Source organism: Peromyscus californicus, unplaced genomic scaffold, assembly GCF_007827085.1.
Source record: "Peromyscus californicus insignis strain IS unplaced genomic scaffold, ASM782708v3 Scaffold_8__1_contigs__length_139910024, whole genome shotgun sequence".
Classification (NCBI taxonomy): domain Eukaryota; kingdom Metazoa; phylum Chordata; class Mammalia; order Rodentia; family Cricetidae; genus Peromyscus; species Peromyscus californicus.
The window spans coordinates 33758246-33902424 of NW_026294606.1; the positions used below are offsets into that span (position 1 = coordinate 33758246).

General features: G+C 40.2%; 1 protein-coding gene across 6 annotated transcripts; it reads right to left on the minus strand.

Annotated features, from left to right (window-relative positions):
* Positions 1-14667: 14667 nt before the first annotated feature.
* On the minus strand, positions 14668-75210 carry LOC128104200 (type-1 angiotensin II receptor A). Of its 6 annotated transcripts, XR_008215907.1 has the most exons (5): positions 74924-75210; positions 70322-70927; positions 69559-69807; positions 68457-68785; positions 67535-67636 (listed from the first exon to the last, which is right to left on the minus strand). XR_008215907.1 is itself a non-coding variant. In XM_052728996.1 (4 exons), exon 4 carries the CDS (start codon positions 16605-16607, stop codon positions 15528-15530), a length of 1080 nt encoding a protein of 359 aa, XP_052584956.1. In that variant the 5' UTR covers positions 16608-16651; positions 58849-58932; positions 70845-70927; positions 74924-75208; the 3' UTR covers positions 14668-15527. The 6 variants fall into 6 exon arrangements, 3 of the variants coding, with proteins under 3 accessions (XP_052584956.1, XP_052584957.1, XP_052584958.1); XM_052728996.1 differs by lacking the exons at positions 67535-67636; positions 68457-68785; positions 69559-69807 and adding exons at positions 14668-16651; positions 58849-58932 and having other exon boundaries at positions 70845-70927; positions 74924-75208; XM_052728997.1 differs by lacking the exons at positions 67535-67636; positions 68457-68785; positions 69559-69807; positions 70322-70927; positions 74924-75210 and adding exons at positions 14668-16651; positions 58849-58932; positions 66266-66346; positions 67280-67375.
* Positions 75211-144179: the final 68969 nt, after the last annotated feature.

Here is a 144179-nt window from a genome sequence, read left to right on the forward strand (position 1 = left end):
ACATATTATTCTATGATTCTCTAAAATTCTATATTTTATAAACCCATTAAAATAGCTTAGTTCCAAAAAGAGATATTTGATCCTTGACATATTTGCTATCACAAGTACAAATGTTTTTCCAGCTTTTGGTTTTCATCTTAAAAATGTTCTTCCTGGATGAGTTGTGCCATTTCTGGGTGACATTTCTTCCTTCATGCTACACAATGGAAAGGCTACCCTCTAGTCTCTGGCTAGTTCACTGGGAGCCAGTTTTTTGGTCAACAGGGTCAGTTAGATTGTAAATTATTGCATGATACTTCCATTCTTGGTTGGAGACTGTGGTTGGTATTGGCTAATTGCAGGCCCATTCTGACTTTTCAGTGTCACTGGTCCTAGAAAGATTTGATGTTTCTTCCTTAAAACGAACAGAAACAGCTTTGGAGCTGTCAGAAATCGCAATGTCTCCTGAAGGCTAACCACCAACAGCCTGTGTGTGATGGTGGCTGCTGTGTCCTGCATCAGCTATGTCGTGAAATCTGTTTGATTTCGCGCGCACACGCGTGAGTGTGTGTGTGTGTGTGTGTGTGTGTGTGTGTGTGTGTGTGTGTGCAAGTAGGGAGGCCAGAGGAAGACTTGGGTGTTGAGATCTTATTCACCACCTCATTCTTGTGGGACATAGTCTCTCACTGTACCTAGCACGCACTAGGCTGGTAGTCATCAAGCTCCAGGATCCTCTGTCTCTATCCCTCCTTCTCTTTACTGAACTGGAAAGCAATAGAAAGATAACACAAGAAGTTGGAAGGGAAACTGTTTGGAGAGTGGGATAAGAGAGGGAGGAATGGGGGTGGATTTGATCCAAACACATTATATGCATGTATGAATATTAAATAAAATATTTTTGAACCCAACATGGTGGCACAGGCCTTTAATCCCAGCACTCAGAGGGCAGAGGCAGGTCGATCTCTGAATTGAAGACCAGCCTAGTCTACAAAGCGAGTTCTAGGACAGCTGAGGTTATAGAGAAATCCTGTCTCAAAAAAAATGTAAAAATGAATAAAATCTTTTACTTCCACATATTTAAAAAGAATAGTTAGACCTCCGATGTCTGTATTTATCAGTGATTCAATACATTTAATGATCATGTAGTTCCCTGAATAGCTATGAAGTGAGTCGGGTTTAGGGCACTTACACAATTGTGTTTGTGGTGGTTTGGCCCGAGAAGCACGCTGCTGGACATTCAGTGACCAGGGGAGTCATTGTTTCTGCTTGCTTACTTGCTTGCTGCACATAGACGTGCCCTTCAGGGAAGACAGATCCAAGAAAGAACAACGGTGCTCGATCCATCCTTCCACATGGTCTGTCCGGGTTTGTGCATGGCTTAAAACTATGGAATCTTAGAATTGACGCTGAGTGCGCTCTTTTTAGTATTGAAGAAACAGCAACTCGTTCCTTAAAGTAGTGCCAACTTCAGTGGCATGGGCAGAGCTGTGGGCCCTTCAGGAATGCAGGATAACTCAGTCTCACAGAAGTCCCCAAGTCAGTGCTAACATCAGCGCAGGAATCTTGGTTTGTGGTTTGGAAGTGCCTCCTGCTCCAGATGCTTTCAGTGCTTTGAATTTCTGTTATTATTCTCAAACAGCTTAAATAATATTTTTAAAATAGTTACTGTGCCAAAAGCAACAAACATCTTTCGGAGAGGAAGCTCCCCAAGTTGTATTTGAGTACAACTCTCCCATGAGGAAATGTGAGTATGAGAAGTGAGAGATCGCCACCTTCTATGCAGATAACTGGGAGATTTGAGTCTCCTGCTTCGGCGGATCCTCATTACCCAGAGTGTGGTCTACCCTGGAGGGTCAAAAGGATTCTCTGGGAGCTTGTTAAGACACGCAGACTCTTGGGATCTGACACCGGCTCACAGCGTTAGGAATTGCAGCCTACCCCTACCGTGGATCCAGGAGAAGTGATCTAAACCTGTGAAATTTCGGGGAATAATCTCCAGCAATGGGGGGAGGGGGGAGAGACAGGACAGAGGCGGGGCTCTAGAACGGAACTAGACTCTTGCCACTGTGCTTGGCTGTATGGTATCTGTTCAGCTGAGGTGTGAACCTGGGAATGAGTGAAAGCTGTCATTGGGAAGAACTAAAGAGGACAAGCTGCTCCTGATTGCCATGGGCACTTTTTTTTTTCCCGGCAGTTTACACATAAAATGAAATTCCAGCCTTCTGCTCTCTAATCCCCTGAAAACCAGCCTTCCCTTTCTCCCCTTTTCCAGATCCCCAGGGGCTGATCCTTCTTTCCTTCTCATTTCCTTTTCCGGATCTTAGAGCTGACATTTGGTGTGATTTGAAGAACCCTGGAAACCTCTGTTCCAAAGCTGCATTCCCTCTGGGACTGCACTTCCAACATTTCATTCCTTGTACAGCTTTGTCCTGTGCTGAATCACAGATCCCGCCATGAAATCTGTAAAACGGGAGCTGAGGAATACTGACTCCAAGAATGTTTCCTTTCCTGACTATTATAACAGGAAACTCTTCTCTCTCTCTCTCTCTCTCTCTCTCTCTCTCTCTCTCTCTCTCTCTCTCTCTCTCTCTCTCTCTCTCTGTGTGTGTGTGTGTGTGTATGTGTGTAGGGAGGGAGACAGAAGAAAAGAGAAGAAGAGAAGAAAAGAAGAGAAGAGAAGAGAAGAGAAGAGAAGAGAAGAGAAGAGAAGAGAAGAGAAGAGAAGAGAAAGTGTTTTATGCATGTGGGCACACACAGCTGGGCATGCCTGTGTACTTGTGTATAGATGCCAGAGAAGGACATTGGGCATGCTGCTCTATTGTTCTCCATTTCATTCCTTCGAGACGGAGTCTCCTATTAAGCTAGGAGCTCATCAGGCTGGTGTGTGTTTGTTTGTTGGTGCTTTGCTAGGCTGACAGGCTAGCAGGCCTCTGCAATCCTTCCATCTCTGCTCCCCAGAGCTGGAGTCACAGGTGCATATTGCTACATCCAGCTTTTATGTGGGTTTGAGGGATCCACAGGCAGGTCCTAATGCCTGGACCGCAAGTGCCCTTACCTAGTGAGTCATGTCCCCAGACACAGGAAGCTTTATTACAGACTTCCTGACAGAACTGAGGTATGGCTTGATAAGGGGAAGGAAAAAGTCATACAAGTAAGTTACATGGAAACCAACAGCTTTGCCCAGGGCTACAATTTTGGTCGATGAAGAGAGTCGGTAATGTAGGCCCAGGGGCTGTAGGGAGGACACTCTGGCAGTCCTGCACATAGGTCTGACCATGAACACACCCCCAGCAGCGGTAGCGACTTCTCAGTTGTGTCTGGAATGGGCTCTGCTCACCAGCATTCTCTCCTTGTCTTTTGCTTCTCAGTAATAAATGGTTTTATTTTGATAGAGTTCATTTGTTATTTTCCGGCTTCCCAGCAACTGAACATAGATTTTATTTTGCAAACATGCCAGCCGGTGGGGGTGGAATTCTTTCTGGGGTTCCCATCCATTCTCCACCTCAGTCTCCATGATGGCAGTGAGGCCAGAGGCTGGTGTAGAGAAAGAAATATATATATATATATATATATATATATATATATATATATATATATATATATACTGGCAGATGGTTTGTACAGAACCAGCATATGAGTTTGCCAATGGCAGCAGCAATGTCCTTGAAACACTTTTCATTGGGGAGAGAGGAGGCCTCATTTTCATATCTTGTCTGTTTTCAAGGATGGGTTTGGACAAGTTGAGTGTAAGATGACATGCACATCTCTAGATCATAAATATATGAGAATGAAATGATGTTATTTAAATTTAGCAAATAACTATGGAATGTGAGCACTTTGTAAAAAAAAAAAAGCCCAATGATAGATGCAGATAAGGGAACTGATAAATTCATATAAGTGGAGGGGGTAAGAAAGCAGTTCAGCTTAAACATCTATTGCCTAAGCCCTTGAGTGGATGCTCACACACAGCAAACGACCTTGGATATATAGAAAGCATTGAGTAGTCTCAGGCAAGAAGGACCTCATGAAGGGACATACCTGATTGGTAGGAAGACATGAGAATTGATAGATGCTCCTTTCATAAGGAGTTTTTCTGCTTATCAGTACTGGGATCTACTTTTTAATAACCACTGGATTGCCAGTGATGGTGTAAACAGTGTTTCCATCCTAGTTTGGGGTGGGATTTCTCTAAGGACAGATCCTGATAGTCTGGTTAGGAACAATGAATTCCCATCCAAAGGACAGCATGTCTGACATTGAATGAGTAGCTAATCAGATAACTATCTAAACTGTTTCCTGTGAGAAACTAGATATAGACTTTGCTCTCCCAAGGGAGATGGTGAAAAAGAAGTGTGTGTGTGTGTGGGGGGGGATTGGATGTGTGAGAAGACGCTGAAATTTGACCTTGGGTGATGTATAGAAGAGAAATTCCCGGAGGGACCAGAGGACTTTTTGAATCTGTGGTGTCACCCTAATGATACAGAATGTCAATGTGCTGTGACCTCTGTGTTCCCCTCTTTAGACAGAAACTTTTTCATGCCTGTATCACATGGAGTAAAGTATCTTAAAGTGTGTCTGGAATAGTAAAATGATTGGTAAATGGAAGTGGGGAAGGCAAATGATTAGAAGTTCATGAGAGCAGAGAAATGCAAAACTATCTAGGATTCTGCAGAAATTTCTAGAGAGCTCAGACTCTCTCTGGGAATGTGAGTTGATTGCATCTAAGGTTTCAGTGGACTCAGAAGTTCCCACTGACACCAAAATGTCCTCATTAGTCTAAGAAGTACACCATTGGCTGAGTCATATCTTATCCCTCTATCACCAATGCTCATCTAATTGGTGTCATGTTCTTGGAACTTTATTTTGAGGAGATCTTGCTCTACAGCCCTGGCTGGCCTGGGATGTACTGTGTAGATCAAGCTGGTCTAGAACTTGCCTCCTGAGTGCTAGAACTACAGGTATTTGCCACTGCATCTAGTCCTTGCTCTTGTCTTTTATAGAAGAACATTGCAAAAGAACCATATTTGAATAAGCCAGGGAAATGGAAAACGTTCCCTTTAAATCATCCACTGGGTCAACGCAAACACTAAGTGGGTAAAGACCCTTGCAGCCCAAGGAAGATACCCTGACCGCACATGGTGGAAGGAGTGTACTGACTCCTGCAAACTGCCCTCTGACCTACACATGTGCAGCCTAGATGTGGGCATGCACAAGCATGCACACATGTGCACACACACACACACACACACACACACACACACACACACACACACACACAGAAACACACGGAAATAAAAATAAAATAAAACCATCCATTACCCTGCATAAGCAGTCACTTAGGAATCCAACATCAAGGAAATTGCTCCATGTAGGGGTGCAGTCTACTCTTGAGTTGAGGAAAGGAGCCCGAGATTTAGTGATGTCATCCTTTCACCCTGGGTACAAGCAGTTCTGAGCCCAGTGTTTTTCTCAGACAACGCCATCCGTGATTTCGCTTCTGTCTTTGTGTGGTTCCACTCTCTGACTTCCTATCATTGTTATCTTGTTTTAGTGTGTTCTTCATTGGAAACTACTCAATTCCTCTATGAAAATATTTAGAATAAAAAGTACACTTTTGGATTCGTGCAATGAAAGTTTTTCATCAGCATCACTTCAGAGGCTAACGCGCGTGCATCCCTCACAGCCACCAGCAGCATCTCATGTTGACATTTCGTGCCTGCACTTGGTGTCTTCTCGGAGGAGTAGCTGCTTGGTGGGAACCCTGTGCTCCTTTCTCTCCGTGGAAGCAGGAGCTTAACGATTTGAGGTTTCATCACACCACCTACTCTACCTGCCTTCGTCTCTAACATTCTTCAGTGACTTTAAAACACACTGCTTTGGTACTGACTTAGTAGACTTGCTTACTTACTCAAGAAACTCCATTAATCTCAGCACAGTTTTCCCATAAAATAGGTTTTTGTAGCTGAAGTGCACATGTGATGAAATTTGAGACATTGCATGGGAGAACAGGAAAACTAGGGTGAAGAAACACATTATAAGCTGTAAAAATTGGGATACTCACACATTATTTACCACAAGGCTTTGCAGCTAATCCATAGAATTTAATTGTGGCTCCTTCCTCACTCTTCCTCAGTAGGGATTGCCAAGTTTGTCATCCCCCCAGCTTGAGGCTAAATTGCTTCATTTTTAAATGTTTCGTGAGCAATCCTCCCTTTCTGCCTGTGGTAGCTCCAGGAGCAAATGGCAAAGTCAAGAGGAAGCCTGTCATGTTGCCGCTCTTTTCCTGGTCCCATGTTCTGAACGGCATTTTTTTTTTTTAGGTTATTTTCAGTGACACTACTAGAACTGACCTCAGGATTCACATCTGGGATCTTTTTGTCCCCTGGTTTTCCATGTACAATTGAAATAAATAAGCAGTTTGGGCGTTTTCACTCTGGGTTAATTTTTTCATCTAAGTCAGATCTGAACGGTATGCCTCAACAGGAATTCTTTTCCAGAATATAATATAGTCTCTTCTTAGTATTTTCCAAAAAGCATCATTTTATTAGGTTGTGAAAGGTAAAACTTTGCCATAAACCTAATTTGAGAATTTCCTTTCTCATCTCATTTAGTAAATACTATCTAAATTCTCAGCTACCAAAAGAACCAGAACATTTCGTTACTGAGGCAGTTAGCAGTTGTGGCCTGCTTGTTTGTTGGATGAAATACATGCTCAGCTCAAATCAAATGAAAATAAACATAAAATCCAGCAGTCTACTGTAAGGTCAGCCAGTCCCTCCCATTAGTGAGCCCACTTTTCCAGGACAAATTCTAGATGAAATTCAGTAAATGTGGTCTAAGACAAAACAAAGTATTATGTTGGTTTTGAATTAGTCGTGGGAAATTATTTTTAGAAAGTATCTCCATGATTCAGAATGTGTGATGCCCCTTTAGAGGTAGGGCATGGGGGAAAGCAGCTAAAGAGCAGATTCTAGAGTGAGTGTGCACAGGTTCACACTCCACGACCAGCATTGACAAGGAATGCTGTAGCATTGGTTATGCAGATCTCTAAGCTTCTCTGTGTCTCATTGGGTAATAAGGGCAGTGACATGACTAACTGTTGTGGTGACTGGATAATGCAGTGCATATGAACTGAGCATCCTCTACCAGATTCCAGGAAGAACTTCATGATGGTTACTATGGTTTCACATAGAGTTGAGTGCAGTGCATATGAACTGAGCATCCTCCACCAGACTCCAGGAAGGGCTTCATGATGGTTACTATGGTTTCACATAGAGTTGAGTGCAGTGCATATGAACTGAGTGTCCTCCACCAGACTCCAAGAAGAACTTCATGGTGGTTACTATGGTTTCACAGAGTTGAGTGTGGTGCATATGAACTGAGCGTCCTCTGTCAGACTCCAGAGAGAACCTCATGGTGGTTACTATGGTTTCACAGAGAGTTAAGTGCAGTGCATATGAACTGAGCATCCTCCATCAGACTCCAGGAAGAACCTCACGATGATTACTATGATTTCACAGAGAGTTGAGTGCAGTGCATATGAACTGAGTTTCCTGCACCAGACTCCAGTGAGAACCTCATGGTGGTTACTATGGTTTCACAGAGAGTTGAGTGTGGTGCATATGAACTGAGCATCCTCCACCAGACTCCAGTGAGAACCTCATGATGGTTACTATGGTTTCACAGAGAGTTGGGTCTGAGTGTATAATTTTCTCCATCCTCAACTGGCTGGAGAAAAAAAAATAAAAAGCAACTAGGAATCTAAAGGGTGGTAGTAGCTCCTGGAAATTCTCAAGTGATGTCCTGAAGATTTTGTCCAGTCTTTCATTATGTTGCCAATAGTTTTATTCTTTCTGTAAAAGTTCCTAGAAATTCCCACATCTCCCTTGGAAGGAATAGCATTTCAAGTTCATTTAGATTTTGTGTATTGGGGAGAAAAACCAATATTTTGCCTTGGTAGCTTCTTCTGGCAAAATTCAGCAATTTGTTCTGATTGGGCAACACTGAGATCACATGCACATGCCTCTGGAGCCAGGAGAAGAGAATGGACCAATTTACTTAAGGTTGGGCAGGGGCAGAGCTCTAGCCAGAGTCTACATTCAGTGAGTGATCTAATGGGATGCAGGAGATAGAGTCTTTAGGAGTTCAAGATGTAGCTATACAGGCAACATAGTAGCAAGGTCTCTTTCCCATCATCCACTTACTACACAAGTGAAGGAGAGTACCAGCTGCTTGTTGGGAGAATTGACTGTGAATCTCCAGAATAACACACTGCTTTGAGTGAAGCCATCACTGCTTGGAAGTGTCCCTGCAGTGTCCATCCGGGAGAAGGCCACTGTGAGAATGGGTCCACACTGGGACTTCCAGTGTCCTGCACATGGAGCCGGCTAAGGCACAGCACATCTGTCCAGGTATCTCTCTCCTCTTCGATGAATCCTGGCAGAGTTTCTTGGTGCAGGCAACAACAGACTGCTTTTATATCTGCTGGTTGGAGGTTGAAAGCCTATTTGTTTATTTATGGAAAATTATCATTTGGTAACTATATGTACCCATATGACCCAACAAAACTTCATTGGGCTTGGAAAAGTATTTCTGTGAGCTCTAACCCAATTCACAAGTAGGTTTGCTCAGAATTTATTTTCTCATCCTGTTTAGTTTTTTGAAAGAAACTTTATAGACATAGAAAGAGTCAAGAACTATGCCCAGGGGCATATATGACTCATTGCCATTAGAATTCTTGAAACTAAGTCACTGCAATAAAAAGCTTGCTTTAAATAGTCACAAAATTCACGTAATTTATCATTTAAATTTACATCTTACTCTAATAGATAAATAATTTCTTATCATAATGATGAAGGGTAAATCTTAGGATTTTTCAGCTCATAGACATTTGTCTTGCATGTGAATGACATAATTAAATCTTGCTAAAGTTATACAAGCTCATTCTAAGTTACTAATTCTGGCTGTTTCTGATCCTGGAAATTCACTTCTTGACCTCACTATATGATTTCTCAAGCAGGATGAGTTAGTTTGATGAAGATTATTTTCTCCTGGACTTGGGCCAGGAAGAATGTTGTGTTTGCTATTTCTATGAGATCAAGAGGACCAATCGGCTACTGGTCTAGTGGGGAGGCCTAGCACTACGAAGGCCATCTGTTTGGACTGTCAGGTGGTGTGGCTGCTCATTTCCTTCCTTGTGATCCCATGCTTCAAACTGAATTTATTATAGTCAATATTTTGTTATCATGCCACGTCAGAAGACAGGTTTCAGCTACAATAATGTATAATAGCAGGTATTGTCAGATTCTCAGTCCCATGTAGTTAAAGGTCCCTCTACATTTCTTCCCCATTAACACACACACTCTTGGATAGCTAGGCCCTCACTGTCTCCCAGGATGACATAGGAAAAATGTTAGTCCACCTTCATTTATATGTAAACCAAGGAGTTGTGGAACTTGGTTGATAGAACTCTTGTTAGGTGTCCAATGAATAATGTGATAGACACTAGAAAAGGAAACACTTATCAACCCCGACCACACTTGTAGATCTTAGTCACAGATCTTTGAATTCCAGTCTCTTGGATGTTGGGCTGGTGAGACAGTGCAATGGATAAAGATGTTTGCCATCAAGATAAGGATCTGAGTTCAAAACCCAGGAACCTATATGACTGAAGGAGATAACTGATTCTTACAAGTTATCCTTTGACCTCCACACACGCACTGTGGCAAACATATAGACACACAGTAAGTAAAAAGTGTAATAAAAAAATGAATGTTGGATGTATCATTTGCCATCCATAAAGACACAATGGGAGTCAGAGATAGATGGAATCAAGGACTCCGGTGTGACCTTAGCTCTCTTGTCAACTCTGTTAACATCACTCTCTTGAATGGGAGAAATTGTCCAAAGTTGCATCTCACAAATGCAAACATTTCTGTGCTTTCCTAATGTACAATCTATTGCATTTGACAATTTGTAAATTATTTTGAGAGATAAAAACTTATCTACAAGTAAGTCACACAAAGCAAATGAAACATAAAAAATGATCTAATTTCCAGATTTCTTCAGTTCTTCCAAATTTGTAGACCAGAGTACTAAGAGTATTACTTTGAAATAAGCACAGCTAGTCCTAGATACACACCTACATTCTGAGTCAGACTCAGATTTTTGCAAGAAACTGATGAAGAGCCAGGTTTGAGCTGTTCATCTTTTTCAAAAGATACTTTCATAATTGTCACGTCTCATCTGAGCATTTATCAGGAAGGAAGCCAATGAGGAAAATACACCACACGTGTGGAAACCTTGATTCAACTGCCTTGCTTAGGCTAAAGTGTTTCAGGATCCACTATCTACCATAATTAATGTTACGTATGTAGATATAGTTTATATGGATATATTGAGTCCTGTTAATATATTCAGGTCACTAGAAACTATCTAGAAAGTTTGCCATATTCATTCTATAAGCATGGATGTCTCACTGAATAATGTCTATGGCTTCCTTGGGTGCATGTTCAGGTCGCAGAAGGAGGAGCCTGAGTGGGGTGACATTGTTCTGCTCTATCTTATCTTTATGAAACTATTAATGAACCATGTCAAACCTGCACCCATTTTTGTGGCCTACAAATGGAGTTAGGTAGGAAAATGGCTCATTCTAAAGTAGTCCTGTTCTCATATGACATGAAAATTTTCCATTCAAGGAGGACAGGGCACTACAGGTAATTCCACAGAAATTTACTGCACAAATATACAAAAGTGGACATAATTATAGAGACTTTTGATTGTTTGTTTGGTTGGTTTTTTTTCCGATCATGAAAGAAATAGGGGCCTTATGACTGCTAACCAAAAATTCTACCACTAGGCTAGACCTCTTGCCAGCAAATGCATATTGGACCTGACTCAGGAAAAAGTCTCAGTTTTGAAAATCCAACTTTCTGGTCATTGGCTTGAATATCCTAACCACCCTTACCATTTCCTCAATCCCTTTACACTTATTCTTTCATCTCCTTAGTGCCTTCTGCATTAAAGGGCTGTTTTCCTATTATGCAGTCTATAATCTGTAAAATCTGCACAGCTGTGTCATGACCACATCATTGTTTATAGCTTGCATCAATCCCTGACATTTTGGCTTCCTCTTCCTCCTGTTGGTCTAGGCCTAAATATAACATGGCCTCACGGTCCCAGACATCTGGGTGGTCCTCCTATAAGGTCTGTACCATGGTCTGAAGCAGTGCATGCTTGTCTCCAACCTCCTATCACCTCCTCTGTCTTTCTCCTGATTTACTTTGTTTTCTACCTCCAAGGAGCTTCTCCTTCATACACATATCTGGAATTCCCTGGGCTCATTTTCTTTTACTTCTCTTTTGACCTACCTGGTCCTGCTTTCTCTTCTCTTGATCCTTAGGTGGGTGTGTATTCGCAGGGAAAATACAGTGGTGTGTAAAGTTATGAAATTGAAATACATTGCATTAAAACCCTGAACTTTACCATGGCTTGTCAATCCAGCTACCTCTTACCTGCCTACCTTACAAACTATGGATGGGCCTATTATGCACTATAAGCTGTGGCTTATACAACTCTCTAGTCCCAACCCAGACTAAGTACACATAAAACATTTACTGAATTGATGAATAAATAAATTTTTACAAAAAAATAGATTTGTTTATGGAGGAATAAGACTTAGTATATGTAGCTCCTGCATTTCATGGAGCACCTGGAATCTTTATGGTGTATTTTAGATTTTGCCTATTTAAAGGATATTCCAAAAACAAGTAGTACACTTACTTTAAATATGTTCATGAAAAAGATAAATCATGGTATCTCATTTGAGATCAAGTAGAATTTAATGTTTGGGGGAAATCTATATTTGCTACTCTTCTATTGCTATGATAAAACACCATGACCAAGACAGTTTATAGAAGAAAGGGTTTACTTGGGGGCTTATGATATAAGAGCCCATAACTATCTTGGTGAGGATCGTGGTAGCAGGCAGGCAAGCATATTTCTGGAGCAGCAACAGAGAGCTCACATCTCCATCCATAATTAGAAAGCAGAGAGAGTGATTTGAAATGGCTCCACCCATTTCTGAAACCTCAAAGCCCACCCCTAGTGACAATACTTGTTTCAGCAAGGCCACACCTCCTAATCCCTCCACCCAACCCCCACCCCACTCCCACCCAGACAGCCACCAACTGGGGACCAAGTATTCAAATGTCTGAGACTTATGGGGAACATCTCATTCAAACTACCACACAATCCTTTTGAAAAGAAAAGAGTTTGGCAGTGTTCCTTCTGTTTTGATTGTGCAGAACAGTTTGAAGAGTCTTGGAATTAGCTCTTTGAAATTCTGGTAGAATTCTGTGCTAAAACCATCTGACCCTGGGCTTTTTTTGGGGGGGGGGGGACTTTTAATGACTGTTTCGATTTCCTTAGGGATTATAGGTCTATTTAAATTGTTTATATGGTCTTGATTTAACTTTGGTATGTGTTATCTATCCAGAAAATTGTCCATTTCTTTTAGATTTTCCAATTTTGTGGAGTATAGGTTTTTGAAGTATGACCTGATGATTCTCTGGATTTCCTCATTGTCTGTTGTTATGTCTCCCTTTTCATTTCTGATTTTGTTAATTTGGATGTTCTCTCTTTGCCTTTTGGTTAGTTTGGATAAGGGTTTGTCTATCTTGTTGATTTTCTCAAAGAACCAACTCTTTGTTTCATTGATTCTTTATATTGTTCTTTTTGTTTCTATTTTATTGATTTCAGCTCTCAATTTGATTATTTCCTGGCGTCTATTCCTCCTGGGTGAGTTTGCTTCTTTTTGTTCTAGAGCTTTAAGGTACCCCAGTGATGAGATTGGTGAATGCCCTCACTGTCATCATAGAGTCTTCATCCAGTAACTGATGGAAACAGATGCAGAGAGCCATGGCCAAGCATGAGGCCAAGCTCCAGAAGTCCAGTCAAAGAGAGGGAAGAGGTATTCTGTGAGCAAGGTGCATCAAGACCATGATGGGGAAATTTACAGATACAACTGAACCAAGCCAGTGGGAACTCATGAACTTTGGACCGACAGCTGTGGAGCCTGCATGGGACTGGACTGCGTCCTTTGCATGGGCAAGCTAGTTGTGTAGCTTGTTCTGTTTAAGGGGACCCTGACAGTGGGAATAGGACCTATCCCTGGTGCATGAATTGACTTTTTGGAGCCCATTGCCTATGGTGGGACACTGAACAGCCTTGATGCAGGGGGAGGGGCTTGGGCCTGCCTCAGCTGAATGTGCCAGATTTTGCTGACTCCCTATGGGAGGCCCTACCTTTTCAGAGGAGGGGATGGGGGTAGGCTGGGGAAGAAGGCTGGTGGGGAGCAGGAGGAGGGATGAGGGGGAATCTGTGGTTGGTATGTAGAATGAATAAAACATTTCTTAATAAAATTTAAAAAAAAGAAAATTGAAATAAGTGTATTAATGAAATTTAAAATATAGCAAGGAAAAGATTAATATGAAGCACATGTAACCACATTTATTTCCAAGAATATGACTGAGATGATTTGTGGTAGAGGTTCTGCCCTGTCCACCAATATGTCTCTGAATGACCTCCTTGCCCAGAGCATCTATCAGCTATTCTAATTATTATTATATTATCTATTATCATCAACTAATCTAAATATAACCCAATCATTTGCACAGTTTATTGGACCAGAATGGACACCCCAGCATGCCTGGGGTAGGAACAGTGAATGCTTCTAGGGTAAAGAGTGAGCTAGCTGCCCTTGGGAACATTCTGGCCTAGTTTATTCCCTCCCCTTGTATAAGGTACCTGGATTCTTATAGTAAGTAAACTCCTTTCTGCTGAAGCTGTCATGAACTACAGCCAAACAAAGCTGGTGGCATATAAATTGTGTTATGTTTTCTGGAAAATGTTGGCCACATACACTGAGAAAAATATGAAAAATATTTACAACTGATTCTTGGTTCTACTATCTCTTGGAGTGTGAGGGGTTCATCAGATTCAAGTACCTGAATAATCAGTACAATGTAATTTTTGATACCAACAATTTTTTTTTTAGAAAAATGGTAAACGTTCCAATTTGGTAATGCCCTGATTATATGAGGTATGCTTGCATCTTGTAACAGTATTAAAATGTCTGAGGAAATATAGTTAATGGGATACTAATTACTACGCAATGACACTGAGGGACAAACCTGTATGCAGAATTGCATCTACATTATGACTCCAACATCATAATTTACATATGTATGTATATATGATGAGTAAAACCATAGATGTATGGGGCCTAAAATAATGAAATGAACTTTTTTGTATTGAAGGACTAAATATGACTATTATTTTGTGCTTTCTAGAGCTTCTAAATTTCGTGCAATGACCATGCAGATAACTAGAGGCATCCGATTATTCAAAAACTTATGAGTAAAACAATGTATTAATTTAATGTTATAAGCAATAAAATTTTTTTGCTGTTGTATGAAAAACTTCAAAAAATTCAAAATAGTGTATCTGTCCCACACTGCTCAGCAGAACAAACGGTTCCTTCTTGATCTTTTCAACAGTGGGATATAAAACCTATATTTACCATATTAAACCATCAATCAGATCAAACAAAATAAAAAATACACTTGTACTTACATCCATGTCATTATAAAAATAGATGAGCTTCTATTTTAAATAATGAAGATCAGATACATTACAATAAAATTACTTTATTTTGAGGTAAACGACATCGCCAGATTTTCATCAAATGACAGTTTAGAGATATAGGTGTACATATATGTAGAGAATATATACTTTTTTAGAGAGCAAGGCAGATTTTAGGATATATAGTCTATTCACCACCAACTGTATACAATTTTTAAATGTGAAATAAAGCTGATGTACCTAGGAAGTCATGGTTACTACAAGCAGTTTGACTTTGATGTGCGACTTTGGTAACACGGCTACATAAATACACCACTAGCTGGCATTATTTGGGGGCAGTGGACATTTGTAAGACACTAGCTGAATTTTACAAAGGGGTCCTGAAACTTGATGACTACAGCTTAGCAAATCTTTGCACAATATGTGTAGTAACACAGACAAGTGGATTGCCATTACTAATGACCAAAGCGACAAAAAAAGGTTCTTTGCCATTTGGAAATTGAGCAGAACAAATAGCCTTGACCTCTCGCCTCTTGTTACTTGTCTAAATATTTAACATGTTCTACATACCTTCATGTGGAAATCAAAAGGAACATAGCAAGAGGGGATGGAGGAGACTGCATTTCTGCCAGCAAATGTTTTCCAGACCCACAAATCCATCCAGTTCCTGACTCTTCCTTTGGGCAGGCATCATCTATTAATGCAAGACGTGGCAAGGAGTGGCTCTGCTTGGTTGCTTGTCAAACCTTTCTTTGACAGTTCTAGAACACATCTGCAGTCCACCCAATGCATCTTCTGCTTAGATCCTGAGGCAAGGGTGAATGTTCCTTTGGTGGTGTGCTGTCTTGTTGGATGCTGCCCTGGCTTCTGTCAGGACACTAATTCACCAGCAGACTCTGGACCTGTCACTCCACCTCGAAACAGGACGCAGGCTTTTTGGCCGATGAGCTCATGTTATCCGAAGGGCGGTAGGAAAGAGTGCTCATTTTCGTAGACAGGCTTGAGTGGGACTTGGCCTTTGGGGGAATGTATTTCAGGAGTTGGAGAAAATATTTCTTAAATTTTTTCCCCAGAAAGCCATAAAACAGAGGGTTCAGGCAGTTGTTAAAATAAGCTATGCAGATAGTGATGGGCATGGCAGTGTCCACGATGTCAGAGATTTTACAGTCGCGGATGACACCCAGCTGAATCAGGACATCCAGAAAAGTGAATATTTGGTGGGGAACCCAGGAAAAGAAAAAGAAAAGCACAATCGCCATAATTATCCTAAAGATGTCGTCATTTCTTGGCTTGTTCTTCTGGATTTCATAAGCCTTCTTTAGGGCTTTCCAAATTAGAGTATAGCTGGTGAGAATGATCAGAAAAGGGAACATGAAGCCCAGAATGTTCTTAGTCAGGCCCAGCCCTATGGGGAGGGTTGAGTTCTGAGATTCATAATGAAAAGCACAAACTGTGATATTGGTGTTCTCGATGAAATACACATTTCGGTGGATAACAGCTGGCAAACTGGCCAAGCCAGCCAGCAGCCAGATGATGATGCAGGTGACTTTGGCCACCAGCATTGTGCGGCGGAGGCGAGACTTCATTGGGTGGACAATGGCCAGGTAGCGATCGATGCTGAGACAGGTGAGCAGGAACACACTGGCATAAAGGTTGAAACTGACACTGGCTGATGCGATCTTACAAAGGTGATTGCCAAAGGGCCAGCGGTATTCCATAGCGGTATAGACAGCCCACAGTGGCAAAGTCAGCAAAAAGCATAAGTCAGCCAAGGCGAGATTCAGAAGAAAAACACTGGCCACCGTCTTCAGCTTCATGTAAAAGTAAATGACAATCACCACCAAGCTGTTTCCAAATATTCCCACCACAAAGATGATGCTGTAGAGAGTAGGGATCATGACAAATATGTAATTGTGCCTGCCAGCCTTGGGGCAGTCATCTTGGATTCTTTTAATACCATCTTCAGTAGAAGAGTTGAGGATCATTTTGCTTTTCTGAGTTGCTTTCTCAGACACTATTCAAAATGCTCCTGGAGAAAACAAAAATCCAAAGAACATAAAAAGTTAAGTTTAAGTTCCAGTTGTAAATAAGCAATTTTCATTCTCAACCACAAATATAGTTGTAAAACTTAACTCTTTGGAAAAGATATTAGATCATATTTTCTGAAGAAACTCCATGAATTGATAAAGTCTATGATAGTCCACTTAATTTCTAGAGTGTATGCTTAGGTAGTGTTAAGTGGCCAACTATACAGAAAGCTTGAAGGTCATAGAATGATGGACCTCTTCTTCATAACCATAACCATAATTAACCCTTTGATTCTTAATACAAATTGTTAACTTGATAGGATGTAGACTCACCAAAATGGATATTTTTACCACACAAACAGAGTGAAAAATTAAAGACCTATATAGAAAAGTTCCTGAATGGATTATGAAAGGAAAATTGAGACTTCAACAATTAACAGGATTAGACCCAGCAGAAATTGTGGTACCCTTTACTAATGCTGAATTTGCCTCATTATGGGCAAAAAATTAACATTGGCAAAGAGCTTGCAGTAATTTCTTGGGAGAGATTAGCAACAAATAACCCCAAAGCAAGAGACTTCAGTTTATAAAAAGAACTAAATGGATACTTCTTCACATTGTATAAAGAACACCAGTTTCTAGAGCCTCTACATTCTATACTGATGTAAATAAATCAGAAAAGGCAGGTTTTAAGTCAGGAAAAATAAGTAAAGTGGCTTAAACCCCTTATGATTCCCTCAAAAGTCAGAATTATATACTATTCTCATGGTATTATTAGATTTTCCAGAATCTCTTAAAATAGTTACTGACTCTCAATATGCAGAAAGAGTTGTTTTACATATTGAAACTACTAAACTTATTCCAGATGATTCAGAATTAACTTTGGTACTTATTCAATTACAATAAATAATCAGAAATAGAAATTATCCCTCATATACAACACATATGAGATCCTATACAGGTCTACCAGGCCCTCCAGTACAAGATAATGATGAAATTGATCATTTGTTGGTAGTAAATTGCTAGAAGCCTCAGAATTTCATAAGAAACACCATGTTAATAGCAAAGGTTTGAAGAAAGATTTTTCTGTCACTTGGCAACAAGCCAAGGAAATTATAATGAAATGTCTTACTTATTCTTTGTATAAACACACTCCACTACCTGCAGGAAGTAACCCTAAGGGTACTTAAAGAAATGAAATTTGGAAAATGGATGTGTTTGATTTTGTTGAATTTGAAAATTGAAGTATGTGCACCATACCATAGATACATATTCAGAATTTCAATGGGCAACTTCTTTAAGTTCTGAAAAGGCTGATTCTGTAATTATGCATTTATTCGAAGTTATGGCCATTATGGGAATAGCTGTACAAATTAAGACTGACAATGCTCCAGCATATATCTCTAGTAAAATGAGACAGTTTTTTTTTTTTGCGTATTACAGCATAAAGCATATTATAGGTATACCACACAATCTTATAGGACAAATAGTTATAGAAGATCTATTCTCACTTTAAAATATATGTGTAATAAATGGAAAGGGATAATAAAACCCCCATAGACAGATTACACAATGTTTTATTAACTTTAAATTTTTTAAATACTAATGAGATAGAAACAATAGCTGTGGAGAGAGACTGGATAGTAAAAAAACAAAACTGCTAAATTAAATCAACTAATATATTTTAAAGATGTGTTGACCTCAGAACAGAAAGCAGAATATGTATTACATTGGGGAAGAGGTTTTGATTTTGTTTCCACAGGAGAAGAAAAGCTATGGATGTGATCAATATTGATAAAGATTAGATTCAAATAGGACAGACCTCTTGATTAGGAGAGGTGATAGTTCATCAAAAAAGCATGACATTCATTCTAAACTAACTTATAAGACTAAGAAATGACTTTCATTTGATCAGATATAACCTGCTAAAAAAAATGGAGGGGGGAACTCCCCAAAGTTAGGGTTGGGGCAGAGTTTTGTTTTTGTCTTTCCAGAAGAATAAAAGCATCCAATTAAGGAATCTGAAGATGATTGGACAAGTGAGACATCTGAAGAATAAGGGAGAATCACTCAGAGAAAATGTCCAAAGAAAAAGAGTAAATTAGATTAATGGTAAAGCACACTTCAAACAGGATAAAATTTCAACCTTCCCAAATATTTGCTTCTGATGTTCTTTACAGACATATAAGGCAAATGGTCTTTTTCTAGTTCCAATTCAATTAAAAATTAAAGCAGGCTTTGGAGTTGGAGTGTGGCTCTTTCCTTCTATAAACCCAAGCATTCTTGTTAAAGAAAATCCAAAATCTCTGTTTCATGTCAGAAGAGTGACCTGGTATGAGACAGAATTAAAACCAAAATTAAGGGACTATTCTATTGCCACTAATCTCATAATCCTCTGGTTTTATTTTGATGCTTTAAACTTTTCTTAAGGTATAAATATTATCTCAAAATATTGAAGATTATAATATATATTTAAATTTTTTTGATGTGGTATTAATGGTCATATAGAGTACTAACTAATTCTAGAAATAAGCTTCATTTAGCTTCCTGTATGTGATTTTGGGCTTGTGTCTGAAGCAGGTACTAGGAACTAAGTTTGTGTCACTAGATGTACTTAACAAATTATAGTCCTTTAACATCTCAGAGATCTGCTGCAGATGATATTTAAAATATTTAAGTTTTCTGCAGTGAACCATGACCATTCCTAGCAGTGACCTTTGAAGTCTCCAAAGGATGTAGGAAGCCCACAATGATGAATCCACCTGGATTGTAGTAATGCACTAACCTGACAAACACCACCCAAAGATCAACTCTGGACTACAAACTGTTCAGGACAACCTCAGAGTGGTTAGCTGAGATGATCCAGCCTCACAGACTATGTCAGTCAGGATTTCAGATATGTCCTGCAGTTTCCCATCACACAGAGACTGGACAACAGCTTTCTCTCCCAGGATTTGACCATTATCTCAATTTTCTCAGAGTTTCCTAAGATGCCATCACCTCCAGACAACAGGAAGTAATTTTAAGAACACAACACCTAGCCGGGCGTGGTGGTGCGTGCCTTTAATCCCAGCACTCAGGAGGTAGAGCCAGGCAGATCTCTGTGAGTTTGAGGCCAGCCTGTTTTACAGAATGAGATATAGGACAGGCACCAAAACTACACAGAGAAACCTTGTCTTAAAAAACCAAAAAGAAAAGAAAAGAAATGTAGGTTAGTATTTAGTCATCTAAAACAATCAAATTTGTGCCCATATTAGATAGGTTTTCAAGGTCAAATAAAGATATACATTTTAAATAGATGGTCTTCAAACACTTCAGAGACCTACAGAATATGGTATTTAAGATGTTTTAGTAGCATAAGGCTTTTTATGACAGTGAGACATGTCTGCTCCTGGCAGCACCAATATACTTTGTAGAGAGCCGTGCACGGCCGTGCCTCAAAGATGGCGCCAGCGTCCGGCTTCTGCCTTCTGGACGGCAGGTGCTCCTTATTTGGCTAAGGCTAGGATCTGGCTTGCTTCCGCACACCTGGACCTAATCTGGCTTGCTTGCGTATGTCTGACCCTATCAGCGTTGTCCACGTGGCACTACGGGGTTGATTGCCCAGTGGCTATAAAGGGCGTGGGCTGGCTTTCCCTAAGAAGATCGGAGGAGGGAGGAGATCAGAGTGAGAGTGAGAGAGTGAGAGTGAGAGTGAGAGTGAGAGTGAGAGTGAGAGTGAGAAGATGGCTTTCCCCGGGGTCAGAAGATTGTCTCAAGGTTCCTGAATAAACTGCTTGGAGAAGAGCCTGGCATCGCGTCTTCCTTGCTGGTCGAGGCGGACGCAACAATACTTCAAAAAGGGATGATGGGCATTGAAGAATCTTCATATGGAGTCTGCTTTCATTGTGGCAAAGTTAACCACTGGTCAAGAAACTTCTCTTGCCTTAACTGCTGACAGTAAGCTATCCAAATTAGACAAGCAGGACACAAAAGAAGATGACTACTGAACTTTGCTAAGACAAGGTAGGATGGTCCTCCAAAACTTTCTGCTTCACAGAAAAGTCTGTCAGATATTCTAGGCCTGTATATCAAAGATGGATTCCCCAGTGTTGCAGAGGAACCTTGGGTGACTGTCCAGGCAGCCAGCTGTCTCTGTTGTTTCTATAGTTTTGGAAGTTGTTTGCTCTGCACTTCCTGTTTACTCAGGTAATATATCCTTCTCAGCTCTATGAAAGAGTTGAAGACTAGATAGCTATAGTTACAGTTTTCCTAATTACCAAATTCAGAAAAGAAACTCACAAAAGAGATGTAAAATGTATAAGGTTGAGAGACATAAAAGCTTAAGTTGTTTGTCTACAAAGATGTTTTAAGGTCTAAAAATATATTTCTAAGTTGGTAATACAAGTTATGATACAAAGTGAATTAGGTACAAGACTTTGCACTCACCACGATAGGATAGATAATAGAGTATTTTCTCCAAAGTTGCCAAATATAAATGGACTGCATATTGTGGATGTAATTCTTTCTTGATAATTGTTCTTATTGTACATAGTTTTACTTTGTTAAAGTTAAAACCTTTCCTTTTTATTTAGAATATACCTGATAACTGCTCTTAGTGTGTATCATTGTACTATGTTAGAGTTAAAAACCTTTCCTTTTTATTTAGACAAAAAGAGGAAATGTTGTTGGATATTTGTTTGCTTTAAGTTTACCTTGAATCAGAGGGTGGAGTCAGTGATTAGCTGACCAGAATTAGCCATAGAGGTTTTGGAGGACCCAGATACAGGGTGCAGGAAGATATAGGGAAGGGCTTGGAGAGATTCAATCTTTTTGATCTGGAAAGCATGGAGAGGCAGGATCAGCTGATCGTTCCTCCACCACTTTTTGGATCAATCAGGTTTTTACCTCAATATCTGACTTCCCAGTTTTTAATTAATAATAGAACACTATAAATAAATGCTTCATCTATGAAACTAAGAACTTAAAAAAAAGACCCTGTATGTGTTCCCCAGTTACAGTGAGAAGAAGTATGGGTCTGTGTGAGTATGTCTGTAGGTAAAGAAACTCAATTTCAGAGAATATTGCTACTAAGTTAAAAAATGACATTAATTACTCAGAGTAGCTTGAAATTTGTTTCCAATGTAACTCAATTAATTAATCTTTAACCTCACAGGAATGTCACATCTGGATCTTATTCATTAAACTATTTATTTAATTTCACAATCTTGGGGATAAAAATTATTAGTATCCTCCCTTAGTAATAGTTAAAATAGCTGCCTTTTGCTTATTGTATCAGTAGACTTAAGTTGGGGTAGGAAGGAATGCTCAATATGACCAACAGATAAGGTTAAGAGTGGGGACAGAGACTAATATCTGAGATGCTTTGCACAAAAGCTCCAAAATTAGCATTCAAGAACAATCTATTAGCAGAGAGGAAGAGTGAACATGCTCATCCCTTTGGCTAATAGATCTAGCTGGAGTTGCTGGAGCCAGCAGAAGCTCTCCAGAGATATACTAGAGCAGGGGTTCTCAACCTTCTTAATGCTGAGACCTTTAATACAGTTAGTTCTTCATGTTGTGGTAACCCTCAACCATAAAATTATTTTCACTGCTGATTCATAACTGTAATTTTACTACTGTTTTGGATATTTGTATTCATACTGTAATGCAAATATCTGTGTTTTCCAATGATCTTAGACAAGCCCTGTGAAAGTGTCATTTGACCTTCCAAAGGGGGCACAACCCACAGGTTGAGAACTATTGCACTAGAGTGTGTGAAGGTGATCTATGACTCATTACAATAATAAAATGCATACCCCTGATGGAGAAGAAGCAAAGGAGACTGTTTGGAAGTTGTGCAAAGAGTTACATGTTACAGAGAACATGGGAGAGAAAACCCAAGCTATGTCCATGAGCCAAAATGCCCATGAAACTTGACAAAAAAAAGTCCTATCTTCTATACAGCATGACCACTGAGCTTCTAAACTCTTTCTCTGACCCTGCTCACTTGTTCCTTTGGAATTACAACCTTCCAATAGTGTCTCTCACTTAGTTTACTACTATTCATGTGACTCTGTCTAATCACTTGTTCAGGGACACACAAACTTGAATCCATACACAGGTGGCACCCACATCCCATTATCCTCTGAGATCACAGGGGACAGTGTTCTTTCTATAGCTCTTCACCATATATAGGGTAAAACTGTTTATTATTTAACTTTCAGCTGTCTGGATGTTGATTTCCACTAGATCATTCAAGGCTTACCTATGAGGTAACTGCTGGGGATGTCTTTCTGTATGTTGTGAATGTGTTGCTCTGATTGATTGATAAATAAAATGCTGATTGGCCAGTAGCCAGGCAGGAAGTATAGGTGGGATAAGCAGAGAGGAGGATTCTAGGGAGTGGAAGGCTGAGTCAGGAGATGCAGCCAGCTGCCGCCAAGAGAAACAAGATGTAAGATACTGGTAAGCCATGAGCCACATGGCAAGGTATAGATTTATAGAAATGTGTCAATTTAAGATATAAAAACTAGATAGCAAGAAGCCTGCCACAGTCATACACTTTGTAAGTAATATAAGTCTCTGTGTGTTTACTTGGGTCCAAGCAGCTGGCTGCAGGGCCGCAGGAGCTGAACAGAACCAGAAAAACTTTAGCTACAAATGACGCTCAATGGCTCAAGTTTCCACCTGAAACCTGAGAATATTTAATAAACAATTCTAAATGGAGTCAAAAATGACTTCCTAGTTGTGTCTCATGTGGGCGGTGAGACACTGTAACATGTGGGCTTGAGCTACTCTGCAGCGGGTTCAGAGCATGTAGGCTTGACCTACACCATGTTACATAGAGGTATCTCCAACCTGTGTACTATGCTGTGTGGTGGATTTAGCCTTTGCTAGTGAAAACAAAAAAAAGGTTTCTGGGCTACATGCTGCTTTGATAGAAGCATAGACCCACTGCTTCTGAGAGTTAATGGTATACATGGCTTTCAGACCCAGAGATGGTGGTTAACATACCACCTCCATGTTGGGAAGCTGAGGTGAGCAGAGCCAGCAATCACAACTGCCATTTTAGTCTTAGTAATGCTGCGATTTAAAGCAAGAGATTCACAATAAGACAGATTCAGATGAAATAAACCTCTAAACAGTTTACAGTATGGGTAAAAATGTACATAGACTTAGAAGAGAGAAAAAAGTAATATATACACTTATAAAAAGAAATAGTTTTAAAAAATAAAGTCTTTAAAGAGAAAGTAAAAGTAATATAAAAAATAAGCTACGTAAAGATGGATATCACACAGAGAATCTGGATTTTGTTGTGTTTGGGATTTTTAACTACAAAAAAATTTGATTGTAAAGGCTGCTAAATTAAGCCAATATATATATTTTAAAGGTATCTTAACTTCAAATTTTGGATCTAAGGATATGTTGCTTTGGAAAAGAGGCTCTGATTTTGTTTCCACAGAAAGCAAGAGGCTATGGATTTGTTCCAAATTAAGATACATCAGGTTTGACCAGCCAAGACCCCCTGAAAGGTCTCTGATGACACCATGGCCCAGATGAGCCAACATCCAGAATGGTTTGAAGGCAACTGGCTCAGACGATACACCCTCATGAACTACTCCATAATCCTAAAATTTTCTTTATGTCCCCATAAGAATACAGTGCCTTCATCCAGCAGGAAGTAGTATGAGAAGCTACACCCAAATTCCCAAATATACCAAGCTGGCTTTGGAGATGGAATTGGCTTACTCCTTCTCTAAACCCAAGCATATTGCTAAAAATAAGAGGTTGAAAGATTCTCCTGTCCCATATCAAAAGAGCCCTCTGGTGTGGGACAGAGGAAAAGCCAATAATTTTATTTAAAGCAGGTTGATTATAAATACAATCTCTTTCTAAAGAAGAAAAGGGGATCGTATCGATATGTAGGATGAAAGGGTAGATTAATGAACCTGCTTTTAAAGAGCAACAACTTGTTTAGAAATGTTTTACATTGCTATGGATTTTAGTTTATTGATACAAGTTTAAACTTAATTTTGTTATACTGTATATATATTTCTACTCTCGTTTGAGGTATTATGTTTATGTAACTCATTTAGATTGCAATGGATAATTAAAGAATACAGATTAATAATTAGTCTTCTATGATAGTCAAACTTATAGTCATGTTTTCTAGGTACACATAGATATAATTCAATTAGGTAGGTAATCTTCAAACACTTCAAAGACCTACAGAATATGGCATTTAAAATGTTTTAAAAATTTAGACTTTCTGGACAGTGAGACATGCCTGCTCCTGGCAGCACTGCTTTACTTCAGAGAGGAGGATGGGCATCAAAGACACTCTATATGGAGTTTATCTTCTTCTTGGCAAAAATAGCCATTTGGGCAGGAAACTGTTCTTGCCTGGACTGCTTGATCGATGGACATGCAGGACCCATAGGAAGGTGACCACTGATCTTTGCTTGGCAAAATGGTCCTTCAAGTTCCTGGTTCACAGAGGAAACTGCCAGACATTCTACAGGACACAGAGAGAAGTGACTGAGAGACTCTAGGCCTGTGGGCTGAAGACAGATGCCCCAACTTTACAGAGGAACTTAGGATGACTGTCCAGGCTGCCAGCCATCTCTGTCTCCTCTTGCAAGATTCCCAAAAGTTGCTTGCATCTGTCTCCTGTTTCTCGGGTAATATTATGTCCTTCTGAGGTCTTTGATGTAGTTGAAGACTAGATAGTTATAATTTTCTTAGTTATAATAAAAGATAAGTGAGATATGAAACCTTAGACTCACAAATACAGGGTAGATAGGATATCTTCTTTAATTTTGCCAAATACAAATAGACTAGATATTATAACTGTAATTCTTGCTTGATAATTGTTTTGTTATCTGTAATTTTACTATGTTAAAGTTAAAATCTTCCTTTTTGAAAAAAAAAAAGAAAAGGGGAAGTGCTGGGGATGTCTTTCCGTATGTTGTGAATGTGTTGCTCTGATTGATTAATAAATAAAATGCTGATTGGCCAGTAGCCACAGAAAGTATAGTATAGGCAGGATAAGCAGAGAGAAGGATTCTAGCAAGTACAAGGCTGAGTCAGGAGATGCAGGCAGCTGCTGCCAGGAGAAACAAGATGTAAGATATCAGTACTGGCCGGGCAGTGGTGGTGCATGTCTTTAATCCCGGCACTCGGGAGGCAGAGCCAGGTGGATCTCTGTGAGTTCGAGGCCAGTCTGGACTATCAAGTGAGTTCCAAGAAAGGCGCAAAGCTGCACAGAGAAACCCTGCCTCAAAAAACCAAAAAAAAAAAAAAAAAAAAAGATATCGGTACTGGACTAGACCTTCTGAATAAGTGAGACAGTCGTTAAGTTTGAACTGTTTGGGGGTCCCCCAGGCAGTGGGACTGGCACCTGTCCCTAGTGCATGAGGTGGCTTTTTGGAACCTAGTGCCTATGGTGAGACACTTTGCACAGCCTTGGCACAGAGAGGAGAGGCTTAAACCTGCCTCAACTGAATGTGCCAGGCTCTGCTGACTCCCCATGGGGGACCTTGCCTTGGAGGAGGTGGGAATGGGGGTGTGGGTTGGGGGGTGGGAGGATGGAGGACAGGAGAATCTGTGACTGATATGTAGGATTAATGGAAAATTTCTTAATAAAAAAAAAGAAAAATGTGGCTATAAAGTGAACTGGGATACCCTTACATGCAATTTCTTTCCTTTTGCTGCTTGAACCTATTTTCCTTATCATTGTGCTTTGACATAACTGTGAGAAGATAATTGTATCTTCTCTCAGACATCATTGGTTCTAGATGCTGGCCTTTAAGTTTTTCCCAGACTTCGGAAATTTTCTGTTATTATTTCTTTTACTGAGGTTTTTCCCCCCCTTTGCCACTCAAACGTCCCTCCTCATCTCAGGTAACTTGCAAATTGTACATTTAATGGTGTCCCAATGTTTCCTAAAGCTTTCTTCATTCCAGTGAACTCATTTAGCTTGTCTGACTGTATTTTCCATAGACCACAATTGAGCTTCGTGATGCTTTCTGAATTTTTATTTCTTATGTTTGTAATGTCTTGTGTTGCATTTTAAATTTCATCTCAAGGATTTTTTTTTCATGACTTCCATTTCTCTGTTCATTTTATTGGAAGTATTGGATTGTGCTATTGTGTGTCTTGAAGCTACTGGACATTCCTGATAACAGTCATTTAACAACTTCACAGATACCAATTGCTCTATGGACAGTTTATGCTGCATGAGTTGTTACGTTAGGTTAGGTACTAACTAGTTTTCATGGCAGCGTGACCCAAGCTGGATTCATTTCGGAAGAGGGAACCCCAATTGAAAAAATGTGCTGGCCATATTGGCCCATGAGCAAGCCTGTGCTACATTTTCTTGATTGACAATTGATGTGGGCACCAGTTCAATGAGGGAGGCGTTACACCTGAGCTGGTGGTCATCAGTACTATAAGAAGGTAGGGTGAAGAAGCCATGAGGAGCAAGCCATCTAACAAACAGCATTCTACCATGGCTCTGCATCAGCTCCTACCTCCATATTTCTGCCCTGTTTTAGCTCTTGCCCTCACTTTCCTCATTGGACTACGACCTGAGAGTTTTAAGATGAAATAAACCCTTTCCTCCTCAAAAAAATAAAAATAAAAATAAAAAAGATACCAGTAAGCCACAAGCCATGTGGCAAGGTATAGATTTATAAAAATGGGTTAATTTGAGATATAAGAACTGGATAGCAAGCAGCCTGCCACGGCCATACAGTTTATAAGTAATATAAGTCTCTGTGTGGTTACTTGGGTCCAAGCGACTGGCCTCAGGGCCGCAGGAGCTGAACAGAACCAGAAAAACTTTAGCTACAGGTAACCATTTGTAGAGTAAGGATGCCAAATGCAGAAAGTAGGCATGGTTTCCCAACAAGACACATCTTTACAGAGTGCTGGAGCTAAAAGTGATTCTTTGGGATTTCAGGAATAACCAGGTGCTTGGGAAGGAATTCTGTAGAGATTCCTGAAAATATTCCCTCCTAGGTTTTACATAATCACTTACATGACTCTGAAAATGGATACTTTTTTCCTATCAGCCCATCAGAAAAATTTGTGAGAGACAGAGAGAGAGAATGAACATGAGACAGGAAAGATTCCTATTGCACTGTGGCTTTTTCCCTGATGCATGAAACAGACATCTCAAAACCGTCTTGGCACAGAGAGAACCTCTGCCCCGGTAGTCATGGCAATGGACCAAGCAGAATAGTACAGTGACGCAGTGATGGCTGAGACTACAGCACAGCAATGGTGTTGGGACTCCATGACGGGAAAAGAATAGGATACCAGGACCCTCATCGGGTGCTCCGCCACCGCTTTCTCCCGCCTGTCCCACTGTGGAAGGTTCCTGAGTAGTGGCAGTTAATGACAACGGGGCTTCATGGTGCCACTTTCGTGATCTCATCACTCACACAGCAATGGCACAGCTGTTTGGGGGTCACTGTGCTCCTGTCAGTAACCCATGACCCACACTCCTGTACTAAGCCCAACAAGATCATTGGTTCACCATGATGAACTCAATCTGTTATTGATGTCCAAGTAGAATAGGTATCTGTTCACATTTCTCCCGGAAAAATCAAAGGCAGGTTTTTAAGAGGGCTTTTTGCCTTCCTCCGTAGGTAAAGTCCCTATCTGAAGGTTTAGTTTCCATCCTCATTATTGTTAACAGTAGCCTTGATTAGGGCCCTGTGGAGGCCAATTAGGGATAGTGGTTTCCCTGGCCTGGTAGAGGCCTAGCATTCCAAGCTGTATCAAAACAAAAGAGCAGGTAGGCCAGTCATCTTGTTAAATCCAGAAAGCAGGACCACCCTTAGGAATGCAGATCCACTGGAAGCCATAAGACACAGGAGGAACTTTTATCCCTTAATGAGAGAATGTAAGTTTTCTTCCCAGGATGCCCCCCACCCCCGAGCAGCCCAGGAGAGTCCTGGGGTTCTGTTAGATCTGCCTATCTTTCTGGGCCCTGACTCAGAGGTAGAATTTCGCTTTTTCTGCTCTTCTTTCTTTTGGGTGCTAGCCAGAACTCAAGTAAACTTTACCCAGTGCTCAGGACTTCCTTAGCCTTTCTCTGAAGGCTCCTCTTTCCACTTTCAACACAGAGCGATTTGTCTGTCACGTGGCTGACCTCCATGTTCATTCAAACAGCTGTGCCCTCTCCTCCTTCCTCAGCTCCTGGAACTGGCCTACCTGGCAGGAATGAATGTATCCCAAAGAGATGCTTTATGCTTCCCTCTTTGGCTATCAGACTATTGCAAAAATGGAGTTGAAGAAATGACAATTTCTCTCAGGAATCTCCTGCTGTGAGAGGAAATAGCTGAAGCCCTGAAAGGGGCTCTTGTCCTGGAGAGAAACTTATGACAGGTCAGAGACCTCACGGGAGAGACCTGGAGCTGAGACAGTGGTGGGCATGGGACCATACCTTGACATAAACATATCCCTTTTTTTCTATTAACTTCTTCCTTCCAGTCAGGACCCTGAAGAAGGGCTCTAGAAGGGCCACCGGATCTCTTTGTCTCTGTGGCCACATTAAATGAATCTCTTTTGCTGCTTTACTTATAAATTGGCTCCTTAAATGGACTCATTGAGGATAAATGGCTGAATTTGGCTTGTTTGGGGCACAGGCTGTGACCCCTAAGTCCAGTAACAACTTGTGAGAAATGTGAGGGGTTTTGTTTTGTTTTTCCTATTAAAGATGGCTAGCCCACCAAGGGCTCCTATTCTCTGTCCACCTCTCCCATCCTGAGAGATTCTTGTGTATTTGTCTGTTTGCCCAAGCCCTGGATACCAGGCATTCCTGAGACTTGACTCTCTTCCACCCTTCCCCTTTGCTCCAGTTCTGAGTTATCCAATTGTGTCAGTTTATTAGGTCAAGCTCCCACCAAGGGGGTGACACAGAGTCACCACCCTGTGATGGGATAAAGACCAAGTGAACCACTCCATTCCCACTCCCGCCCCCGCCCCGTGTGCTCCATCACTTGCTTTGGGTTGCTAAGAACTTTTTCAAAAGTAAAGTGCCTTGCCTAGTTACTTCCACTTTGTGCCTGTGTCTCTTTGCCCAATATTAGGAATATAGGAATATTCCAACACACCCCCATCTGGGGATCTATAATAAACTCTCTAAAACTCATCCTGTGTCATCTGGGAGTTTCTTTCTTCCAATTCACAGAACAAGAACCCCACTGGCTCAGGGCAGCATTTGGTGGCCATCAAATTTCCAGGAAACTGGCTTGCAAGAAAGACTCCTTTGTCCTAAAAGACGGCCCAGCATTCCCCTTTCATTTCCTTGTCCCTTTCACCGAGCTTAGGCACCCTAAACCCTCTCCCTTCACTTGTGGAGTCCACGCACAAACATGGTCTGCTCTGCATGTCACATTCTCTGTGACGCCTTCCCAACTGCTCTAGTAGCTTTGGAACTTTGGATATAGATCTTGACACTTTAATCATCTTGACATATTTGCTTTCCCCACTGGTCTGCCAGCTGCTTGAGGAGAGGCCTGTTCTGAATCATCTTGTTTACTACTGTAAGCCCCGCAATATTCCAGGGGGCAGATGATAAATGACTCCTGAATGAGAGAGTGTGTTATCAGGGAACACAGTGTCCCCTCTGCAGGTTCTTACTCTCAAATTTAAAAACAGACTCAGAAGGAACCTAGACGGCAATTTTATTAGAATGTGAGAGAAAAACTACTGCGCAGACAAGCGACCTTGGAAGCTTCTGGAAGAGGGAACCTAGAGAGACAAGGATGGAACGCTGTTTGTTGAGATGGAGTCAAAAGAGGCAGGAAGGACCAGCAAGGGAATCTGGGAGAGCTTCCTGGGGTCAAGGGCATTAGAGAAAGAATACACAGACCAGCCAGGCGAGCATCGCAGTAGGACTGTGGCCAGTGTCCGAAACGTAGCCAGAAAGAGGAAAATGGGAACACTGAGTTCAAGTTAAACCTTGGTGGGTGGGTTTAGCAGGGAGAGTCTGTCCTCCGAGAGGAGGGGCTTCTGAGCTGCACACCTCATTCAGGGGTAATTTTTCCACTCATCTTAGCATGTCTTCGGGTGTATTGTGTTTCTTTGGGATTCTGACACACACAGGCTCTTCTTTTCTGGTAGAGTCTATTTGGTGTTCTGCTTGCTTCTTGTACCTTGATAGGCAGCTCCTTTGGGTTAGGGAAAGTTTCTTCTATGATTTTGTTGAAAATATTTTCTGTGTCTTTGACCCTGGTCTCTTCTTCTTCCTCTATTCCTGGTATTCTTAGATTTGGTCTATTCATAGTGTCCCAGATTTCCTGGATGTTTCTTTGGCCAAGGCATCCGTTTCTTCTATCTTGTCTTCAATGCCTGAGATCCTCTCTTCGGTGTCTTGCACTCTGTTGGAGGCTTACCTATGAGGTTTATGTTTGACTTCCTAAATTTTTCATTTCCAGTTTTACCTCAGTTTGGGTTTTCTTTAGTGAGTCTATTTCTACTTTCAAGTCTTGAACTGTGTTTTTGTTTTTGTTTGTTTTCATTTCATTCGACTGTGTTCTCATAGATTTCATTAAGGTATTTATTAATGTCCTTTTTAAGATCATTGTACATTTTTATAGTTGCTATTTTGAAGTCCTTGTGCCTCAGCTATATCACATTTCTCTGGACCTACTGCAATAGGGTTGCTGGGTACTGGTGGAGACAGTCTTGGGTTAATGATTCTGGTTTGGGGGTTGATGTTTAGGCATCTAGGGTTGGGATGATTGAGGTGATTTGGGGTATTGCTATCTGGTCTTGTCTTTATTGGGTGAGGTTTGGTTCCGTGGTTTCTGTTGCCCTCTCTGGATCTTAGGAAAGTGGTGTGTCTATGGGTTGCCTGGTAGAGAGTGCTTCTGACTCCCTGCCATGTTTCTAGGTATCCTTGGATGACTCAAAGGAATGGGAATGGGCTAGAAGGGGGAATGGGAGAACCCACAGGGAGGAGGAAAGCTGGGTCCACTGCAAGGTTTGGCAGAGTCCCCAGGAACACTGGTAGAGAGGGAAGACAGGTCTCTGCAAGTGGCCTCCTACAGGGCTCTGGATGGGACTGGGGAATCTGCAGTGGAGGCTCGGAAGGAGAGAGAAGATCACCTAACTGGTTTCTAGACCAGTGTGGCTACTGAGTTTCCAGGGAGACAGTGTTTTTAGCTATTGGCAGCTGACACAGAGGAGCTGGAATGGGCTAGAATGGGGTGCTGAGAGGGTCCACAGGCAGGAGGAAAGCTGAGTCTGCCTTGATGTTTGGTGATATCCCTAGGGAATAGAGGCAGAGAGGGAGGACAGGCCCAGGAGATGGTCTGCTACAGGGCTGGGGATGAGACTGAGGAATCTGCAGTGGAGGATGGGAAGGAGAGTGTGGATCACCTACGTGATTCCCAGGCTGGCATGGCCAGCCGGTTCACAGGTAAAGGATGCCACCAGGTATTGGCAACTAACACAAGGGAATGCAAATGGGCTAGAAGTGGGTGCTGAGAGGGTCCACAGGAAGGAGGAAAGCTGGGTCAGCCATTTGGGTGGGCAGAGTCCCCAGGGAGTAGAGTACTGGAACAGACAGATTTTTGAGGGATGTTTTCCTGTCCAGATAATTAGGCCCATTTTTGTTAGCTCATGGGAGAGGTGATGCTGTGTCTTTATATAGTCTTTTAGACAGCTTAGAAAGTCCTGCCTCCCCACCCAGAGCCGGAGATCCAACCCTGATCCATTCTTGAGACCAAGCTAAACTGTGCATTACAAAGAATTTAAGAAAACTTTAAAAACTAAATCTATGGAATAATTATGCTTACTGTGAAGAAATAGCTTTCACTTAAGAGGCTTCCACGAACCTACCACCTCCACCTTCCTCTTGTTCATATGTTGTTTTAAATCTTCAGGACAGGCAGCTATGCTGTCCCCTTGCCATATGGCATTTCAAATTCTAAGAATGGTCAGTTGTGATACTGTCCCCATCCTTTGAACCAGTGTGTTACAGAGACATGGAAAGTACAACCCAAAGCTGGTTGCAAAAAAGATGCCATCTTCCTCCACTATTCTGAGCTTGGTAATGTCTTCCTAGCTACTGAACAAGTGGATAGTATGTGAGTGGGTGGCTGAGTCTAAGGCACATACACTGATTTCTGGCAGGCTCATGGAATCAAGTCACCCTGCTCCTCACTCACAGAAAACACCAGGGTCAAACCAAACTTTTGGGCAAGAAAACAAAGTAGGCAGAAAGCTCTAGAAATGGGCTTAGAGGACAGTCAACAGTTAAAAGAAGGATTAACATGTACAACCTAGGGCTCTGCTTTGGGGGAGAGCTACTGCTTTTTTTTTTTTTCTCAGAAGAAGGACTTCCTCATATTTTATTGACTTTTCCACTAATCTTATTATACTTTTTGAACTTATGCCTGCGTAGCAGTATAATTTCTAGATAATTCTTTATGAAAGTTAATTACTGCATAAAAATTGTTTTGGCTAGCAGTCATTCATATCTTAACAAGGATTAATCAGTTTACCTCTTTGCTCTTCTTGCACAGTGTTACAGTATAATCCTAGCACTCAGGAGGTGGAGGCAAGAAGATAAGGAGTCCACAGCCTACCTTAGCATCACTGGAGGCCAGCCTGAGGTACATGAGAGTGTGTTTAAAAAAAAAAAAAGACACTAAAAACCAGCAGGAAGGGATTTATTTAATGCATACAAGTCTCTGGGGAGCCCTAGCTGCCAGGGCTAGGAGGAAATGATCCTCTCCTCCCTCTTTGCTCTATTGACCCTACTTTGACATCACACAAATCAGTTGGTTCCATTAATCCCATGTTTAGAGTGTCTAAAATTGTACTGGCTCCCCAGAAACCATCAACAGCATTCACACTGAAATAAACTGGGGACAGTTTGCGTTCTAGCGGATCGAATTCCAAGCAGATTTTTCAAATCCAACTTCTTTGCAAGCTGAGGTCAGCCTCTCCTTCAGCTCCACCAGTCCACACGGACTAACATTAAATATGTGAAAGATTGTTCAGGGAAGCCAAGGGAGCATCCTTGGAAACAGCAGTGATGTATTGATAAGCATTTGTACAATGGTTTAGACTAGCCGAAGTCTGAGTGGGGGGACCCAAGCCAGTGTGTCTGCAGATAAGGGGACAAGTTGAAAAGTGAACCTCTGAATTGGGTTTAAAAACTCTCCCACATTGAATGAGTGTCCTATGACCAAGCAGAAGTTCACATCCAGACATTGAAGCCTCCAAAGGATGTTCCCCTTCGCAGGGCTGAACTGAAAACATTACAGAACCTAAATGAAGGCAAATTCCAAGAAAGACACAGTTTACAAATTCCAAAACAGATACAGTTTCTAGCTGAGAACCTGGAAAGCATGGCACAACTCAGTGCAGATTTTTCCCAAGCATTCAAAGTGCTTAAGGAAATAAGGGAAATGCAGAGTCCATCAAATAGAATATTAAGAAACAAGTATGGGGGGAATTTTAAATAGAAACTGTAAATTTCTTAGTGCTGATTTCTACAAGCCAATGGATTAATGGCAAATACTCAGCAAGAGTTGTTCCCTAAAGCATTGCTAGGGTGGAGGGACACACAGGAAGATTATTGCTTTCCAAAGTCAGAATTATAGAATAGAGGGGGCAGAAGTGATAGCTCAGCAGTCAAGAGCTGCTGCCTGCTTTTCCAAGAATCGGGAGCTCAGTTCCAAGCACCCAGGCCAGACAGCTCAAACTTCCTGCAACTTTAACACCGGGGATGCAGGACCCTGGCTGGCCCCCCATGGACACTTGCACACATGTGTCATATGCTCACACAGATGTATACATAAATGAAAACATAAATCTTTTAAAAAAGAGTTATAAAATATATAATAAAGAATAGTTTATTTGAATCAGATGGTTTATTGAGTTGTCCCAAACTGTGAACTATAAGTTCTGACCTACTTGTTTGAAATATGAAGAAAATCCTTGAAAATATAATGGCTTGGTCATTTCCTGTCTATTAGGATACTATGAGATCTTTCTTCTTTAGACCATGAGCCCATTTATAAAGCAGCTTGTATGGAATAATTAATTAGATTGGTTTGGGGGTACCTAATGTTCTAGTGACATTCTGGTTGTGAGTCTAGCCTTTAATGGATGAGTAATCTCTCCAACCCAACTTAAATACTCTAGTCAGAGCAGAATGTAATCCGAAGAACTCCTTTTTGGGATACACGGTATCAGCGTTTCCAGCATCTCATCTCCCTCATCCAGCTTTTCACCAAAATAGCCTCCTTTCAGCTTCAAGGAGGCTAGATACTGGCTACATTTATGACAACTTGATACAAACTATAGTCATCTAAGAGGAAGGAACCTCAATTGAGAAAATGCCTCCAGACAATCAAGCTGTGGGCGGGCCTGTAGAGCACCTGTAGAGCATTTTCTTAATTAGTGATTAATGGGGGAGGGCCTAGCCCATTGTGGGTGGTGCCACCCCTGGGCTGGTCCTGGTTCTATAAGAAAGCAGGCTGAGCAAGCCATGGGGAGCAAGCCAGTAAGCAGCACCCCTCCATGGCCTCTGCATCAGGTTACTGCCTCCAGGTTCCTGTCCTGATTGAGTTCCTGTCCAGACTTCCCTTGATGATGAACAGTGACATGTAAGGGAAATCAAATAAACCCTTTCCTTCCCAACTTGGTTTTTGGTCATGGTGTTTCACTGCAGCAATAGAAACCCTGACTAAGACAAGGGGCAGAAAGCCTATTCTTTGGTCACAAATAAGCTAAATTTTCTAGTTCCTGGCCTTAATTAACAATGAAACACAATTCCCATTGTCTTCAGTGTGTGACTTTAGTGGCCCTGATTTCTAGACAGATAAAGTCATTGGAACTTTACCTCAACCATGTATCCACTATTAATTCTTTGTTAACCACACCTTTACCTCTTGGACTGTGTTATGAACTAGGAGACTTCCCGTGTATGATTAGACCATTGCCTGCATCTTAACTACAAGTTACAGACATATTTAAGCATTGGGTAATAAGCAGGCCCTCTGTTGAATTATCCAGGCTTCACTTCCATCCTGGTCATCTTGGCAGTCATGACTACAGTAGTGTGGTAGAGCACCTGATGCTGAGAAGCAAATATCTAGAGTTGATTTTAAGACAGACGCACAGGGGTAACCACGTTCTTAGATGGCAATCCTCATGTAACTTCTTCCTTGGAGATGATTTTGTTTACCCTTCCATTTGCAATTCCTGGGTGAATATTTCCCTCAGTTAAAAAAAATATTTTTCTTTAAATATTGAAGCATATAAATTATTTAAGACCCAATCTCTGCTAAATAATGACTGACTATATGGTATGTCTAAGTGGTAACAACAGTTTATAATCCTTGTCCCATTAGTATCAGCTACTGTAGTCTGACCTCACGGAAATGGTCACAAGACACTCAGCATTCTCAATCCTGCATATCAGTTACAATCAACTGTGGTGAGAGCAGCTAAATGCGCTATCATCACTAATTAGCCTTCCCCTTGTTTACTTAAAATAATGCAAACCCAATGAGGATTATGAGAGGAAATTCAGACATTCCTCTCAATCTTGGATGATGACATTTAAACATCACCCTCATAACTCTATTTCTCAGAAGCTATTTAAGGTCAGAACCTACTGATGGGAGACAAAGCTACAATTAAAATTTTATTCACTCTAAGAATCCCTACTTAATAACCATGGCTTCAACAACTCAGTCGTGTGTGTATATGTGTGTGGTACATGAATGTGTGCATGTGTCCACTGGTCAGCTTGCCATGCAGGTGTGTGTGGGGGGGAATTAGAGGGTGACACTGGGATGTCATTTTTTGAGACGGGGTCTCTCTGTAAACCCAGCAGTCACCATTTTAACTCAGTTTAAATGGTGTAAACTCTGTACCCCCCTCCCAGTTCTGTCTGTCCCTCCCTCCAGGGCTGAAGTATCAGGCATGTGCCCACAGCTCAGTTTTACATGGGTTCTAGGGATCCTAACTCAGGTCCTCATGCTTGGACCATCTCCCAAGCCCCATAATTCAGTTTTGAGAAATGTCCCTAAACTCCTCCTCTTAGCCCATTATCCCAAACCCTTGACTGTTTATGTTATGGTCTCTTTATTTCAAATAGTATAGAAAAATTGGGATGAAAAGTATGTGATTAGGACTAATCAACACACTTTAAAAATCTCCCGTTGCCATGCTGGTGTTAGCGGGAAATAGTCTTATCATTTTAAGTACGAAGAGTCATTTGAGAGTTCCAGAGAGTAGGAGGAAAGGACCAGGAAGACTGACTTGAAAGGAAGCTTGTATGTGCAAGCAACCACCTCCTCCACTCCCAGACTTCTCACTACAGCAGCACATTTCACCAGGTCAGGGTTACACAAGGGAATGGGAAGAGCCCATGATGAGAATCAAAACACATGGATCCAGTTTAAAGGACCTGAGCTGGCAAATGTGACTTAATGCTGGTAATCATGGCTGACAAGCCAAGTCCAGTGAAACTGATGCAGTTTCATTTGGCCTCTTTTAGGTGTCAAAAATGGAAGCCCAAGAAACTGCTGAAGCCAGACGAAGAATTGCTTATGGAATTCTGTGTGTCTCTCCTACATTCAGGACTGGGGTGAACCACCTAGCACAGTACTGTCTCCTAAAACACTTCTTCCATCTGCTCACAGGTATATGAAACTTATCTAATTTGTGTAGACTGGGCTGTCCTCTTCTGTGACACTATTGGAACTAGAACAGATAGTTCTACCTAAGAAGACAGAGGTAGGAGAGTGCAGAGTGGGTCAGGGAGTGGGAAGGATATGGTGATGGAAACAAGAGAGATGGAGACAACCAACTATAATTTACATTTTTTGAGGTTGGGGGCTCTTGTTCTGTAGCCCAGGCTACCCTCAAAGTCATGTAGCACAGACTAGCTCAGCCTTCCTTCCAGTGCTGGGCTTACAGCTATGATTAACTTCTATAAGTTTCAGGAGTTGGGATTTTCACCTAATGTGGGACTCATTTTCTTCTCTTGGAAAATGATGACAATGCTGTTTGTGATGGATGATGCTAAAGTGGTAAACATGTCTACTCTGACTTATGATGCCACTGGCAACAGAAAGTCAGAAGCTAGGCAGCCCTAGCAGGCCTGTCTGACCTGTGGCTTGTGGGCTGCATGAGGGCAGCTATGAATGTAGTCAAATACAAACCTGTAAACTAACTCAAAGCTTGAGGTTATTTTAAGAACTCAATCATGTGGTTCTCAAGAATGAACTTTGTTATGGAGTGCTGTGAAGTCAAAGGTCAGACAGGCCTATTTCAGGACTTCTGTTGGTGTTCTTAAATTGATATGATGATGTAAATAACTAATCACTTTCACCACAAGCAAATTGTAACAGCGAGACTGTGGTGCCGCACATAGTACTTGAAACAAAAGACACTACAGCACCAACAAGGGCTAGACTTGGGAGCAAGGAGCTGAAAGACACTGATAAAAATATGCATCGGTTGGACCCCTCTGCCAGCCTTGATAATTCCTCTTGAATTGTATGTAATTTTTAAAAAGTAGATACTGCACCATTGACTGTAGTTAAAACAATAATGCGTAGTTCATTTTACCCGCTGTTATTTGCCACTCTGCTCCTTTCGACACTGGGTTACTTCCACTTTCTAATAAACAGCCTGTGATGAGAGGCAAGAGGGGTGGGATAAAAGGCAAAGCACTCTGCCACTCAAAAATTAAAGTCAGCTGGTTGCTGTTGGTGACTTTGGCTTCCTGTGACAACTTCATTTGCAATTAATGAGTAACCAGATGTCACACATCAACTTGAAATTAAAATACACTTCTAGTATTCATGTACATTCCGAACAGGAGTCAAACAGGAACTCTTTCCAAGAGCAAGGCATGCACTCATGCACCATTTTGCCTCCTGATCATTCGTTCCTCTTCTAAATGTGACTAAAACTCCTCTCTTGGTTTGTAAAGTAGAACCAACTTGTCTGTGTAGGCGGGCTGTGTCAGTGAGGTGGCAGGTGGCACACAGTGCACCAGCCACTCAGGACATTCACCACATGCCACAACCATCACCTCTCTGTCCACTCTCCCACTGTGGATTCCCCCTTTCTCAACCTTGCATTCACCCAGTGGTTTCTGCTTTTATTTCCCACCCACAAAGCTCTCCAAACCAGTGTTTCTCGGCATCGGCTTCATGCTGCCCAAACTCCACTGTAGCAACAAGCTTACAGGCCTTCCCTGTCTCCACCAGGTAGTGAGAACCCCTTTGCTCTTTTAGATAGCCCAGACCACTGGGGGAGCAAGAAATAGAAAAGCATAATTTCCCTTAAATCAGAAGAAACTAACAAGCTGAACTGATAGAAATAACTAAAACTTTCTAGTTTTTAATTTTGTTTTAATTTATTTTTTTCAGAGACACGCATACCATAGTATATATGTGGACCCAAGGACAAAATTCAGGTCATTAGGCTTAATGGCAAATGTCATTCCCCACTGAACCACTGAACCAGCTCCACTTTCTAATTTTTTCTTGTTTGGTTGTGAGAGTAGTCTTCAATGACTGAGCCATCTCTCCGGCCCCAACATTCTAATTTTCACAAACAAATATTTTTGACTAAGGTCCTGATGCTCTAGTTTCTTTGCAGGAAGCAATTCCAGCTGAATGTAATGACTGCTTGGGATCATTTGTTTATTTTTTTCTCCCCAATTAATTTTGCTGCTTATCTCCGAAACACCAAGTGAAACTTACAAATCAAATTAAGAGAGTTGGATTGTCATGTCCAACCCTCCTCGTTGAGCAGTGTGGACAGGGAACTTATCTGCAGGAAGAGCCTGCCAAACATTTACGTTTACTTCTGGAGCACTGGGTGCTCACTGGATGCTAAGGAAGCATCCTTTAACTTTCCTGTTCTTTGAAACTCAAACAAAGGAAGACATAGCTGCCTTGAGATGATTACAATGTCAAGGGGGGAAATGACAAGTTAATCTTGTCAACTATATAAGTAGTTCAAAGCAACAAGCAAGTAGTGCCCAATTAAACTTACTACCCAGTGACTTGACTCTGCGCTCCTGTGGCATCTGATTCAATGCTTCTTAATCAGAGGCCATTGTGCCCTTCAAGGACACAATATATTGACAAATTTCATTTTTTAAAACAGACCAAACAATGGGAGGAAGGCTTCTAGAGTCTGGTGCATTGAGACCACTGAGAGTGCTAATTATTTTACAATACAAGGGATGGACCCTAATATACAACTACCCAGACCTGAAGTCAATAGTGCTGCAAATGACTAGCCCTGGTCTATCCCTTCTTTTCCCTCCCCTTCCTGCTCTCTCCTTTCCTTTCCTTTCATTTCCTTTTTCTTCATTACTTCTTTTCTTTAACTTTGATAACTTAAAGTTTTTCACCTTTAAAGCAATAAGTTAACTATATGCTGCATTTATATACTCATAGATTTCACAATTCTGTTGAGTAACCCTTCAAAAGACCAAGCTAGTGTTGGGTGCACGTTGGCTCAGGACTGGGAATTGCCTAACATCCGATCATGAGATCATTTTAGAAAATACTCTCTCTAAGCATTTTCTAGGACTCAAGGATTTGAAGAGCCCTCAAGGAGTTGAAGACAACTGAGGCCTGTTGAAGTGGCCCACAAGTCTCCACTAGAGGGCAGAAGCCACCAAGTCTGGAAGTCAAAGTCTGCCCTCTGGTGGCATTATGTCCATAGACAGTGGATGGACTTGAGGGCCATTGAGTAGTACATTGTGCACCCACCCTTTAGGGTACAAACTGACTGTAAATGTTTGAATATAAATTGAGCTTTGCGTTCACTTTAAGATCTTCACTGTGGAGCAGGGCATTAAATAGGAATGCACTGAAGCACTCAAGAGAATTAAACCAACTGGAGAAGTTGGGGAGAGAGGATACATATAGCTAGGGACAAATGACACACTATATGGGAACTGCAAGAGTTGATTTCCCATTACAAAGTTGCTTTTTTTAACCCAACAGAACATAAGAGTAATTGTTTTCACAACTAATGAATATTTGAGAAAAAAACCTTTCTAAATAGTAGTTATCAACAGACGTCTGTAAACAAAATTCTGAGACCACAATTTTAACAGTTCATTGCCCTCAAACATTTCCTTCAAACTTCTTGTAGACTAGCTGAAGAAGAAAAGCACCAGGAAGTTTGAAAGGCCAGCTAAATCAGAGGACATTTTACCCTCATCCCACCCTATTAAGAACTCTGTTTTCACACCCTAATTGTCGTGCTAGAAACCCCATCCAACTACTGAGGGATCTGGATGCAGAGATCCATGGCTAGGCCCCGGGTGGGTCTCTGGGAGTCTAATTAGCAAGAATGAGGAGGGTTTATAAGAGCAAGAATTGTTGAGACAAGGTTGGATAAAGCACAGAGACAAATAGCCAAACGAATGGAAACACATGAACTATGAACCAATGGCTGAGGGGTCACCAACTGGATCAGGCCCTCTGAATGGGTGAGACAGTTGATTGACTTGATCTGTCTGGGAGGCATCCAGGCAGTGGGACCGGGTCCTGTGCTCATTGCATGAGTTGGCTGTTTGAAACCTGGGGCCTATGCAGGGTCGCTTGCCTCGGCCTGGGAGGAGGGGACTAGACCTGCCTGGACTGAGTCTACCAGGTTGATCTCAGTCCGTGGGGGAGGCTTTGCCCTGGAGGAGGTGGGAATGGGGGGGGGGTGAGCTGGGGGGAAGGTGAGGGGGGCGGGAGGGGGGAGAACAAGGGAATCTGTGGCTGATATGTAGAACTGAATTGTATTGCAAAATAAAAAAAATTTTAAAAAAAAGAACTCTGTTTTCTCACTATAGAAACAACAAGGAACTGCCTATCACAGATGCTCTCTGTATGCTGAAGTCGAATAGGTAACATTTTGATGAGGCATTTGAGGTCAGGATATACAATTCCTGGGAGATAAACACTATCAACTGCAAATTCTTTTCATTAAATATCAAAACAGCCTCTCTTGAACAAAGGATAAAACAGAAATGGAGGAAAAGCCTACTACGTACAGAAATGAACAGGAAATCAGACAGAGAGATGCACCCAAAATTAGGAATAAAAAGGTATGGTGACTGTGGCTGCTGCATCTTAGTACATAAAACTAGAATTGCTGAGTAAAAAAGCAATATAATGTGTGTATATACATATATATTCAGTGTAGATAGACTAGATCAAAATAAAAATAAGTTCAGTACATCACTGAAATGGAAAGCCCATTTATAGACTAAGATCTGTGTACAACATGTAGAAATATTAATTTAATTGATGGTTAGAGTCTATTGACTGGAAACAAACAACCCAAAAGGTTTGGATAGGGTTAAAATACCCACTACATCTCTGAGTAATCATGTAATTGGGGAATTTACTTATCCTCTTTGTGCTTTCATAGACTTATGTTTAAAATAAAATGAAAATCAACCATGTACTCTTAACATGAAGGTTAAATCAAATGAAAGGGAAAATTGTTGTAATATTACATACTCGAATGCTATTTTTTAGAAGATTTACTTATTCTGTTTTATGCTTCTGAGTGCTATGCCTGTCAGTGTGTCTGTGCATTGCTGGAATGTCTGCTGCCTGCAATTGATAGAAGAGAGCATCAGAGCCATAGCAGCTAGAGTTACAGACAATTGTGAGTCATCATGTGGATGCTGGGAACCAAACACGGGTCCTCTGCAATAGCAACAAGTGCTTTTTAACCACTGAGGCATTTCTCCAGCTACCATCAAATGCTATCTACTGTTACTATCATTATATCATTATATGTATAATCACTATAATGATATATTACTATACCATTATTCCCAATATATTCCTACTCCTTACACCTATACTAAACTATTCAATAAAATTTTACATTTCATACTCACTTCATCACATTCTTAATTAAGCCAAGAAATTGAAATGATGCCAGAAGCTCCCTTAATCTAATGTCATGTGATTATATAATGGTACTCACCCAATAAGGCCAAGGTAAAGAGTCAATTACAAAGATAAAATAACAATGAACATTTGAAGTGCAGGTGATTTCAAGATTAAATCAAGGGAACAAAACCATCTCACTAAGAAGCATACACACCTTTGGCTGACAAATTATACTTGGATAATTAAATGACAAAAACACCCTTCAAGGTCTGAAAAGTTCAAGCCCAACCAGATCCCAGTGCTGAGATGGGGAGCAGATACAGGATCTCACCCCTAACCAAGACGTCTTCTGCACTTTGTAGCCCCTTCCAAAGGAAACAACAGTTCTCGCCAATGGAGTCTCAGTGGGTATATTAACCACACTCCAGGGTCTGACCACGTGCCCAGGAGTAGTTGGCCAATGCAGAACAAGTTCCATGGTGGTTTTGTAGACTTTTTGTCTACTGTCGCTTTGTTTGGGCTTTTGTTGTTGTTTGTCTTGTTTTATTCATCTTTGGCCTGCATGTTTTGTTTTCTGATTTTGTGTTTTTGTGAGTCTTTGCATGTTTCTTGTTTGTTTGAGAGAGAAAAAAGGCATGGAATTGGGTGGGCAGGGAGGTGAGGAGGAGTTGGGAGGAAATGGAGGAGAGGAAAGTGTGTTCAGAATGTCATATAAAAGTATGTTTTTAAAAAGGCCTTAAAAATGCAGTGTTCAGAGTCCAAAACTATTTGCTTACAGCTCCTCTTACATTCACGTGACTTCTTTCTTGGGTTATCTGGCTTAACATTTGTGATTGTTGTTCTTTAACATGATTTCATGGTTCCACCTTTTAATAATTACATAATACACTACCAGTTGTTATAGTAACATTTTCAGTATTACTTTATTACTGTATAAAATAGTGGAAAGACAAATAACTCTGAATCTTTTATTTTGCTCATCAGAGGGTAGGCAGAGTTATGAATTTCATTAGAATTTTGTAAGAATGTCCGAATTACTAATAATTTTGGATAGCTTGTTATGAAGAGGTTCCAATTTACAAAAACTATGTTTTAGAAGCCAGCCTATTCCAACAGCACCAGTTGTACCCACAAGGCAACATTCAACTTTCACTCCACTCTAGGTAAATAGTCTGGCTTCATGTTGTAACCAAACCAAAGATATTCTGTTTACATAGTCCAACTCTCCAACTGTCGATCCAGGCTTGGAGAACAGCTTTGTTTGGATATGGCTTTAAAAGTCATAGAATTTTCTGCAAAAGCAGGAGATCTGTAAGTCAAACTTCTTGCATTTTTTTTAGAGAAACACATACATACATACATACATACATACGTACGTACATACACATGCCTTTTGTTTCTGTAAACAAACACAATACTATGGTAGTTGTCAGAGGAGATTTGATTGTTATATTATCTAAGCAAAAAGTGTATTTTAAGCCTTTAGTATATTTGAACCATTCTTCAGTCTTTTGTTTCCCTTGAAACAATTTAAATCAGAAACTCCTGCCATTTTGTTTCTGGAATGATCCCTAGAAATTGTGAGTGCCATGGTTTCTGTGCTCACATACTTCAGGGCCAGGAAGGAGTAAGCAAGGGGTAAGCAGATGGGAAGCAAAGGCCCACCTCTGTCTTGGAGGAAGACAGGGGATTTACTTTTCAGCCAACTGTGGGAATTGGGAATGGGAGGGGGATTTTTAAAGATAAGCTGGGAATTTCAAATTTTATGTGAGATGTCTTATTTGGAAATATTTTCACTGGATCAAATGAAAACACAACACCGTGGAACTGGACAGAGCTCTTTTACAGAGCAGATCTGGTCCCATAGTTGCCAGCTGACTCTGCCAACCACCTAATTTTACAACTGAGAAAACAGCCATGAAACCCTGGCAGGATGTTACAGACACCAATCCAATGTTCCTACGTGATGTTAAATATTTGAAGCAAAAGTGCCTATGGTTGCTAGACAGACCTTTCTCATTTCTGCGTTCAACAGAAATCCAGGAAATGGAGGCTGCTGGAAGCCCACCGAGGTGTGCTGTGATGGACGATCCACTGCGGCTCTTAGACAGCCAGGCTGCCCTGTCTGCATGCGTCCGGCACAAGCCTGACTCAGCCTGAGAACCACCCCGGATGGCAGCCTGTGCCCCACTCCGCTGCCATCTCTCTTGCTGTTCCACACGGAAACTTATTATCTACCCTATAAAAACATGGTTGTATGGATTTTCAGTGATGCGCCACCTTCAGGTGTGTGAATACAGCACAAAATCCATGGTATTTGGATATTTGTGCCTGTTTTAACATCTGTGAAACGAATGTCACCGAGCACCTGAAGTTTGAGCAGACTGATGCCACATTGATTTATTGCCCCCTGTTATATAACTGATAAAAAGATTACATTTGAAATATCTTACTGAGAGCCAGAAATATTTGGTTTGGGATGTTTTTTGTTTGTTTGTTTTCATCAGGTGTTTCTGAGGTGTACATTGCAAGCAGGAAATGACCTAAATGTTCACGTGGCAAGGGTACATTGTGGTTTCAATGCCAGTTGATTTCCTAAGTTCATTCTATTGATTATGCACATTTGAATGAAGAGTCCCACGAGGTAAGGATGGATATGTCACCTTTCTGACTGGATGAGCAATCACACTGCTTGTCAACCTAGCTTACATAAAACTTCCTTAACACATCATTGGGTTTTTTTTTCTGCTTTTTAGAAAAATATAGTTTAACTCAGGAGCATTTTTTTAAATTCCATTAAAGAATAACATGTATATTTTGGTTAACTGCTTGGAAGCTGAAAGAGGGCAGTTCATGGTTTTATGCATGGTATCTTGGACGGGATTGGCTGGACTCTGCAAAAGTGCTGACCTCTGGGTAAATTGTATTCTACATAAAGAACAGGTGTTTTAGTCTCTGTCCAAACAGAGTTTCCATAGTAAAATGGACATCCCAGGCGAAACGGTCATCTGGGCATGTGAACTTTCTTCCAGCTGACTCAGAAGGTGCCATGTTGAAAATTGTTGATGGGCCAAACAGTGGTGGTGCACGTCTTTAATCAGACCTCAGGAGGCAGAGGCAGGCAGATCTCTGTGAATTTGAGGCCAGCCTGGTCTGTAGACCGAGTTCCAGTACAGCCAGGACTGTTATACAGAGAAACCTTGACTCAGTAAAAAAAAACCAAACAAACAAAAAACCAAAAACCTGTTGATGGCTACTTTGTTGTGGAGTGTCAATCTGGTGTGAAGGAATACCAGCCCTTTGGAAGGTGATGGAAGCTGCTCTGTGAGCCAGGACCAGGAAAAGAGGGTCTGTATGAGCTGGAGCTAAATATCGTGGCTAACCCTGTCCTGAAAAGAAAGTTTGGTCCAAGAGGGATCAAACAGCCTCTAGGACAGAAAACTATAGACTATGGTAAGGACACTGAGAGGATCCTGGTCAGAGCATCAAAAGTCCCCTCAGACATGGTGTTTTTTCATCTCCAGAAGCATAATGTCAATCATTTACATTTCCCTAGTCTCTGCTTAAAATGCCCAGGCTTTCATCCAGGTTCTTGAATGGAATACAGTTATAACAATAACCATTTAATGTCCTTGTGCAGTAATTCCATTACAGGCGTCATTGATGGGTCTGTCTCCGTGGACTATTTTTCTTTCTGTTGATTCCAGTTTCCTGCTTCTTTGCATGCCTGGCAGTTTCCTGCTGAGTGTTAAACAGTGAATTGACTTTGTTGGGAATCGGGCATTCTTCTACAAGAAAGTAGTAATACCCTGGGTTTGTTCTATGAAGCATTTGAGATACACACAGTTTAACTCTTTCGGGTCTAGTTTTTAAATTTTGTCGGGTGTAATCAGAGCAGTGGTAAGTATGGGAGCGGCTTTCTGCAGACAGCAGCTGCTGTTCCCACCAGCGGGTAAAGGACATCCCACCATTCATGGGCATCTGGTGACACTCTGGGAAGGAGAAGGGAAGTGTTCTCTGGGTCTTATTTCTTCAGACCACTTTAGGAACTTACTCATTCACATGCAATGAAACACAGAATGGCCCTTTGCCGATCTCAAGGCCTGTTTTCTGTATAGCTGTCCCTCTCTGAGATTATCTTGGGGACTTGAGCCTCTTTGGCTTTTCTTAATTCAAGCTCTTTAATTTAGAAAGACTTTGCCTGGATTTGCCTTCCCAGTGTCCATCCTTGAAACACAGACAGTCAACAAACTTTGGCAATCTTAGGGAACTCTTTATTTGCTTCCCTGGGATCCCTTAGGATTATGGTTCTCTGTCATATAAGGACCACTGTCTTGAAAACCACAGTTACACCAGTGTGTCCAGATGTTGCCTTGTTTCCGGTGTGGCTGTAAATCTGGTCCCTGCTGCTCCACTTTGTCTGGAAGAAGATGTTTAAGAGTGAGTCCTAAGCCTGCTATTTGGTCTTGGAAGAACCTCTAAGCCTTGGACTCATTTCCCACCTTTGCAGTAGGGTAATACTGCAATGATTTCCAAATGCAAGTCTATATGGGAAATATTTCATAATCTATATGGTTATGCAAATGAATAACTGTTCATAGTGAATTTTTTCCAAAAGGACTACAGAGCTGGAAGACGGCTCATTTAGTGTGGAGATTACTATTTGTAGTGGTTTAAGTGAGGAATGCTCTCCACAGTCTCAGATGTCTGAACACTTAGTATCCAGTAGATGTCACTGTTTGAGGAGGTTTAGGTGGTAGAGCCTTGTTGGAGCAGGCTATGAGATTTAAAAGTCTCCCTACTTCAGTATGCTCTTTCTACTTCATGCTTGTATTTGAATGTTAAGCCCTCAGCTTTCTGTCCCTACACTCATGCCTGCTGATTGCTGCCATGCCTTGCCACCATAATGAACTCTTAACTCTAAAACTGTAAGCCAAAATAAACTCTCTTCCTAAAGCTGCCTTTGGTCATGGTGTTTTATCACAGCAACAGAAAAGTAACTAATATGTCACACAAGGACATGAGTTTGGATCCGTAGCACCAATGTAGAAGCTGGTGTGGTGGTGGACTTCTATATCCCCAGCACTGGGAAGATGGATGTGGTGATATTTTATTTGTGTTGAAATATGGTGATATTTTATTTGTATGTTAATAAATAAAGTTTGCCTGGAGATCAGAGGAATAGCAAGCCATTAACACAAAAGTCAGGCAGTAGTAGGCCCATGCCCTTAATCCCATCATGTGGCAGGCAGGGTCTCTTTGTGTTCAAGGACACACTAAGGAACAGTCAAGCATGGTGATAGATGCCTTTAATTCCAGTACCAACCATAGAGACCTGGAGGTCTGTACAGACAGGCAGTAACAAGGAAGTGAGGTAGCTAGGCTAAGAGCCAATGAGAGAGCAGAACAGCAAGGCAATAAAAGCCTGGGTAAACAGGAAGTAGCTGTCTTGGGAAGCTACAGCAGCATGGTGAGTTAAAGTTAGATGGTGACTCTCACTATTTCCCTGATCTCTCAGGCTTTCACACTTATATTTGGCTTTGTGTTTCTTATTCAATAAGACCATTTAGAAATTCGTCTACAGATGGAGACAAGTGGAGCTCACTGGCTATCCAGTCTAGCCAAGTTGCTGATTTCCAGGCTCAGTGAAAGACCCTGCTTGAAAACCTCAGGTGGAGAGCTAGTAAGAGAGATTTCTGACCTCCACCTGTACATGCACACACATAACAACGTACACATGCACTCACATCCACACACAAATGGCTACGTTCACAGAATCTTTGTTCTCCTTGACAGAGTCACATGAGGCCTTTCCTCCTGTCCAAGCAGAGCCCATTGCTTTGGTTTTGGACCCTCTTGCTAATAGATTGTCTCGTTTTTCACCATGACACCTGCTGCTACAGGGCTTGCAGGTCAGTCAACAACATGCCTCCACCCAGAACTCAAAGGACATTAAATTTATGCAAAATATCTCAGAGAGGGTACAGCAACACAGGATATGGTACAAACAACAGAGTCTATGTAGTTTTGCAGCAATAAAAAATATTTTTCATTTATATCTCAATTTAAGCAGATAATCATTTTCAATAATCTATGAAGTGGAAATATGCATAGAACTATTAACTGAGGACCTTAGTATGGTTGCAGAACCCATGAAGGGTGCCTCGAAACTAACTGTAACTTCAACTCTAGGGTATCTGACACCCTCTTCTGGCTTCCAGGGACACATACACTTGTGTGGGTGTATGCATGTGTGTGTGTGTATGTGTGTATATGCACATAAACATAATTTAAAATAAAATATTTTTAAAGTTTCCTCCATATATCATCAAATTGCCTAATGTTTTATATAGATCTCTAAGCTAGAATTCAAAAATAATTTTAGCAATTTCTACACATCCCAAATGACCAGCTCTACAGCCAAAGAAACGGATTCACAGTGTAATAATTTGTTCTACAGAATACATTATTTAAAGTAGGTAAGTGTTTCTTGGTTTTCTTTTGCACTTGGACCTGTGGTTGGTGGCAAATAAGTTAATAATAATTTTCCTCAAGGAAATGTGGCATAGTACCTGCTTTACACTGAACACACTTTCTAGAGCCTCTCACTCTATCACTCAAATGTTAGTATATACTTGGACATGGTATCAGTAGAAACTGTTAGATCTTAGCACAATGTTCACTTATATGAAAAAAAATGCTGCCAACAGTAGCAGTGAAAAATATCAGCAAGATCTTAAGTGCTGCATATTTGGTGGTTTGTGGCTTGGGAGAGAAGTGGCTGGAAGCTAGCTGTGGTAGTTTGGATGTAATTGGCTCCCATAAGCTCATAGGGAGTGGCACTATTGGGAGGTGTGGCTTTGTTGGAGTGGGTATGGCATTGTTGGAGGAAGTATGTCACTGTGGGGGTGGACTTTGAGGTCTCCTATGCTCAAGCTATACCCAGTGACACAGTTCACTTTCTGTTGTCTGTGGATCAAGATGTAGAACTCTCAGCTCCTTCTCTAGCACCATGTCTGCCTGTTTGCTGCCATGTCCTGCCATGATGAAAATGGACTAAAACCTGGAACTGTAAGCCACCGCAATTAAATGTTTTTATTTATAAGAGTTGTCATAGTCATGGCATCTCTTCACAGCAATATAAACCTTAACAAAGACACAAGCTATTGGACCGAGTCCCAGATTTGGATCCTGGCTCTGACGTTGTTTAACAATGTGTACAACAGGCTCAGCTGCTGTCAAAAAGTAGACACAGTAAGAGAAATCAGACTATACATTTTAAAAACTGTTGTTAGATTTAAAAAATAATAAAATGAAGTGGTGGACACGTTGTCTAGTTATCAGGGAGTGTCCACTTAATAATGTTCACTGTTATTTTCTGATTCTTTATGTTATCATTTATAAAGTGGCAATATAATATATTATCAATAACATGGTGACCTCAAAGTATGATGAGTGAAAGACAAGATCACTCCTTAGTACCAGCTGTTCACCCAACTGTAGCTGAAGTTATCCTGTTCCTGCCCGGCTCCTGTGGCCCTCAGACCCAAGCAAACACACAGAGACTTATATTATTTACAAACTGTATGGCCTAATGGTTCAGGTTTCTTGCTAGCTGTTCTTATATCTTAAATTAACCCATTTCTATTAATCTATAAGTTGCCACGTGGCTTGTGGCTTACCAGTATCTTAACATGTTGCTTCTCATCACGGCGGCTGGCAGCGTCTCCCTGCCTCAGCCTTCCACTGCCTACAATTCTCCTCTCTCTTTGTCCTGCCTATCCTATACTTCCTGCCTGGCTACTGGCCAATCAGCGTTTTATTTATCAATCAATCAGAGCAACACATTCACAGCATAGAGAACATCCCACAGCACCCTACCATCTTCACCTTTAAAATTGGATCACAAGTTCAGAGAATTTTAAAGATGAATCATTCCTGGGCTGGAAATATTTTAATCTTTAGTTTTTATTTTGAAGTGAGAAGACTGTAACATTTAAATTCTTTTAAATATCTTTTTTATCTGATTGGATAATGATTTATGTTTGGGGCTCTACTAGACAAAATAGTGGCTAGAAATTAATTATCAGCTGGAGAGATGGTTCAGCAGTTAAGAGCATTGGCTGCTCATCCAGAGGACCCAGGTCCAATTCCCAGGTTCCACATGGCAGTTCACAACTGTCTGTAACTCCACTTCCAAGGGATCTGACTCCCTCACACAGACATACATGCAGCCAAAACATCAATGCACATAAAATAAAAAAATAAATCATATTTTAAAGAGAAGTAAGAATCAACTAGACACAAACCATTTTTGGAACACTTGGCAGAGTAAAGAGTGAGGTTAAAAATCTGTTCAAATTCAATGAACTGAAAGAAGAAATTATTAGCGTTCTTAGGCACTGTGTTAACCCTTTCACTGTTGCATAGGTTGTCACTGAGAGCTGTAATTCTCAAATGCTGTTGGTTTGGTTTTCTTTTTTGCAGGGGGGTGGGGGGGGGGGACGGCGGGTGGTGGTATTGTTTTTCCAGACAAGAAGCCCATGGTGATGGAATGCAAATCTTCTAATTTTGGATGGAATGGTGGTGAAATTACAGGCATCCTCTTAGTTTGCCTGGTCATCCCTGAGCTGCTGGGACTCACAGTTAGAAATGCCTTATTTTGCAGTGAACATTGAGAACCATGACCAGATGCTGATATATAACTAGAAAGGTTTAATTCAGAGAAGAGGGGCTAGACTTGGGCAGTTTTATGAGCAATTTGAAAGGACATGCTGGAGTTACAAAAGAGGTGTTTGTCTCCTGAAGTCAGGAACAGCACCCAGGCCCTGGCAGAGAAATTGAGAACAATCTGAACAAGGCTTTCATGTTTTCGTTTGAGAAAGGAAGAACGCGTGTGAGGTTATGTATTGTATGTTCTCAAGTGTGCTGCTTCCAAATACAGCTGCCTTTTGTGTTCATAACAGGAATGACACTGGGAAGCAAATCTCTGCCTATCTGTTAGTGACTGACTGGGATTTGAGTACTTACTAGCCTGGGATTCTACCACAGATATTCTTTGGGGTTCATATTTCAGTTTAGAAGCCACACATCAACAGGACAGAACTGATTCCCACATCTTTTTGACATCAGTACAAGCTTATCTCTAGCACAGCCTAAAGTTCTGTGAGACCAGTTAAGCTCAATTCCATTGGGAGGTTAAGGGAGAAGGTAGAGGGCACTAATTCCCCTCTAGAGAAGGGAATCAGGGCTTGGGGCAGAAGGCTGTGAAAAGGGGCGTGGACCCTGCTGAATGCCATTCTACCCTCTCCCTGACGTAGACAAGCTGGATCTCTGGTTCAATTTACTGGAACGGTATTTTTATACGATACAGCCACTGCTGTGCAGCGGTTAAGTGTACAAGGTGACCCAGTTCTTAAGGACATTCTGGGCTCTGGGAATATGGTGCACACTCATAATACCCGCGGGGAGGGCAGAGAGTTCTAAGTCAGCCTGAGCTATATAACAAGGCTCTGTCTCAAAAGTAAAATAATAAAAAGCTATAAATATGTCGATATTAGTTGTTTGAAAGTTGTCCAAATGACTGCCCAAGGCTCAGAAATGTATGCACACCAAATAAAACAAGTTTTCATTTGTAAGGGACCATCAAAATCATAGTTTCTTATTAAATATCATTTTAGTGGGAAGAATATATATTATGAAATAAGCGTTTTAAATGGTATAATTTTTTGTTAAACTGTTTCCTAATAATATTTAATCTTTGGTTTAGAACTATTTAAAAGGTACTTACTTCACAAAAACATTAAGGAAATTTTTCTTTGAAAAGTAATACTAATGGAATTAGTTTTCTTATCTTTATCAGAAATCATACTGCTTTCCAAATCTCTTAGATCCCACAACACCCAATCATCGAGCTGTTATTACTTCTTTCAATGAAGAGAGTTTTCCTTTTCTTACCATTTTCTACTATTGAGGAATTCTCTAGCTCAAGCCTGTACGTCAGCAGGCTCTTGGGAGAGGCATGACACCACGTATGTGTTTTCTCCTCAGGCCCATTTGCTAGAAATAGTAACAAAGACCTTTACTTAAGCTGTAGAAAATCAAATTAACAAGAATGATACCGTTAATCTTCATGTTCTTGTTTCCATCCTTTAAACACAGATTGCTAAATACATTTGCTTCCTACCCCTCATTAGAAGTCTTGAATGACAGCAGAGCAGGGGAAGGCATGAAGATTATGAAACACAACACCAATTAAAAAATAAACAATATCAGAGTTGTTTGTTCTCAAGTCATCTGTATAATTTCAAAGTGAGTAGATTTGATTTTTCCATTAATTACTTTTATTCCTTCTTATATGGGTATGGATGGGCACAGACACATAATGCATACATACATATTTTGAATTTTCTTATTGAGCTTGAAGATAAAGTAATTTAAATGGAATAAAAAATCCTTGAAAATATTTTGAATTTGGTAATATCCCAGGACGTAAGCACATTGTGTCTGAGAAGGCAGATATTTTACTATTAACAATGCCTTTTAACTCTCTAGTGTTTGAAAAATTGTTTTTCAGCCCCAGAAACAGGATTAAAAATCACATCTGTAAGCAAAGTTTATATGAAGTATACAAAAGCACCAAACACAGAAGTTAGGCATCCAGAGGGAATGGATTTTAACTACGTGGATTTCTAATAGTTATAGTCACTATCAGAGGCCAAGTCAATAAGGGCAGAGTTGTGGACCTGGTTTCTACTTAAAATCCTTAATTGGGAAAATGATTAATGATGTATCAAAATATTTTCAGTTTACAACAATTTAAGATTTAAAACTCTATCAGTTGCCCTTCCTAGATCCATTCATTTCTAAACGTGCCTCTAGTTTCTGCCAATTCACACCTTCCAGAGCTTCATGCCACATGTCAAACCCTCTGCCTCTGACATTTCTAAGGCTACAAATGTTCCCTCGTGGTTTTCAAAGCCTCTGCCTGGAGCAATCTTCCTCCATATGTCCACACAGTTCTTTTCTGATCAAAAGTTTCTCTGAACACCACTTTAAAACTGCAGCATCCTCTGCCTACTGCTTCCAAGAACGATTCTCATTCTTCATGCCGTTCCACACCTAATATATTTTACTCAATTGATTTTTCTCTCCATCCACTCTAATTTGTATGAGGACATTTTTAAATTTTCTTTTTGTGTGCATGTGCTTGTGTGTAGTGTAGGAATATGTGTGCAGGTGTGTGTAGTGTAGGTATATGTATATGTTTGTATAATGTAGGTGTATATGTGCATGTGTGTGTAGCTACACTCGTGTGTGTGCGTGTATGTGTGTGTGTGTGTGTGTGTGTGTGTGTGTGTGTGTATGTGTGTGCATGTGTGTGTGTGTGTGTGTGTGTGCGTGTGTCGGTCAGAGGTCAACTTTGGGTGTCTTTCTCCTTCTCTCTCCATCCTGTTTTTTGAGACAGGGTGTCTACTGAACCTGGAGCTCACCATTTCTGTTTGGATGGATTGGACTACAAGCCCCAGTGACTCTCCTGTCCGTCTCCACCTACCATACCAGCTTTTCTGTGGGTTCTGGGCACCCAAACTCATGTCCTCATGCTTACACAGAAGCAAATGAGCCATCGTCCCAGACCCAGGTCCTAGGCCTTTCATCTTTGTTCACACCTTTGTGCTCCATGCTAACAAGCATGCAGGTGTTCAAAAGTATCTGCTGATTGGATGGCAGCATCTACTGCACAGTGCACACCCGAATCAGGGCACCATGTGTGTACCATCACTTCATTCAGGATGCACTAGGCCATGACATTTACTTGATACTCCAACTTCGTAGTTGAGGAAAGGAACTTTACAGTTACCTCATACCTGCTTGGTGACGACTATCTTCTACCATGACGGTTGAAAACTGAAAGACCACAGGGACTTAGACAGTTGAGTAAATGTGTGGATCATGGGTGCCAAGGACGGTGGGGCCTGTGACAAGTAGAGAATCAACAGACTCTCCCACTGTTACTGTCCCACTGTAAAAGAATTCAGTTTTGACAAAAGAATTTATAGCAGCCCTGTTTAAATGAAACCTGATTGTCTTCAAAGGCTACCTTCAACCACCAATGGTCAATAGATCCAAGACCACATTCGTGAACCCATACTGTTTTTCTTACCTGTTCTCAGTACATAATCCAGCCTAAGCATATGCCTGACTCCACATGAAGACAACAATACTCAGCTGCTCTAAACTGATCATGTTTGCTTCCCAACTAAATGGCATCTTCTTGTAAAGGTACATACAACCCCTCTTCAATCTTCAGCATTAGATGACTGTAAATCTAACTAGCTTGCAACCTTGCATTAATAAAATTAATGAAAACTAATTACGTATATTGAATAAAAGTTTCCCATGAAGTTAATTTTTCTTTTTAGATTAAGAATTTTAATTGATAGAATGAATCACTTAGACAAATTGCAGAAATACTTTCTCTTGAATATATATTATATTATTTTATATTACATTGATGGTAACTTTACAGAACCAGAGGGGAAAAAAAAGATGAAATACAAAAATTTAAGATGTTACAGCATCGCCCTTAACCAATGTAAAGCAGCATGTCCTTGAGCAGAGTTCCACTGGCCACACTAGTTAACAAAGAAATCAAGTTACCATTGATAAACTGACTATTACATAATTTACTTTATAAACCAAATTACATTTTAATTTATTTAAACACACACACACACACATACACACACACACACACACACACACACACACACACACACACACACACACATGACACACACTGGCTAAAATTTCCCCCCATTGGAAACACTCTGGAATTTGTATTTTAAAAGTCTAAGGTGGCTCCAGGCTTCTATTACTTGTGCTGTGGTTGAAAAGTGACATCATTGAACGTGTAATTGGAAGACAGGCAGGTATGACATCCCTTTCTCAAAGATAGGTTGACAGTTGCCTTCAAATCCTGAGCTTCGACAGTAAAGGCAAATTTGTTTTTAATGTTTGGTCTTGTGCAACTGTGTTATTCCAGGAAATAAATGTAACTGCATTTCTAAGGATAATGGCTGGAATGTGTTTAAGACTGACATTATGTTAATGGAACCTGTAGAAACAGAAGGAACAAGAACTTCAAGCACATATTACACCAGGGATTCATTGTATTCATTACAAATAAAATCAAATTACTACTATATGTGACATGTGTAAGTCAAATAAAACTAGAGATGTCAAAAGCACAAGTGTTCTAAAACTGGTTTTGTTTGGCTCATCAAATTCTTTATAAACAAAACACATCAATAAGGTTTATGGTAAAACAAATGAGACACATCTCTTACTGCGAGAAAATTGAGACATTACAGAAAGAAGGATGACAAGCATAAGTAAATAAGCCAACTGTCACATGTTAGTCCTTAGCTCAAGAGGTGAGATAGGTACCTACTCACAACTTTTGAAGAAATTAAGAACATAAAACTAGACTAATATATTAAATATTCAAGTACAAAAACTAACAGGAAACGCATAAAGAGGCCTGTGATAGCTGCATCCCACACAATGGAACTAAGAAAATTTGAATATCAAAATGCTTTAAAATTTCCAAGTTAAAAAAAGAGCATAAAACCTGCCTTTAACTAGCAATGAATGTCCACAGCCTTGTTTAAAACTGTGTTTATCACAGCCTGTCAAACAGAACTGTCTGTGAGAACTGGAACTTTCTACATCTGTGTTGTCCATCAACTACATGTCCACTAAACAGTTGAGATGCTTAGTAGGAACTAAGAGACCAAATTTCTACTTTCTGTAGTCAAATTAATTGATATTTAAATCTCAGGAACCACACCTGGCCAATGGCTGTTGCATTGGACAGTGCATGTCCACAGATTTTTGTGTCACTAAGCTGTTTTCCATTCTTTTAAATGTACTAGTCAGGCTTCCCTACTTGTAAAAGTTGGTTTTACCATAAACACTTTGGACCTGTAAAACAAACTCTAAAATGCTGTTTACACATTTCAATCAATAAGAGATCAGAGTTCCTTAGTTGTAAGTTGGTAAAAAATTTTAAAGGCATATTACCGAGTTTACAAGGTCCTTCTGTAAACAAACACCGTCTGCATAGTGCCTACAGCTGGAAACGGGGCCTTTGGGTCTAGTTGGCAGGAAACCAGGGCACTGTTGCTAGTTAAGAGGATTGGAAGACCATCAGCTCTTTAAAAGCAACAAAAATGACTCCTTAGAATGAAGAATGTTGGTTCTGTTAGCCTTAAACTGAAATGTTTGAAAAAGAAACGTATAATGTATCTTCTGTGTTTGCTATTCTTAAGCAAGGTGTCACAGTTATTTGAGAAGTTTTCTTGCAAATGTGAATGTCGGGAATGGGATGTCTTTGGACATGTTGGGAAGAGAGTCAGAGTCAAGACTAGAACCTCTTCCAGAAGGAGCACTCTGGACTGGCTGCCTGGCTTCTTCCACCTGGGGCTGATGGGAAATGACAGAGAATGAGCTCCTTCCTCTTCAGTCCTGTCGTAGTCAGGGTTTCTATCATGGTGCTAACACACCGTGGCCAAAAACAACTTCAGGAGGAAAGGAGTTCTTTCCTCTCACAGTTTGTAGCCAGTCCATCATTCTGGGAAGTCAAGGTAGGGACTCAAGGCACGAACCTGGAGGGGTGCTGCTTACTGGCTTGCTGCTCATGACTTGCTCAGCCTGCTTTCTTAAAGAACCCAGGACCACTACCCCCAGGACACTGCCCACAGTGGGCTGGGCCATCCCACAATCACTAATTAAGAAAATGCCCTACAGACTTGCCTACAGGCCAGTGTTTTGGAGGCATTTACTCAATTAATAGCCCTTCTTCCCAGGTTTAAGTCTAGGTTTAAGTGAAGTAGACAAAAATAAATAAATAAACAAACAAATAAAAACAGCACAAGAACACTTCAAAATACATCATGTCAACTGGGCCTGGGGGTTATAGTCCCATAAGCCTCAGTTCCTGGGACGGAAGCTGACACAGGAGAATCAAAAACACAAAGTTTGCCTGGGTAACTTAAGAATTAATACTCAGTCTCAAAATATAAAAGTTTTGGGATTTATTTTGTTTTGTTCTTGTTCTTGTTTTTGTTTCTTTTTTAAAGGCTGGGATGTGACTCAGTAGCACATCGTGTTTAAGGGCCCAAGTTCAAGCCCCAGTACTGAAAAAACTTGTGTATAGTCTTACTATCTTTCAAACTCGAAGAAATATTTGATATAGTTTGTTGCATTTGTTTCCAAAGCTGACTTTTTAAATTTCATAACATGCATTGCCCAGACTCCTAAGCTTCTCTACACACACACACACACACACACACACACACACACACACACACACACCACAAACTCCAAAGATACGCAGTGACAACTCTGTAGAATGTGACTATTTTTATCTTCAAGATTAAAGTAGTCCTAAATAGTTTCCTCACACCACCCTGGAGTGCTTTCCAGAAAGATTCTCCTATGTGCCAGCGAGAAAAAGAACAAAGTCACTTATAACATTTGTGTGTCCACCTAGCACCCATCTAGCGTCTGCTTTAGCAAAATGGAATCACGGTGTGTTCCCAGTGGCACTCACGGCTTTTTAATCCCTCTAAATAAAACAGAGAAGCTGCTAAAGTTTCCTTTCCCTACTAGTTGAATTAACGAAGTACCCACTTCATGAAAAATATCAGGTCCACTACAGAAGAGGATCTCCAAAACAGTATCAGACCACTGTGTTACTCTCTAAGGGACCAGTGTCCTACCCTGTGACTCAGTGTCTCTCACGGGGTTTACAGGACCTCAGTCCCTGACTAATATTACCCCGCATTATCATTAGAGTAGGGGAGAGGTTTGCAAGGGGAGACTGAGACATACCGGCATTCTGAAAGTGAGCAGGTCTAATTTTAAGGTCTTAGACTTTAGACTCCTGACAGTCAGTGAATGCATACCAAACCTGGATGCTGATGAGACCACAATCATTCCCTGGCTAGCCTTTTCACCCCTTGCAAAAAGAGAATGCAGCACAGGGCAACCACCAAAGGCTGCAGGGCCCTTCGCCAAAGGCTTGCAGCTGTCCCGCATGGTTTTCTGTCATCATATCATACATGGTTACTGTGATAGTGTTTGTATTTAACGTTATGGAAAACACATTCTTAAGACATGTATCAAGCAAATAGAGTAAAGGTGGAATTTTACCCTTCCCTACTTTTCCCACCATTGACCACCATTAGGGAAAACTGATGACAGATACAATTTTGTAGATATAAGACCCTTACCTGGTGATGACTTCCAGGGAGGGTTGCAGTGATTTATCTGGATAAAGTACCAGCCATTTTCTACCAATCTATCTTATGTTAAGTCTGGAAGAGAAAAATATTAAAGTGATTCACAAAGGTGGTCATATTTTTATTTTTTAATTAAATAATTATTAATGTTGCATATTAAGACTGTTTGAGGAGAAAATGAAGTCATCTGTTTCACACTGAGAACGTATTTCCCTAATACGGAGTTAGGCTGTCTTGTATCCTATCTTCTTCCTGTTGGTGATTAATAATCCCACTGTTTTACAGACACTTAGCAAGGAGGACCAGACTTGGTGAAACTGACTCTAAAGACATACTCTTAGATGCAAACTATGACAATGGATTGGCTTTTACTTATGAATCTGGAGTTAAACTTTGCTAATATTCTCTTTTTATTATGAGTTTTATGCAAGTGTTATTATACTATAGTTTGAAAATCTCATTCTGAAAGACTGTTTTCTATTTGACTTTGTCATATAAGACCCACATGTCATATAAATGTTGTTACACAATAATGTAAATATCTTACTCTAATTTTGTCTCTGATTTTACTTCCCAGAGATAGACACTTTTCTTCTTTATCCCTCTAGAACTCAAAGTATACATATGTGCACACAGTTGTGCACATTCATGCTCTCTTAACTAAGATTTTACTTCTCTGCTCACTGCTGTCATTAATCTGTTCATTTTATTTAGCCATATTTCCTTTGTCAGCACACATAAAGCAATGTTATTCATTGATAATTTATTTGGCCAGTCTGTTCTTAAGACCTTAAATCTCTTTCATCCAGCTTCCCTTTTGGCTGATATAAAACATTTCAATGCTCATATTCATACATAGATGTATTTATACTTAGTGGACATTATCAATAGCACAAATCCAAAATAGAATTATTGAACTAAACTGTTTGTATATTTGTTAACATTTTGATGGATATTTATAAAATACCACTTATGAAGTTTGTAATAAAAGTCTGATGCCAAAATTTTTCATAAAAATCTTCTTTATGGGGACTGGAGAGATGGCTCAGAGGTTAAGAGCACTGACAGCTCTTCCAGAGGACCTGAGTTCAATTCCCAGCAACCACATGATGGCTCACAACCATCTATAATGAGATCTTGTGCCTTCTTTGGGCATGCAGGAGTATATGCAGCCAGATTATATACTGTACAATAAATAAATAAATGAATCTTAAAAAAAAATCTTCTTTATGTGTGGTTTGGATTGGCATTTCAGTACCTGTGGATGAAACTGAATTTTTCAACTTGTAAATTTTAGGAGTTTTTCTACTATTTCACTTAGCCATTCATAGTTTCTCATATTAAAGGATGAATATTAGTTATAGAAGCTAACATTTTACATGTCATGTGTGGCAAACAGCTTTCACAGATTTGCAGTTTATCTCTGGAGTTTGTTTATCATGCTGTTTATTATCTAGCCATTTATTTATTTACTTATTTATTTATTTTTAGGTAGCTAGATTCATCGGTAGTTTCTATTATGGATTTGGAAGATTCTACAAAGATTGTTTTAAGCTGCTCAGTTACCTAAAGGGACTGCATACAGGTGACACAGAAAACCCAATGTGAAGACCATCTTAGTCATAGTATCATAACAGAAGGATTTGGGGCATTATCATCATTATCAAAGACATTTTTATAAGAAGATTTTTCACTTAAAATACCATGATGATGTAAAAGCTATGGGCTTTCTGTAAGACTACACTTAAGGAAGAAAATTAAGGAAACCATCAATTTTACAGTAGCACTCTTCAGAGTGTTAGCGGTGGTGGCTAAGGCAAGAAGTCAGAGTGAATTATGGGGAAAGTAAGAGAAGGCCCACGGCAAACACAAAGTAGAAATGTTAAACTAGCAGAGACTCACTAAGGAAATTTAGAATACACACACACACAAAGATAGAAAGAATGAATCTTGAATTAGTAACCCTCTAGGGCTTTCCAAATCTGTTGTACATTTTTATTGATCTTTTTGTTGTAGTTCTGCTTTATGAATTTTCTGGCATTAGTAAAAATAAATGATTTTACTCACAAATCAGTAATAATAAAACTATATTCCTTTCATTAGTCCACCAAGAACCTATGTCCGGCTTTAACAGTATTTTGACAAGCATACATAAAGCCTTGTGCTCACAGAATTTTACTTGTGAGTTGTGTTTTATAAGTTGCTTATGAATACATTACCATTAAATGTTATTAAAATATAAGATACATACATTTTGACTTTATACTTCTCAACCATATTGCTTAAAATTGTGGCTGCTTGGTCCTGTTGGCAAACCTCTTCTCTTCAGGTTAAATTTCAAAGAGTATTTAAGAACTCAATACATAGAAAACACTTCAGATTCTCTTCTATTGCAGATAAAGTGACAGCAATGAACTGTGGGCAGTGAACGGATAGGAAACGTCACAGTGCGGTGTGTTTTACTCACGGTACAATGTCTTTTATCTAAAATGACATCATCTGAATGAAAGTTACTCATTAAACCTGACTTAATGGAATATTCTCATTCAAGAAGAATTACATATAAATTTAGAGTCATGAAGAAATGTAATTGATTGAACACCAAGAAAATGTGGGTCAAAGAGTAGAGAAAATTCTGATAAAATTGTAAGCATATGACATTTGTTGGAGGAAGTAGTACAGAATGATTTAATCTGTTTGGAAGAAAAAAGAAACTAATGTAAGTTGTCTACACTCACAGGCTGGGCTCGGTAAAGCTGGTGAGGGAGGTCATTGATCCTGCCTCGCTTGTTAGCATTGAGAAACTAACTCCACCTGCTGCCTGTTCACATCTTCTATGTACTATACTACCTCTCCCACGTCTACTGTATGGTATGCTGATGTCTCTGAGTTGAGTTTTGCCCCAAGTCTTTCCCATAAATGTTAAATTCTGTACTGCTAAATCTGCCTGTATGCTAAAGTTCTAGATCCAAGCAGCAAGTAAAATTCATCACTGAGAAAATTGTGACAACTGTCCCGGTAGTGGGACATGATTCTCAGACACGACCCCAGGGAATCCAGGCTTGGCTCAGTCTTTCAGCCCACTTCAGTGATCTTCTGGCAAAGCAAAAAGCCTTTGGTTGGGTCTATCTAACAAGGGTCAGAAATCTTCCTTCAGGAATCCTTCAGGAACAAAAGTATTTGGAGAGCCACTGGCTTCAAAGAAGTCACCACTTACTTGGAGCCTGACCACTTTATAGCTAGAATCTACGACAGTGTTGTTAAACCACACCTTAGCTAAGTAAAAGCATATACTGAAAGCTGAAGGTAAGATGTGATTTAAGTTGGCATCTAGACATGAACTACCACTCCCAGTTCATGTCGTCCTGGGGAAGAAACATACATGCTAGGCAAAGACTCTACCAACCAGGTTAAACTCCCAGCCCCCAGAAAGCTAATTTTAAATGCCTGTCACATTTTTCCCCCATCTCGTAAGAACCATCTTTGTATATTTTTCAGGCTGCTCTTGAACTCCTGATTCAATAGGGCCTCCTGCTTCAGTTTCCCAAGCAGTTGTGACTATAGACTGTATTGTGCCCAGCGACATTTTTAGAAAGCTTGACTGAGGAACAAGTGCCACCCAGGCTCCACCCTTCACGTGCACACTAAGTGATGCCCAGCCATACTTTTAGTAGTTCTTCCGGCTGATAGCTGAAACTTCTAGATTTCTTATTAGTGCATTTTAAGTCAGATATTATAAATAAAAGAGCTGTTCTTAGTGTTCCTCTTCTTTGATTTCAAATTGTAACTAAATAAATTCTTAAACCATCAGCTTTCAATAAAAAGAAGGTTGCCTAGTGCAGGACAACGTGGCAAAGAACATGACTTTGGGGTATGGATTCTCATGTTTAAATCCTAAGTGTTACCGCATTTGGTCATCTTTTTATTTCCATTATTTCTTAGTATTCTGACTGGTAACATGAAGATACATAGAGACCATGTCCTAGAGTTTTCTGAAGGTCAAATGAAGGACATTTACAAAATGAACACAATGCGGCATGTGATGTATGATGGATAAATTTTAGCTTTATTAAAAAAATTTTATTGGGGGTGAGAGGTTTCTCTGTGTAGCTGTTCTGGAACGTGCTCTGTATAGCAGGCTGACCTGGAAACCTAGAGATTCCCTACCTCTGCCTCCTGAATTCTGGGACTAAAAGCATGCTCCACTACCTCCCAGTTTTAAAACATTATCTTATACAAAGGTCAAGAAAATAACATCTAAGATAATCATTTTAAGGAAGGCATGAGTACCAAAGCTTTTCTGTCTTTAATGTGCTTGAACCACCCAGACATCTTGTGAAAATGAAAATTCTTATTCAAGAAGTCTGAGATTTTACACTTCCATAAATTCTTAGATGATTCTCAGGAAGTTAGTCTATATACTACCGCACCTTTGGTGACTGGATGCTTGCTTCTAATTGAAATGTGGTAAGTCTGAATGCAGACAGAGCTTGACTTGCCTCAACACATTCAAAACCAGTGATTTGAGACCTGCCTTTCATCGTCTTTAATTTAATTTTTCATCCATTTCACTCTTTCCTTGGCAATATTTATTTAGATTGAAAATGGTTTTACTGTCTATTTCCCAGTGAGATCAACGTCAGGCCTTTTTATTGTGGATGATAAGATGAAACACTAGGTAGGTTGGAAAGGTAGTTGCACTGTCACACTTTTCCTCAAACACAATGGACTTGCACAGTGCTTGGTAAGAGACTCTGAGGGTGCACGAATGTGATCCATAATATTAAGGGAGTCTCAGGGAGGAACGGAAGGGGCTGCCATTATTGGAGAAGGGTGGGAAATGAACAGGGCAGCCACACCAGACACCCATCTCACCTGAACACCAAGACAGGAGGAGGAATGCTTTTCAAATGTCTTCTCTTTCTCAGCATACCCTTAGCCTGACCAACGCTGCAAGCCAAAGACCATTTTTTGTACTGTGACATGTCCTCAAAGGCTGAATGTCACTCTGCTCCATACAATTGCCTTTGCAAGAACCCACTACTGCTGATACAGATTTCATAGACAATTCTTCATTTTCCAAAGCAGTGTATGATCTTTGATTCGTATAAAATGAGCAAATATCTAAGCAACTCACAGAGTTAATTAGCAAGCATAGAGTTTCTTTATAAGCAAGTACATAACGACATGTATGTGTTTCCAATGTTCTTGCTCTGTGGTTAATCAAGACAACTAGTTAAAAGTCATTGGTCTAAACTAAGACTTTTATCACTTGGTGGAAATCAAGGTGTCTTCAATGTATACAAAATGAATAAGAAATCAGTTGATCAAAATCAAAGGATCATTAATCACATGATTTAAAATTCGGAAAGCATCCAGAACTAGGAAAGACAGGCTGCCGCTAGAAGCTGGGCAGACTCATTGCTCACCTGTTTCCTAAACTTTTAAATGTTGTAAACGTAACTGAACATGAAACTCTTGAAAACACTCTTGGGTATGGGAGTTATAACAGTAGCTAGCAGAGTCTAGACACTTGTCTCCACTTAAGACCTTAGAGGAAGCACAGAAACAAAACTTAAAGTAAGTGCTTCTAAATCGACCTATAAGAATATAGTAGAACAAAGGAATCATACAGCATTCAAACCATATATGAAACTCTTGATTATAAAAGAAATTTGAAACACTATTTTATTTTTCATATTCAAAGGAACTTTCTTTTCTGAATATCTGCTATGAAAAGAATTAAAAATCAGCAAATATTTCCTGGTGATACAGCTGTACACAACAGCAATATCCATTTGTCATTTCTATGAATGTTCTAAATATATATTTTGTTTTGTATTCCCATCTGATGTTAAAGTAATAACCCTAATGAAACTTCTAGCAAATTCGTACCTCTAGATTTCTTTTCTGGGAGGCAAATGCTGTATTTTAGAGCTTTTAAGGTTAATAGTAGTCATTTGCCAAATCAGTTGAGTATTACCTTCTACCACTTAGGTAACACTGAGCAAAAGTAACCGTAGCCATCAAGTCATTAAAAAGTGGATTTTCAGAACCTAAAATCCAGGGAAAGGAACAGTGATAAACAAAAGGCTAATGGTCAGGAATCTGTGCTGGCCACCAAAAACATGCAAACGGGAGAGAAATTCCATCTCTGTCCCTGTACAGATTTGAAAGCAAAATATAGCAGTTCTCTGCTCTCTGCCCTGGAAGGGCATTGTGAGAGCACAGAGAAGACTCACAGCCATCATTCAAACTGAGCTTCCAAGTCCTTCGAAGCTGAGTACTTCACTGGGGTTTGCAGAAAGCATAAGATTAAACTATTTTTTCCTTGGCACAAGCCAAATTAGCTGTCACTGTTAATTAGTAACACAGGATCCACAGTCCTAAGCAACAGCCACCAAAGGCAGCAAAAATAAGCTCTAAAGTATCAGGGACAATTCTTCCTCCAAACTAGAGAGGAGACAAAGCCGAAAGATCCATAGATGTGTCCTCACACTGACCCTAGTAAGACAGAAGGCTCAGTACGCCTGCCTCAGACACGGTGGTGGACCGACATTTTGTGAGCCTCGGGATGAGGAAACCCTGTCTCTTCTGAGGTGGTGGACACTGAGGCTGGTTCAACTACCACCAAGAACGAGCAGAACTAGAAACCAAGGCCTTGTGAAGGGGAGAATAAACCAATATCAACAACAAAAACACGAACAAACAAAAAACAAGGAGTCCAGGAAGAGAAGGAGGAATCTGAAAATTCAGTAAACGTTAAGACCTTGCAACTTGAGGTCACTCCCTAAACCTCAAGCCTTATATATTATACATTATAGGAATTGTCACCTATGATTTTGAGACGGACCGGTGGAGCTATTAGGAAACTTAACGTGTGTCCAGAGAAGACAAAAGGAAAGTTAAACAGTTTTGAAGACTCTAAGCATGGGCTAACAAGGTAACCATTTTAGACTTTTATTTTGTCAGCAATCAGCCAGAAGCAGAAACCATCCAGGGTTTTTAATAGCTGGGGGAGACCTTCTGGGCAGTGACCTGAGACTCAGACTTGTTAAACAAATAAAAACACTCTTAATATCGTGCAGCTGATTTGGTGGGAGGACAAGAAGGGTTCTTGGGCATTAGCCGGAAAATGATCCCGGATGGAGAAGTGATTGTCCAAGTGGGCTGTTAGGAGGTAAACACGACAGGTAGTGTTTGTTTGTTTATTTGTTTGTTTGTGGTTAAACCAAGGAGATGAAACATTAAAATAAGACTCTTGGGTTCCTTTTGGGTTCTTTTTTTTTTTTTAATAGCAAAATTTAAGGAGGGTTAAGGCCTTTGCTAAGGGCAATAAATACAGGCGCCCCGGGACCCTATGGTGGTAACTATCCAAAAAAGAAAATGGTTTTTGGGAATAAAGTACCTTGAAGAAGAGGCCAATTACTGACTGAAGAGAACAGAAGGGGGTAAGTTTGCTTGATATCCGCTCTGTTGCTCTCTCTTCCTGGAATGACACAGGAAATTAATGTTGCCAACTTCCAAATGTGACCTCAGGGCACATAGAGTGCCCAAACTTTCCTGCGAAAAAGTCTCCTGGGAGTCGGCGGTGGGTTTTTATGCTTAATGCAGACATTAGTAAACACGGGCACCGGTAGCCAATGACACTATGCTTGACCAAAGACACGGAGACGAGACTAGCCTTGGGGAGGATTGGCTTGAGTTTTCTGGAGACCACCGCAGTTTGGGGTTGCGGAGACACTGGGCTAAAGGAACGGGCAATGGGTAGAATGGAGAGCCCTGCTCTCGGTTCAGTACTGAAAAGAGAGCACTGAAATCCTGCAGGGACTCTAGGCCAAGTCTGCCTGCAACCTGCTTCTCCAAGCCCCAGTCTGAGGAATCAAAGAGCCGCTGGGAACACCAGCAGTGATGGAGTTTGGCTCACCTACCGACTGTCTGATGGCAATGACCCACCGGTAGGGTTTGAGAGAAAGCAGAGAAGGACAATGCGGGGTCGTTGGCAAACAGAGAGGGGACACTCTGAAACTCAAAGTGGCACAACTTCAAATGGATGGCCTCGCGGTCAATAGGCCACGGCTGAATTCAGGTCACAGTTAAAATACAACAGTGAGTTAAAAGCACGGAGGAAAGTTGGTTTGCTTGCCTCCCATCTCTGTAGTTTTCTAGCCCGCACTCCAAAGAGTTTGATCAAAACATTATGACTCTTTCGGAGCACGCTGCAAATGAGCGCCGTTTCCTCCCAACCTGTTCTGGACAAGGGCGGCCAGCTCCAGTCTGCCCACTGGCCGGGAATGTGCTCGCTCTCCTGGGGACCCCGGGTCCTCCCCTCCCAGTACTCCCGGTTCAGATGCGGCGACAAGGAACTGACCCCTCCAACCCCTGATCACCACGCTGGCGGGACGCCTGGGCTAGGACTCACCGCACCCGGGAGAGCGCCAGAGCTGGGAGAGCCGCCGCACTGGTACCGGCCTCGGACACCCGAGCCACCCGGGGAGCAGGACTCACGCCCGGTGTCCTCTCCAGCCACACAGCATCACCCAGTCCCTCGCAGCTGCCTGGCGATCAGCAGCGAAGCGCCTCGGTATTTATAGCCTAGGTGGCGTCGCTGGTCCCTAGCCTAGCCTCTGCTTTGCACTCCTCCCCCGCCCCGCCCCGCCCCAGACCCTCCATCCAACCCTCTCCTTCTCCGGATTCTGACGGAGTCTTCTCTGCTGCCAGTCACCCGTTGTCACTTCCCAGATCCGTGCTCGGCTGGTCCTGTATCCCTCATCACAGCCTGAGTGTTGAAGATGGAGAGAGGTTGGGGTAAGGCCACATGAATTGACTCCAAAGTGCTCCACTCAGAAAAAAAAAAAAAAAAAAGGAAAACTTTTAAGGATGAATTCGGGAACTCCCTTGTCCTTGTTGTGGCTATCTCAAAATTATTTGACGCCCTTGTTGTGGATCACAGATGGTATGGGTTAATTTCAGAGTTGCAAAATGAAAGAGCTGATTATCAGTTCCTCCTAGTTTACAGGTGGCTCAAGCTGCACTTACTTAAAATCAAAAGAGACTGCCAAGAAACAAATAGCACAAAATATGTGAGAACAAAAAGGAATCCAAATCTTTTTTAAAAAAGAGAATACTTTCCCCGGTGCATCGTGAGGCCTGAACCACTCTGATACCAAACCCAGGCAACACATTACAAGAAGATGTCAGACTAACCGCTTCTGTGAATGGAAAGCAAATCCTCAATGAAGAGCTAGCAATTCAAATCTAGTGAAAGATAAAGATACTGAGATCAGGATGTGCCCTGCTCAGAGTTACTCCACACTGCGAAACAATGGCTTTTCAGACTGCAAGAGGTTCTGTTTACAAGCAGCATTGACTTCATTTTGAAAAAAAAAAAATGCAAAAGTAGAGTTTTAAATATATATATTAAAAATCGTCAAAGTAAATGGGAGCTACAGCTGCACAGGCTGATGTTAAGATTAAACCAGGGAAAGCAGGCATGACAACATACTGGACTCAGAAGACTGGGGAAGGGTGCAGCTCCTTCACGTGAACCACATGAAGAGGAGACCTAATGCTTCAGTGGTCAAAAGACCTCATCTTACCACCCAGTGTGCAGCAGAGGAAGTCCCAACAGTCCTAGGGGCTTTAGATGGGCTCGTCCCTGCTGTGACTGTGGCTCTTCTTCTCCAAGTGCCATCGATACATTCGCCCACTTCTCTGTCTTGACCATGTAACTGTCCTCTGGGCTGAGTCTTGCGCTTTGCTGCTCCAGCCTCTGCCATTGGCTCAGCTCAAACCCTGACATTGTAGCAGCAGACCTCCAGCAGGGGATATCGTATTACCGTTAGCTACCCTTTCTGCTTCTCAGGCATCTTAGCAATTCCTTGAGCTCCTCTTGGGCCTCTTCAATCCTATGTAGTCAACCTGTAAACTATATACATGTGTGTATGTGTATTTTATATATATATATATATATATATATATATATATATATATATATTATAATGTGAAGTGCAATGCATAATCTAAAAGTTAATATTCATAGGTAAGTCTAGAATAAAAGAATCTGTGTATCTGTATTGGCCTTGTCAGGTTATCAAGGAAATAGAGACTACTTGACAAATTGATACTTACAAAGTCAATAAACCTTGTGAATTTATTGTTAGTCAATAAATTCTGACATTGTGAAAAGTCACAAGCATGTTAGTTGAATCTTTGGAAACATAAGAACTCAGTTTAAAAAAAAATGTAGGTGGTCTTTTAGTGTGAAACCTGAAACAGTGAAACTGCTAGAAGAAAAATAGCAGTGCCCTACAAGATACATATAGGACAGTATTTCCTGAATAGGAGGACTTCATTTGCTCAGAAATTAAGGCCAACAGTTGACAAATGAGACTTAAAAAAACTAAAAATCTTCTACAAAGCAAAAGAAACAGGAACAGTCATTTGAGTGAAGTCAAAGCCACAGAGTAGGAGAGAATCTTTGCCAGCTGTACATCTGGAAGAGGGTTAATACCCAAAATATATAAGGAACTCAAAATACAGAGTGAAGCAAACATACGGTGCAACTTTAAAATGGCCTCTGAATCTGAACAGAGTTTCCTAAAGAAGAAGTAAAAATGGCTAAGAAATATATTATAAAATGTTCAACATCCCCAGCAATGAGAGAAATGAAAATTAAACTACTCTGGGAGTCCATCTTACCCCAGTTAGATTGGTGAAGATCAAGAAAAGAGCTGGCAACAAGTATTGTGAGGGTGCAGGGAAAAGGGACCCTCATTCACTCTTGGTCAGATTGCAAGCCGGTGCAGCCAATATGGACAGCAGCGTGGAAAATTCTCAAAAGTCAATCTTCCATATGACCCAGCTACAACACTCTTTGTCATAAACTCGAAGGACTCCTACTCCATGATACTTGCTCATTCGTGTTCATGGCCACTCTATTCACAATGGCTAGGAAATAAAAACAACCTGAATATCCTTCATTCAACTAATGAATGAATGATGAAAATGTGGTTCATACGTACAATGGCATACTATTCAGCTCTAAAAATAAAAAGTATAAAATCACGAAATTGTAGGTAAATGGACGGAACCAGAAAATATTACACTGAATGAGATGACCCAGATGTAACTTGAAGTGTCCTAAGAAGACAGGAAAACAGAAAAAGACCATGCAGAGAAGAGGAGAAGCTCTAGAAAGGGGGTAACAGGAGGCTCATGCTACAAAGGGGATAATAGAGAAAAGGGGGAGACCTATACTGGAGAGAAAGGAGGAAGGGTGATATGCAGGAAAGGTAAGGGGAAAGAAATAACACGAAGAATGTTTGAAAAGGCCATAGGGCAACATATTATTTTATAAGCTTACATTTTTAAAATGTACACACACACACACACACACACACACACACACACACACACACACACACGTGGGCTGAGGATGACGTTTGCAAGAGCCATACACTACCTTGCCATGGCTGCAGTATTAAGCATGGGAAACCTCTTGAGCTGTTGGTCAGAAGATGACAGGGTTTTCTAAAGCAATGTGGGCTATTGCCGATGCCCTTGGTTGCCTTCCAAAACTTGAAGGTTAGACCCTATTTCTGAATACACCACACACTTGGGACACGGGAGTTGGAGGAATTGAGTTGGAACTGACCTGCCAGCCTACGGACTTGCTCTCAGCATCAGACGGTGATAGGTAAGTTGCCAAGGAAGAGGAATAATACCTGGCTGTAAAGCCTATCAACCAAAATGGCCAACAAGATAGCCCCAATGGTGCTACGGTGGTACTGTTGTCTTGGGGGTAACCAGCAGCTGTCTAATTCAAGTGAAGGCCCACTCAATAGGAGTGAGTTCATGCATGGTACTGGAGCTTAGTCAACTACTGGTGGCTGGAGAAATCATAGACCCTAGAGGAGAACTGACTACTGCCATTTTTCTAAACTAGCATAGTTCCTAACTGTATTATAAATATATCCTTTACACACAGATAGGTGTGGCTCGCACTCCTCTTCATCAAAGAAGCTTGTATTTCAGCAGGCGGAGGTTGGTTCCGTCAGAGATGCAAGACCTGTAAAATGACAACTCCAATTAGCATGCCAACATAGATGGGGGAAGTTCCTCAGGTCCCACCTCCAGTGAAAAGATCAGTGGCTACTGAGAACAGGAGAATCGATTTTCTCCCGGGATGAGCTCCTTGATAAGTCATCCAATTTCTAGTGGTCATCCCTAAGCAACATACGTACTAGCAATGCTAGATGGACTCAGTAGGTTACACACACACACACACACACACACACACACACACACACACACACACAAAGTGAGGAAGGGGACATGAAAGGAGTTAGAGATGTGAGAGAGAAGGGTAAAATATGATGTAAATACTCATATATGAAATTCTCAAAAAATTAAAATAATAAGTTATAAAAGAAACAAGATTAGAGGAGCTGGAGAGAGGGCTCAGTGATTAAGAGCAGGTACTTCTCTTGCAGAGGACCCGAGTTCGTTTCCCAGAAGCCATGTCAGTCAGGAAGCTCACAAACACTTGTCACTCCAGCTGAAGGAAGGTGGATGCCTCTAGCCTCCCCAGGCACTAGTGTGCACTGCATACACAGATACTTAGACAACACATACACATAACAATTTAAAAATAGTAAAAACACAAGAATGGTATTTTATCACCTAGGAATACACCAGTGAAACACTAGCTATCTTTAACAGGTTATTTACTTTAAAACTTCTATTCATTTATTATTATTATTATGAGGGGTTGTGCTCGATATCAGAGGACAACTTTGTAGCATCTGCCTCTCCTTCCATCTTTACATGGGTTCTGGGGATCACAATCAGGTCGTCAGATTTGTGTAGCAAGTGTTTGCTGAGCCATCTCGCTGGCCTCCTTCAATACTTTTTTACTACTAACTATACAATTATTTCAGCTGGCACAGCAGCTCATGAGTGAAGGTGTTTGCCGCCTGACAATCTGAGTTCTCTTCCCCAGACCTTCATGGTAGAAAAAGGAATCTGACTTCTGCAGGTTCTTCTGCAAATACATACGCATGCGCGCGCACACACACACACACACACACACACACACACACACACACACACACTCACACAAATGCACACTCATATGGAATAAGCAGCACACACACACACACACACACACACACACACACACTCACACAAACGCACACTCATATGGAATAAGCAATTACAATAAAAAATTAAACACAAGAGTTGAGAAACATATAAAAGTGATAGAAATATTTAGTCACTTGTGGTACTCAATTGACAACACAGCTGAAGTGGTTATTGCCCAGAACTTCTCAATTCTACGTAGATATGTTCTCAGGAAAAAATACAGACAAGTTTGATGTGAGAAATAAGAACTTAAGAGCGTACGTCCTGAAGTTCTGCAGCAGAGGAGCTGGTTGGAAGTACCTGGAAGGCTCCTTTCCCTCCCCTGGGTTTCTCCATCTCCAGAGAAAGATGGCAACCGCCTCTGAGTTTTTGATTGTTATATTTAAAGTCTCTTGAATATCTGTGCCTCTCTATGATAGTCAGTGCTCACGTGGCTTTCATTTAACTTCTTATAACACACCGAGAACTTACTTTATAAAGAGATGTTGATGTTTCCAAAAGGGGTGGATCTTAGACAAAGCCAAAATTTTGGTTAATTTTGAAACGTTATTAGTGTTGTCTAACAACTCTAATTGTATTGGTGAGTTTGAATTGTGTCATTAAAATAAGTTCTGTCACTACGCAATTGACCAGAAATGCCCCAAATGCAAATACATTTTAATAGAATTTTTCCAAGTGAATATTTTATTTAATGAGAAAACATAAACATAGTGATTAGAGAGAGATAGGTTTAAATGCCTCAATTAGCAAAAGGATGAAGCAAAATTCTTGTTCTTCTAAGCCAGGCTTTGGTAAACACTGCTAAGAACAGATCAATATAGAGGAAAAACCAACTGTTGTGAATGAGGAACTGAGCTTCAGTTTTACCTCCAGGTGTCGAATTTTGACCTTCACAATTTTAGTGACTTTTTGTGTTACAACTAAGTGAGTTGTAACTAAGTCTACTTTCTGCAAGTTTGGCACACTCAACATTCAGTTTTGTCCTTTTCCATCTTTCCATCTTGGAACTCTCTTCTATTTCAGGACAAAACTCTCTGTTCAAAAGACATCCCTATCTAAAAGCATTTCCTTGTTCTTTAACACTTTTTAATCAAAACTTTATTTTACATCTATAAACTGTATATCTTTCTTATTAACATGATGGGTCATTCCTGAATTATTATTGGTATTATTATTATGAAATTTATAGAGGTTTTGATAAAATTTATGAGATAAAATTTCTTTCTTCGTAAGCTAATTATATGTAAATAAAAGCCAGGATGCTGTATCTAAACGTAGACAAAACTGTCAATCAGCAGCCCTGGACCTCTGCTGTGGGAGATTTGAGTCTTATGTAACAGGCACATAGAAAGCACGTCTGTTCAAGGGTTTTTAATTTTTATTTGGGCTCATAAGGCCCCCAAAGCAAGATAGAGTTCCAGTGTTTGTGTTTTTATTCCCTGTCTATCTCCTTTCCATTGAGCTAACTGCACCTCTATAGATAAGTCTGTTAATCATTTAACAGAATTTTACCTAAATTATTTTCTCTTTCTTTAAAGCTAAAAGCATAGAAAGGAATTATCATCCCAAGTACATTGCAAAATGGAAAATACAATTATCATGAAACCCAAGATCATTATTAAACCTCAAAATCCATCTGTAAGTTTCTAAGTAGGTTTTCAGAGGACTTTTTTTTTAAGGGCCAAATTTACAGACTTGGGTCTTACCTCTGCTTGGCTGAGATAAGGAACTTTAAAAATCTATTTTTAAAAAGAGGTACAGGAATATGTTATCTTTAAAATAAGCTTATTTTTCTTAATTTCATGTGTGTATATAATGCGTTCTGGTCATGCTCAAGCCTCCTCCATCACTTGTCATCCTTTCCCCACTAGGCTTTCCTCCTGCCACCAAGTCCCCATTCTAGTTCCATGACTTTTTCTTTTGTTTTTGTTTACTTTGTTTTGTTCTGCTTTCTGACCCACTGGGATTAACCAAGGACAGTGTGCAGGCATGGGTGTCAAGCTATTTGCTGGAGTATGAGTAACTGACCAGTGGCTATATCATCACTGAAGATAATGTCTTCTTCATCACAAGCTTTGACCCCCGTTAGTTCTACCGGGCGGATCAAAGCCCGATTATCCCCTCCTCCGTCTATGACTAAAGGTTTATGGGCTCCGTCTGGTGAGGGCTGTAGTCATGCAATCACAGCTTTCCACGAAGACAGCATTTCATGGGCTTCCTCTCCACTCTCTGCTCTTGTGTTATTTAGGGAAGGGAATTTTGTGGGTGCCCCATTCAAGGCTGAATATCCACCAATCATTTGTTCTCAGGATGTTAACCAGCCATAGTATCTGAATTAGCTTCCATTTGCTACAAAGAGAAGCATCTTTGATCAAGGCTGAGAGCTAGCATCACTAGTCTAGGTGTATAAACATAAATGTTTACAAGGCAGTTTGGCAATTTAGACTGGCAAGTTGGTAGTGTAGCATGCCAGGTCCAACGCTAGGAAAGACCATTGCTGACTCTCAACCCTCACAGGCTTCATTTTATTTCATTTTCTCTTACCCTTATCTGTCTTTACACATTTTCCCAACTTTCCACTTTAATTTTTATCCTGTGTGACCCATTGTTTAGACTACCCTACCTTCTAACCTTGGCTATTTGAAAACTTGCCTATCCTCAAAAATTGAGATCAAATGCTAGTTTTTTAATTTTCTTTTCATATCTATCAGTAGTTACTACTTTCTCCTTTGAATTTTATGCCTGTTTTTGAAAATAGAAAGACAGCATAATTTTGTGGAGAAAAGTGTTAACTAGGAGTCCAGAGACCTGCCATTCATTTAAAGAGGTGCCAGTGGAGCTTGGCTAAGCCAGTTGACAGCAGGTGTTTCCTGGCACTTGGTTGTAAGACAGACTTATGACATGAACAATGTCTACTCACCCCAGATAGGCGTCCAATAACAGACCAAAGTACAGATACCACCAAACTCCAACTTGAAGGAAGAACCAATGGGTTTTACTGGAATTACTTTCCGGACTACAGATGAGAGGTTACTACAGGTGTGAACAAGACTCAAAGACAGCTGCACCAGGAAAGCCCACCCCGCATGGGTGACAGCTCACAAAGCGGAACCAGAAGCACACTGCACAGCCTCAAACGGCTGGATAGTGACCTTTCCAGGCTGGTCTTTCAGTTGCTCTGAGTCTCCTTCAGGCAGCTCAACTTCTCTTTTTTTTTTTTTTTTTTTCCTTTAGGAAGCTTGGTTGGTCTACTTTGAGGTTTCTTGGCTGCAGTCTGCATATTCCAGGAGGCTGGGCTTGACTCAGAGCTGCAGGGTGTCTGGTCTGAGTGATGTGTAGTCTTCACTCATAGACTCTTGAGGAGGGATGGGCTTAGTAAATTTGACCAGTTACTGAGACTTCCCCAAACTATTTTGAGTTTTTTACTTTCTGTCTTAATGAGGCTTCCCTACACTGTGGAGGGTCTCACCTCCCCCCAGAACATCCTGTTGTTTCACCTCCTTGGAAACATCTTGTCCTAAAATATCCTGTTACTTTGCTTTTATCCCATGACTAAGAAAGCTTCCCTGCAAGATGGAAGACTAACCTACTTATAATTAGGGATTTCCAGGATCTCACTACTGGTTGTTCGAATTGGCCAGGTTGTTTAAACTGCTTCAGATTAATTTCTCTGAAATGTCTCTGATAACAGAGCCTAACTCAGTGTGAATGAGGATCAGATAAATTAATTAATACAGGTTAAAAAAAATAGGTTACTGTGACTGACTGTAATTAAGATCAGTAAATGTTGGCTATTTTTATTAGCTCCAATCTTCCTTTATTTCTGCCTTCCTCCCTCCCCGTCTCTATTTTTCCTTATGGTGCTGGGAATTGAACTTAGTGACTTACACATGTTAGGCAAATATTCTACTATTCTCAGTCCGAGCTCTAATGATTCTAAGCATGGGTATTGCCCATAGCTCAAACATACCCTCTATGAAATCCTCTAGACAACACAGGAATCTATCTTATTCAGTATACTTTACCAAATTTCATGTCCTTCGTTCAGGTGATTTCATAAGAACACAGAGACAAATATGAAAAATGATAAAAACAGCATTGCTCAATGCTCTTGGGTGGGCATGCATGTAGTCTTAATGACATAGTAGAGTTTTACAATTTGAGTTCTGATGATTGACTTTCTGAATCTATTTCTACTATCTGTGTAGTGTACTGCCAGATGTTACATGTGGTAAACAACTGCTTTACCCATTTTACTTTCTATCTTTACAATGTAACTACTTAAATGTAAGTGTTTATTTGTTTATTTATTTATTTATTTATTTATTTATTTACTAAGGGCTGGAGAGAGATCACTCAGTACTTGCTACTCTTGCAGAGGACCTGATCTCAGTTCCCAGAACCCATGTGGTGGCTCACAACTGTAACTGTAGTTGCAGGGGCTCTGCTGACATCTTCTGACCTCCATAAGAAACAGGCATGCACGAGATACACATTCATACAGGTAATAATCATACACATAAAAATAAATTTTTTAAAAGGTGTCTAACATGAATTTTCAATTTAATTTTAATTACCTTATAAAGTAGTAGTTTTGTGCATATTTAGTTTTGATTGCCCCTCCCCTTGCTCTTCTCTCTCATATACCTGCCCCTACCCCTGCTCATAGCAATCCACTTTCATATCACACGTGAAGACTCTAGCCAGCCCATGCATGGCAACCATGGCTCTGACAGGCTTGCCCTTGTCCCACATCCCCTCTGCCTAGCTAAAAACCATTAGATTGCATTCCTAAAGCTAGCCACCAAGATCTCTTCCCTTATTTAGCCACTTCCTCCCCCTGAGGCTGATTACCAGGGTCCAACTATCAAAGTATTGAAGTCCAGCAATCAAAAGCCCCCTTTGGCTCACCCAATTAACATGCCCAATTAAAATTAAACACCTCATAATATCATGGGGTTTCCCCGTTTACCCTTAAAAACTGCCATTTTATTTGGTCCATGTCTGTCTCCTCTCTATCCAGAGGCAGTCATTTGTGCCCCTCCAGGACAAACTCCTTCCCTGTCCCTTGTTCCCTTCCCCTTCTTCCTCTTCCTCTGTCTCTACCTTTGTCCCTTATCCCTGCCCTCTGTCCCTCTGGGATAGATAAATCTCCTTTGTGCTGATAACTTGGTCTTAGGGGATCCTGAACCAACTCCTAGTTTCCCTACAACATGTGTTTAATATTCTCTTTACCCTTCTACTTTTAAAACTCTTTTCCCAACTCTCACAGGCCCCTTTTCTAGCTCCCTGGACTCTACACAAACTAACTACTAGATAATACATGAATACAGGTTAGAAATTAGGGTCCATGTGTAAGATGGAACATGGGATATTTGGTTTTTTGTAAGCCTTAGTTATATCACATAATACAGTATATTTCAATTATAGATAATTCCAAAAATTTTTATAATTTCATTTCTGTTTATTTTACTGAATAAAATTCTATTGTTTACATGTACCACATTTTTATTATACATTCACCTGTTGATATACTTCTAGACTGATACCATTTGCTTTCTATAGTGAATAGAACTACAATAAATGTTAGTGCAAATGTAGCATTTTTAAAATACAAAGTGAAAACTTCAAAGGTATTGATTAGGATTTCCCTTATTGTTTTCAACATCTCTACTTATAGAAATAGAGACTGAACGATTGAAATGTTCTAAAACACACCAGAATATAAGGGTACTTTAAGTATTATGCAATATTTGAAGTAGCTAAAGGATTAAAATGTTTATATCTAAGTTTTATTTTGATTTAACTGTGAGATCAGTATTTCCAAATTATTTAAATATTCATGAGGAAAGAGAGAATTGAGAGAAATAAAGGGTGTTTTACCTTTGGACATGATTTAAGATGTATAGTGAGTGATGAACCACTTTGGAATGAATTAATTTCATTTTCTGAAAATGAAAAACCCACTATATTCACCAGTAATAATTTTGATAGGTAAGAGGAAATTTTTTTAAAAAGCTACAAAATTCCCACCAGCAAAATGTTTCATGTGTTCTAATAGCATTTCATTAATGATCATTGAATAAATATGCCATGCTCTACACAAAAGAACTTTGCATCCATGATAGTTGCTTACACATTAACTTTTAAAAAAGAAAGTCTTGCATATTCAGTGAAATGAGGTATAAAGTAAGAATAAGGCAGAATTTAAGATGTAAGTATACATAATTTCACCTGGGTAAAGAAGTCAACACAGTTTCAGATTTAAGTTTTCAGAAAATGGAGTGACATTTGCAAAATCCTATTTGAGTTTAATTGAGTAAGAAAAAAGAATAGGAAGTACCAGTTTTAGTAATATTTCCATTATGACTTCACCATACAATCCAAGCATTTCCTACCATATTTCTTACTTTGGCTCAGTTTTGGAGAGTGGATCTTTCTTTCCTATAAAGCAGATTCTTCACAGCATCATGATTGCTGTCATGTATCCAGCAGAAAGGTTGTCCACGTGACTAAAGCTTCTTTGACATCTGGCCACCTTGAAAATACCTCTGTTGGCCATAGCACACACATATTTCTGCTGACTATGATTCTTGTTGCATGATTTGTGATCCATCCAGGCTCCCAAATCACCACACAGAGACTTCTTAATAATTATGAAAGCTTGGCCAATAGCTTATGTTTGTTTCTACCCAGATCTATAACTTACATTAACCTATTTCTTTAAATTTACTTCTATTATGTAGCTCAACTGCCTTTACTTTGTAAAGCCCATGCTTCTTGCTCTGCGTCCCTGGTGTCTCCTTGCAACCCTGCCTGCCTTCTTCTTCCCAGCATCCTCTGTGCCTAGAAATCCTGCCCAGCTATTGGCCGGTCAGCTCTTTTTTAAACCAAAACGAGTAACATATCTTTACAGTGTACAAAAACATTATTCCACAACAGAAAGTCTACTATAAGGCTGGGTTATCTAATCCCAAGTGGCAAGCCCTAAACATATATACATGCATCTATGAACAGTAATGAAGAAAATGTCATGAATGTGAGAAAGAGTGGTAGGGATGCACAGGAGGAGTTGGAAGAGGATCTGAGTAGGCTGTAAACAATATAAATACAGTACTTATGTGTGAAATTCGCAAAAAATAAAATAAGCCGAGCAGTGGTGGCACACACCTTTGATTCCAGAATTCAGTTAGCAGCAATCAGCAGATCTCTGATTTCAAGGCTAGCCTTGTCTACAGAGCAAGTTCTAGGAACATAGCCAGGCTATGGAGAGAAACCATGACTCAAAAAACAAAACAAAATCACAAACAGCTTTAAATAAATAAACAAATAAAATAAATATGAAACAAAGTAAAGCTTAATACATCCACCAGAGTGCCTTGGATTGCTAAAAGCTTTCATCTTTTCAGAACGTAATCTCTATTAGTTTTCATCCTTGGCTTACTCACAAAGACAGCCTTCACAAACTGCCCACATTTGGCTGGCTTAACGATCACTTATTAGTGAGCTTTGAACATGTTAGCGGGTGGTGGGCTAATACTCTAACACTCATTATGTGCTGCGTGGCAGTGGTGGAAGCACTGATTGGGTTGAAACGCTCTTCTAAGAAGCAAAATTTTCCAAAGGATGGTATTTTCCACTCAAAAGCTAATTTTATTTTTATTTTGATAGGATTACTTTAATTTATACCTTTTCACAGGATTATTCCTTCAACACAAACTTGCCAAATTTGGGTTCCTTTGGCTCCAGCACTTAGATTTGTACTTTCCAATTGGTGTGTGTTCCACAGTCTCTCTGCACAAATTCACGCTGCTTCTTGCTCATTAAATTGTTCTTGCCTAAGTACTTCTTGATCGATCCTGTCATCATTTGTCCTTTCCTTCCCTGGTATTGATGCTAACTACCAGGTAATTTCCTGAGTCTCCTCTTTGTCACGTTTTGTAGATTCAAAATAGCTGCTGTTATAATTATATTTTTAACTCTTTGTGCAGCCTGTGTATCACTGCCAATTTTCTGCATGGTCTACCACTTGAGTATCTGTAAGGTAAAAAAAAAAATATTATTCATAAAACTCATAAAAGTGTGAGGTCTTGTGTGGCAAATCATTTATCCAGGTACAGCTTTTCATCACAGGCCATTTGTATGATTTTGGCAGGAGCTCCTCTGGACTTGGTGTTTAGAGCTAGCCTTAGTAACAGAGCAAGACCCATATAAAAACATGTGGGAAAGCCAGGTGTGGTGGGACCTGCTTTTACTCCCAGCACTTAGAGACAGAGGCAGGTGGACCTCAGTAAGTCTAAGGACAGTCTAATGTACATAATGAGTCCCAAGCCAGCTACACAGAAAGAACTTGTAGATAGATAGATAGATAGATAGATAGATAGATAGATAGATAGATAGATGACAGACAGATAGATGGGAAATGTTTCTCCTGGAAATATTCTTAAATGACATCAGAAGCAACATTACTGTTAAACCATAAAGACATAAAAGATGTCTAAAACAAATTCAACTGGCATCAGAAGTCCCTCAGAGAAAGATAATATAGACAAGTGTGATATCAAAGTATATGCTGGCATGTGTCAGCTGACTTTGCATCAAGGATTCACACTAGAAACCATGTGAACCTGAGGGTAATGAATGAAGCATCCACTGCATGAATGAGGATTGTGGATGGCTGCACCCACCTCTTAGCAAGTATGACAGTGATTAGGAAACGAGAACACATTTCAATGTAAAGATGCTAAGGTGTGACTCAGTCACACTGTGCTTGCCAAGAACATGTAGCACCTGTCCTTTTATACCAGAAAGTTCTTACAGACAATCTGGATTTTCAGTATTCATGCTCATAAATCACTTTTTGTTTCTTTATTAAGAAATTTTTTATTCATTTTATATACCAACCACAGATTCCCCCCTCATCCCTCCTCCCACTCTCCCTCAGCCTTTCCCCCCAACCCATCCCCCATCCTCTCCTCCAAAATGACAAGACCTCCCATGGGGAGTCAGCAAAGCCTGATACATTCAGTTGAGGCAGGTCCAAGGCCCTCCCCCTGCATCAAGGCTGTGCAAGGTGTCCCACCATAGGTAATGGGCTCCAAAAAGCTAGTTCATGCACCAGGGATTAGCTTCTGATTCCACTGCCAGGGATCCCTTAAACAGACCAACCTACACAACTGTCTCTCTTATGCAGAGGACCTAGTCCAGTACCATGCAGGCTCCACAGTTGTTGGTCTAAAGTTCATGTGCTCCTACTAGCTTGGTTTGGTTGTCTCTGTAGGTTTCCCCATCATGATCTTGATACCCCTTGCTCATACAATCCCTCTTCCCTCTCTTCGACTGAACTCCTGGAGCTTGGCCTGGTGGTTGGCTGTGGATCTCTGCATCTGCTTCCATCAGTTACTGGATGAAGGCTCTATGATGACAGTTAAGATATTCACCATTCTGGTTACCAGGGTAGGCCAGCTCAGGCACCCTCTCCATTGCTAGTAGTCTAAGCTGGGGTAATACTTACAGATTCCTGGGAACTTCCCTAGCACCAGGTTTCTTTCTATCCCCATGATGTCTCCCTCTATCAGGATATCTCTTTTAGTGCTCTCCCACTCAGTGCCTGTTCTAGGTTGACCATCTTGTTCCCTTATATTCTCATCCCCCTTCCCCTCCCCTCTCTTCCACCCTCACCCCCAGTTTACTTAGAAGATCTCATCTATTTCCCCTTCTCAGGGTGATCTATGCATCCTTCTTAGGGTCCTCCTTGTTACCTAGCTTCTCTGGAGCCATGGATTGTGGTCTGGTTATCCTTTGCTTTATATCTAATATCCACTTATGAGTGAGTACATACCATGTATGTCTTTCTGAATCTGGGTTACTTCACTCAGGAAGATATTTTCTAGTTCTATCCATTTTCCTGCAAATTTTAAGGTATCATTGTTTTTTTTACTGTTGAGTAGTACTCTATTGTGTATATGTACTATATTTTCTTTATCCATTCTTCAGTTAAGGGGCATCTAGGTTGTTTCCAGGTTCTGGCTATTATGAATAGTGCTGCAATGAACATAGTTGAGCATGTGTACTTGGGGTATGATTGAGCATTCCTTGGCTGTATGCCCAAGGGTGGTATCATTGGGTCTTGAGGTAGATTGATTCTCAGTTTTCTGAGAAACCACCATACTGATTTCCAAAGTGGCTGTACAAGTTTGCACTCCCACCAACAGTGGATGAGTGTTCCCCTTTTTCCATATCCTCTCCAACATAAACTGTCATCAGTGTTTTTGATTTTAGCCATTCTGGCAGATCTGTAAGATAGTATCTCAGTGTCATTTTGATTTGCATTTCCCTGATTACTAAAGATGAACAATTCCTTAAATGTCTTTTGGCCATTTGAGATTCTTCTATTGAGAATTCTCTGTTTGGCTTTGTAGCCCATTTTTTAATTGAATTGTTCAGTATTTTGATGCTTAGTTTCTTGAGTTCTTTCTATATTTTTGAAATCAGCCCTCTGTAAGATATGGGATTGGTGAAGATCTTTTTCCATTCTGTAGGCTGTCCTTTGCCTTACAGAAGCTTGTCAGTTTCAGGAGGTCCCAATTATTAATTGTTGCTCTCAGTGTCTGTGCTACTGGTGTTATATTTAGGAAGCAGTCTTCTGTGTCAATGTGTTCAAGGCTACTTCCTACTTTTTTTTTTTTTTTTTTTGGTTTTTTGAGACAGGATTTCTCTGTGTAGGTTGGGTTCCTGTCCTGGATCTTGCTCTGTAGACCAGGCTGGCCTTGAACTCACAGAGATCAGCCTGGCTCTGCCTCACGAGTGCTAGGATTAAAGATGTGCTCCACCACTGCCTGGCTCCTGCTTTCTCTTCTATCAAATTCAGTGTAACTGGATTTATGTTGAGGTCTTTCATCCACTTGGACTTGAGTTTTGTGCATGGTGATAGATATGGGTCAGTTTGCATTCTTCTAATGTTGACATCTAGTTATGTCAGCACCATTTGTTGAAGATGCTTTAATTTTTCCACTGTACAGTCTTGTCTTCTTTGTCAAAAATCAGGTGTTCATATGTGTGCAGATTAAAATCAAGGTCTTCAATTGGCATAAATTATTTTTTAATAAAAGCAATCATGAAGAAATTGCAATGAATTCATAATGCCTTATTGAGCACTGTCAGTGAAATGGAACTCTTTTTGAGACAAGGTTTTAATATATAGCCCAGGCTGTCTTCAAATTCCTTTTGTCCTGGGCTGTTGTCATATTCATGACCAGCCTACTTCATGCTCTTGAGAGCTTGGGTTAAAGACATGGTCTTCCATGCAGACATAGATTTCTTTAATGAATAAAAATTTTCAGTAAAATTTCTCAATTTCTATACATTATAAATTTGGGGAAGAAAATTTCAATTAACACAACTTGCATGTTAATTTCTAAATGAAATAGTTCAATATGGTATTGGAAATTCAAATATTCAACTCTATACTAACAAATAAACACAATGATATTCCCAATCAGAAATATTATTCATATAAAATATACATTTTATTGTGAGATTAACATTCAATATTTATCTGCGAAGATATTTATATGCACTGAAACATACTAAAATGAAAACCAAATTTAATGGTAAAAAGTTAAGCATTAGTAGGCAAACATGTCTTTTTTGATAAACCACCCGACTTTTCTTGAATAAAAATAAAAAAATCATATTGTTAAAAGTGATTGATTAATATTGCAACTGAAGTGCCCTTTCTTCACAGTACTTGTTCAGAAGCAAAATTTTATCTCTTTGAATATTTTTTAGATTTATTTTTATAAATTTTAAACATTTTTTACTAATTTTATTTTTAAAGTTTTGCTTATTGCTCTGATATTTACATATGCCAATTTGTGGACTTTAGTCACCAAAAGACAGGACTAATCAATTAATCAAAACAACTTCATACCAAGTATAAAATTTTAGTTAGTCATGACAGCATTGATATTTCATAGACTCTAAATGAAAAAACTTCAAAATTGTGCTGAGGCTATAGCTCCGTGGTAGAGTGCCTGCTTAGTATTTACAAGGCTCGGGATTTGATCCCCAGCACCACACCCACCACTACCAAAACACAATTCAGGTAGGCAAGAAAATTAGGAATGCATGCCACTGTGTTTAATAATAGAGAAAAAGAGACTGGCTCAGAGATGAGCTAGGCAAGAATTTACTCTGACAACAGCAAGTTGGGGGAAGGTCCTAGTAACAGAAGAAAGAGGACTTGAGCCATGCTTTGAAGGTTAGGGTACCCCAGACAAAGGTCGTTACACATACAGGTGCCACTGGGTACGAAATGGTGCCTTTGCCAGTGTGGCAGAATGAGAAACCTAAGGAGTCTTTCCTTGATACTGATAACTTTTCATAAGCTAGAATCCCTAAATAGCAAAATATTTTGGTCTTATTTGCTGCTCTACTCAAAGTTTGTCACATTGTACATTTCAATAAGTACTATTTGAAAGAGTGAATAGATTGTGAAAGGGTAGATTCTAGTGTCTGGACCATGTCCCATGGAAAATTAGAATCACCAAATCAGTGTTCAGGGTCCTGGGACATCACTTGTTGGGTAGGAAGATGAAAGCTTATTCTGGAAGAAGTAGAGGACAAAGACTCAAATATAAAGTGACTTCTGACAGAGTTAGGTTACATGATGTTTGTTTTTGTTGAGGCAGGGCTCACTGTGTAGTTCTGGCTGTCATGTAACAAACTATGTGAAACAGGTTGGCCTTAAACTCCACCTGTCTCTGCCTCCCAAGAGCTGGGATTGAAGGTGTGTGACATCACACCTTTGATCCCATTAGACACTCCTAAGGGAGTGTAGAAGACTGAGGGTAATGGTTATGTGGATGGCGGGACCTGAGACATAGCAGAAGGGGTTTGTTGATTGGTTGGATGGAGGATGAAAAGGAAGTACAAAGGAAGACATTTGTTCATTTGGTGGTACAGTGAGTGGCTGTGCTATTCCTAGAGATTAAGAATGCAAATAAGGAACAAGTTTTAGAGAAGGAAGGAGTTTAATTTTGGACCTGCTAAGCTTATTTTACTGGAGAAAACCCAAAAGTAAGCAGAAGCTGAGCTAGGATAAGGATCTCGGGGAAATGGCTGTCATCAAGAATATGTCTGAGGCCTGTATTAGCTATTTTTCTCGTTGCTGTGTCAAAATACCTAACAAGAAAATATGTAAGGGCAAAAGATTTATTTTGGCTTGCAGTGCGAGGGCATGCATTTCATCGTGGCAGGGAAGGTGTGGTAACATAGTCACAGGAGAGGTGGGCTAACTGGTTGTCCTGTGTCTTCAGTGAGGAAACAGCAGTGAGGGCTGCTGCTCAGCTCACTTTCTCTTGTTTATTCAGTCTGGGATCCTACCCCAGAGAATGGTGCCACCCACATTTAAGGTGGGTCTTTCCACTTCCATTAATCTTGATTATGCCTTACAGATGTGCCCAGGGGCTTACTCCTTCTGCGATATTAGATGCCCTCAAGTTGACAATCACTATCAACCATCTCAAAGGCTCTATGAGGGAATGGGGTTGGAGGATAAAAGTAGATGAAGAGGTGCAGGTGGACCCTTAAGGAGCACATATATCTAAGGAATGGGCAGAGGCAGAGAAACCAACACAAGACGAAAATAACACTGACTCAAACAGTGAGATAACATCTGTGCTTCGCACATCTTATTTGATCCTCACAGCAAAATGATCCTCACAGTTGAAAATGTTCTAGAAGATTCATCTTACAACTTGGCTATATCACCAGGTGAAGAGCTCTCCTTGGTTCTCGTCTTCTCTAAGGGAATTCAGTCAGAGACGTAAGCAACTTAACAGAAATTTAGTTAGCCAAGCAAAAGTTAAAGAGAGGTTGCTACAGACTGGCCTGAATGGGAGGTGGTGCTGTTAGCCCAATGGACGCAGCATTGAAGATTTTAAAGATGTTGTGATGAACAGTTATGAGCTGGGAAACACATGTGTAGGGTAAACTAACTCTACTTTCCAAACCATAGTAAGCCATATCTCCCTTTTAGTGCATTTCATCCTATGATGCTCCTGAAAGGTGCACAAAAAGGATCACAACTACAATGCAAATGCTGTTATAAAGAATCCAGGGTGTTTGAGGATGAATATCTTTGGTGGGTATGCATGTGTAAGCAACTAGGGAGTCCCAAGGACTTTTGATACAGGGGAGAGAACCTGTCTGTAGTTTCAGGGACATTTAACCAGAAAGGGAGGGCACTCTGACACACCTACCAAGACATGACTGCAGGTCCCCTGGCTCCTTCTCATCTAATCCTGCCACCCAGTCTACCCAGGGATTAATTATATTGGATCTCATGGCTACCCTGTCATTATGGTGACTATTCAACTCTGCCACCATTGACAAGAAAAGAGCAGTGACTGTGTTTTGGCCACATTTTATTTGAATTCATATAGTTTTATCTGTCATAAAATAGTATTCTTTGGATTTTTAAAAATGATTTACTAATGTGTAAGGTTCTGGGTCATATGAAATCAGGAAGGAGGTTGTAGAATATTTCTTTGTTTAAAGAGAAATGTTTACATTCCAGTGAAAATTCATGAGTCCTAAAAATTATCAATTACATCTTGACCCAGCAAAAATGATTTGTGGGGAATAAAGGAACACAAACACTTCTGAAATAGGTTAAGGAATAATCAAGAGGCTGCTAAAATAATAATATGCCTTTTCTTATATTTGAGAGGAAAAAAATTTAGGTAATAATTTAAGGAAAAGACATTACCCCAAGACAGTTTTGTTCATTTGGGGATAAAGGGCTTTTATATGAGAGAGAGAGAGAGAGAGAGAGAGAGAGAGAGAGAGAGAGAGAGAGAGAGAGAGAGTGTGTGTGTTCTTTTAAATAAGTAGAGGACTTGTGTGGAAGAGAAATAGGCATGATGGTGTGGAAAGCAGAAGTGTGTCAGCTTCTGTGTACAGCAGATTGCCTTACTTCCTATTTATCCTTTGAGGTTCGGGTGAAGCTGCTTTATTCTTTCTCATGGCCCCTAATGTAAATGCTTCTAAGGAAGATTCTAAGATGGCTGAGAGGAATTCATTTCCATTCTAAAATAATCTTGTCTTACAGAAGAGTTCAATTGAAAATTTCATTACAGCCCTTAGCTCCATCAATTTGTTTAGGTAATTCCCACTTAAGGGCACATGCAAGGACCTGCTTTAATGATGTCATTTTAAAGACAATTATGTATGCATGGCTATATCTTCTAATCATTGGCTGCTCTGGAAAGGGGAATATCACTGGGGAACAGAACAACAAACATGCCTAAAATTTAGGGGTGGTTATCGATGGCTGAAATAAAGTATTTTTCATCTGTCCTAAAGAAATGCTCAGATTAACCATCTCCAAAGGTCCTTGCTGGCTGTGGCAGCGCACACCAAGAAGCACTACACACAGCAAATCAGGGCAGGAGGAGATACTGAAACCTTGTTTCAAAACCAACCCCCCCCCCAAAAAAAAATTCCATCTTTCATTTTTTTTGTCTACTTTCAAAACAATTGAAGATTGTTGAGAGGAGACACAATACAAAAATAACAAAGGAGTGAAAGCAGTGGTGTTTTAAAATTAAATTCGGCCTGAAGTTCAAATTTAGCGAGGCGTCTATCTATCCAGGGGAGACGAGAGACTGTGCTATCTAGTCTGCAACGACAGCAGGAATTGCTCCCCTTGTGTCTGTACCCAGCTATTCTGTCTACTCACTACTATAGCCATGTAATAGCCAGACAGCAACGTTGCACAGCACCCCTCCGCTATCTGCCAGTTCTTATGTTCTTGCTGCCTTCTCTTCTCCTGCGGTTTCTGAGTCTTGGCAGGAATAGGGAGAGGGGTGTTGGTAAAGATGTTTTGTTTAGGTCTGAGGACTCAGTCGCTTATTATAAATGATTTGACCAGTTATGAATCCCTGCACTGACTTAGGCCTGCTAAAATAGAGGCTTTTCTGGCCAAGATCAAGAGCAGACCGGGGCTACAGGTATAAAAATATACATTTAGAAGACAGTTTGACAACATGACAATTTAGCAAAATAACAATAGATTATATCGTGTGCCATCCTATGACCTCCCCTGGCATGGGCTTTTGACTAGGTCTGCTGTGTCAGTTATGAATTCCATCCTGTGGAACAAGTTTCAAATCTATCTCTAGTTTTTTGAAAAACTTCCAGACAGATTTCAGAAGTGGTGGCACTAATTTACACTCCTACCAACAGGGTACAATAGTTCCTCCTTGTCACATCCATGCCATCACTTTTAGTCACTTGCATTCTTGATGACGGCTATTTTGATTGGGGTATGATGGAATCTTATTTTAAAATCATTTTTATTTTATTATGTGTGTTTCGCCTGCATGTATGTCTGCGCAGCAGGTTGATGCGTTGCCTGTGAGGCCAATCAGATCCCCTGGATGGACCTAGAGATACAGGAGTTTGTGAGTTGCTGTGTGGGTGCTGGGAATCAAAGCCAGGTCTCTGAAAGGGCTGCTGGGACTCTAAGTCACTGAGCCATCTCTCCAGAGCCTTTCTTAGGGTTAGGTGGAAAACTGAGTTTTATTGTTATACAAATGGGCCTGTAATCCCCACACTTGACTGTGGCAGGATGAGAGGGGACTTTTTTGTAAGATCAGTGGGGCTTGGAAAATGGGTCAATGGGTAAGGTACTTGCTGTGCAAATGTGGGGACCCGAATTCAGATTCCCAGAGCCCATGTAAAGTCCGATGTGATAGCACACACCTGTAATCTCAGTGCTCCTGTGACAAGAGAGGAGGAGAAGATGGGAGAGTCCCTGCAGGCTGATGGACTGACTCACCCAGAATGTAAGGCAGCAAAAAGCAAGAGCTTCTTTTCTCAGACAAGGTGGAAGGTAAGGATCAATGCCTGAGGTTTTCTAATTGGTACTTAGTAAGCTGACGCAGAATATTAAGTTAATAACATGATTTTTCCTGGGCATCTAAAAAGCATACTCATAATTTTGTCTAAGTAAAACGTCTGAGATACTAGTAAATGAATCTGAATGTACTCTCAAAACTTTATTGCTCAAATGAAGGATAGTTTATAAACAATAAACTGAGAACCACAAGTTATTTGTTTCCTCTTGTATACCAGCGAATGAAAACATTTCATACTTCTTAGGAAGCACATCTCTCTCTCTAGGCAAGATTTGATGACTGTGTTTTTAATTTCATCCTCAAGAAAAGTGTCCATTTTTTTTCAGCTGTAATCATTTTGGCTCAGGGACTAGACATATTTTTCTTGCAAAGAACTCATGATTCATCATTTAAAAAAATAATCAAGTGCTGTCCAAAACAAACATTGCAAAAGTTCCTTAGGGAAGAGAGCTACATAACTAATTGATTTTCCAGTCAGTGTTCTTTCTATAAGTTAATCATATCCTTTTCAATCATCTCATTCCAAATAAAACCAAACTAAACACAAAATGAAGGAATCTAGAGTCTTCCATTTGGGACATTTTTTCTGTGATAGTTTTGTTCACATCAAACTAAACTGTCAGTGTTCAGAAAACCTATAAATTGGGCCTAAAAGGACATGCATGTCACTGCCATATTGTTATGCCTCACATCAGCTTAGAAAGGTAATTAATCTAACAATTACTTCAACATTTGGAGACTCACTAGACTCAGAAGACAGTCCATGGATCAGCTTCTAAGAACTTCATAAAACAAAATAATGAGTTGAATATGAAGGCACGATTTCAGTTTTAACTAAAGACTTGAGTGGGGGCACATGTGGCTTATGAATTAAGCTTTCCAAACCTCTTTTTTAAAAAGCATAGAAAACCCAAGTGGAACTTTAAGAAACTGTAAAATGAACTCATGCCTAGAGTGCATATTAAATAGATGATGTGAAGATTACTAGTAACCAGTGTGATTTCTATCGTTGTCAGCCATTATTCTAAGAATGTAAATGGCAAACAAAGAGCTCAGGTAGTGTGTTAGTTACTATCCAGTTTCTGTGACAAAACATCATGACCCAGAGCATCTTCTAGAAGGAAGTGTTTATTCTGCTTAGAGTTCCATAGGGAGAGTCTATAATGATGGGGGAGGCATGGCAGTAGGAGGCCAGAACAGAAAACTGAGAGATCACATCTTCAACCACATGCAAAAAGGAGAGAGAGAAAGAAGGAGGGAGAGGGAGAGGGAAAGAGAGAGAGAGAGAGAGAGAGAGAGAGAGAGAGAGAGAGAGAGAGAGAGAGACTGAGAGAGAGAGAGAGAGAGAGAGAGAGAGAGAGAGAGAGAGAGAGAGAGAGAGAGAGAGCTGAAAGTGGAATGAGGCTATAATCTCTCTCAGATTACCCTAGGTAAACACTTCCTACAATGGGGCTACACCTTTTGTCTTAGTCACTGGTCCATTGCTGTGAAGAGACACATGACCAAGGCAACTCTTATAAAAGGAAGCATTTAATTGGGGGCTTGCTTACAGTTCCAGAGGGTTAGCCCATTATCATCACAGTGGGGAGCATGGCAGCATACATGAGCAGTAGCTGAGAGTTATATCCTGATCTAGAGAGAGAGAGAGAGAGAGAGAGAGAGAGAGAGAGAGAGAGAGAGAGAGAGAGAAGTGGGGAGATTGGGCCTAGCCTGGACTTATGAAACCTCAAAGCACATCTCCAGTGATGCACTTCTTTCAACAAGACCACCTCTACTCCAGCAAGGCCACACCTCCTAATCCTTCTAAAGTAGTACTGCTCCCTGGTGACTAAGCATTCAAATATATCAGTCTATGGGGGCCATTCTTATTCAAACCACCACAACCACCTCCCCAAATATTGCCACCAACTGAGGACTAGAAGCTAAAATACAGGAGCCTTTGGGGAACATTTCTCAGTCAACCCTCCACAAATGGAATTTTCCTTTTTCTTGTAATCAGCATATAAAAATGCATTTTTTCTCTAAATTTTTTGTCTCTAAATTGTCATCTTTTTTCTTATAAATTACTCATTATGTTTTTGAAATGTGAATTATTAATATAAAGAAAACAAAAGAAAGAAAATTAAATAGAAACTAGTGACTATTTCTATATTGTACATTCTATTTTTTTAATTTTATCATCAAGTTTTTAAAAATTATTTTTATAGCTATTTTTAAAAACTTTTTTGAGACAAGGTTCCTCAGTGTAGCCCTGGCTGTCTTAGAACTCACTCTGTAGACCAGGCTGGCTTGGAACTTACAGAGATCCACCTGCCTCTACCTCCAGTGTGCTGTGATTAAAGGCATGTGCTACCACCATGAGGTTATTATTTTTGAGTTTATAATTACAACATGTCTAATATCAGGGCAATGATGTGATGTACTGAAGCCTAGGATAACTTTCTCATTTGTGTTGCAGAATATGAAACCATTTTAAACTTCTCTTTAAATGGAATTCAGATAGTTCATATTTTTCAAAATGACGAGCAGGTAGAATTTAAACGTCTGTCTTGTACAACAGGAATGTCTGCACATGGCAATAATTCATATACAAGCTAACTTTCCAATAACTTTGAATCATTGTCATAAAAAACAGTGTTACTCCAAAGCATAATATATGTTTCAACTGGAACTGAATTCCATAGAAATTTCTACATATATTAGGCACAAGACCCCAGTTAATCAAAAGCCACCTTTTGCCATTGTGAATGTATCAGAGTCCACAACAGTGGTCCTCAACCTTCCTACTGCTGCGCTACTTCATAACTGTAATTTTGCTACTGTTATGAATTGTAATGTAAATATTTTTGAAGACAGAGATTTGTTGGGGGGTCATGACCCACATGTTGAGAACCACTGTCTACAGCTTTATGCTATGACCTTTAAAATGGTAGTCCTGTATGAAACATTTCAGGAATGGGCTGGCATTTATAACAGGGGACACTGTTATATATTTTTAGTGTGACTTAGGACAAGTACTATGAAAGAGGAGCCACAGTTTGACATCCATCATTCAACACTGGTGCATGAAAACATTGCATCCAAAGTGGATACACTTGTGATATGTGCCTCTAATCATTCTTGCTTCCTCCAGCAAAATCAACAACATGAATGTACATCAACATTAAATGACAGAAATCACAGTATTCTGCAGTTGGAACACATGAATAGTACCAGAGAGTATACATTTTTAAATTATCCTAAAAATAAGAAAGCTAGGGAATTAAGTGCCTTCTAGAGAATTGATACATTTTGTAGCTTCCTGCAACTCACTTAAAAAAAAAAAAAAAAAAGAACCCTTCCAATTGTCTCTCATTTTCCTATTCTCAGAAGAGAAGAATGGTCTATAAAACAATGTGCCATTCAATTACTAAAGAAAAGAGATTTCTTTTAAACCTCACAATGTTTCTTCATGCAGGGAGGTCTTGAAAGATTTATTTTGATAGGTGTTTTTAAACATTCTGATAGGTATTTTGGTAGTGTAATCCCAATGGCTTATGGGAGTGATGAATGAAGATTTTAGGCTCACCTGACAGCCAGTGGCACTGAACTCAATTACCTTTCCTCCTAACGGATCTCCTACCTCTGTCTTCCTTTCAATGTTGATTAAAACAGCAAGAGGCAGATTTAAAATATGAGGTATTGACACCGGCATGAAGCAGTAACAGAAACATGCATCTGGGTCCCTCATGACCCAAGGATTGAGCTCTGCCTTCTCTGAAGACCATGATAGGTCCATTAGACCCGGGGGTTCTACCACATATCCCGGCTGAGAGAATGTGTTTTCACACTCCATAAGCCCTCTGTCACTTAATGATTGTGTGTAAAAATCTGAGGATGGTGGTAATGTAGCTCTATATTTGTTATAAAGGACAAGCATTTGGCACGGCTGTCTTATTCACCAGGTCCATGCCCCCCCCCCTTTTTCCTTTTTTTTTTTTAGAGGTACTGTTTCTCTTAGATAAAGCAAGTAACATGATGGTATGTGCTTCAAAAACATGAAAATTAATATGAACTGCATCAAAATGGACATATCTTTTCAACAGTATGAAATATTCTAGAAAATACGAAGCATACACAGTGTGTCAGTTTTACACATGTCCGCAGAGTACCATCACTTCTTTTGTTGTTTAGGGGCCCACTTCTGTCTACTTGGCTTCAGTACAGCAGTCATATTCATACACAGAGGTGTCCGTTTCAGGAAAGGACCATGAACACAGCTGAGCCTGAAGCAAAGGGAGGAGTGGGAACTCCTGTAGTCCAGGCGTTATTACCACTAAAAACCAGTTCATCCCGGATTCTCCAGAGTCAAGTGGCCTGATTGCAATGATCACTGATTTGTTTGACATGGATAGAGGAAGGGATACAATTTTAAGTTAAAACTCAGGCATCTTAGGTGAGTGATGATAAATTACACTTGAAGTAGAAGAAAGGAGGTTACCAGGATTTCTTACTATTTTGTGTGTGTGTGTGTGTGTGTGTGTGTGTGTGTGTGTGTGTGTGTGTGTGTGTGTGTATGTATGCACGCGTGCATTCATGCCATGAAGTGTGAGTGTGGAGGTCAGATGACAAGTGACAGGAGTGTCTCTTCCTCCTTGCTTGCACACATGTCTGCTTTCATCAGAGGTGGTTTCTCCTGAGTCAATCAAGGTCGCAATCATTTTGGCTTTTCTGGTTTCCTGCTCAAAGAGGATTAAAAAACAACAACAAATGAGAATGGAGGTGAGAAATCGGAAGTAAGGCAACTGGCATCGAGACAGGGGCAGCTGCTAGACAAAGTGGGAAGGAGAAATGAAGACTCCGACTATAGACCATGGGCCTTACAGAACAAGGCAGCCACGTCATTCATAACGATGGTGCAGTCACCAAAAAGGCCAAAGCGTGTCCAGCAGTAGATATTTTCAAAATATTTAATGTAGTTTTCAATTCTTTTCATAAGCTGATATAAAAATACTTAAAGAATCTAACATTAAGTTGAATTAACCAGATGAAATGTCTCTTTTCCAAAGATGGATCTTTATATAGTTATAATAATTCCATAACAAAGGTTCACAAATATGTAATGGATCCCAGCTTTAAACACTGAAGACATCTATGGTCACACCCAAAATATACATGCTGATTGTTGGCTCTGTAACACACAAAAGAAGCTGTATAATTACTATTATTGCTGTTGTTATGCAGACTTATGGTGATGGCCATTATGTCCACTTGCACAGCAAAAAACAAAACAAAGATGCTCACAACTATCTTAGTCTATGTGTCCCAGTAAAGTAACTTTATCCCCTGGCTCCAGAATAGCCAAGTGACCCAAGCCTGACCAAGCAGCATTTGCCATCTATTAGAGCAGAATGATTGGCTCAAAGATGGACCTGTGAAAGAAAATGACCCAATAAAATCTAATTTCAGGCCTTCTGTAGCTAGTCACACATGCGGGAAATTATGATAATGCTTCACATTTTCGGGAGAGTATATGCCTATAAAAAATAATGTTGTGTGCCGGGCAGCAGTGGCTCACACCTTTAATCCCAGCACTGGAGAGGCAGAGCCAGGTGGATCTCTGTGAGTTCAAGGCCAACCTGTCTACAAAGAGAGTTCCAGGACAGGCTCCAAAGGCTACACAGAGAAACCCTGTCTCAAAAACAAAAACAAATAAAGTTGCACCTACTAAGTTATATGTATCTCAATATATAACAATAATTATAACACGTTTCTTTCATTCTCTTGGTACATTCAACTATTTAGTAGGCTACATTATTCATGAATCATCTTTGTAAATCCTAAAACTTTTCGATATTATTACTGTGAATTTTGGTGTGTTCATCTGCCTCTTGCTGCCAGGATCCCAATAAGGGCATGATTTGTAATAATAACTTTCCCATTAAAATGGGATAAATAATTCCCATTAAAATGGGATAAATATTTCCCATTATCCCACTGGATATCAGTGACTTCAATACGACTGGTGTCTTAATCCTCTCACTTCCTACTAGTACTGCCATTAGTTGCCTGCCCTGGGGCCTGCTTTCTTCCTCAGACAATGTTGGACAACTACAAAGTTGCAAAAGAACATGCTCCTACTCCTCCAACTGTCTCCCCATTGATTTCTCATTATGCTTGTCTGCTTTCTACATAGAATTAACTCCTTACTGGCTGCCACTGGGTAACGGAGTGCCATGGAGGTTATTGCCTTCTCATCCCTGCCTATCCCACTGCTGTTTGACTCTGTCTTTGTATCTATTAGAGAAGCCTCTATTTTACAATTAGTTTTGTCATTGCTGATGCAGTTATAAATGGTGCCCTGCAAGGATGTGTAATCAGAATGTTCACGTCAGCTCAGGTGTAGGGAATCCTTATGGGGGGACTGTAGAAGGAAGCTGAGTTTTGTGTGCTTTCTCCCTGCTCTTGTTCCCTAATCATGACAATGGTGACTTCGCTCCCAAAGCAAAGCCAAGGGAATATGATGTTCTCTGGCCTGAGCATCTCCCAGTAAAAATATCAGGAGTACAAGCAATAATTTTTCAATGATTTAGGAGGAGATAGTATGACAGCAGGAAAGTAAGTTTTAAGAGATGAAGATATTATGAAATAAATGGAACTACATCTGTCTTTGACTGCTGGGGAACAGCAGTTCATAAGTTAATGGACCCTTTGTGCTCAACGGTTGTGAGAAAGAAGACAACACCATTACTCTCTTAGAGGCAGCTGACTCATTCTCTCATTTACCATACACTTACTGAGTGTTTAGAATCTGCCAGGAACATAACTGAGTTAAGAGAAGGAATAGAATTTCTTTATGAAGTTGTTCCTGTTCAAATAATAATTGCTGCAATTATCCTTCAGTACTTATTTTGGCTTCTTTCCTTCTTGGTATTAAAGTCTTCCATATTAGCTATGTGTGTGGACACTCTGCAAAGCACAGTCTACCCTTGTAGCCACACCCTTCCTCTGGGTGTGGCATGTGATTGAGATGTGACTGATAGAGTGTGAATGGAGGTGAGGCTGTCTTCAGCTCACCTTTGCCATGAGAGCCTGGGCAGGGCATTCACCATCTGCCTCACTCTTCCTCTGTTTTGTTGCTAGAAGTATCACTACAGATAACTAGAGTTTCCCTTAGGTCCAAGGCTGAGGATAAATTCTAGGGATGGTGAGCTGGAAATGAGGGTCCCATATAATATTAGATATTTCAAGACCTCTAGATTCTATACTACTGATGTATGAGTGAAATAAGTAAGTGTCTAAATTGATCCTTTTTTATCTAAGTTACTTGTTGCTAGACACAATCCCAAACATTAAGGTTCATTTCTTTCAATAAAGTCTGTGAATTTAGAGTGCACAGTTTCTTAATTCTGACAGATGTATACATTCATGAAACAATCACTACTAGCAAAGCACCGAATACTCTGAGATATCATTACTCTTAAAAGTTTCCTAATGCCACATCCTACTGAATATCAGGCCCATGTTCATCCCCAAGAGACAATTGACCTGATTCCTATTGGTAAAGGTAAATCATATCCTTCCTAGAGTTTTACATAATGGAACTAAAGCATATTGTCTTTTAGATGACTAGTTTCACTCATGGGACTGAGAAGATTAGCATGGCATGTAAAAGTAGTTCATATATTTTTGTTGCTGAGCTGTATTCTATATTGATGAGGTCTCTGGAGAAACAAAACCAATTTACATCTATCTCTCTATCTATCTATCTATCTATCTATCTATCTATCTATCTACCATCTATCAATCTAATCTATCATCTATCAACTTCTGTCTCAGTTAGGGTTTTTATTACTATGGAGAGCTTCAGTCCATTATCATCATGATGGGGAGCATGGTGGCATTCAGGCAGATATGGTGCTAGAGCTGAGAGTCCTACATCTTGCAGCCAACAGGAAGTCAACTGCCAGAGTGGGCAGTATTTTGAGCATTGGAAACCTCAAAGACCACCCCCACAGTGACACACTTCCTCTAACAAGGCCATACCCACTGCAATAAAGCCACACTTCCTAATAGTACCACTCCCTATGAGATTATGGAGGTCAATTACATTCAAACTACCACATCATCTATCTATCTATCTATCTATCTATCTATCTATCTATCTATCTATCTATCATCTATCTATAATCTATTTGTTTCTATCATCTATCTATCCACTCATCTACTTTTTCCACATAGAAAAAGAAATGTATTGTAAGGTTTCATATGTTCTTGTATCAGTCAATTGCAGACAACAATGGGTCCCCAAATCTTCAGGGTAGACTGGTAGGCTAAAGAATCAAGGAAGACCTCATGCTAAAGACTATCCACAGAATTCTCTAAGCCTTGGGGAAGGTCAAACTTTCTCTATAGTCTTTAAAACTGATTAATGATGTTTGTTGCCATAGGAGACTACCTACTTTACTCAATATCTAACAAGTTATATGTTAACACCATCTAAGAGATTACCCTCACAGAAACATCTATGTTAATGTTGTACAAATATATAACCAGTTTGACACATACAATTAACCATCAAATATTCCATTGTATGGATCTACCATGATTTATATGGTTCAAATATGATATTGCTTTTTAAGTTTAAAGATGTTACTAATAAACATCCAAGAACATTTCTCTACCAGTCCTTGTGTATTTATTTATTTATTTATTTATTTATTTATTTATTTATTTATTTATTTCCATTGAGAAAACACTCAGGGGTGAATTTGTTGGGTCTCATGGTCAAACTGAATGCTTAAGCCTAGGCTCCATTCCATGTTGTTTCACACTGGTGCCAATCTTTGGGATCATCAGTTTGTAATTTAGTCATTTACCATATTGTATGGTAGCATCAGATTTTTTCTTTTATTTTCAGAGACAGGATACCCCCCGCTATGTACCCCAAGGTGGCCTTGAAAACTCAGTATATAGCTGAAAATAACTGTAAAATTCTCATCTTCTAACAATTACCTCTGGAGCACTGGAATTGTGGGTGCGTGCTACATTCCCCAGTTTCCATGGTGCTGAGGCTCAAACCCTGGCCTTCATGAAGCCTAGGCAATCACTCTACAAACTGAGCTACATCCTTAGCCCAAACTGAGGAGTTTAAATTTGATTTTCTCTGATGACTCATTTTAAACTCATTTATGCGCAAATTTGCCAATTTTCTTTTTTTATTTCATGTTATGTAGTTGTAAGAGTTCACTGTGGGATAGATGGATACTCAGCCCAGAGAATCCCAGTCTCACACAGCTACGCATTGAGAGCATTGAGAGTACTCTTGCCACATCATCTTATAGTTTATATTCAGTTTGAATTTCTGAGTACCACATTAGTTTTCCTGAAAGGAATAGACTATGGCACATGAAACATAAGCATATGTTTGGTGAAACACACACACACACACACACACACACACACACACACACACACACACACAGAGAGAGAGAGAGAGAGAGAGAGAGAGAGAGAGAGAGAGAGAGAGAGAGAGAGAGAGAGAAAGAGAGAGAGAGAGAGAGTGAGAAATACAGAGTATATCTCATATAATACTTTGTTATAAATATAGATGCTGGTCATTCATCAGATACATGTGTTGTGAATATTTTCCATCAGTTTAACTTCTTTTGATAGAAGACTAGACAATTTGAACATTAGAGAAGCCAAATTAATCAGTTTTTCGCCTTTCCTCCACCACTTTCCTGTCTTCCCTCCTGTGTTTCCTTTTCATCCCTTTCCCTTCTTTATCCCATCCTTCCTTTCCTCTCCTTTCTCTTTTATTTTCTTTCTTTCCAGGGCTAACAGTGAAACCCAGAACCTGAGCATGCTGGGTCGGTTCTCTACCACTGAGCTACACACCCAGTCCTCATTGTTTTAACATAAACTCTCATTATTGGAGCTCAGGCAGGCCATGACTTCTCAGTCCTGCCTCCATTTCCTGAGTGCTTGAATTACCTGTGCATGCTATCACACGCAGTTGTTGTTTTCTTTTATAGCTTTTACTTTGGTCCTAAAACATCTTTACTTACCTCAAACAAAAGGAGATTTTTGTTGTTTATTTATAACAGTTTTATAGATTTAGGTTTTAAAATATTTACAATCTCATTTGAGTTACATCTTGTGTAGATCATGAAGTGATCATGACATTTTCCTTATCCATATCTGGTTTTTTCCATCAATATTTGTTAACCAATCGTTTTCCACTGGTCTCTGGAACCATTGTTCAATCAATCATATATGCAGATGTCACTTTTATATTGTCTTCTGATTCGTTAACCTTTCATTCTAGCAATGTCAGGCTTCCTTGACTACTTTAAACTTATCTTTGTAGTTTTAAATTGCAAAGGCACAGATTTCTATTTTTGTATTTAATACAAGATCAGCAAGTTAAAAATTCTAGCATGGGTCAAATGGGGCTGAACACTATAGGATCACTTGTTCTCTGTGTTTTAATTTGTTGTTTTCTGAAATGATCTCTATCTATTACAAAGAGAAGTTTCTTTGTTGAAGTGTGAGAGTGATACTTATTTGTAGGTATAAAGATACATATTTAGAATGCAGTTAGGAACTGCACTGGTTTAGTAAAGTGGTGACTGCAGATTCTCCTCCAAGATCCATGACCTCACTAGCCCCAGGTCGATGGCTAGGTTTTCCATAACAGGACTGATTTCCCTCTGGTTAAACAGGTCTTAAGTTCAATTAGAGAACCGTTGTTTACAACAAGATGTGAGTGCAACCATTGCACCCTTAGGTTTCATTCTGAAATGGCAGTGGTTGTAGTTCATAGGCATCATAGCTGGCTGGGACTATTGGTTGCTCCCTTCCCTTGGAAGCTTGCATGGCACTTTATGGCACCATGAAAGCTAGCCCACATGGAGGATGCTTTTAGGTCAGATCCAGCTCATATCATCCAGGTTCTGTGTCTGAAGTGCAAATGTCTTCAGCAATAGGGACATTTCTTCAACCTCTGGGAGACACTAAGGGCAACAGCAATAGCTTGTTTCCTGGACTCCCATAACCAATAACTTATAAGGGGGCATCTCATGCCTGGTGTTAGATAGTCTAGGGGAGCATTGCCAGACCAGGTAGAACTACACTAAACTACTGATCCTTCTATAATACAATTCCTGCACCTAATGCTTAGGGAACATGCCAAAAGAGGAGGCAGAAAGATTCTAAGAACCAAAGCAACAGAATATCTGCTGTGAGATTGTGTCTCCTAGAAAAATCAAGGAAGCTACACCCATGAAGTTTCAACAATATGGCTACCTAAACAAGACCTGACACCAACAGACATGATAACATGGAAGGGGAAATATCAACCCTGGACAAAGAATCAAAGGCAGCTAAGGAATACTGAGAATGGAAGAAAATAGTATTCCACAGGGAAGACTACCCAAATGGTTATCCAATAGCAAATGATCAACCCTGAAAACATATGCATACAAGTACCAGTATATGGACTGAGCAGATTGCATTTATATATTTAGGAATACACACATGCATGTGTAAGCACACACACATATGAGTTTATGGGAGGGGTTGGGGGAAGTAAAGGGAAAGGGGAAAACTATTTAATTATATTTTAATTTCAAAAATTAAAAATTAATTCCATAGTGGATGGGACAGGTCTACCAAGTTTTTTGGTGATTTATTAAAAACACTAATAAATACATACTGCCTTGCATACTTGGTTACTCTAAGCTTCTTCAAAGTATTAAAATTATATCTTTGGGTCTGTTAAGTGTTTAATAAAATCTTGAAATGTTATTTGTTTGTGTAAAACAATATTTACTGACTTCATAAGAAAAAGGTGTCATTAAGCTATGAAATGTATTATATACATAGATTTCGATAATATTTCTTTTCAAAACTGGTTCTAAACTAAAATATATAAACTAAAATTTTATTTCACTTAAGTAATAGTCATGGTTAACATAAAAAGCATATGGCTTTTTTCATAAATTTTCTTGGTATAGAACCATTAAAGTGAGGCATAGAAAAATAAGGACTTTGTTTTATTCTTTTGGTAAATGAGACATTTAAAATCTGTGATTAGATTTTACTTTTTGTTTTATACATTTCCTCATAGGGCAAAGTCTTTACTTTGTTGAATAGTTTCTGTCTTAATCGTGGGAAAAATTCTGTTTAAGGAACAATTCCTATTTGAGACGTTCCTACTAAAATTACATAATGATTGTGAAACTCACTTTAATGGACAAATCTGAAATCTGTTTATAAAATTTGACCTATTAGACAAACAATAATGTTAATGAACTGTCAACATGAACTAAAGCTTTGACTTTCTACTAAGATTAACTCCTGGGAAGTTTAATTATCTCCCTGTAAAACAAATACTTGGTATCCTATAAAAAATAAGTACAATGAACCATCTCTATCAAAAAAATGTATAGAGCTACAAGGGACTTTAAAATGTGATAACTAAGAATCAGAATTGTTTACAAAGCCCTTCCTTGGGGGATAAAGAAACTGGGATGTTTCCATCAACCAGGAGTAAAAACCATGTCACAATGAAGCCTGCATTCTGCTAGAGGAAAGAGACTACCCAGGTACTTCTAACTGATGCCTGGGTTACCAAACTCCAGGAGATAAACTTTTAGACTCACATTTGTCACATCCAACATGTGCCAACTACATCTGAAAACACATATCCACATAATACTAAAAAAATGCTGCATGATACCTGCCTTCAACATCACTGACAGCTGAATACCCCAAGAAACTGAACATTTCTCCTATATTTTGTATTTCTTAAATTCTTTCATGTTTAGATTTTAATTGTGGTATTTAATATTTCACTTGCACATTCCTAAGTAATGAAATAAGGCTAATCTTGTTTTTAATGAAGTTATACATGATAATATTATTTCCTTTCATTAATCATGCTTTTGTGACTATTTGCTTATCCCAGACTCCCACCTTACTTCAATCTAATTTTCATGCTTAAAAGATTCAAATGTCTTTCTTCATAATCTTTGTGAAGCATACTTTTCTCACTGTGATTAAGTATAAATTGGATAAAGGAAATCTAGTTTTTAAACTCACAAAAACTTATTTTAAATCTTAAAAAAAACATCCAGCTTAAAAATAATCCAAATTCTTAACACAAGTTAATAAACTTTTTCCTGTTAAGTAAAAGACACCACACACACACACACACACACACACACACACACACACACACACACACACACACGCCTGCACTCAGGCACGCAAACATGCACATACATATACATACTGGGTCCAGCCAATTAGATTACTATGTTTCTCTTGATGTTAAAATGTCAAGATTCAACACATTAAATGTTGTAAAAGGCATTATAATGTGCTCAGATGTTTAACAAATGAAGTAACCTTCATTTTATTTACTCTAGCTAGAGACATCAAAATCTCTGCATTAATTCTTTATATCCAAATTATACAGAAGACATCAGTATCTAATAACAACATTTGTGATGTTCTTTACATTAAGCATTGATATTCCTTGATTAAATGAGTATTTAAGGAGTCATATAGTATAATTAGCCAGGACTTATAAAAATAAATTAGAGCTGGAGAGACGGTTCAGTGGTTAAGCACACTTGCTGTTCTTCCAGAGGATTAGAGTTTGGTTCCTAGCACCCACAGCAGGTGGTTCACAATCTGTAACTCCACTTCCAGGGAAATCTGACACCTCTGGCCTCTGTAGGCACCTGCACTCAAGTGCAGATACACCCTAGAGATAACTAAAAGCAATAAAAATCAATCTTTTTTTAAAAATTAAACTATAGGGTCCTTAGATCACTCTAAATGACAAGACACCTGATAGGCAATTGCAGAAAGTAGATTTATCCTCTAGAAAAACCAGCATGCTGGGGCCTGCTCAAAATGACTTTGATCCCTGGGGAGGATAAGGCAGCCCCTTTTAAGCCTGCTTAGGGGAATTCCAGCTGTAGTTTAAATGTACTTTGAAGTAATTGGGTATAGACCCTTACAGATACAGGAATCATTTTATGATTGGCTCATGACATCTGGTCAGCAACTGTGGTTGTGGTGTCAGGGGTCTGTCTGCTGTGTCAGGGTCTGTCTGCTGTGTCAGGGGTCTGTCTGACTGATAATAGCAAGAATAGTTCCTGCTTGTGGCCGAGTAAGACTGGCTACCAGACTGGACATACTTCCTGAAGGTCTGGTTGAAGCCAGACATGAGTCAACATAGGATGGTGGGGTAATATGAGGAGAGGTCCCAGCAAACTGGCCCCTGGAAAAAAGCAACGGGTCCTGGTCCCTTCAAAACAATAGTTGTATTTTGATAATTAAAAAGGAAATGGACTGCACTACAGTGATTCCTTCTAGAATCTAATTTCTATTTGTAACTATGAAAATAAAAAAGGGGATTTGGTTATGCCTACAAGGCCTGTAGAATCCTGATTTCTAATGGAGCTCATCTCTTGTTTCTCTCGCTTACTAGTATTTGGTAACTAAAAAGACAATCTTGTTAAGAGAAAAGTTAAAGGAATGCTATATTGTTATCTAACTGCTTCTAGAATGTGGCTTTCCATATATTTTTCCAGGTTAAATCTTGTATAATGCCAGTATAGTAAAACAAATCAAGTCAATCTCCACAAATAAGAGTTATGACAAACTGAAGATCAAGTTTTCCTAAGAACTAGAGCTAGCTACTGCAAATGTAGTTGGAACTGTAAGATCAAGCTAGCTGTGGAAACTTCCCCAAACTGCTATCACATTGGAATATGGCATGTGAGATAACCCAAACACGTACTACTGTGTCACCCACATTTGACTCCAGAAGTAACTTATTCCCTTTGTGATCAGAGCTGTGTTGTGCAGCTAAAGCTGTGGTTCTCAAACTGTGGGTCGCAATCTCCATAGGGGTCACATATCAGATATCCTACACATCAGATATTTACATTATGATTCATAACAGTACCAAAATTACAGTTATGAAGTAGCAATGAAATAATTTTATGGTTGGGGGTCACCACAACTTGAGAAACTGTATTAAAGGGCCATAGCATTAGGAAAGTTGGGAACTGATCTAAAGCTTTTGACACCCAGTGTGGAGCCCCAGGGATGATACGCTTTCACTGGAGGAGTCACGTGGATTGGTATTTGGTATGAGCGTGGTCCCTTGTACCTCATCATTCAACATCACCTCCCTGGTGGAAGCTGGTGAGTTCTTCCCAAGGCTCAGCCCTCTCTTGGTTTGGTCAACATCTATCAGTTTATTCTGAGCTGGTTGTTAGGATTCTGTTTTGTTTGTTTCAATCACTCAGTTTGAGATATCCATTTTTTTTTCTCTAGAGCACTCAGTTTTCAGAGCGCTCTGGTTGTCTGCTCTTAAAATGTTTGTTGATTGGCTAGCATTTGGCCTTCCCCTGGTCATTCCTTCAGTTTCAGTTCTACATTTTCTGTGACCTTTCCTGCTTATTGCATTCCTGTGGCCTTCAGTTTATGAATCCTTTGAGCACTTGATCATAAAGATGTTGAAGATAAGAGGGACTTGTTGCCTCCAGTCCAACAGCATGGAGATGTAATCGTCTCACAGGGATGTTCAATAAAGCACACTGTCTCCTGGGTTGAAGGAACTTTATTGACTCAGTCAAGAAGACACTCACAGGTTGGTCACTCAGTGTCTTGTGCCTCCTTGTGTTCTCAGAAGTTACAGAACAAGCCTGAGGCACAATGTGAGTAACTAAGCTTGGTCAGAGCTGAGGAAATTACTCCCCAAAGCAGTATATAGATCTAATCCAAACACAGATCTCAGCTACCATGAAGAAGCCTGTTTTTTTATTTCAGAGAAAATGAAAAGAGATTCAATGAAGGAAACGTTCCGGAAATATTTCTATTTGGTACTCCAGTTGGTGTAATGTTTAATAATTGTGTTAATTCATCTTAGAAGAATTTGGAAAGTGGGCAAATCAAACTAAAGATAAGTAGTCTTAGATGTTTTCCTCAGTGGGGAACACTTGGTATTCCAATTTTTTTCCACACTAAACTGCAAGTCCCCATCAACAAAATTGACTACTGTTAAGAGAACAACCTAATTTATTTGGAATAAAAAGGCATCTAAAAAATTACAAAACTACCAGTATACAAAAGATTAATGAAGGCTTTAGAAATTACATCTAATTTCAAAGGTATGTTAAAAATAAACAGAAATTTCAGTTTTAAAACTAAATATGAATTCTGAAGAATCTAACTTTCCTCAACTCCTGACTGCCAGCTAACCTTGCCTGCACGGCCTCTTCCTTCATTATCTCCACGATTCTGTGTCAAAAGAAGATAACTATGTCACTTTTTTGAATAAAACTTAGAGAGGAGGTCCTTCCTGTATTTAAAGGGGGTGGGAGTGGCTAGGAGTTGAGAGATGGTTCAGTGGGGAAGAGTACTGACTGTTCTTCCAGAGGACCTGTGTTTGATTCCCAAGTCCTACATGGTGGCTCACACCATCCACAACTCAAGTTCCAAGTGATCCAACACTGACCTCCTCAGGCAACAGGTACACACATGGTGTACAGACATACATGGAGCAAACATTCATGCATATACAGTCAAATAAATCAAATAACAATAAAAAATCTTTGAAAAGGGGGGGCTAAAATCTTTGACTGTGGTGTTTCCTGTATCATAGCAGGACCTTCTGGGATTTGGGTATGATCTTCAATACTATACCCTGGTGGGTAGGTAAAAAGATGGCACTAATTGTCAGAATCTACTAATGAGTCCTAGGCTTCCTTGGACACTGACACTCATATCAGTTCTTCTAATTCCTAATTAGTAATGAGTCGTTCTAATTACCATTTTTGGAAAATGTCTAAATATCACTTTACTCAATAATTACTGGGCATCCTATAAGAATTAAAGTGTCATATGAGCCATCTCCTGCTCAAGGAAGACATTACTCACTACCACAGGAGCCTTTTAAACATGGTAACCGGAAATTCAGAATTGTGTAATCTTTCCTCAAATAGCTCCCAAAAGCCTGGAAGAATGGAAGTCTGGAGCAAGGTGATTTTATGCACTGGAGGACACACCATAACTAAGGCTCCCTTTCAGACAAAGGACTACCAGGTTTGTGTTGCAGAACGTCAAGAGATGAACGGTGATTAATGTATCTTACTTCATATCTATGGCATCCTCTTCTGGGAACACATCTCCATAAGCTTCAGAAAAGCTGGGTAATGTCCATCTTCAGCTACATTGAAACTGGGTACCAATAAACAGAACTCAAAATCTCAAACAACATTTCTACTAAATCTTACTTTTTTATATTTCTTAAACCCTTCCATATTTGGATTTTTATAATTATCTGAGATATTTGGATTTTCAATGCTTTATGCTTCAGTGATAGAAATAATGCCAGTCAGTTTCAATGAAGCTACAAATGAGGACAAAACTGTATCCCTTCATTCATCACGTTCATCTTTGAGTGTGTGTGCATGTGTGCCTACTTTCCCCTTATGCTTTGATATACAGTCTCTCACAGAACCTGGGGCTCATGGATTTGGCTAGCCTAGCTGCTCTGTAAGCCTCAGGGACCCTCTACACCTGACCTTTAATGCAGGTTCTAGGGATCTAACTTGGATCCCATGCTTACACAGTAAACACTTTGCCAGCAGAGTAGTCCTCCTAGCCCATAATTCACAATATTTCTGTTGTGACTGTTTTCCTACCCGGACCTGCAACCTTACTTGAACCAAATTTTCAAGATTAAAAATATTCAAGATTTTTCACTACCCCTGTAAAAGAATATTCTCATTATTCAATGTAGTTCAGAACTTTAAAAGTCTCAATAAACTTACAAAGATTTAAATATTTGAGGAGGAACTAGATTTTGAGTTGTCTCTGTTTTAAATTCAAACTCTTAGAGCCTAAGTAAAATTCTTTTACTACAAAAGAAATCAGGGAAGATTAGTAACTTGGTCCAAAGAACAGGATCATTGTGTCTCTATTGATAGTAAACATTGGGGAGAGGGTGGCTAGGGAAATAATTCAGTCAATAAAGTACTTGCTGAGAATGCTTAAGTACCTGAGTTTGATTCAGAACCCATATAAAAATTCCAGATTTGGTAGTGTGTTCTTGCAATCTTAGCATTGGGAAGGCAAAGGCAGGAAAGTGCGTGGGGCAGGCTGGGAAGCTAGCCACATCTACTCAGCCAACTTAAGGCCAATGAGAGACGGTCTAAAATAATAAGTGTCTTAGGGTTTCTATTGCTGTGAAGAGACACCATGAGCACAGCAACTCTTATAAAGGAAAACTTCCAGTTTTAGAGGTTTAGCCCATTATCATCATGGTGAGACATAGTGGCATGCAGGCAGACATGGTGCTGGGGAAGGAGCTAAGAGTCCTACATCTTGATCCACAGGAAACAGGAAGTGAACTGAGACACTGGGCATGACTTGAGCATATATGAGACCTCAAAGCCCACCCCCACAGTGGCACACTTCCTCTAACAAGACCACACCAACTCCAACAAAGCCACACCTCCTAATAGTACCACTCCTATGAGCTTATGGGGGCCAATTACATTCAAACTACCACAGCATATAGCTCTTGAGTAATAATACTAAAGATTGACCTCTGGCCTCAACAGCCATATGTATGCATGTGCACTCATGTGAACCATACACACATACATACATACTCATAAAAATACATAGTTAAAATATTAAAGGTACAGTAAATTAATGCTGCCTTAGAGTAACTTAAATTCTTTTGACTCTTGTTAGATATAGCCAAAGAACACCATTTCCTTTCTGCTTACAGAAGAAGAAATAAGATTTGCTTAGGCCCACAAAACCTGAGAGTCCTGAATTGTCACTTGAGTCCAATCTTTTATTTTAATTCTTGTCACTAATAATATTTGATACATGGATGGAAAAGTCAGTTTTGTTAATATAAATTCAGAAGAATGGTATGTTGTTACTTGAGCTATTCATATTATGACTAGGGATGGTCATATATATATATGAACATTAGGTACTAGTCTGTCAAGTGTTTTCTGCTCTGTGTATCAAATACCCACTGTGCAGCAGACCTGGGGACTGTAGCTCCAGGAGCGGAGCAATTTCAACAGTCCTTCAATGCTGTCACGTCCCAACCACCATCTAACATTTTCCTCTCAGATGCGTGTTGCTCCCTTTCTGTCTCCTTGCTGATAACCCACCAGAACCATCAACTTTTCAATGGTGCCCTGACAGGCCACTTACTCCCCAAGATGTTCCAATAAGGCCACTTATACAGGTAAAAAGCAAGGAAAGAAAATTTTCAAAGAGACAATGAAAATGTTGCATTCCATTCACCAGACACCTTGGGAACAGGCACATGAGAATACTGAACATTAAGATTTTAAGAAATAAATTTAAAACAGATAGCTGAGTGTGGTGGTTCACATCCTTAGTCCCAGAAATCAGGAGGCAGAGCCAGTTGGATCTCTGTGTGAATTGGAGATAAACATGGTCTATAATCTGAGTTATAGCTAGTCAGGGCTATAGAGTGAGACCCTGTCTCATAAATTAATGAAATTAACTTAAATATCAATTAATTAATGAAAATAATTTCATTATTAATGACAATAATCATGATGTTAAGTACCATATGAATAGTTTATGCTACAATCAGCCTCAATTTATCAATAATCTTTTTAAGCCTTCATGTAATGAAATACAGATGGTGGCATGCACACAAACATGCATGTGAACAGCTCAAAGGTAGATTTAACAACTGCAGAGTGCCTCAAGGAACCCCTCAAGCTCAGGTGATGCTAAGTCTTCCAAATGCAAGAACAGATGGAACCATGGAAAATGTAAACTGTTAGGGAACATCTACCAAAATAGTGGAAGAGGAACACCAGGTCTCAGAAAGCTGGACCTCACTTCTAAAATCTGTGTGTGTGTGTGTGTGTGTGTGTGTGTGTGTGTGTGTGTGTGTGTGTGTGTGTGTGTGTGTCTGTATGAAAAAGAGAGACAGACCCAGATCCAGACACAGAGACACAGAGATAGAGACACACAGAGAGATAAAACAATACATGTTACTTATGTTAAAGCAAAATGAAATGCCATGTTAATTACTTCCTCCTTCTACTCTGAATGTATCTGAGGGATAAATTAGCTTGAAAAGATTCAGGGTTTTTTTTCTGCTTCTTTTACTATTTACATTACCTACCCCAGGAAGTCACATCTTGACCGACTTAGCACAAAAATACTGAAAATGAAATCAAGTGAACATATCCTACTTAAAGAGCATTGGAAGTACTAAATACCACACTGAAAAGAAATTCTATGAATGAGTCTGCAAGTAAAGGAAGATTGCATTTGAACTATTTTTATAGTGTCATAATTAACTTTCTTGTACTACAGGTGGGGATGAAGGTGTGAATTGGTTAGTGTCATAATTAACTTTCATGGATATGTACTACAGGTGGGGATGAAGGTGTGAATTGGTTAGTGTCATAATTGACTTTCAAGATGTGTACTGTAGATGGGGATAAAGGTGTAAATTGGTTAGTGTCATAATTAACTTTCATGGACGTGTACTGAGGTGGGGACAAAGGTGTGAATTGGTTCCAAGGCAAATGCTCGAGCCCCCAAACTTGAATTGTCATAAATTCTCACATCCTGTCATATTTTCATGCTTTTTCAGTAGTGAGAATACTTGATATAACAGAACAGTAACAATGCATCATTTTCATATTCCATCCTTGGTCTGAATATATAAGTATTCGTTATTTTATTACTTGCACACTTTTCCCTCCCATTTGATTCCTTCAGTGAAGAAAAGAATGCATTGTAATGACCCAAGCAGATCTTAAGAGGTGTTGAACAAGGGTATTTCCCTTCCTATGAACTGAATAGCACAGTCAAACTTCCTCAGCAACTTACTAAATATACTATAAAGTGTTTGGGGGATAACCAATCAAGACTCAAGTCTATTACACAAGTTTGTTATTTAATTTGTATTATTGTATTTAATAATACAACATATATTTAGATTATTTTTAGATTTTAATAACATCATATTAATATTGTATACTGCATGCTATGAAGTATATGCTATATCATACATGCATAATGTTAAAGTCAAAATATTTATTTGCTAATATTTTGTTACTTTTTCTTATATTAAGCAGTTAATTAAAAATTTGTTAGTTTCTTTGACGATTTCATACATTTATACAATGTGTTTTGGTCATCAATCTCTCCAATCCCCCTCCAGCTCCTCTCACACCTCCCCTTGCCACATCCTGCTCCCAACTTCATGGCTGCTTTTCATATCTACGGAACCCAATCAATACTGTGCTCGTGTGCATGTGTGTCAGGCCATCCCCGGAGCAGGGCAAGCTACCAAGGACATCTCTGAAGAAACTGGTTCTTCCCATCCCATCAGCCTTCAACTGCTAAAACTCCTCAGCTAGGAACAGGGCATCGCGAGCCCCTCCTCCCTTAGCTACGCTGGACTTTTTCACTGGCTTCATTTTGTGTAATCGTGTGCAGGCAATCAGAGCCTCTGTGAGTTCACAAGTGCACTGCTCCTGCTATGTCCTGAACACTCGGTGTTTCAGCAGTCATTCCCCACTTCTGGCTCTTACAATCTTTCTGCCTCCTCTTCATCAACGCTTTCTGAGCCATGTAGGAAGGGGGATGTGATAGATGCCTCATTTAGGGCTGAGTACCCCACAAGCACCCATTCTCAGCTCTCTGACCCGCTGTGGGTTTATGTGTTCATCTCCATCTGACGTGAGAGGAAGCCTCTCTGCTGAGGCTTGAGAGATGCACTAATAAGTAGGAACCGAGATGAATGGCTAGAAAGCAGTTCGATGTTTGTTCATTTAGCAGAGCATGACAAGTTCTCACCTGTCGTTTACGATTTTCCCAGATCGGGACTTTCTGCGAAGTTTGTAATGCCAAGTCCGAGTTTCATCTTGTGCTGTGGGTTTAAACCAATCTGAAAGCTGTTGGTTACTCCTACATCATTCATGACACTATTGCACCTGTGGGCATGTCTTGCCAGCTAGATTGTTATCGTAACTCCAAAGGTTCACTGCTAAGTAAGTCTGTTGATAACATTTTCCCCTCAGCTCCCCACATAGCACCTTTTAGTACTGCGTATAGTAGCCGTCAGGGAGGAAGCTTCCTGACCAGTACCAGCTTGATTCTTCCATGTCCTATGGCCAATGAGTGACCTTCAGCATTAGAGTTTTACCATCACCTTCCGGTGGATCAAGAGCAATAGCTATAGCGTGTATTGTTTCTTTGGGGGGGGGGGGGGTCTCTGGTATACCTATGACCAACAACTCCAGGGGAAGGTATCCCACAACTGACACTGAGCTGGTTTAGAACCCATGGCATCAGGAAGAAGAAGTATTACTGTTGCATATAAGGTAACACCATTTAAATTCACACACACACACACACACACACACACACACACACACACACACACCACCCATACACATAAAATGAAAACAAGTAATTTTAACTTGGGATGATTTCTAACAGTAATGGGGCAAAAACTAGTCTCTGCCCCTGGAGCTGCTCAAAAGCAAACTCAGTTTTGCATTCCTTTTTTAATTCACTGAGCACTGAAAATCATGATTGGAGTGTCTTTTTTTTTTTTTTAATGTGTGTGTGAGTGTGTGTATGGATGTGGTTAGGGTCATTTTAGACTTTTTAACAGAAAATGCTTCTATGTCTTTTTGTTTTTACCTAAAATCAACGGATAGAGAGGGAATTCTATAGTTAAGAACACCTATAGGCTGCTCTTGCAGAAGACTCCCATTGGATTTCAACACCCACATGGTGGCTTGCAACCATCCATAACTCCAGGTCCAGGAGACCTGGTGCCCTCTGCTGGCCTCTGCAGGTACTGACTGCACATAGTTCACAGACATGCATGAAAGCAAAGCACACATAAATACAGAAATCTCAGAAAAGAATCAGAATTCAGAAATTTAAATTTAAGAAAAAAGGAAACTTATTTCTGGGCTACATCTCTGGCAGGCTTATGTAAAATACTAATTGAGTTGGGGGAAGATTTGTTGGTTGCATCTTTGGTGTTTTGTTTGTTTGTTTGTTTTTCAGTTTTTTTAACCATTATTTTAAGCTTTCTCAAAATATTTTGGATCTGGTACCTTCATACGCTAATTATGGAAATACAAGTTGAAAGAATTTAGGAGTAATAACCTAAAAATGACTTAAAAATTTTTTTATTAAGTGCTCAAAAAATATCTAAACTGCTTTCACTGGTCACACTTAAAAATGTTTAGTTTCAGGGCTGACTTGTATACCTTTGCCTTGGTCCATTTTAAGTGTACATCACTTTGACCATGTTGAGATGGGCTGTTGCTTTGAAATAGTTGCTGGGGTGATATACTTTGTTATAAATAATGTACTTTAATATCTAAATATGTTACTGGAGCTCCCTTTCTCTGGTTCTTAGTCTCATTGATGTAGGAATTTGAATACATGGCTCAAGGAAACTTGAGGACAAAAGGACAAACAGGAGTAATGGGTATAAGAGATGGTTTGATTCAAGTCCAGGCTTGGGAAGATGAGGTAGGGGCCATATGCCTCACAGATCTCCCCTGAAGTTTCTTGAAGTGTGGAGTGTTACTATTACTCTTCTGGACTTTTTCAGACCATGGAATTCCTGTATCCCTATTAAGATAATAATAGGTAAAGAAAAGATGTCTCCTGAAACTTACAGCACCAAGTGAGGATAACAGTAAAGAAAAGATGTCTCCTGAAACTTACAGCACCAAGTGAGGATAACAGTGATGGGAGAGCCTGCCATGGCTTTGCTTACTTTGCATAACAATGCTTAGCTAAGAATAGCTACTGCTTCCACCAATACATGTTTCCTTTATACACTTACTTTTATCTCCTATAATGTTAGTCTGCTATGTTACAATAAAAAGAATTAGAATCTAGACAGGCATTGGAATTCTCATCAGTATCCAAAATCAACGAAAATACCTTGCTGATTTTTTCTTTAAGTTAGAACTCAAAAGGCACACAAGTTTAACCAGAGTGATCTTCGAAACAACTACTTTGATCGAGGGAAGGTTTGTAATATTATAATCTTTGAGACAGATGGATTGCCATGTCACCAACCTACGTCAGAGATAAACCTCAGATTATGGCACTTCTCTGTTAAAGGGTATTGGTGATGGAAAAACTGGAGATGAGGTTAAAAAACAAAACAAAACAGAAAGTGGTTAATTTTGGCCAGCTGCATGGTCATAAACACCTAACAAGAAATGTAACCAAATATTAAAATGATAAGTATAATTTTTAACACTGTAAGGGGCCACACTCCCCAGACATTGATATTCAATCCATAGATGTTTAGACAACAATTTCTCACTAATGATTTTCTTTTTGATAAGAAAAATGATATCTCAATTTAATAATAGTAATTCAGCACCTACCTACAGCCAAATGATACTTAAATTTCTTCTCTCTCCATCTCTGGAATCCATCTGGGAGGGACCTCACACTGTGACTCTATTTGCTACTCTCACAGTTACCAAAATGCCTGAAAACATATCCTGAGTTCATCACTCTCAAGACTAGCCTTGGAGGTCTAGAAAAAAATCGAGGTAGAGCCAAATGGATGGATGATCTTGTGAACCTATCAAGCAATTCTAATTAACTTTGTCTTGAATGTTTAAAAAAATATATCCTCTGTTCTAGCTTCTCCCAATTCCCTGTCTAGGACTGTAATGCTAATTACTCTTACCTTTACTTCAGATCTCTTCAAAGACAAGTCAGACCAATCAGAATGAATCTTCTCCTGGTCTTGCAGGACAATAGAAAACAATACATGAGTTAATCAGAGAAGTCTTCAGAGAATATTGTTCAGAGACAAGGGGTGAGAGAGTAGAAAGAATTAAAACAAGCCGTGCTGGGCATGGTTATGCTCACCTGTAATCCCAGCACTTGGGAAGCCAAAACAGGAGGATTATAAATTTGAGGCCAGACCAGACTTTGACAATGAGACCTTGTCTCAAGCCAACTAGCTGGAGTTGCTTATGCCTGCTCTCCAAATAGTAACTAAAGCCAAGATGTTATGGAAAATGGCTGCCTGGCACTAACTAAATGTCTTCTAATCTTGGTCCCAGCTTCCATTCTGTTTGTTATATTTGTTTCAAACATAGACAGAGTCTAACCTAAGATTGAGGCATTAAAACAAAAAGTGGGGAATTTTAACTGGTCTGGTAGAAATGAAGATATTCTAAAGAGACACTTGTGTCTCTCTATCAGATTATTGGTATAAAGGACCCCGAAAGAAATGGAAATTTCCCTGGTATCTCATGCACAGAGAAGGAAACGGTGCCAGGTAGAGGGGAGCTGGTCTCCTGGAAGGAGATTTCACACATTTCTAACAGGTAGCTAGGCCATCTTAAAGGATGAGAATGAAGGCCAGAGAATGACAGTCAGTGGTGGGCGGGACAACATCTTGACTGGGGCTGCTTAGATACGTATATTCTTGGCCCTCTGTATAAATTTCAGTCCCACATAGGGTGGGGGTGAGGGTCACTGGATCTCATTGGACACCTTCCCAATGTTTACAATGAATAAATCTCCTTTTTCTGCTTTCCACCATCAAAAATACACACAAATGAGTAAGTAAGTGAGTGAGTGAATGAGTAAATGAATGAATGAATGAACGAATGAATGAATGAGTCTGCAAGGTGATTAAAAGGTGATTACTGGTCCCAAGGAATTACAGCTATAAACCTCAAAACACACATATTATGCTTGCAGAAGTACATTACAAAATGTGTTTGTACCAAAGAACTAACGCTCTAGACACTCAAATAAAGACTAATGAAGTTTAATGAAGGCTCTTTTATTCCTGTACTGGAAGTCCTAATTACCTTTATCTTCTGTAGAACAAAATTTTTGTTTTATTAAGTCTAGGTTTAAAATTACTGATTTTTGCAGAGAGTGAATTAGCAAAAATAGCCAAGAACATAGTGTTCGTAAAACAGTGTATCTTACACTTAATTGAAGGAAATGACTCATTTCAGAAATAAATTTCAGGATTAAATATGACTGCAAAAATTAAACATAGTGTATTTATGCACAGACGTGTGCATGTTAAAATAGAACTATAGCAACAAAGAAAACTAATGCTAGCAAGCATCACTGAAATATAGTTGTATACAAATAGCACATATATATGATGTGTGTATATTTATTTGCATAATAAAAATGAGACAATATTGCAATATTTTCCATGGGAAATTGAAAAGGCTCAGACTCCTTAGCTCCCCCAGCATAGAAACAAATGAAAATACAACCCATCCCAAACCTCCATAAATGGAAAGGAATCTTAACTTGATGACCAAACCCTGTCATAAACAGTAGTGATAGCTTTCTTCTCCTCTTGCAACACGATTAGAATATAGACATAGGAATACTGGGATATCTTTGAGTGTGACAGAGCCCTCAGAGGTTGAGTTTTAGAAAGAGGTATTTTATTTTAGAGAGCTATTCTAGTTTGCTGCTTTGTTGATGTGATAAAGCACTAGCCAAAACCAGCTTGGGGAGGAAAGAGATTACTTCGCATACAGGTACATAATCGAGAGTAACCAAGGCAGGAACCCAAGCAGGAACCTCGAGGCAGGAACTGAAGCAGAGACCTAAGTCTGCTCTCTTATACAACCCAGGACCATCAGCTCAAGGTGGTACTACCTGCAGTGTGCTGAGCCCTCCCACATCCATCATTAATCAAGAACTGACTCCACAGTCCAATCTGATGGAGGCACTTCTTCTGTTGAGGTTCCTTCTACCATGGTGACTCTAGCTAATGTCAGGTTACCAAAAATCTAACCAGCACTAGAGCTTGAGAGAGATAAAGAAGTTAGAGCTCCTGTATAGAAGAAGAAAAAGTAGGATACCATTAAGCCTCACTGCCTTGGAGTTTATAAGGCTTTACTAGGTAGAGGTAGATACTGTGTCCTGCATGGTTTGGAACCTTAACCAGGGGTAACAAGGAAATGAAGAAAGGACAAACACACAGACACAGATAAAGAAAAGTTGGGATCTAGTGGGTTGTATGTACTCTGATGGCTTCAACCATACCCTCAGTATGATTTCCCTAGGAAAGGGTGCCCCTTGAGGGAAAGAGATTAAAAAAAAACAGACAACATGGCATCTCCAGCATACCTGGCCATTGTAGGGACAGATGTTTTTGGCTTAGACACTTCAGGCATCTCTAGCTTCCAGCAAAAATAAAGCTCAAGTCATTTCTAGCTTACAGACAAGAAACTAGTTACTTTCTGTGGGGTCTTTTTACCCTAAACCACCTACTCATTTCTACCTCCTGTTTCCATCATCCCCACACTGATGTGGTAACTGGCTTTCTATTTGTATTTGTGCTTCCTCTATTATGAGGTTTATATTTACATTCATTGCATGTATCTGGTCCCCATGTCTTAGGCAGCTTGTAAAGCTGCAGTCATTTCAGTGGAGGTCAGGGTCTTATTTAAGAGTAACATGTCCTTCCAAGCTGGTTTAAAGAACTGTGTGAGTGCCTTCAAGATCTCAATATATGTGTCAGGGTCTTTTGAAGACTTACCAAGATCAAGCCTTTGTCTTGGCTCTTATAAAGAAAAGGGGGTATGTACCTGAGTGGGTCTGCTCAGCCTGTGGATATCTGACATGGCAGAAAAGAAGGATGCATTTGAGAGGAAGGACTAGGGACCTTGACAAGCTCTGAGTCCTTGGGATCAGGAAGGCCAAGTTTTTTTCCCTGTTCTAAGGGCCGCTCTACCTGCCAGAGGTCTTTGGCAGCCTCAGAAGTCCCTGTTGTGAGGGCAGCCAAGAGATGACAGCACTCCCTACATGAGTCTGGGTTCTCTCTTAAAGCAAAGAAGGCCTGCACATAAGGAATGTTGGTCCATTCACCTTTCTTTCTATAAAACAATTCTACTTGTAAGATTGCATTGAAAGGAATACCTCCCCTGGGACCCAGAAGTGATCTTTCTCCATCCTCCAGTTTATATTCAGGCCATGCTTGAATGCAGAAAATAAATCAGGTATTCTTTTCTTAAGACCTGTGAATGGAAGATATCAAGATGGGCAAGGTCACCATCTAGGGAATCCTTCACTGAAGACAAAGGACTTCCCATCTGAAAAACAAACAAAAAAAAAAGATAAATTGGAATCTTCTGGGCCGTTTTGTCTCCCTCTGCAAAGCATTCTCTGGAAATTGCCCCTTCTCTTATTCCTTTGCTTGTGAGTGGCCATGGGAAGGGGGTGAAGGGCTGTTGGATTGGTAGTTTGCTCTCTCTAATAGTATGGGCCTGGGTAGCTGTGTTCTCTCTTTCCTCACTAGCCACCATGGAAAAGGAAAGCCTACTGGATTTCACTCTTACTGTTGCAACTCTTTAATATTTTTTGACCTTGGTGAATTCTTTCTGCATTTTTAACCAGCCTATTTTGGATCCACCATCTAAAAACAAAACAAAAACCTTTGGAATACATATTAAGCCTCACATGTCACGGAAGTCAGCCATTTTATACTGGTTATATGAGGCAGAAAGGGTCTTGGCTCCCTGGTATGAGGGAGGTATAGTGAATAAGGTATGAAGTATGGTGGTATGAGCTTTTAGTATCCTCCTTAAACATTCTGTGACCCTTTTCTTCAAATTCTTAATCTTTCAGTCCATATTGCATTTCTCAGTCTAGATAGGAGGCAAGCATGGTAATTATCAGGATGAATTCCACTTTTAAAGAGGGCTATCAGTCTGGCTGCCTAGACTAGAAAAGCCACATTATAATTTACCAGGCACAGTCTTAGGTTAAGTATCCCCTAATCTAGAGACTATGGAACACAGGTGACAATGGCATCTAAAAGAACTTGAAAAGATAGACAATGTCAGTGCTCTTTCTCCTTAGTTGGTCCATGTCGCAGAAGCTGGAAAGCAAAAGCAAACACAAGTGTAACCGAGGTGCAATGGTTAGCAATATTGAGGTGGGAGGGCAGAAAGAACATTCTGTGTCAGCCAGAGAAATCCAGGACTGGAAGCATCTAAACAGCGTCTTGTCTCCCATCACTCAGGTTACCACCACCACATCCTAGGTACTGCTCTAGCCACTGTGACCACCAGCAGAGCAGGGCTGTCTCTGCCACTCTGTTGGCCACCTCCTTGCTAGTAGTACAATCTATTCTTTGGGGCCACAGACTGAATCTGTACTTCCCCTAGACTTTGCCATACAGGTTCATTTGGCCTTCCAGGTCCAGCCATCTGAAAAAGCTAGTCCTCTTGGCACCTGCCAATGTAGAATGCTTTCCTACCCAGATGCAAACCTCAGTCAATACCCCATAGAACATACACTCTCAGACTACTGGTCTCAAAAGTAGCAGAGAAGGAAGACAGGAAGAGACACAGATTCTTCATAGAAATCAACCTATCAATCTAGTATGGGATAAATGTGCCCAGATCCCAAGAAATGGGAGGTACTGAGAATGAGTGTGCTGGTTATTTTTTTTTAACTTGACCAAGTCTAGATATACCCTGGAAAAGGGAATCTCAACTGAGAAGTTAGCTCCATTAGCTTGGCCTGTGGCCAAGTGTTGAGTTTATCTAAGTTGTTTTAATACCAATAACAATTCGAGAGTCAGATATTAGGGTAAAAACCTGATAGATCAAAGAAGTTGTGGAGGAATGACCAGGTGATCTTTTCTCCACACTTCCCAGATCAAAAAAGGCTGCAAACCTTTCCAAGTCCTTCCATACTCTTTCCTATGCCCCTCTATCATATCCTGGGTCCTCTGAAACCTCTATGGTCAATTCTTGTCAACCAGTCACTGGCTCCACACCCTGATCCAAGCCTAACTTTATTAACACAGTCTCAGAGTGTCACAGTGTGATCAAATATCCCACAACATTTCCCCTTTTTTGTCTAAATAAAAAGGAAATGTTTTTAACAAAGTAAAACTATATAAAATAAGAATAATTATCAAGTAAGAATTACAGTCATAATGTCCAGTCCATTAGCATTTTGCAAATTCAGAAAAATATTATCTATCCTATCTTGGTGAGTCCAAAGTCTTATACTTAAACCATTTTCCATCATAACTTGTTTTTTTTTCAGCCTAAAATATCCTTTTATACCTTAAAACATTTCCTTAGATGGAAAAACTTAAGCTTTTATGTCTCTCAACTTTGTGAACTTTACATCTCTTTTGTGAGTTTCTTTTCTGAATTTGGCAAAAGGAAAACGGTATAACTATCTAGTCTTCAACCCCCATCAGAGACCCAAGAAGGATAAATTTTCACCTGAGTAAATAGGAAGTACAGAGCAAGCAACTTCCAAAACTATAGAAATGACAGAGACAGCTGGCTCCCTGGACAGTCACCCATGTTTCCTCTGCAACATTGGGGCATCCATCTTCAGCCTACAGGCCTAGAATATCTGACAGAGTTGTCTATGAAGCAGGAATTCTGAAGGACTGGCCTACCTTGTCTTGACAAAGTTTGGCAGTCACTCTCTTTTGTATCCTGCTTGTCCAATTTGGACAGCATACTGTTGTGGTGATGTATTATGCCCCCCAATATACTGTGTCTCCCAGTAAAATTTGCCTGTAGATTAGAAGAAAAAGCCAGCCACTATATAGAAGTTAAGCAATGGTAGCACACACCTTTAATCCTATCACTTTGCAGGCAGGGATCTGTCTGGATCTCTGTGAGTTCAAGGCCACACTGGGAATAGAGCCAAGTGTGGTAGCACAGGCCTTAAATTCCAACACAAGTTAACCATGGAGGTCTGGAGGTCTGTACAGACAGACAGGAAGTGACAGAGCTTAGCAGGAAGAGGAAGTGATGTCACTGGACAGAGAGAACAAATTAGATAGCAGAACAGTAAGGCATATAGGCATGGATAGACAGAAAGTAGCTCGCTTTTGGAAGCTGCAGAGTTGGTGAGGTAAAGTTAGCTGTAGCTTTCCCTATTTTCCTGGTCTCTCAGGTTTTCACCCTTTTATCTGGCTCTGTGTTTTTTATTTAATATGACCATTTAGAAATTTGTCTACATACTGTCAGCAGTCAAGGCAAGGGCAGTTTCTTGCCTAGTGGCTAAGGTTGCCACAAATGAATGCAAACTCCATATGGAGGTTCTTCAAAGCCCATCATCTTCTCTGAAGTAGACTGGTGCTCACTGTCATAAAAAGCCTTATGTTATTAAAAAAATCTTAAATGCCATATTCTGTAGATCTCTGAAGTGTTTGAAGACCACCCATCTATCAAAAATATATCTCTGTAAAAATGTTCTTAGAGACTTTTTATAGAACAATGTAAATGTGCCATAATGCATTTCATGAGGAGATTCTGGACACACTGTATATTTCATAGCCATCAGGAAGAGATTATGTTTTATAATATATTCACCATGTGACAAGAACCTGTTAGAGATTTGGAAGGGATCTTTACAGAACATTGAGATGTGCCACCTGTTTCTATTACATTCAAGAAGCTAGTGTGGGGCATCCTTCACCCATCATGAACACATTCTGCTTTATGAGTATATATTCCAGTATTCATAAATGGGAAAGTAGCTATGTGACAAGAAATTTCAGAAGAGATAATTATGGAAGTCTAGGAATTCATCATCTTCTGTAATCTGTGAGCAAATGTAATGTGTGATTCATCTTCTTCTCAGCATGACAAACTTTTTATAAGAGCACATTTTAGTGTTCATGAATGAAACATTCAGTATGTGACAAGAAGCTTGTTAAAGCCTTTGAAAAAGAGTTTAAAAGACTGGGAATCTGTTCTCTATTTCCAGTCCAAGGAAAATATTATTGCTCAATTACTTTTTCATCTAGCACGAATATATTGTCCTCTCTCCTTGGTGTCTCTGGTGATTTGAATAAAAGTGGCCCCCATAGACCCATAGGGAGTGGCACTTTTATGAGGTGTGGTCTTGTTGGAGTAGCTGTGACCTTGTTGGAGGAAATATGTCACTGGCGTGGGCTTTGAAATTTCAGAAGCTCAAGCCAGGCCTACTGGTTCACTGTCTCTTTCTGCTGCCTGCAGATCCAGATGTAGAATCTCAGCTGTCTCTTCAGCACCACGTCTGCCTGTGTGCCACCATGCTTCCTGACATTACAGCAATGGACTAAAGCTCTGAACTATAAGCCAGTTCCAGTTAAATATTTTTCTTTATAAGAGTTTCTGTGCTAGGTGTTCTTATGGGACTCCTAACAGTGGAAATAAGGGTATCTATGAGTCCTTTGCCTGCTTTCAGGACCCTTTTCCTCATACTAGATTGCCTCATCCAGCCTTAATATGAGGGGATGTGCCTAGTCTTATTGTAGCTTGATATGTGATATTTGGTTGATACCCCTGGGAGGCCAGTCCTTTTATGAAGGGAAATGGAGAAGAAGTGGACCTGGGGGAGAGGGGAGGTGGGGAGACTGAGTATTCTGGAATATTTAAGATGTGGTGCATTCTGGAATATTTGTTCAATGATACAAAGATGTACTATATTCTTTTATGTTATATTTGTCTAACTCTGTAAAGCTGTGTTACTTTGCCTGTCTAAAACACCCAGTTGGTCTAATACAGCACTGAATGGCCAATAGCTAGGCAGGAGAAAGGACAAGTGAGGAGAAATCTAGGGAAGAAAAGAAGGAGGAGCAAGAAAAAGGAGAGGAGGACACCAGGGGCCAGCCACCCAGTCACACAACCAGCCACTGAGTAAGAAGGGCAGAAAGGTATATAGAATAGAGAAAGGTAAAAGCCCAGAGGCAAAATGTAGATGGGATAATTTAAGAAAAGCTGTCTAGCAATAAGCCAAGCTAAGGCTGGGCATTCATAAGATTAAGTCTCTGTGTATTTATTTGAGATCTGGGTAGTGGGCCCCCAAAGAGCAAAGAAAAAAAAATCAACTATAGCTGGAGGATAGAAAGGAGGAGAAGCTGCTGTCAGGATGTAATATAAGAGAGAAGAATAAATGGAGAAGAAATGTCATGACACGGCATCTCTTTACAGCAATTGAATCCCTACTAAGACAGAAGTTGGTACAAGAGACTGGGATATTTCTATGATAGGCTAGACCATGCTTTTGTTTGGAGGAATTTGGACTTTGCGACTTTGGATTAGAAAGCAGTTGAATGCTTTAAGTGGGCCTTAATGGGCTGTACTAGCAGGAACATGGAAGATAGTGGTGCTGAGGGTGATTTGAACTGTGGGGGTCTGGCTCAAGAGTTTTCAGAGGAGAAGAATATGAGTATGTGGCCTAGAGATCATTCTTGTGACATTTTGGCAAAGAAAATGGCTGGTTTTTGTCCTTGTCCAAAAAAAATCTACCTAAGGCTAAATTGAAGACTTATGATTATCAACTTTGATAGAGGAAATTTACAGACAGCCTAGTATTGACTGTGTTGCTTGGTTATTAGTGAAAAGGAGCAAGCTGAGCATGGAAAAAATACAAAATGTACCATTTGAGGAGAAAAGAGGCACTAGGAAGTGTAAACAAATTAGAAAAGCCTGATGCTAAATAGAATAAAGGGAGTGGTAACCTCAGAGCAAGACCCACTGTAGCACAAATCTTAAAAGGTCTTATTAATAAAAATAAATCTGGAGCCAGATATTGGGGTGAATGCTGGAAGATCAGAGAAGCAGAACAAGCCACAGCCACCTCACCTTGCCAATTCCTCAGGTGATCCTGTTTCCTCAGACTGGAAGCCTCTCAGTCCTCATCCAGAATGAATCTCAGCTGACTACTGCTAAAAGCCCAAAAGCTTAACCAGCTACAGTTCCTAGTCCTCACGCCTTATGTACCTTTCTACCCCATGCCATCACTTCCTGGGATTAAAAATGTGAGCCACCATGCCTGACTGTTTCCAGTGTGTCTTTAAACTCACAGAGATCCAGGTGGATCTCTGACTCTGGAATGCTAGGATTAAAGGCGTGTGCTACCACTGCCTAACCTCTATGTTTAATATTATGGCTGTTCTGTTCTCTGACCCCAGATAAGTTTATTAGGGTGCACAATATTTTGGGGAACACAATATCACCACACCCCACCCAGCTAAGCTTCCAATTTGTGAAAACAAATTAAAGAAAAACTTAGGGCTGGGCATGGTGCCGCACAACTTTAATCCCAGCACTCAAAAGGGGCTGGCAGATCTCTGAGTTCAAGGCCAGTCTCATCTACAAAGCAAGCTCCAGGACAGCCAAGCTTAGGCAGTGAAGGAAACCAACAAAACCAGAAAGCTTGTGAAGATGTAATTGAATGAGGGGGTCATGTTCCTACTCCAGCTTTGGCCACATGGTTCTGGGTTTAAAGACAAGAATAGAAGAAATGAGTTTTGGAATCTTCCTCCTCCACTAAGAAAAACACTGAGGCCAGGTGTATGTCAGGGGTATCCCTGCATGAAGGCCTAGAGAGGGCATTGTGTGAAGCTGTAAAAGTGAAGCCTTCATTGCCTTGGAGATCCCAAAATGTTGGAGATGCCAGAGTCTTGGAATACCTGCCAAGGACAGCTGCTAACAGGGAGTGGAATCAGCCCAGGAGACAAAAATGTGTGGCAGTCAACAAAGCTGAAAGGAGTTGGAAATGTGAAGAGCTCTTTGACATTAGTCACGGAGATGCAGTTTGGAGTTTACCCAGCTGGTTTTGGTCTTGCTTTGGTCCCAGTATTTCCTCACTATTTTCCCTTCCCTCCCTTTTGGAATGGTAATGTATACCCTGTGCCATTATATGTTGGAAGTATGTGATCTGCTTTTCCTTTTTTTTCTTTTTTTCTTTTTTTTGGTTTTTCGAGACAGGGTTTCTCTGTGTAGCTTTGCGCCTTTCCTGGGACTCACTTGGTAGTCCAGGCTGGCCTTGAACTCACAGAGATCCGCCTGGCTCTGCCTCCCGAGTGCTGGGATTAAAGGCGTGCGCCACCACCGCCCGGCGTGATCTGCTTTTTCATTTTCATTTTACAAGTGTTACAGTTAAGACATTGTTGTGAGTCTTGGAAGAGACGTTGGACTTTTAAACAATTTTGAAACTGTTATAGACTGTGGGGACTTTTGAAGTCGGACTAAATGTATTTTGCATTATGATATGGCTACAAGCCTATGAGGGCCAGTAAGTGGAATGTGGTGGTTTGAAGAGAAATGGCTCCCATAGGCCTATAGGGAGTGGTACTATTAGGAGCTGTGGCCTTGTTGGAGTAGGTGTGGCCTTATTAGAGGAAGTATGTCACTGATGGTGGGCTTTCAGGTCTCAGGAGCTCAATCCAGGCCTAGTGGTTCACTGTCTGTTCCTGCTGCCTGCAGATCCAGGTGTACAACTCCCAGCTACCTCTCCAGCACCATGTCTGCCTGCATGCTGCCATGCTTCCTGCCATGACAATAATGGACTAAACCTCTGAACTGTAAGTTAGCCCCAGTTAACTGGTGTCCTTTATAAGAGCTGCTGTGGTCCTGGTGTGTCTCCACAGCAACAGAACACTCACTAAGACAGTGTCCATACATGCAAACATTCAATATCTGACCAGGTGACATGACAGCCTTGGAAGAGGGTAGAGAACTGATAATGAGCCTTCATTTTATACTCCATTGTGGAAGTCAGTGCATCACTAATCAACTTTAATATGTCACGTTTTACAAGCACACATTTCTCAGTTCTTATTAACATTACGTTTACTGTGTGATAAGAATCTTTGTTAGTCCTGCCCACTCCATCCCCTAGGGACTCAGCCACTTGGTGGGGACCCAGGGTCCCCCTAGTTCTCCTTGTTGGCCCCTTTTAACCTTTCTTTCTAGCCCATGTCCAGTCCTTTGTGACTCCTCAGAATCTCTGTCTACCAGGGACCCAAGGTAGCCACACTGGGTCAGGACTCACATAGGATACTTCCATCCTCCTTCCTGTCTTCCATCTGGTCTGTCTAGACTTACCTTACCCTGCTGTTGCCTGACCACAGGAGCCCCTCTTACCAACCAACTCCATCCCTTAGGGATTTGGCCTTTTGGTGCCGACTCAAGATCCCCCTAGTTCTTCCACACTGCCCTTCTCAGCCTTTCCTTCCAGCCTGTCTTCATTCCTTTGTGATTTGCCACTGATCCTCATAACAGTTCTCAAACAGGGACCACACATCTACCATACTTGGATAGGATCCAGAAGTGCTGTCTACCAGGGACCCCACAGCTACCACACTTGGCTAGGACTCAGGTTGGGCAACAGAAACCAAAGAATGGAACAACTGCTTAACAAAGACAAGACTACATAGCTATTAAAAACAAATAGACAAACAAAAAACGCCTCAAACATCATAACTCCAGATGCCTAGATCCTAGCACAAAAACACAAACGTGAAGAACTAAGATAATATTCCTCCTCTAGAAGCCAGCAACCCTATTGTGTCAGACCCTGAGAAAAGCAACTGAGCCAAAGCACAGGGAAAGCACTTCAAAACAGCCATTGTGAATATTTTCAAAGACCTTAAAGAGGGTATGAATAAATGTCTTAATGAAGACTGTAAAAACACAAACAGCTGAGTGAAAATAATTCAAGATATGAAAGTAGAATTTAACATAGAAATAGAATCACTAAAGAAAACCCAAACAAATAAAACTGTAAATGAAAGACTCAGAATGTCAAACAGAACCCTCAGGAGTAAAGCCTCGCCAACTCCTGGACATGGAAAAGGGAATTTCAGATCTTGAAGACTAGGTAGAATAAACAAATAGCTCAGTCAAAGAAAATGGTAAATCTTAAAAAAATCCAGAGACAAAACATCTAGGAAATCTGTGACACTGTGAAAACACTAAACCTACAAATAATACATACAGAGGAAGGAGAATAAACCCATCAAAAACGCAAAAAAATACTTTTAACAAAATCATAGAAGAAATTTTCCCCAAACTAAAGAGATACCTATCAAGGTATACAGAACACCAAATAAATTTAGAAAAGAAATTCTTCATGATATGTGATGATCAAAACACAGTACAGAACAAAGAAATATTACTAAAACCTGAAAAAGAAAAAAAGAAAAAGCCCAAAGTACATACAAAGGCCAGCCCATCAATGGAGACTCCAAAAGCCAGAAGGGCCTGGAAAATATTCTACAAGCTTTAAGAAACCACAGGTGTCAGCCCAGACTATTTACCCAGCAAAAGTATCAATCACAATTGACACAAAAATAAAAACATTTCATAATAAAAACAAATTTGATCAATTTCTATCCACCAATCCAGCTCTACCAAAGGCACTATGAAGAAAACTTTAGTCTGAGAGAAGGTTAACTACATCCAAGAGGACACAGGAATAAATATTCTCAGAACAGTAAGTTAAAAGAAGGGAGGAAAACCCACACCACAAAAAAAATGGGAATTAATAAACACTGCTCAATAACTTTCAATATCAATGGTCTCAAATCCCTGGAGACTAACAAATTGGATTAGAAAATGGGAATCATCTTTCCACTGCATCTGAGAAACACATCTCATCACCAAGGACAGACACCACCTTAGGATAAAAGGATGGAAAGAGATAATTCAAAGTAAATGGAATCAAGAAGTCAGCAGTTGTACATATTACAATATCTAAACACAAAAACAAAGACAAAAGCAAAAAAACAAACCTCAAGTCAAAACTAACCAGAAGATCAGAAGACACAGGGAAAGACACAACATAGGGAAAATTCACCAACAGGATATTATGACTCTAAACATTTATTTGCCAAATGAAAGAGAATCCATATTCACAAAAGAAACAACTACAGCTAAAATCACACGCCTCTAACACAGTGGTTAGTAAGTGCCTTCAACACCCCATTCTTGCCAGTATTTAGATCATCCAGACAAAAACCAGAGAAACTCTGAAGTTAATAATGTCATAAATTGAGATATACTTTGTTGAGATAACTATGTTGCCAACAGTGGTGGCTCATGCCTTTAATCCCAGCACTTGGGAGGCAGAGGTAGGTGGATCTCTGTGACTATGAGGCCAGCCTGATCAACAAAGCAAGTCTCAGGACAGACAGAGCTGTTAGAGAAACCCTGTCTCTAAAAAACAACAAACAAGAAGAAGGAGGAAGGGGAGGAGGGAAAGGAGGAGGAAGAGGACGAGGAGGAGGAGAAAGAAGAAGAAGAAGAAGAAGAAGAAGAAGAAGAAGAAGAAGAAGAAGAAGAAGAAAAAGAAGAAGGATGTCACAAATCAAATGAACTTAGCAGACATCTACAGAACATTCTATCCAAAAACTAGTGAATACACTTTCTCTTCAGCCAACTTTCTCCAAAATTCACCTTGTATCAGGATACAAAACAAGTCTCAACAGATACTTAAAAATTGAAATAATGTCCTGGATCCTATTTGACCACCATGGACTAAAGCTGGATATCAGCAATAGAAAATGTAAGAAAGTATACAAATTCATTGAAGTTTAACAACTTATTATGACTAAGGAATGAAAATTGCATCAAAACAGAAATCAAGAAGGAAATTAAAAAACTTTTTAGAATAGAATAAAAATTAAAACACAACATACCCTGTGGTGGTATTTTACTTGTACTGAAATGTGATTTTAATTGTATGTTAATAAATAAAGTTGCCTGGGGGTCAGAGCTATTAGAGCCATAGCAAGTGCGTGGCGGCGGTGGCGCACACCTTTAAGGACCTGGAGGGTGGTACATTCAGGCAGTGACGAGGCAGTCACATGTTTGGGTTTACAACCAATGAGAAGGCAGAACAGAAAGACTATAAAGACATACACACAGGAAGTAGCTCCCTTTCGGAGAGCTCTCTTGGCTGAAGAGGATCGCTGAATCAGGAAGGGTGAGACTGTTAGCTCTGACCTCTTGGCTTTCTTTTCTGAATCGGCTCTGTGTTTCTTATTTAATAAGATGGTTGGTTACATCTACAATACCCAAACCTCTGGGACACAATGAAAACAGTTCTAAAAGACAAGTTCATAGCACTAAGGGCCTACATTAAAAAAACCTGGAAAATATTATATTAATAACTTAATGACACAATTTAAAGTTCTAGAATAACAAAAAGAAATAATATCCAAAAAGAGTATATGGGAAGAAATCATCAAACTTAGAGTTGAAATAAGTGAAACAGAAACAAACAAACAAAAACAATACAAAGAATGAATGAATGAAGAGTTGGTTTTTGGAGAAAACCAACAATATTGACAAACCCTTAGCCAAATTAACCAAAAGATGAGGAGAGAAGCACCAAGTTAATAAAATTAGAGATGAAAGGGGACACATTGCAACAGATACTGAGCAAATTGAGAGAACTGTAAATTTATACTTTAAAAAAATCTGTACTCCACCAAACTGGAAAAAATGGAATTGATGGATATCATTATATGTACAACCTACTAAAGTTAAATCAGGGTGAAATTAATGATTTAAACAGACTCACAACCACTCATAAAATAAAGCAATAATTTAAAATCTCACAACCAAAAAAGCCCAAGGTCAGGTGAATTCAGAGCAGAATTCTACCAGACATTCAAAGAAGAACTAACAACACTACTCCTCAAATTATTGCACAAAACTGAACCTGAAGGAACACTTCCCAATTCTTTTTATAAAGCCACTATTACTCTGATACCTAACTCACATGAAGACCCAACATAGATGCAAAAACTCTCAATAAGATACTTGTAAACTGAATTCAAAAAAACATCAAAAAATATCCACCATGATCAACTTGGATTCATCTCAGAGATGCAGGGATGGCTCATCATATGTAATCAATAAACAAAATCTACCACATAAACAGACTGAAAAACAAAAAACACATGAGCATCTTGTTAAATGGAGAAAAAAGGAGGGCCTTTGACAAAACTCACATCTCTTCATGATGTGAAAAATTTAGGGATACAAGTGATATCTTTCAACAAAATAAAGGCCATTTACAATAATCCCACAGCCAACATCAACCTAAACAGAGAGAAACACAAAGCGTTTCAGCTCAAAATTCTACCAGACTTTCAAAGAAGAGCTAATGCCAATACTCCTCAAATTATTCCACAAAATAGAAACAGAAGGAATATTGCCAAATTCTTTTTTATGAGGCTACAGTCACCCTGATACCCAAACCACACAAAGACTCAACAAAGAAAGAATTAAAAACCAACTTCCCTCATGAACACTGATGCAAAAATACTCAGTAAAATACTTGCAAACCTAATCCAAGAACACATCAAAAAGATCATCCACCATGATCAAGTAGGCTTGATTCCAGAGATGCAAGGATGGCTGAACATACAAAAATCTGTCAATGTAATCCACCATATAAAAAAACTGGAGAAAAAAAAAAACACATGATCCTCTCATTAGATGCTGAAAAAGCCTTTGACAAAATCCAACAACCCTTTCATGACAAAAGTCTTGGAGAGATCAGGGATACAAGGAACATACCTAAACATAATAAAAGCAATATATAGCAAGTTGATAGCCAATATCAAATTAAATGGAGAAAAACTCAAAGCGATTCCACTAAAATCAGGAACAAGTCAAGTGTGTCTACTGTCTCCATATCTATTCAATATAATACTTGAAGTTCTAGCTAGAGCAATAAGACAACAAAAGGAGATCAAGGGGATATAAATTGAAAAGGAATAAGTCAAAGTATTACTATTTGCAGATGATATGATAGTATACATAAGTGACCCTAAAAGTTCTACCAGGGAACTCCTACAACTGATAAACACCTTCAGTGGTATGGCTGGATGCAAGATTAACTAAAAAAAAAAAAATAAGTAGCCCTCTAATGATAAACAGGCTGAGAAAGAAATCAGAGAAACAACACCTTTCACAATAGCCACAATTAATATAAAATATCTTGGGGTAACTCTAACCAAACAAGTGAAAGACCTGTATGACAAGAACTTCAATTCTTTGAAGAAAGAATTGAAGAAGATATCAAGAGATGGGAAGATTTCCCATGCTCATGGGTCAGTAGGATCAACATAGTAAAAATGGCCATCTTACCAAAAGGAATCTACAGATTCAGTGCAATCCCCATCAAAATCCCAACACAATTCTTTACAGGCTTTGAAAGAACAATACTCAACTTCATATGGAAAAACAAAAAACCCAGGATAGCTAAAAACAATCATGTATTATGAAAGAACTCCTGAAGGTATTACCATCCCTGATTTCAAGCTCCAAAACAGAGCTATAGTAATAAAAACCAAATAGTATTGGCATAAAACAGACAAGTGGATCAATGGAATCTAATAGAAGACCCAGACATAAATTCATATACCTATGGACACCTGATTTTTTTAACAAAGAAGCCAAAATTATACAACGGAGAAAAGAAAATATTTCAACAAATGATGCTGTTATAACTGAATGTCAGTATGTAGAAGAATGCAAATAGATCCATATCTATCATTCTGCATAAAACTCAAGTGAATAAAAGACCTCAATATAAATCCAGATACACTGAACCTGATAGAAGAGAAAGTGGGGAATACCCTTGAGCACATTGGTCCTGAATAGAACACCAATAGCACAGATACTAAGATCAATAATTAATAAATGGGACCTCCTGAAACTGAAACACTTCTGTAAGGCAAAGGACACTGTCAATAGGACAAAATGGCAGCCTACAGAGTGGGAAAAGATCTTCACCAACTGTGGGGGACCAGCCCCCACATTTATTTACCCCGGGGACTCTTGAGGAATGAGGGATAAGAGACTTAGTTAGAAAAAGAGGAAGAGAAAACAAAGGATAGACTCGGGTGAGCCTGGATCCTTATTCACCAGCCCAGAATTTTACTCCAAAGGTCTATTTATAACAATGCCAAGGGGTAGAGCAAAAGACCTCCCCCTTGCCAGTTACAGTCAAATGTAGACCCTTACAAACACCTGATACTCAGGCCCGTAGTCTAATCAACCTCTTATGCAGTCCTGCTGGGTACAGCCACTAGGAAACCTAATGTGTGACAACAACCAACCCCACATCTGACAGAAGGCTGATCTCCAAAATATATAAAGAAGTCTAGAAACTAGACATTAAAAAACCAAATAACCCAATTTAAAAATGGGTACAAATCTAAACAGAGAATTCTCAACAGAAGAATCTCAAATGGCCACAATACACTTAAAGAAATGTTCAACATCTTTACCCATCAGGGAAATGCAAATCAAAGTGACTCTGAGATTCCATATTATACCTGTCAGAATGGCTAAGATCAAAAACACTAATGACAGCTTATGCTGGAGAGGATGTGGAGCAAGGGGAACATTCTTTCTGCAGAAATACAGTTAAATGGGAAAGAAATACAGTTAGAAAGAAAGAGAAAGAGAAGAGGAGAGAGAAAGGGAGAAGAGAAGAAAGGAAAGAAGAGAAAGAGAGAGAGATGGGGGATGGAGTGAGAGAGAGAGTCCCCACAACATACTCAAAATACTAAGAGAACAGAATATTAAAAAAGAAGAAAACAGAACACAGGTTGAAGCTGAAGAGAGACAGGTCAGCTGCTTTAAAGTCAGGCCTATTAAAATAACACCTGATTTTTTTTTAAACAGAAATCTTTAAAGCCATAAGGGCATGGGAAAAATGTATTCCAAGTTCTGAAATGTCATCAGTCAATGCAGACTGTTTTATTCAGAAAAAAAATCTATTAAAATTGAAGAAGGAAAAAAAAAACTTTCCATGCTAAAAGCAGATTAAAGGAATATAGGACCAGCAAATGAATTCTACAGAGAATATTAGAAGGAATGCTATAGCTAGAGTTTTCCTCGCTGGCCCACAGTCAGGACAAATCTCTCTCACCTGCCAGTCCCACAGCCGCTCAGACCCAACCAAGTAAACACAGAGACTTATATTGGTTACAAACTGTATGGCCGTGGCAGGCTTCTTGTTAACTTTTCTTACAGCTTAAATTAATCCATTTCTATAAATCTATACCTTGCCACATGGCTCGTGGCTTACCGGCATCTTCACATGCTGTTTGTCATCATGGCGGCTGGCAGTGTCTCTGACTCAGCCTTCCACTTCCCAGCTTTATTCTCCTCCTTGTCCTGCCTATACTTCCGCCTAGCCACTGGCCAATCAGTGATTTATTTATTGACCAATCAGAGTAATTTGACATACAGACTATCCCACAGCAGAATACTTCATTTTTAAGGGAAAGACGAATACAACTAAGAGGTCACAGTGAAAATATAAAAATCAAGCCTAAGGAAACAAAAGAGGAATTAATACACACTTTCAACAATAACTCTGGATGTTAATGGTCTCAATGCCCTCAATAAAAAGGCACAGACTAGAAGATTCTATTGCAAAACAGTCTGGTGCCTTCAGATTGGAACTTGGAACAAATTTCCCCTGGCTGTGTAGACTGTCCTGTGTCTTAAGTCATTATAGGGCAACTAGAAAGCATTAACCTGCCAGCTGGTATGGCTCTGAGTTTTCAAGTCACCTGTAGTAACTGGAGAATCTCTGTGTCCATGTGGGACACGTGCCTACTAAAGAGTCCCTGGTAACATAGTAGGATTAGGAAAATCCTAAAGAGAGGGAGATGGGCTGAGAGGAAGTGGCAATCCCTAGCAAGTAGCTGTGGAGTTTGGGCAACCCAAACGAAGGCAATTAGGAGATGAAGAGCAGGTATCCTACCTGGGTCTCTGCACCATTTATGCAGGCTAGAGAGTCCCAAGTAATGAGTAGGTTGGATCCAGCAAGGCCCAGAGGAAGGAAGAATGGAAGAAAGGAGGTGGTCTTTGTAGTCTGAAGTTTTCCTGTGTCGGCCCGGTCCCACAGCCACTTATAAAATAATTACACAGAGGATTATATTAATTACCAATTCTATGGCCAATTGGCTCAGTCTGTTTGCTAGGTAGCTCTTACAACTTAAATTAACACATTCCTATTAATCTATATGTTGCCATGTGGCCGTGGCGTTACCAGTCTGTTGGCATCTTGTTGCTCATTGGGGGGCAGCTGGTGTCTCTCCCACTCTCCTTTCTTCTTCTCTTTCTTTAGTTCAACTGTACCACTTACTCTTATTCTGCCTTGCCATTGGTCAAACAACTTTATTTATCAACCAAGCAGAGCAACACATATTCACAGCATTGCTGTGGGATGGTCTGTGTGTCAAATGTGTTGCTGATTGGTCAATAAATAAATGACTGATTGGCCAGTGGCCAGGCAGGAAGTATAGGCAGGACTAACAGAGAGGAGAATTGAGAGAACAGGAAGGCAGAAGGAACGCACTGCCAGCCACCGCCATGACAAACACCATGTGAAGACGCCGGTAAGCCTTGAACCACGTGGCAAGGTATAGATTTATAGAAATGGATTAATTTAAGATGTAAGAACTAGATAGCTAGAAGCCTGAGCCATTAGGCCAAACAGTTTAAATAATATAAGTGTTTATGTGTTTATTTTATAAGTGGGCTGTCGGACTGCCAGGGTTTGGTGGGATCCAGAGAGAAAAGTCTCCAGCTACACAACATACAGAAAGACATCCCACAGCAAGTGTTCCTTGGCAAGCAGTAGACTTAGGCTTGGGGCTTAGGCAACTCACTGGAAGGGGTCAGGGAGGGGGAGAGCAGGCAGCCTACCTGGGTCTTTTCACCTTCACCATGTATGCTTGCTAAAAAAGACTCTGGTAGCAAGTGGGTTGGGGCCAGAAGAGTGAATAAGAAATTTGTAGCTAGAGTTTTCCTGCCTGACCCACAGTCAGGACAAATCTCTCTCACCTGCCAGTCCCACAGCCACTCAGACCGAACCAAGTAAACACAGAGACTTATATTGCTTACAAGCTGTATGGCCGTGGCAGGCTTCTTGCTAACTGTTCTTACAGCTTAAATTAATCCATTTCTATAAATCTATACCTTGCCACATGGCTCGTGGCTTACCGGCATCTTCACATGCTGTTTGTCATCATGGCGGCTGGCAGTGTCTCTCTGACTCAGCCTTCCACTTCCCAGCTTTATTTTCCTCCTTGTCCCACCTATACTTCCTGCCTGGCCACTGGTCAATCAGTGATTTATTTATTGACCAATCAGCAACACACTTGACATACAGACCATCCCACAGCAGAAATTCTTATGGAAGCTAGAACATCTGTGTCTATTTTCATTTCCAAGAGCTGACTATTGTATGATGTTACTTTCACATCAACATAACACAACCACACTACAATGCATATCCAAGAAACATATTAAACTTACTTCTCTCAGGGAGACAAAGAAGGAGGTTATGTTGTTGCTAGAGTTTTCCTGCCTGGCCCACAGTCAGGACAAATCTCTCTCACCCGCCAGTCCCAAGCCGCTCAAACCTGATCAAGTAAACACAGACACTTATATTGGTTACAAACTGTATGGCCGTGGCAGGCTTCTTGCTAACTGTTCTTACAGCTTAAATTAATCCATTTCTATTAATCTATACCTTGCCACGTGGCTTGTGGCTTACCGGTACTTTACATCTTCCTTGTCCTGATGGCGGCTGGCAGTGTCTCTCTCCCTCAGCCTTCCACTTCCCAGCTCTATTCTCCTCCTTGTCCCGCCTACACTTCCTGCCTGGCCACGGGCCAATCAGTGATTTATTCATTGACCAATCAGCAACACATTTGACATACAGACCATCCCACAGCACCTCCCCTTTTCTTTTCTTAAAAAGGAAGGTTTTAACCTTTGCATATCTCCAAAGTCAGCTTGGTATATTTGGGAATTTGGGCGTAGCTTCTCTTACTACTTCCTGCTGGAGGGGGGCGCTGTATCTTCTGGGGAAACAAAGAAAATTTTAGGATCATGGAGTAGTCCGTGAGGCTGTATCATCTGAGCCAGTTGCCTTGAAACGGTTCTGGATGTTGGATCATCTGGGCCATGGTGTCATTGGAGACCTTTCAGGGGGTCTTGGCTGGTCAAACCTGATGTATCTTACTCTGGAACAAATCTATAGCCTCTTGCTTTCTGTGGAAACAAAAGAGACTCTTTTCCAAAGCAATATATCCTTACATCCAAATTTTGAAGTCAAAGTATCTTTAAAATATACGTACTGGTTTAACTCAGCTTCCTTTACAATCAAACATCTCTCTGTAGTTAAGAATCCCAAAGACAACACAATCCAGACTCTCTGTGTAATAGTCATCTCTACGTGGCTTATTTTTTATATTAATTTTACTGTCTCTTTAAAGACTTTATTTTTTAAAACCATGTATTTGTTTTTATACTGTATATACCACCTTTTTTTGTCTCTTTCAAGCCTACGTATATTTTATACACATTTTAAACTATTACATCTGAATCTGTCTTATTGTGAATCTGTTGCTTTAAGCTGCAGCATCTGTGGCTGCTGGCTCCGCCCACCTCAGTTTCCCAACATGGCGGCAGTATGCTTACCGCCAGCTCTGGGAGCCATTGTGGGTCTATGCTTTTATCCAAGCAGCATGTAGCCCAGAAACCTCTTTTTTTTTGTTTTGTACTAGCAAAGGCTAAATCCACAATGTAGCTTAATGTGCCACTTGCAGAGGCCTCATTCCCGCCATATGGCGGCAGGTCGAGCGCGCACGCCAGCAACCCGCCAGTAGCTCAAACCGGCAGCTGCCGCTCATTTGAGAGAGACAATTAGGAAGCTGTTTTTAGCTCCGTTTTAGAATCTTTTTTTTTTTAGGTTTTAGGTGGAAACTCTTGCCCCACGTTGGGCGCCATTTGTTGCTAGAGTTTTCCTGCCTGGCCCACAGTCAGGACAAATCTCTCTCACCCGCCAGTCCCAAGCCGCTCAAACCTGATCAAGTAAACACAGACACTTATATTGGTTACAAACTGTATGGCCGTGGCAGGCTTCTTGCTAACTGTTCTTACAGCTTAAATTAATCCATTTCTATTAATCTATACCTTGCCACGTGGCTTGTGGCTTACCGGTACTTTACATCTTCCTTGTCCTGATGGCGGCTGGTAGTGTCTCTCCTCCCAGCTTTCTGTTCTCTCAATTTTTCTCTCTGTTAGTCCCGCCTATACTTCCTGCCTGGCCACTGCCAATCAGTGATTTATTCCTTGACCAATCAGCAACACATTTGACATACAGACCATCCCACAGCATTATGTTCATTTCTTTCCTATTTGATAATGGCATGTTCATATACAATAAGAAATGTAGGCCACATATAACCAGGATAGGTACAAATGAGACCCAACACAAAATAACAAACTTACTTTGAAACATTATCAGATTTCTTTTTAAATTTTTGAACATTTGATTGCTCAGTTCTTGAGTATGAGTTTTGTAAATTGTAATGTGGTTTCACAATGTTGAAAAGATACAAGGGCTGGAGAGATGGGTCAGCAGTTAAAAGCACTGGCTGCTTTTCTAGAGGACCTGGGTTCAAATTCCTAGCACCCACATGGCATCTCTCGACTATCCATAACTCCAGTCCTAGGAAATCTGACACTGTCTTTTATTCTCTGCAGGCACCAGGCAAGCATGTGGTGCATAGACATGCATGCAAGCAAAACATCCATACACATAAAAACAATTACACTTTATGTTAAATAATAAGTCATACATTTATGCAAGTCTGTAGGAAACTCCTTGGCCACTTCACACAGGTTTGATTTCTAGCTCTGATGGGAGGAACCTGTGGTTTATAATTTAAAGATATTAAGAGTCAATTCACAACTAGTAGAAACACATGAACTGTGAACCAACAGCTGAGGAGCCCCCATGGTGCTGGACTAGGCCCTCTGGATAAGCGAGATAGTTGTTTAACTGGAACTGTTTAGGGGGCCCCCAGGCAGTGGGATCGGGACCTGTGCCTAGTGCATGAGCTGGCTTTTTTGCTCTTCACAGTGAGTAGCATTCTGTTGCAGAAGAGTCCTTGAAACCAGAGTCTATTTTGGTGTTGCTAACACAGGCCATGCATATCATCAGAGTTCAAAACGTTTGCTGATGTGAATTAAATTGATGCTGAGCCACTGGGAGGCTGTGAGTTCATTTTCTCCAACTTGAGTAACTGACAAGTTTTCCTGTCAAGGAGACTTACGACAAACAGGACCCCAGGCTCTGACCAGTAAAGTAAAAGAAAAATGCCTCTGCAAGGGATCATTTCCAATCACTAATCACCGTGCAAATTGTGAGATTCATTTGTTTACACAAGCCTTTGACAACTGTGAATTTGTCGCTCAGGGAATTCGTGGGCAAAATAACCGCTTTGTAGATCCAGACGAAAGTTCCTCCAGCTACTGAGTGTATTTGAACCATAGCCAGCAGTGAGTACATTCACAGGGACCTTCGCCTGGCATTGTCTGAGAAGATGAGAACTCATGATTTCCACATTAGCTCTTCAGCCAAGCAACATGGGGACACAAAGGCCATGTGTCTCCCATGTCATTCACCTTTCCCATGAGAACTAACACAAGGCAAATGAAAAAAAATTATCTTCTATTTTCAAAGTGGAGAAAACTAAGGCATTATATGATTCCTGTGCCCACCTCCTTTACAGAAAAGGGAAATAGTGCCTGGCACATTGGGGACAATGCAGCTATATTTAAATAGTAATTTTAAATAAGTAATAATTCACATTATCCAAAACCTATTTAACATATGTGTCATATATTGCGTATATACATTTGTTACATTAATTCGATCTATGCTATAAAAAGATAGACACTAGCCATGTGGTGGGGTGCATGCCTTTAATCTCAGCACTCAGGAGGCAAAGGCAGGTAGATCTCTGCGAGTTCAAGGCCAGGCTGGTCTAAAAAGCAAGTTCCAGGACAGGTAGGGCTACACACAAAGAAACCCTGTCTCAAAAAACCAGGGGGAAAAAACAGACACATAGCATCTGTAGATGGGAAACAGGCATCATAGACCATCAGGGAAATTCAAATGAAAATGATGAATAACAAGTCAGAATGGCTAAAATTTAAAATGTTGCCAGCATCGAATGCTGACAGGGATGTGAGGCACCCAGAGCGCTCGGACATGAGAGCAGTGGAAACAGAGTACCACTTTAGAAGATCCTTTGTCGATGTCTTCTAACACATACATGTCCTAGTTTGGTTTCCAATTGCTGTGACATAATCCCCTGACAGAAGCAACTTTAGGGGCGAAAGGGCTGATTTTGGCTCACAGTCCCAGGTCTCAGTCTCTCACAGCAAGGGAGTCAGAGGCAGAAAGAAGTCTAAGGGGGTAGTCACATCACACCCACAATCAGCAACAGAGAGAAAAGATCAGCAATTCGTCCCCTCTCTGAACTGGATCGCAGATGTGATGTGACCAGATGCTTCAAGTACCTGCTGCCTTGATTTCCCCACAATGATGGAGCTGTGGAAAATAGTCCCTTTTCCCCTCAGTTTCTTTAGTCGAGGTGTTTACCACAGCAACAGAATGAAACCAGGAAAATATATTTGCTATACAGCTCAGCATGACTTCTAGATACGTGCCTTCCAGAAATGAAAACATATTCTTACAAAAACATCTACATGTGTATTTATAGCAGCTGCATTCACAACTACCCAGATGAGGGAAAAACACAAATGTTCAACCAGTCAATGAAAATCCAAACTCAGGAACAGTCACATAAAGAATTAAGTAAATCAAAAGGAAAGACGTACTGAGACACGGAACTTGGGGCACTCTCAAAGGTCCCATGCTAAGACCAGGGTCCTCTCAGAAGATTATGCACAGTGCAGCATTTGTGTGACACTATTGCAGCTAGAGCTGAAGTAAGGAGGTGAGAAAGAGTCTAATTCAGTACAGGAACACAATCCCATCACACACACACACACACACACACACACACACACACACACACACACACACACACACGTAAACAAACAAATAAATAAAATGTCCAGTGTGTTTAGTACATTTAACCAGCATGCATCCTGAGGTAGCCGGCAGCCTCACTGTGGAGTTAGCCGCTGTTTCCTTCTTGACTGTGCTGGGTTTGAGGTAAGCTGCAGCACGTTGCTGCCATCCAGTGTCTTGAGAGAGGATTGTGTTACACATCTCTAACCCAGGAAAAGATCAGGATGCCAAGAGCAGGTTCTCTCAAATAGTTACCAAATGCTCACCACCATAAAGTCAAAATATCAGAAGTGAAACCACCTTAAGTTGAGCCCTCATTAGGCAAGAGTTTTAATACACATAACTAGTGGTTCCATAACCCCCCGTGCCTGGCGCAGCGCTGGGCAGAGAAGGAACGCAGTGTTGGTACAGCAGCAGTGTGAGACACAATTTCTAGAATGCTTATGTCAGTCATGATATGTTTTGAGGTGCTCACTTCCAAATAATGGTCCAACTCGTCATCATATCAGTCAGTTGGAAGAAGTTCAGGGCACTGCTCAGTACTGGCACAGCATCTTTATTGTCTACCTCTTTTCCCAAAATGCAAACAGTTCAAGTGCTTCCAGGAACCACTGGCCAAAGTGGCCAATGAAATAAAAATTCACTGATCACGCTAGCAGGCTGAGTGTCATCAGTAGCAGAATGCAAGGCTGTCTATACAAGGCTCTGAGTTAGGTGACTAGCTTTGCAAGAAAAACAAAACAAAAACAGACCAATGTTAGCACTGGTTCATTTTCCAGACACACAGGAATCTTTGCCATTTTGTCCTACCCCTCACCTCTATATCATAGACTGTTTGTTCTAACTTTTTTACTGGGCACTAAGATTAGAAAATCCTAAGACTGCAACATTCTAAAACCTATGGAACTTGGGAATTTCCAAATCAGTTCTTATTCTTTCTATTTGGTTGGTTTTGAAATAAGCTCTCCCTTAGCCCAGCTATATAGCCGTGGATGACATTGAACTTCTGATCTTCCTGCCTCCAGCTCCCAAGTACTGGGATTACTATGTGAGCTATCATTCTTGGTTGTATGTGTTGCTGGAATCAAATCCATGTCTTCTTCATGCACTGAACACAGGTCAGAGCTACATCCTTAGCCCATGTTCAGTCCTTGTTCCACATTAAAGACATTCTCTTCAGGGCTACTTAGAACACTGCAAGCCTTATCCTTCTCCACTGCACTCTTGCATTTGGCAAATGCTTTGGGCATTTTAGAATCCAGTGTTCTGGAATTGTTAGCATTGCCTCTGCTGTTGAATTATCAACTTTGGCCATTGAAGCACCAACAGCTGAGTGTTCCCCCATCCTTACCCCCTCCCATTCGCAACACTGTGCTTCATGGACATGGGCACCAAATCTGGAGCTGAGCATCCAAATGAAGAGGGGCTAATGGTCCCTCTGGTAGTGTGTGCTTTGCAAAGAATAAACGAGAACCCACAAGGCCTGCTCCTTCCCCTCACCCTAACTCCTGAATGCAGTTTGTCCAATAATTTAATAACATTCACAGGGATATTAGATTAATTGAATTTTAGTTCTGAATGGCTGTAAAAGTAGAGAAATGAGTCACCAGTCTGTACTAATGAGAAGAGCCATAAAGCTCTTTTCTGATGGTCACATGCAGCAGAGTTATAAATATTTCATATCTGATTAATTGAATTTTGTCCCCCATATATGACACTGCCCTGAAACATCAATCAAACAGGAACCGGAGAAAAATAACAGCAGCATGGAAGGAAAACTATGAGCTTCGGAATAATAGTCCCTGAACACCCCTGTCACTCACAGGGGGGTGCAGAGAGGAGCAAGAAGCACTCACACCAATAGAAGCTGCTTCCATATGGTGGGGACACTAATTAACCGGGTTGTGGATTATACAGGGCTATGTGCAGCAGGTTATTTGAGTCCTGCTGCACGTGGATTACAGGTGCAATGGCTACATTGGATGGCCCTCTGTAAACTGGCTCATTAAACTGACCATCAGTCAAAAAGACTAATTGACGCTGTACAGTAGCTTGCAATGAACAGCATGCAGCTCTGGATAAACATAGCTCATCCACATCTCCCCAAGCACTGGACCACTGGGCTGCAGGCTCTCTTTCTGATTCTCCTGTCTCCTCTAGCTCATTATCTTGGCAGGAAGCAGACCCCAGGCAAGTCTGTGATAGCAAAGGCCCACAGAAAGCCCCACTTGGCAAGTGAAAAGAATTTGCTAAGAAGCATGAACAATTGTTTCCTTGCTCTGCTATTTTGCCACCTCTGCCTGGCTAGGCAGTGACATCACAGGATCTGCGTGGACATGCAGGCCCCATTCCCTCTTCTTGCACAAATCTTAATCTCTTCCCATGTTATTCATCACACTCCTGTGTCCAAAGAATAAATAGAAATTATTTTTCCCTGTATTAGGGCAAAACAATACCTCCACAATAGACTGCTGGCAATGATTGACAGAAAGCCCAAACTGACCTACTCTGGTGATAGGATGGCGAAACACCTTAACTGTCATGCTAGAAATCTCAACCAATGACTGATGGAAGCAGATGCAGAGATCCACAGCCAGGCCCCAGGTGGAGCTCTGGAGTCCAATCGGTGAGAAAGAGGAGGGATTGTATGAGCGAGAAGTGTTGAGACCAAGGTTGGATAAAGCACAGGGACGAACAGCCAAACTAGTGGAAACACATGAACTATGAACCAATAGCTGAGGAGCCCCCAACTGGATCAGGCCCTCTGGATAAGTGAGACAGTTGATCAGCTTGAACTGTTTGGGAGGCACCCAGGCAGTGGGACCTGGACCTGTCCTTAGTGCATGAGCTGGCTGTTTGGAACCTGGGTCCTATGCAGGGACACTTGGCTCAGCCTAGGAGGAGGGGACTGGACCTGCCTGGACTGAATCTACCAGGTTGAGCTGAATCCCCAAGGCAGTCCTTGCCCTGGAGGAGATGGGAATGGGGGGGTGGGTTGGGGGGAGGGCTGGAAGGGAGGCGTGGGAGGAGGGAGGACAGGGGAATCCGTGGCTGATATGTAATATTAAATAAAATTATAAAAAAAAATAATATAATTTCTTTCCCAGAAAAAAAAGAGGACCCCCCCAAAAAAAAGAAAAAAAAAGATGTACAGCTGGGACTCTCTGCCATCTTTTTGAGGTGAATGAATTATAGGTATTTAACTTTCCTATGTGGAAAGTCACAGAATCAGCTTAAGAATGAAAACTTAGAAACAACCCAATATGCTGTAAAAGGACTCTGGGTGTCTAACTTCATGTACAATGACTACCAAGCTGATATTTTAAACAATTTTCATGGACTTACTGATCTAGAAAGCTATCTGTGATGTGTGTTTGTGTGGTCACAAAAGCAGATCGCAGAACAAGCGCAATATGTTCCTACACAGTGTGGCTTTTCTGATAGCTAAATGTGCACTGAAAATGTACATTTTTAAAATCAATTCCCATCTATACCCTTTCATAATCTCTCAGCAATTAGTGGGATGGAAAAAAATGATTATTGAACCCCACCTGATCAAGTCAACAAGTCCCTTAGCTCATACTCTGTCTCCTTTAGGACAATCTCTCTTGCTTTAAAAAAAAAATTTAAATTTTACGTGTGTGTGTGTGTGTGTGTGTGTGTGTGTGTGTGTGTGTGTGTGTGTCCACAAGTGCACACACGCCATTGCATGTGTGTGGAGGCCAAAGGACAACTTAAGGGTGTCAGCTCTCTCCTTTCACCATGAGGGTATCAAACTCAGGTTCTCAGCCTTGGTGGTGAGCTTGTTTATCTGAGCCATCTTGCTGGCCCTGGAAAATGTCTCTGGTTAGACAGGTTTCTTGTCAAATTTAAGGTCAATTTGACTGGCCCATAGGATGTCCAGACATTTGAGTAACAGTATTCTGGGTGAGTCTGTGAAGTGTTTCTAGATAGGATTAACCCTTCAATATGAAAAATGGGAGAAACAGACTGTGGGGGGCCTCCTACAGGCCCTTGAGGGTCTGAATAGAAGACTATGTAGGATCTCTATCTATCTTCTATCTATCTATCTATCTATCTATCTATCTATCTATCTATCTTCTATCTATCTATCTATCTATCCATCATCTATCATCTATCTGTCTGTATCCGTATCTATATCTCTCCCCACTCTGTCTCTCTCCCTCCCTTCCTCCCTGGGGTCTTCACTGGACTTCTGTCTTCTCATACTTTCAGCTTGGACTCATGTAGAACTCTCACCATGAATTCTCCTGGATCTCCAGCTTGTGAATTGTGATCCTGGGACTTCCCAGTCTCCATGGAGTAGAAATGGTGTAAGTCATCTGTAGACACATCTATACCCACACAATTGGTTATATTTGTTTGTATCTCCAGTGGCTTCTGTTTCTCTGGAGACTGCTGACTAATACACTCCTTTGCTTTTGTCCCTTGCCAGGCAGATACCCACCCTTGCCTCTTCTATTCAGTACAGAACTGGAAGTCTTAGCCAGAGCAATTAACCAAGAGAAGGAAATCAATGGTCCCCAATGAGAAATGGAAAGGATAAAGTGTTCCTTTAATGAACAATATACATTTAAATTTAGAGACTCTTAAAGACACTACAGAACAGCCTGTTATTGTTATAACAAACAATTCAATAAAGTTGTCAAGTTATAACAGCACACAAAATCAGCAGCATGTCCACACACATGCACACAAAGATGTTTTTAGAGAAACTGATCAAGGAAACAAACCCATTAGTAACAGCAACTGTAAAAGATAAAATGTTCAGAATGCTTAGAAATAAATTTAACTTGGGGTGGGGATGGGGCTGAAGAGATGGCTCAGAGGTTAAGAGTATGTACTACTCTGGCAGAAGATCCTAGTGAAGTTCCCAGCACCCTTACCAGTCAGCTCACAGCCACCTATAATTCCAGCTCCATGGGGAGCCAATGCCTCTGGTCTCTGACAGTACCTGCACTCACATGCACATACCCACACAAAGACACACACCTTCATGTAATTAAAAATAATATAAATAAATATAGTAAATAAAAGTTTAACTCAGGAATTGAAAGGCTTGCATGCTGAAAACTACAAAACACTTGTAAGAAAAATCTAAGATAAAATCAAACAAAGATATTCTATATTCATCAATTGAAAGAAATAATATTCAAAAGTTCATAGTATCCAACATGACCTATAAATTACTAAGGAAATTCAATGACATTTCCTGTAGAAATAGAAAAAGAAAATTATATCATTCATTTGAAATACACACACACACACACACACACACACACACACACACACACACACACACACACACACATATATATATTGTTTTTTCAAGACAGGGTTTCTCCATGTAACAGTCCTAGCTGTCCTGGAACTCATTCTAGACCAGGCTGGCCCCAAACTCACAGAGATCCACCTTCCCTGCCTCCTAAGTACTTCAAAAGATATGTAAAG

What these genes read in the sequence shown, in the direction of transcription:
- LOC128104200 (XM_052728996.1), bottom strand. Translation starts at nt 16,607, where the DNA reads ATGATCCTCAACTCTTCTACTGAAGATGGTATTAAAAGAATCCAAGAT.